The following is a 121,896-nucleotide window of genomic DNA, read 5'->3' on the forward strand; positions in this document are numbered from 1 at the left end:
TCTGACAACATCCACCCTTGTGATCTTAAAGAATCTTCAAAGATTATTCCTGATCACAAAACAAAACAGGTCTCATTATGTGTGGCCATATATAGGTGTAGTTTATATGTAGGTATTTCTATAGGTGTAGTAGAGATGTTAACTACAAAGGCCTCCAAGTTGCTTGGCAAATTTGGAGAAATGCAGTGCTGAACCACTTCTAAGGCCACAAAATTAATTTATGCCTGGAAGTTTTTGTAAGGAATCTCAAGTTGAATTTTTGAACTTCCCCATTATTTGTTAAACTGAGGCTGGAAAATAAACCCGAGAAATGCTCTCCTTTGTATTTTAATCAGAGTATCTATAAATTTGGGTAAATTCCTCTCCAACAAGGCCCCCAAATTTGCTAAGGTTTCTGCTAGGCAGGAAGTGATTTTCCTTATCTTCTGTAAGGTTGGGATCTTATAAACCAGATACAAATCAGCTTTCCTGGGAGGGCTTTGTAGAGACTGACTTCACAAGTAAAGTCAACCCTTGCTGCTGAATATCAGTTTGTCATGCAAAATTAAAAGATGATAACTCTCAAAAATAAATATTTTTATATAATCAATTTGACCAAGTATATCCTGTTTAAAAGAAAAACAAATTCTTATCAAATGTATGTTAATAATTACATTGTTATGAAAAATAAAGAGATTAATTTAAGTTTCTAAATTCTGGTAGGTTAATAAGAATCAGATCAGTTGAAAATGTATCATCTCAGTTTATAAAAACAGGATCCTAAACTGAGTGTTAGAGATAGCTTGAGAGAAAAGAAAAAGAGTTTTCTCATATATTCAAAAAATAGAACATTAAAAATAATGACAGCAAGGATCCAAACAAACGACCTCATTTGTTTATTCACCCCTACCTACATAATTAACTTTTGCTGAATCTTGGATCAGCAGTCAGTATCATAGAGGCTGCCCAATTCTGGACTGAAGAGTCCTGGGAACCCTGACTCAGTCTACTTACTACATTTGGAAATTTGCCTGAGTGATATCAGCCTGGAAGCTGTACCCAAGCATCTATTCTTTGAAACAGCAAATGTTTGGAAACCTGATTTGATTCTTTCTATGAGCCTCTGAGACTACCATGTTTTGTTGAAAACACAAATACCGTAGTTTATAGCCAAGTCCATAGGCAAGCATCAGATTAGAAGAGACTTTATCTGTAGATGACAAAGACTGAATAAATGTGGTTAATTTATTACATCAGCCAATTATATCAGAATGGAGGGGAGTGAAGTTCTATATTCGGGTACAGTGCATGACGATTTTGTAAGGGTTTGAGCAGTGTTCCCCCTGGGGGTAAGAAAATATAATGGACAATGAGGGCATTCATAAATCCTGAGTGCCTTCCCATAAAATATACAATTTCTGAAATATTTACATTAATAAAATTTCATTTATAGAGACTTGATCTAGGGAAAGCTGAGAGTTTCTTCTGATTTGACAGAAGAAACTTACAACAGTATTGAACTAAAAAATGTGAAGCATACCAAATAGGCCTAATTATTTCTATTTTACAATGTGAAAGAGGAGATCTTTATGGTTTTCCAGAGACACTTGGTAAATCTCAGATACTTTTAGGTAAAAAGATCCTGAAATTATTTTGTTTTTCTAAATTTAAGAAATGGTCTTAAGAAAGCAAAATCGACATTTCATCACTTTGTTAATATAGGCACAAAGGGACCTGAGAAGCAATACTTGATTAACTATCTTAATCAAATATATCTTCAGAACATGTTAGAATCAGATATTATCGCAAGCAACATCCTTTATGTATGCGTAAGAAACAATTACTTACTCAGAGTCGTGGCAATAAATGGCAAAAGTGAAAATTCAAAACTCTCGTCTTGAGTCTTTCATCTCCTAGTCTGTTCTGCAGGAAAGTAGATATGAAAGGAGGAAATACATATAAGGGTCCAAAGTGAAAAGAAAATGATATTTCTCTGATTTGCCTTATATTCTGACAAGGAGCCAAGGCTGGTAACTCCAGCCAAAAGCCCAGGCAACCTGGGGACTAGAGACTCACCCACCCTCTACCAGGACCTTGCAATTAATCACATGATGCACTTCTGTCATCTCATTGGTAAGAGGTCATCATGAAACCTGGCTGTGGCAGTGTGGCAGTGTTGGAATCTGAGGCTCAGAGGGGCCAAGCAACTGACCGTAAGGCACTCAGCAAGCCAGCCAGCCAAGGAAAGCGAGAGTAGAAACCAGTCCCCAGACTTCGCTTTCCACAAAGACACAAACCCATCAAAAGGCAAGGAATCCTGGGAGCCAGGAGCCTGTCACCCACATCTTCTCTGCTTTTTCTACCCTCAGCCTATGGGCACAAGACAGAAGTAAAAACTGGGCGGCCTCTCATCACCACACCCTTGTTTAAGGATCTCCATATCTCAGGAGCTGGGAAGAGAATGTAGTTTGCAACATCTGGTTCCCTCTGTCCCTAAGTCCCATATCCTGGCTCATGGTTTATCTCTGAGAGCAGCACGTTGCAGTGCAAGAGCCTGGACTTGGGGGTCAAGCCACATGGGTGTTCATCCTAATTCAGATACTTGCTGTGTGACCTTAAGCCAGTTGTTTCCCCACTCTGGGCTTTGCTAAAATCAGAGAACTGTGCTAGTGGTTATCAAATTGAGTTTCGATTTGAAAGGAGGAGCCCCAGGAAGCCACAAGTGTCTCGGTGAAGAGGGTGTGAGCGAAATGGTTCTGAGGTCCTGCAGAAGTCTGCCTTTGACAAAAAGTTTCAAGGATTTTTAAAAACCTGAAAATGTATAACTCCGAAATTATAAGACTTCAAGTTCTGCTCCCCAAAACCCACCCAGGCCAATACTATTTCCATTTCTGTTCTCAGGGAGCAGGCAGTCTAGTGGATAGCATCCCCCAGTCATGCAGGCCTACCCTCCTATTCCAACCTTGGACGTCCTCCTTGGAACATTTAACCAGTCTCGCCTAGGCACCTGGATAAGGGGTGGGGCTATGGGGAGCTGGTGTCCTTTGTCTCTACAGCACTACTTCCTGGCCCCAATCCCCTCTAAATCTAGGGATAAATAGAAAAGTGTTGAAAATCTGCCATAGAGGAGCAGTTTCAGATTATCCTTCTTTTCACGAAGGCCGAGGAGGTTAGGTGACTTTCCCAAGTTCATACAGCAAACCACTGCTCCAGTGAGCATGAAAGTCTGGCTCTTACGGTAACCATAGGAGGTGACCAGGAAAATTGCCTGAGTCCAAATGTGAAGGCATCGTATGCACATTAAGAATTCTGGTCTCTTTTATTATTAATAATGATAACTGACCTCCTGCCCTAGCTGAATGGCAGGCAGGGACGTGGGAGAGGGTGTCATGTAAGCTGGGAGTAGTGGCAGTCTCATTCCAGTCTGCATCCCCCTGGGCAGAGCCTCTCGCGAGGAGGCCAGTGCAGACATCTCAGGGCCAGAGCTGAAGTGAGAGGCCAGAGCTCACCTTACCAGGGATTGGCTTCCTCCTCTTATCGGCTCCAGCACTCTTTGGGCTCTCACAGAGGTTTAGGGGACAGAGAAGTGTCTGTGTTTTATGTCTCAGGTGAAGTAGAGACACCAACTGCCCCTCGTGTGTTCCGGCATTCATTCACTATCTACTTTGTTTCCTGGCATGAACTCAGGATTATCTTCATCTAACCTCTCAACCACCCTATAGTGTTCCCTCCGTGAGGGAGAGGCACTAAGTTTCAGAGAGGTGAAGTAATTTGCACAGGTTACACAGCAAAAGAAGAAACGCTGCTCCTGGAGCCCCGGTGTGCTTGACTCCAATCTGGGGCTCTCTGCCTCACAGGCTGCCTTGTGCTAGGATGGCCAGAGCTCAAGCCCCATTTCTCCTTGGTTTGCCAGCCCCAGAGATCTATGGGGCTCTAGAATCTAGAAGCCAAATTCACCTCTCTTTTGTTTTTATGATCACACTCATGCCCTCTGGTCCCACCCTGGATTGAGTCCTGCTAACGTGGGTTTCCATTCTGTCTCCCAATCTAACTTCTCACACAATGGAGTCAACCAAGATGTTTACCTCTCAGGAAATCTCCTGTGCAAAACACCTTTACCTTAAGCAGCAACTGCATTTGCGTTAAACCACATCAGCTGATTCTGGAGTGCAGCTCAGTGGAGGGGATCGTCCAGGACAACAAGAGAAGCCTTCGTTCCATTCTCCTCTGGCCTCTCTGTGTCCACCTCGTCTTTCTTCATCTCAGATCCTCCTCTCTCATATCCACCCTAAGAAGCCAAATCCCTGTATATTCCCTCTTCAGGGTATCATTTTAAACTTTATTCCTCATTATAAAAGTAATTCATGTTCATTGAGGAAAATGTGGTAAGTTCAGGGGACGTAGGCAAACAAATATCGCCTATAAATCTAATCACCAGAAATGACCATTGTTAACCTTTTGGTATATTCCTTTCTGATTTTTGTCTATGCACATTAATCCTTAACTGTTAGGATTGGGTCGAACATAGTTTCATCTCTTGCTTTTTAAATTTAATAATCTATTGGAGCATTGTCCCACAATGTAGAATAATTTCCAAAGTGTGATTTTTAAGGCTACAGGTATTCAATCATATCAATACACCATAATTTATTTAACCAGTCCCCTATTATAAGACATTTAGGTTGTTTTTCCATTTCCTCTATTAGAAATAATATGCAATGAACAATACCCTTGATGAAAATCTCTCTCCATATCTCCAATTTATTCCCTATGCAAAATTCTTCAAAGTAAAATTACATATTGACAAATGTTCCTGCAGAAAAAATGTTAGCAATTTATTTCCCATAGCAGTAGATCAGAATTTCTATTTAACTATAAACTGGCCAATGCCAGGAATTATTATTTTAAAAGAATTTTTTTTGCCAATTTTATAGGTTTAAAAAAAACTATTATTTCATTGATGCTTTAACTTGCAATCTTCAATAAAGGTTAAACTTTTGTGGTTTCATATCTCAATCTCAGTTGTTAGTGTGTTTCTTTATGTATTCGAAGAGATTTTTTTGTTCCAATGACATTAATCACGTATCTTCCAATATGTTACAAACTTTTTTTTTTAACTTAGAGAAAATTTTCTTTTTTATGTGGCTAAATATATTCATCTTTTTTTTTACCGTTTCTTCCTTTATTTTTATGCTTCTGTGAGAGGAAAATAATATCGGTATTTAGGTGGGGGAACGTGAGCAGCCTGAGCATAATACGGACACAGGGAAATTGCAAGAGGGCCAACTTTCCCTGTACGATTGAGTAGATCAATGGTTCTTGAGGTATGGCAGCATCTGCAACACCTAGGAACTTGTTAGATATGAAAATTCTCAGCTCCACCCCAGACCTAATGAATCCAAACTCTGGCTCCAGGCACAGCAGCATGCAAGAAGCCCTCTAGGTGATTCTGATGCATGAATCATTTGGAAGCACTGAAATGGAGGTCTTGGAAGTTGTGGCTGGCTACCCAGGAGACAGGGGGTAAAAACTCTTAAACAAAGACACAAGGGAGATGGAAGGAGGTTCCAGGAAGGAGACCAGACCCCAGTAACAGTAATTGGAAGCTAGAGAGGAAAACGCTGGACAAAACTGCTGCAGAGATGACTTAGAAACTATATAACATTAAATATTCGACGATAAATGGTTTTCTGTTCTGCGCTGCATTGTAAGTCAACATGCCTTCAGAGCAGTCTAAAAATGACCATCTTGTATTGGTGAGGTTTAAGGAGTAAAGGAGAAAGAGAACAGGAATGAACCTTGAAAAGGTCAGTACCCACACAAAGCAAGGCAGTTGAGGGGAGGGGTCAAGGATTCAACGAGAGCATGGATTTTAAAGCAAAGTGACCAGGGATGCATAAGGAATCCTCCAAAATGTTAGGGAAAGTATTAGACTTTACAGCAGACCAATGAGGAGCTACGTTGTTTTATTGGCATATAAACGGGAAAAGGGTCATCACCATGAGGCTGAAGGATTTACTGAAAAACACTCAGGTGATGATTAAAAGGCCTTTCTCTGTCCCACCATATAATCAACATTCACTCATATCTTTTCTCCTAGGTTGCTTTAGTTTTACTTTTTGCATATAACTTCAACGTATTTAGAATGTATCATGGTAGACTGTGAAATCAATTTTTCCACCTAGATTATTTATAACTCTTTTTATCCTTGATTTATAATAAATAGTAAGCATTGAGTAAAAATGCATTGAACAGATGACATAATTAACAAACACCAGTGAACTTTCATTGACCAGAAAAAGCTACATCTTAAATATTAACTCTAACTTTTATCCTACAGAGCATTGATTCTAATCCCCGATTCTACCCTTAGTCCAATCCCAACAGTGATAAAAACCTTAACCCAAATAATGAGTATAATAATCCAAACCTTGGCCTTAATCTTAAACCAAGGCTTAGTGCCTTCTGTACTAACAAGAGAAAACAGAAAATGGGGTGAATAATAGAGAGAAAAGGAAGGTTTTATCAGGAAGGGAAGGCACAGGTACCCACAGACAAGAATGGAACACAGCATATAGCACTTCCCTGACCTGGTCTTCACCATTTTTGTCATTATGGTCCTTGACTAAATCCTGAACCAACCACCAATACCACTCAAACTACTGTAGGGACTCACCTCGTGCTGCCATCTGCCAATCCAAACTTCCTGTTAGGAAATGTAAATGAGACAATGAGTATGAAATTTTCTTACACGCCCATGACACAGACACTCAGTAAATTACATATCTCCAAAACTCTTTAAACAGGCAGATCACCATGCAGGAAGTCAACCAGTGTGCCGTGACAGAATTCATTGTATCAGGCTTCGCCCCAATCCCAGGATCAATCCTCTGCTCTTCACCTCCTTTCCAGTCTTTTACCTGCTGTTCCTTGTGAACAACAAGCAGCCTCCTCATCAACCTCATTCACCAGGACTCACGCCTCCAAATGTCTGTTGTTCTCTCCATGCTGGAAGTGTGCTACAGCACCGCTACTGTGCCCTAGAGGCTCATGCATATTCTCAACAAGAAGAGGGCTGTCTCTTTTGCTAGATGTGTGGCCAGATGTACATCATCCTCTTCTATAATCACTGAGTCTTAACTTTTCTTCATCATGTCTGTGGACGGGTACATGGCAATCTGCCACCCTTTTCAGTACAAGGTCATCATGAGCCTCTCTGTGTGCCTTTTCCCAGTGGGTGTCAGTGCAGCCTATGGTTTGTGGGCGGCCTGTGCTAGACTTTCTTTGCTATGCACCTGCACAACTGTGGCCCTAATAAAATTGACCACTACTTTATGACTTCATCACGGGCTTCAGTGTCACTCTCCCCTGTTGTCATTATCTGTGCCAGTACCTTTGCCATCTCATAAAAATTCACTCAGCACAGAAGCAGATCAAGACCTTCTCGACAAGTTTGAAAAGTGTCAAAAGCTTAAAAAGAAAAAGCTGTCGAATGAGATCTTTATTAAGACTTTTAAAAGCTTTGTCATACGTGTAGTGCTGGGCATATGCCTATGGTGATGAGCATGCTCAGAAAAGACCTGAAAGGTCCTAAGTTCTCACCTTGGACTGATCTTGAGGCCCTGAACAATAATGAAGTAAGAGTGAGCTAAGGCAGAGTAGTCAAATGCCTGCAGAGTTGAAGGCATGCTCCACATGCACACAGAGTCTCTCAGCAAAGACTGGGAAACTTTTTGGTTTCAAGAGTGTAAAGAAATCTCTGTCCAATCAGTGTCTGGTCACTAAGCTAGCTGAATGGAGATGTCAGTAGCCCATGACACATGACAAAGAATACGGACTTTAAAGAATTAGCTCAGAAAAGTAACAAAACAAATTATCACAAACCCTTGGGAGCATGGATAATTTTATTCTCAGAGTTTCCACTTTATATTATGTCCAATTTTCAACAAAAACAAAAATGCAACATGAAAACAAAGTGTGGCCCATACATACAAGGAATAATCATATCAATAGAAACTGTTCTTGAGGAGGCATACATGTTGAGCTTACTAAACAACGGTTTAAAATCAGCTATTTTAAATATGTTCAAAGAACTAAATAAACCGTGCCAAAATAACTCAAGGAAAGAATAAAATCACCAATGTATCACCAAATAGAAATTATCAATAAAGAGACAAATTATTAAAGAGAACCAAATAATTGAATGAAAAATTTACTAGAGGGGTTATATTGACTAGAGGGGTTATATTAACTAGAAGGGTTCTATTTAAACAATAGCATATTTTAGCAGAAAGAACAAAAAATCAGCACATTTGAAGATAGGTCAACTGAGATGAAAGAGTCCAAGGAACAGAAAATAAGAATAAAGGAAAATGAAAAGAGCCTCAGAGATCTATTGAACACCACAAGTTTACCAACATACATTTAATGAGAATCCTAGAATTATCAGTGAGAAAGAGACATAAATATTTTAAGATATAATGGCCCCAAACTTTCCATTTGATGAAAAACATTGTTCTATACATCTTAGAAGTTTAATGAACCCCAGGTAAAATAAACATAGAGATCTACATCTAAATACATTATAATCAAATTGTCAAAAATCAAAGACATAATCTATAAAGTAGAAAGAGAAGTGACTTGTCACGTACAAGGGATACTCAACAATAACAGCTGTCATTGAAACCACGTAGGCCATAGCCAATGAAGTGACAAATTCAAGATGCTGAAAGAAAAAAAAAAAGACTTTCAACCAAGAATTCTATGTTGAGTAAAACCGTTCTTCAAAAACGAAGAAGAAATTAAGGCATTTCCAAATAAACAAAAACTCAGAAAATTTGTTGTTAGCAAACCTACCCTACATGAAACACTACAGAGAGTCCATCAGGCTGAAATGAAAGGACCTTAGACAGTACATCAGATCTGCATGAAGTAATAAAGAGCACTGGGAGAGGTGACTACACAGGGCCGTATAAAAGTCAGTGTGCGTATTCTTTGTTAGCAAATTTTATTCTCCCAATTTAGAAAATAATTGCATAAAATAATTATAAAGCTGTGTTGATGGGCATACAATAAGAAAGATGCAGTTAAAATGTCAATAAGAGCACAAACATGTAGGAAAGAAACAAAGTTGTGGAGGAGCAAAAGGGTTTTCTTACCATTGAAATTAAGCTTCAGTAGATTAAATGGCTATATGTTAAGAAATTAATTGTAATCCCCAAGGGAACTGCTAAAAAATATCTTAAAAACTATCATAAATGATGCGGGAATTACATTGATAAACTAGAATATATCTGTTTAACACAAAGGAAGGCTGTAAATGAGGAATAAAAAAAATTCATACTCTATATAGAAAACAAATAACAAAATGGCAGACATAGATTCTACATAGAAAATATTGTAAACCCTATATTTCACAAGGGGTTAATATCCAAAATTTGTAAAGAACTCATATATCACAATACCAATAAACAAACAAACAAACAAACAAATAAATAAATAAATAAATAAATGGATGGATGAATAAATAAAGAAATAAAGAGATAGATAGATAGATAGATAGATAGATAGATAGATAGATAGATAGATAGATGGATGATAGATAATAAACTAATCAAAATGAGTAAAGGGTCTGAATACATTTTTTCCAAAAAGATTTACAAATGGCCAACATGTATATGAAAAGTTGTTCAACATCACTAATCATCATGGAAATAGAAATCAAAACTGTATGAGATATCATCGCATACCTATTAGGATGGCTATAATAAAGAAGACAAGAGATAAGTATTGACAGGATGTAAAGGAGAGGGAACACTGGTGCACCGTTGGTGGGAATAGAAATTGATGCAGCCACTATGGAAAAGAGTATGGAAATTTCTCATAAATTTAAAAAATTAGAACTATCTATGATTCAACAATTCCACTTCTGGGTACATAGCCAAAGAAAATTGAAACGATATTAAAAAGATATATATACTCCTATGTTTAATGTAGCATTCATTATTTGTAATAGCCAAGACATGAAAATAAACTAAATGTCCATCAGCACTTAAATGGATAAAAACAAAGTGGTATACACACACACACACACACACACACACACACACACACATAATGTGTTATATGTTATATATATAATGGAATATTAGTCAGTCAAGAGAAAAGGAAATCCTGCCATTTGCTACAAAACAGATGAAACTTAAGTGAAATAAGAGAAATACTCTATGGTATCATTTACATGTGGAATCTAAAAAAAGATAAAAACTGTCAAAATCATAGAAACAGGGTAAAAAAGAAACAGGAGTAGGGAAAATATGGAGAGGTTGGTAAAAGGGTACAAAATTTTAGCTATAAGATGAATAAGTTCCAAGGAACTAATGGAAAATATGAAAACTATAGTTAATGACACTACATATTTTAGAATTGAAGTTTGCGAAGACAGTAGAACTTGAATGCTGCCATCCGCTCCCAATCAAAAGAAAGAAAAGATAAATAAGGGAGGCAGTGGATGTGTTAATTAACTAGATGGGGGAATCCTTCCACAACACATATGTATATTAAATCACCATGATACACACTTTAGATATCTCACAATTTTTAAGTCAATTTTACCTCAATAAAGCTGAAAAAAATTTTAAAGTATGTATACCTTTTGTCCTAGCAGTAAAAATAATGTCATTTATATTACTATGTTATATTATGATGTCATTATAGCCCTCCACCTTGGGAAAAAGAGAACAAATTATATTTCTATATATTCACGTACATGCAATGTTAAAGCACATGTGTTTTAAAATCTGTAAGCAAACTTAATCTCTGGTGTGGAGACTAGTATTGAAGAGAGAGTCAAAGGGGACTTTTACTTATCTGTATTGTTTCAATGTTTATAATGAGGGTATTGTTTACCTGATAATAAAAAAAATGACAAATAACAGCAATAAAAACACTTTAGGGATTTCTGATGTAATCAGGCTATCACTGCCACCTTTTAGACTCCTAATAGCTCTGATTTTTAGTAACTGACTTGATGTCAAGCCTAGCTCAAGGTGGAGAAAAATTTCTCAGGCAACATATGCTACCTGAATTCAGGGCCTGCCTTGGGATTGTGTATGTGGCTTGTCAAGAGCTATCATAGGCCCCAGACTTTGAGCTACTGAGAAACCCCACAAACTCTGTATTAGCTTGAGATGTCCCAGGAGGATATAATTATATAGAGAGCTACACTCTTCTAATTCCAATTAAGCTACAAGTAATATCTTGATCACTTCCCCAACCCCTCCCACCCCGCTGTGAGTTTCCAGGTTTATTCCCCAGTTCCTAAGAGCCACTCCTGGGTGCCTCTGCCCCAGGAGTCCTCTTCCTGGCTGTGGCCCAATTAAACCACAGTTGAGTTGCTCTGAAGTGCGAAGTCCTGGGAGACTTGTTAAATTCGATACTTAAGAATATGGGAAGAACATCATTAAGAACTTCAGCTTATTAGGTAGCTGGGCCAACATTAGCAGCTAAGCGGGAAGACCAGAAGTGACTCAGTATCCCTCAGAGGCATCTAAAGAAACTTGTTTCAACTTTTACCTAAATTATCCCAAGCGTGTACACTAGCTACTAAGCACATATCCAAAGCACCTTCACTTTCACCACCACCATCACCCTGTTATTTTCATCATACATTACATCATCATAACCTCATCGCCCCATTAGTATTCTCATCACCCCCAACATACCATCCTGTTCCTATTGCATTATTACTCTGAATATTATCACCCAGCTCATCATCTCATCATCATTACCATCATCAATAATATCATCATTCTCATCATCACTGCAAAATCATTTATACCTTTCACTGTTGAGTGTAATTTTAGCTATAGAGTTCACAGAGATGCTCTTTATCAGGGTAAGAAAGTCCCTCTTTTCCTACTTAGCTGAGAGTTTTATAAGAAATGGATGTTGGGTTTTATCAACGCTTTTTCTGCATCAGTTGAGATGATAGTGTGCTTTTTTAGTTTGTTAATATGATGAATTACATTGGTTGATTTTCTAATGTCAAATCAACTTTGCATCCCTATAATAAGTCCTACTTGGTTATGATGTGTTATTCTTTTATTATACTGTTGAATTTGACTTGCTAAAATTTTGCTTAGAGTTTCTCATCTATGTTCATAAGGAACATTGATCCATGGTTTTCTTTTCTTATAATGTTTTGTCTGGTTTTGATATTGGAGTAATGATTGCCTTATAGATCAAGTTGGGAAGTATTCCTTTCTCTTTATTATTTTAGAAGAATTTGTGTAGAATTTGTATTATTTCCTCCTTAAATGTTTGGTAGAGTTCACAACTGATGCTGTCTAAGCTGGAACTTTGTGAGAATGTTTCTAACTAAAAATTTAATTTATTCAAAAATAAAGGCCTTTGACTATATTTCTTCTTTAGTGAGCATTGATTACTCAAGAACCATTAATAAATTTTCTCTTTTACTGTTTTCTGCTTCATTGATTTCCACTTCATTATCTCATTTCTTTGAAGCAAAAAGAAATTTCTTTTGAGTTTAATCTGCTCTTCTTTTTCTAGTTTCTTAAGGTAGAAGCTGAGGTCATTGATGTCAGGCCTTTCTTCTTTTCTAGTATATGAATTTTGTGCTATTTCTCTAGTATGTGGCTTTTTCATTCAGTTCAAAATACTGCCTAATTTTCCATGTTGATTTCTTCTTTGGGCCATGGTTATTGGTTATAATAAAAGTACTTTATTATTTCTTGGATTTTTATTGTGTTTTGTTTTTTCTTTCACATTTAGATTAGTAATCAACCTAGAATTCGTTTTTATTTCTGGTGTGAGGTAGGGGTCTCATTTCATTTTTTTCTTTATGGATATCCAATTGTTCAATGCAATTTATTGAACAAATTATTATTTCCCCACTGCTCTGCAGTGGCCTCCTCATCATAAATCAAGTGTCCATATGTACATAGGTCTGTTTCTTGACTCCATTCTTTTTTCATTGGTCTATTTTTATTTATCCTTGGTGTCTTAATTACTGTACTATGCTGTCTTAATTACTATAGCTTTATAATAAAGGTTTGTTGTCCACTGAAATAGGTACTCCAATTGTATTATTTTTCAAAATTGTCCTGGATCGTCTTACTTCTTGACATTTCTATATAAATTCTAAAATCAGATTGTCATCTTCATCCACCTTCCAAATATTTTTTTTAAAATCAGACTTGCTAGTATTTTGTTTGCTATTGCACTGTTTATCAAATTAGAGGAAATTAGGAATTGTCATATTGACAATATTGAGTCTTCCAATCAATGAAGATGTTATATCACTCCATTTATTTAGATCTTTAGTTTCTCTCAATAATAATTAACAAATTTTTGTATAAGAGCTTGCACATTTGATTCATTCTTAAGTACTTGATAAGTTTGATACTATTGTGAATGGAATGATTTCTTTAAAATTTTACTTTCTAATTGTTTATTGCTGGCAAGAGGAATACAATTACTTTTGTATTTTGAGCTCGATTTGATGACAGTAATAAATAGTTAATCTAATAGTTAATCTCTAATAGTTAATCTCTAAATTCTTTTGGATTTTCTACATATACAGCCATGTTCTTGTTTTTTCTTCTTTTTCTAAAAATATTTATACCTTTTATTTTTTTCTTGCCTCATTCAACTACTAGTATCTATTTATAGTGCACTATAAATAGAAGTGCTGATAGTAGAATTTTTTATCTCATTCCTAATCTTAAAGAGAAAAATATCAACATGTTACTATAGCTTGCCATTGATTTTGTGTAGAATTTTTTTTTAGCAGATTAAGGAAGTTCTTTTCTATTCCTAATTTTCAAAAGAGTTTATCAAGCATAGACAAATAGCTGAACTTTATCAAATGCTTTTTTCTGCCTCTATTGAGATGGTAATATGACTTTCCCCCTGTATTATGTTAATAATGTAAATTACATTAATGGATTCTCAAATGTTAGGTCAACCTTAAGGTCTTCAAATAAGCCATCATGGTCCTGATGTATTAGCCTCTGTATGTACTACAGGCTTAAGTAAACTAATATCTTGTTTAGGATTTCTGAATCTGTGTTCATGATTAATATTGGCCTGTAGTGTACCTTTTTTTGTAATTTCCCTGTCAGAACCACACTCAGAAATCTTGTCATTTCCTGTGATGAAAGACAGTTTTTTTTTTTCTTAGATTCATCTGTTAGGCAGGAAACTCAAAGATTTTATCAAATTCAATATCCCCCCAAACACAACCCATCCTACACTGCCATAATGTCACTTCAAGTACTTCTCTGTCTTTATTTTTTACATATAGAAATTCCTTATTCATATTTCATGGTGGGACTAACTATGATTTACCCAAGTTTATATTTATAAGCATTTAGGTTGTTTTCCAATTTTTTACTCTAATAAACAATATGGCCATGAACATTCTCATGGGTATTGAGTATTGTGGGTATGATTTAGAATAAAGTTGAAGTTAGACCATTAGTTTAGTATCAGTCTTCCAGGTAGTATAAAATTATATCTCAGCAGCAGTCATGTAACAACACAGAGGAGTCACATAAAATCACTGTTTAGGGTTTTCACCCCCAGGAAAGTACAATAAAACGATATTATGACAACATAGTTTAGAATCCTGGTAAGAAAATCACTGAAATTATAAATCATAGACTCTAAAGTGGCTAGAAGAGAAATAGAAATGGGAATCAGAGTTTATAAACAAGAAGAAAGTAAGATCCAGTGGGTTGGAGTTTCCAGGGAAGTGAAAGCAATTGAGTGATTGCACTGTTAAAAAAAAAAAAAAAAGTACTGGTCAGAGAATACAGTGTCTGAATAAGCAATCTCGGAAGTGGGATAATTTGGGGGTAATGAAAAAAATAGGTGTGCTCTAAGCAGCTAAAGGAGTATGTGGGTGGTAGGCTTTAGTAATAAATTAAGGAAAGGAGAGGCTAGAGCATTAAATGAGGTCATCTACATGGACACAGAAATCACTCAGGATGATGGAAACAAGACTAAGGCTTTGAGAAAAGAACAAAGTTTTCATAAAAAAAGAGAGTATTCAGGAGCTTTCAAGGTGACAGTGCCAGGAATGGGGTGATGGGTAACAAAGCTTCTACGAAGCAGGAGTTTTGCTAGTAGAAAGAAAGGGATAATGGTTTGAAAAGTCAGAAGGAACAAGAACACACCACAACCCACCATGAAGTACTTTAGAGCTTGAGACAAAAAGAAGTCTCTACTGAAGGACAGGCAAGGGAAGCAATGTCTTCAAGGGAAATCCAAGTTACAGATAAAGCCAGGAGATGCAAGGAACAGTCAACAAAGAAATGCCCTAAAGAAATAGGGACTTTTTCCAGGGATAGCAACTGTAACTTTAGTGAAGTATGAAAGGAAGGAGTGTTGGGTCAAGGGAGAGTTATCAGAACATTATGGCATTAAAAGTATAGGAGAGAATAGGGGACCAAAGAGGTTTATGATTTGGGTGGTGGTCACATATACCAGGTATGATAAGCAGAGAGAATTGCTACATCAGACAACATAGAAGGGAGGGGACAATAGCCTCCTAAATTTGCTGATGTAGAGTTAGGTGTCACAAGTACTACGCAAGAAAGTCCCAAACTGGCCACTAGGCATCCAGTAGTAGGCAGACATTCCATTGGCTCTGGCCCTATGTTTTTGGTTCCAGTTAAGGGTCGAGCAACAAATCAAGGAACCACAGGGATTAACACAAAAGCTATATTGTTGAATTTTGCTCTGAAGCACTGCCACAAGATTGTTAAGGGTAGAAAATTTTCAAAGGACCAACTTCTGCTTCCATTGTTTAACGTTAAATAGGGTGTAGTTCTAGGAGGTATTCTGTGCAAACATATGCTAATGTTAAGGGTGTCGTTATCCTGTGTTAAGATATGTTAATGGCCAGCCTCTGCTTCTGTAAACCTGCCTGCTTGCTAGAGGGGGTTTTGGGGCTTTTTAAGCTATTCCTTCTAGAGGCTCGGGGCTGATTCTCTAGTGGGGAGAATCAGTCGCCAGCCGGCTAATAAAGGCTCATAATTAATCTCAATTGGCTCCGTGGGTCTCAAATTTAACCGCACCACAACAAAGCGTGTACAGAAACATGAAAACGGTCATGCTGTCAGTGCTCTGTGCCATTTAATGCACTCTCCTATGTGCCCCCTACTCTCCAATTTCTGCATTTTTGGATTTTTTGGCTCACATTCTAATCCTATTTTGTGTCATCCACTGCTTTCCTATATACTTCCCTCTCTGGCTTCAGTATCCTCATCATAAAATGGACGTTCTATTTCTTCTCTGATTGCCTCACGTTCATGCAGTGATGTGAACAATGTGAAAGGCCTTTGAAGAAATAGTAAATTAAATAGATGGGGCACTGACTTCTCCCACTTTGCCCATTCCTTCCTCAGATCCGTTCCCCTAGGTCCCAACCCCATAACTCTATCCTGGTCCTTTGGTCAATCTTTGTCAACGGAGGAACATAACTACATGTTATCAAAAAGGAATACAGACTAATATTACAGCCCCATTTCTGCTCTCTGTTATTTCCCATGATCACTCCTCAACCTAGAAACTGGGACCATTTCTCTGGTGGGTGGGGCCCACTGACTTTCCCTGAAGGGAGGAGTATATATGTTTCATATGGGATGGCGCGAAGGGTGGCGGGCGTGATAACTGGTGGATGCATCAGAACTTATGTCCAGTTGCTCATTTTGAGAGGATGAATAACTAGTCACATGCCATTTGGGAAAATGAAAAGAAAGCAACCTCGAATTTCCCCACCTCAGCCCCAGCCTTTACCTCCTCTTCCTTCACGCCCTCGTTATTCAACCCTTCCTTAGCTTCCTGCCCTACTTTCTCACTCTTCTTTCCCTCTCTCCTCTTTCAGCTTTCTGCCCTTCCAGTTTCCCTTCTCTGACTAGTAACAACCATTCCTGCTACCCTACCTTAAAGATTTCCCTGACCAGCTCTTCTTCTTTTCCTCCTAGTAGCCTTGTTCATCCCATCCCCTTTCCTGTTACCCCTCTGTCTATACCCCTAAACCTCCTCCTAGGTCCTCTTTCTAATCCTTTGGACCCTGATCCTTGCCAACACTCCTCCATCCCAACCAGACCTGATGATTCACAAATATCATCCTGAAGAGATGTTCTCCCTACTACTGGGACAGTTCTGGTGCAGTTCAGAATTTCCAGGACTATGGATTGCCAGTAGCCTGACCTGGTGGATAGAGGAAATCAGTGATAATGGAACAACGAACATTCATTCAGCTAGGAGAGTAAACTCTGTTAATTATCGGACCCCCCTTTCCATAATGATGTTTTCAGCCATGACTAGATTCTGGTTATCTTACAGCTCTCTGTATTTTGCCTTCATCCACATCTTATCAGTCCTCTGCAGGTGCCAGAGACATCTTTAACGCGTTCCTTTGTCTCGAGAATCTGATCCTTTTCTCTCCTGCCTGATCGGCCAGCCTACAGAGTCTTCTACCTTTGTAATTGGCTTCTCCATAAACTTGGCCTGTGACCACAGGGTAACTAGCCAGACAAGTCACAGAGAAGATAGAGAAGAGTAAAGAGTGGAAAACATCTAATCTGATCTCCAGGAGGGTAAGTCTAATTGACCTGCTCTGGGTTAAAATGCATGCAAGAATGGGTGAACCCTGAGAATTCACACACAGGGCACAAAGCTCCTATTATAAACAGACGGGGACTCAAGATTTTTTGCTCTGGTTCCTCCAAGACTCCATTTTTTTTTTTTTTTTTTTTTTGCATCCTGGGATTCTAGAAGCTTACCAGGGCCTTTCTGCCCTTGAGAAATGCCTCCTATAGGAAGAGAGAGGGGGCCTCCATTGTGTCTTATCCAAATTCTGAAGGTTGGGCGCCTCTCTTAGTCTGCTGCCCACACTCCAGAATGTCACTGGTAGTAGAGTCTAGCAGTCAAGGACAAGTCTATATCCAACCCAGAAGGCAGCATCAGAAGAACAGAGAACATATGAAAGTGCTCTCCTCAAACCTATATCAAACCTAGAAAAATTCTAACATATATTTTTAGGGACCTGGACAAGCTGATCATAGCAAAGGAAAAAGTCTGACAATAGCCAGGAATCTCTTACAAACTGGTAGAAACAACTTCCCTACACAAAAGCAGAATTTATTACAAAAATTAGAATAATTAAGATAGTGTAGTACTGGTACAAGCACAAATCGACAACTGATATGGAAAAGAGTCCAGAAACAGACTCACAAATATGTGGACATTTAAGACAAGAGCGGCATAGTTAAACAGTGGGGATAGGACTATCTTTTCAATACATTGATTCTGGGTCTATGGAATACTATGTTAACAAAATTTCAGCTAGACATCTTCCTTACACTTAACTCAAAAATCAATTTCAGGTAAAAGATCTAATATGAAAGGTCAAAAACAATAATTGTTCTGGTCATGCATGGCTATGAGTATTTGAAATGTCCTATTAAGAATAAAAGTCACACCAGATTCTAAACACTTAGTATGAAAAAAACAATAAAATATTTCAATAATTTTTATAATGGAATGCTAACAGATAACAATTCGGGTATATTAGGCAAAATAAAACATTTTAAATATTCATTTTAATGCTTCTTTATGCTCTTATAATTAGATACTAAAAAGTTTTAAATTACATATGTGGCTTGCTTTATATTTTTTATGGAATAGCACTGTTCTAGAAGGTAATAGAAGAAAATATCTTCATAACATCAAATTAGAAAAAATATCTTAGTAAAAAATGATTAAGCACCATTTAGAAAGTACTATTAAGGAAAAGACTGATACATTGGACAATTAAATTTTTAAAAGACACTATTAAGTGTTCTTTTAGTTATCAAAAAGAAACCATTAAGAGACTTTTAAAAAGGCAATCCATAACAGGACTATAAATTTGCAGCACAGACAATTCTGAAATGGCCTATATCAATAATATATAAAGAACTCCAACAAACTGATAAATAGAAACAATCCAAAAATAGTAAAAGACTTGGAGCAGACACTTCACAAAAGATGCAATCCAAATGACCAATAAACATGCAAAAAAGAGTTGGTTAACCACACTAGTATTAGGAAAATGCATATTAAAACCATAATGAGATATCACTACATGCCCACCAGATGGCTATAATTACAAAGACTGACAATGCCCATTGTCGGCTAAAACGGGGAGCAACAAGAACCCCAGTCACAGAGTCCCTCAGCTCTACCACTTTGGAAAACAGCTTGGTATCATCCACTAAAAGTTTGGCTCCTAAGTATATCCAAAATGTCCGCATTTAAGCACCACAAAACATCTACAAAAGTGTTCACGCGTCATTACTTATAATAGTCCTTACTGAAACAACCCAGTGTTTATCAGTAGTAGAACGCATAAATGAATTGTGGTTTAGTCAGAAAGGGAACACTACACACTAATGAAAAGTATGAAAACATCACAGATGAATTTCATTAACATAATGTTGAAGGAAAGAAGGCAAACACAAAAGCATGCATACTGCTGATTCCATTATAGAAAGTGAAAAAATAGTTAAAGTATATGGTGTTAGAAGTCAGAATTGTGAGTACCTTTGAGGATACAGGAGAAGACATGTTTGGGGAGGAGCGTGAGAGGGGCTTCTCTTCTGGAATGTGGTCAAAGGTCTATTTCTTGGCTTGTATCATGGTTAAATGTGGTAAATCAACATGAGCTAGACATTTTGGAGGAAAGCACTTTTCTGTGTATGTGTGATGTTTCACAATAAAAAGTTTTTATATTCTTTTTTTCAAGCGTGAGTGCTTATCAAGAATCCCTGACTTGTGACTGAGTTTTGACAAGTTGTGGTGTCACGGGGGAGGGTGCAAGGGTCTCCCATGAAGAAGGCTCCCCTTTTTCCTTCCCTCCCTATCTATCAAATGTAGACAGAGATCATATGACTTTTCTCTTTTATTTGTTAATATGGTGAATTGATATTTCCAAACATGAAACTATCCTGTGTCTCTTTGACAGACCTCATTTGGTCATGATTTATTATTTCCTACACATTGCTGAACATTATTTTCTAAATATTTCAGGATATTGCATCTGTGTTCGTGACAGATATTTATATTTAGTTTTCCTTTTTATAACAATTAGTCTGACTTTAGTATCAATGTAATGCTGACCTCATAAAATGTTGGGATTGTGTTCAGTCTGCTTGTTTTCTGAAAGGGTTAGTGTTAGGATTGGTATTACCTTCATTATATTTTTAACAGATTAACCAGAAAAGCCATCAGGGCTTGGAGGTTTTATATTATGGGAAGTTTTTCAATTAAAAATTCAATTTTTAAATAAATATAAAGCACTGCATATTTCCCACTTTTTTTCATTTCTGAAAATCTATATCTTCATAGAAGTTATCCATTTTGTCTAAATTGTTAAATTGATTGACAAAATCCTTTCTAATATTTTCTTACCGTCCATTTAATGTCTGATAATATGTAGTATTGCCCCATTTTTCCCCTTGGTTCGTCTAGCCAGAAGTTTAACCTTGTTGATATTTCCATCAAATAGCTTTTGGTTTTATTGGCTTTATCTACTGTTTGCCTATTTTCCATGGGTTGATTTCCACTCTTTATTCTTTCCTTCTACTTATTAATTTTTACTAAAATTTGCTCTTCTTCTTCTAGCTTCCTAGTGTAGAAGCCAAGTCCACCAGTATTGCACTCTGGTTCTTTCTAATATCAGTATTTAAAGATATAAATTTCCTTTCTCCCCACCCCATGCCCCTCCTCTCCAGTTTGCTGCTTCACGGATTTTTAGCTGCTTCATACTTCCTGAACCTCTCAGTCTGTGTCTCCTCAGCCACAAATATTGTCATACTCCGCTTGGGTTCCCCTTTCCTTTATTTCCAAAAGTGTCTCCAGCCAGAAATTTAGGGCAATTGTAGGGATCATCTCATTTTTTTTTCCCTTTCTCTCAAAAATCACAGGCCAGTGCTGCTTGTTATCTAATGTCCAAAAACAGTCATTTCATGTATTTTGCCCAGTTGTTTGCAGCAAGAGGGCAAGCCCAGTCCCAATTACTCTATTGGTGTCTAGAAATAAAAGTCTTGGGTTTTTCTTCACCCTGTATTCTACCTCTCCAATCTCTTTACCCAAATAGACATTAATGCTATACCATGTAGAACTAGTCTTGTACCATAAAGAGTTGTTCTGCTTACAGTTTTAATTAATAGTAGTATATTATAAACCTTAGCCTTTTCTACTTTTTTCAATCAATGTTGTTTTTACAGGTCTGTCCATATTGCTTTAGTACATCAAGTTTGTGGTTCTAACTGCTGCATAGTTGTCTTACCTACATACTATATATCTCTTATTTATTAAGATCGTTTGTATGTTATGAAATAGTAGTAATTTTTTTCCTCATAAAAGTTTCATGCATTCCTCATTAGATTAATTCCTAGAGTTCAGTTTGTTGCTAATGTGAATGGTATTTTATTTTCTATTATGTTTTCTAGTTGATTTTTCAGTTATCTGAGTCTCTGCATCTGATCCTAATTGAGAGGTACCCAGAAATTTCGAGAAAAACCTGTAACCACAGAGACTGTATGAGAAGCTAGATGGTCTAGAATATTATGTTTTTCAGCTCTTTCGTATTTTTCATTATATAGTCTCAGAGTTTAGAAGCACACTGATGGCCTGGAATGACCCAAGGTAAGCAGAAACAGCCCCGGAGTCACTGGGCTGGCCTACACAGAGCTGGGCTGTGATATGTTTAGAGTCCATATCAGGGCATCTGGGAAACCTAAGAGCTCGGGTGGACAGAAGATGAAGCTCCGGCAATTCCAATCCCTCTTCCTTCTGAGACCCGGCCTAGCCAATAGCCTTGTGTGGAGGGAGGGCAGCTGCACCACTGAGCCCGGGCTGAACAAATGTCTGTTTGACTGAGACAAATATAGTCTTGCTAGTTACATCAAAGCTAACAGTGTGGCTCCTTAGCAGAATGACGACTTTCTTCTGTTTTAGGAAGGTAGTGAAGACTTCAGGAGGCTATTTGAGCCTTGCTAAGAAAAGGGACCCAGGCGTGGTTCACAATAACAAGTAACAAAGGAGCTTCTCCAGCTCCTTTGGTGTGTAGCGTGGTTACTGGGATAGCCCCTGGATACACAAACAGCTCGATGTGTTTGCGTTTCTGAATGATGTAAGAGTTTATGCATGTAATAATATAAACAGAAGAAAATCACAGTAAAACAAACTATATTATATAAAGTATCTAGAGTAGTCAAATTCATAGAAAGAGAAGGTAAAATGGTTGCCAGGAGCTGGGGGTGGGGGAAAATGGGGAATTGTTGTTTAATAGTTATGAAAAAGTTCTGGAGATTGGTCTCACACAATGTGAATACTTAACACTACTGAGTTGTATACTTAGGTGATAAATTGTTTATGTATATTTTACCACAATTAAAATTTTAAAAAATAAACTATAAAGTCCCTCAGTTACTTAGATTAGGAAAGGGTTATTCTGTCTGTATTATCACATGGGTGATATGGGCCTGAATGCCTTCTCAGATATGAAACCCAGCTGTTTTGAGCTAGACATAGTGATTTTTTTTCTCGGCAGCCGCTTTAAAGTGGAGAGGTTTCTTTCCTTTTTTTTTTCTTCTTTGCAATTTTAATCAAAGCCTTGCTCATTCATTTTTTTAAACACTTATAAGCACCAAATTTTAATATCTAAGTCAATTTAATATCTAAGTCAATTTAATATCTAAGAACTTCCCTCTAAGATGCCCACATGAAAAACGTGTGGCAATGTCTTGGACAAAGCAATGATGTCTATGCCTCCAAACAACCAAATTCAAAGTCTAACAAAACAAAAACAAGAAAAGCTCACAAAGAAAAAAGTAATAAAATCACATTCTAGGGATTCAATGCATTTAACAGCCTTCTCTGTGCTCACATTATCCTTCAGCTGACTTTCAAAAAACAGGACCCTAGCTCATCCAAATATACATTTTCCATTGTGCTTTTTAAAATTAAAAATAATAATTACAAAAAAAGACTTGAGAGAATTCACCGTCAATTGCCTGACACGTTTTGAAGTCACGTGCAGCAAATGAAGGTCAAGGAGGCTATCTGCAGCACACAGGATGAGCGCATGTTGATCTTCAAGGCTGGGCTTTCTTCTAAACCGTGTAAAATACCCACAACTCCAAGTACAAAGAGACGCAGACAACCTCCTTTGAGAATCCCACAGGACAATATAGGCACTGGAGCTGTTCTTCATAGAGTGAAAGGGCTTCTGTCAAATTGACGCAGTTCCCTTGTGTAAAACACTTCCCATCCTGCTTCAGTACTCTCATTGATAGGTCAAGAATCAGTCTGAGAAACTCCTACGTGGAATCTTCTTCCAGAGACGTGGGGATTGGAACAGCCTTCAATCATTAATCACATAATCAAACTCTCTGCCTTCTTTGGTGTACCTCTTCAGTGCTGGAACACAGTATTCTCTGAGAACTCGATAGCAGTCTCCTGTAAGATGGTCCAAGATGTCACCACAAGTTTTTCGCATTATTTCGTACATCCATCAATCACCATTTGGTCAATCTCTACCATAGTGGCCATCTTTGGTTTCAGTTTGACTACGTCATGTAATATGCCCCCATCTCCACCTCCCAGAATCAGCATGTCTTTGCCAGCATAAGCCTCTTTGTCACTGCCTATGATGGGCCGGGTATAGGCCCAATAGCTCTCTCCCAGATTTACATCCCCATTTGGGATGAGAATATTTCCATATTGTTTTGAATATACAATTTTAATGTGCTGATAAGGTGAATCTTCATCATATGCCACTTCAACTATGTCATACTCAACCAGGCAGCCATCAGCAGCAGGCCAGTATCAGTCTATGGCCCCTCCCCGAACTATGGGGGGTAATCGCTTCACCTGACATGGGCTGTCCTGACTCAATTATTTCATTCTTTCTTCTACTTTGTTCAAAAGACTGTCACCTTCTTTGGCTTGTGCATCGCCGCTGTAACTCTGAAGGTCCAGCGACATCAAATCACGTGAGTAAATCCACAAGTTGGCAAAGCTGCCGATTTTCGTTGATGTAGGTCACTAAATAGCCATGGTCCTCCCAGGCGTGCAGCGACTCCGTCATTCCCTGCTCCTGGAAAATGGACCGCAGGCCTTTTAGAATGGTCTCGCAGCCGGCTTGGGCGCCCAGCAGGAAGTCAAGCGTGCTGTGTCGCGCTGCTGTCATAGTGAGACCAGGCCCTGAGGTGGGCCTGAGGGAGGCGTCTGTGGGGGACTGAAGGCGATGAAGCGGGCCGCGCGGGGGCTCGGGCTGTGGCCGGCGGGGAATGCCTAAAGCGGGAGAAGTTTCTGACTCCTTCCAAAATCTTTTTTAGAAAATGGTTGGCCAAGGTGAGGTCCAGTCATAAATTCATTACCGCCTGAGTGGGCCACTGGATGGCGAGTTCTTTTCTGGCCGTATCCAGGGGTCGTCCCAGTAACCACGCTACATCCAGAGAAGCTGCGGAAGGTGAGTTCTGCTCCGCAAGGGAGCGGGACCTGGAATAGGATCTGGGAGGGGTTACGGACGGGCGGGAGTGACGTCTGAGGAAGGAGGGTAATCTAGGACGCTGTTGCCTGGAGACCGCCTGGTACAACGTTGCCTAGAGACGGCTGATGGTCCCGCATTAGGCGAGAGGGCTGTTAGAGAAAGCCGAGTCAGACCCAGCAGGGTCAAGGCCATGGCTGGACGGCAAAAGGTGATAGTAGATGAGGTCCATCAGAACCAGATCTTGCGGGAATTGTACCTCAAAGAACTACGAACCCAGAAACTCTACACGCAGTATCACGTGAACCCCCTGCGCAAGGGTGAGGGGCGCCATTGGGTGAAGGAAGGGAAGAGGGTGGCTCCTGGGACCAAGGAGTCGGCTGGGGTGCTGGGCAGAGGGAGGCGGGGTTGGGGCAGAGCACAGTAGGAGGTGTCTTCTCTGACTGAGGCCAACCTCCTAGACTTGAGGAACTCCGACTTTTAGCCGGGGCCGGAGGGGGCCGGGGCGGGGGGGGGGGCGTCTCACCGTCCATCACATCAAATATATCAGATACATTAAAATGCTTTTTATAATTTTGCTTCTGAAATAATTATATTTGGCAGGGTTTTATGATTTGTTATGTTTTGTTTGTGGTTTTGTTTTTAATAAGCTGAAGTTTAAGGTTTTTTCAGGCTTTTCATAATTGTCCTAGACCTTTGGAAAAAGTTCAGGGGCAGTAGACTCAGGGCCCATAGTGTCCCCTGATAAAACGGCCCTACCCTCCACTCCTCACTGCACATTCCTTGGGTGGTTTTATCTGGTCCTGTAACACCAGCTCCTCCCCAGTGCCATCAAGGTGCAAATGGAGCCCCAGACCCATGGGCCCAAACACCTCCCAGCTTCCTTCCCCCAGAATACCCAGGGGTATCTCAGACTCACTGGTTTCAAAACTAGGCACATCTCACCCCTTTCTCCCACCTGCAGCTACTCTAGAATATCTTATCTTAAGAGGGTACCGCAACTATTCACTCTCCAAAGTTAGAAGCCTAGGAGTCATCCCCAATCTCTCTCTCCCTCACTCACACATCTAAGTCATCGCAGTCCTGGTGAACATTTCTCTCACCTGCCCCTTCCCATGTCCCTACCTCAATGAAAGACACCATCACACATGTGTAGTAGGCATATCCACCTCTCCTCACTTAATTCTGACCTCTAAGTAGCACCTGAGTCTGCCTCTCTCTCCATCCTCACCCCCAAGGCTCAGCAGAGCCACTCTCACTTCTGTCTAGATTGATCTGATGGACTCCTAACTACTCTTTCTCTCTAAGCACACCCCAACCCATCCCTTGCACCTCTACTGGCTACAGCTATGCTAAAAGGTGAGTTTGATCCTGCCATTCCTCTGTAAAAGCCTCAGTGGCTCCACAGCTTCTGAGGTGAGGTTTGAGCAGACTGTACAGAAGACCCTTGTGGATCTGGCTCTGCTGCCCACCCAGCTTCATCCCCACTCCCCTCCTTTAAGAAATATTTTGATACTTGCTTTGCAGCAACTGTATACACACTTCTCTCTTACCATTCGATAAACATAGTAAAATACATAGTTGTTGATTACAACAGTCAAGCAAAATAGCATACCCATCTTCTCACATCGTTACCATGTGTGTGTGTGGCGAGAGCACAGAAAATATAATGTCTTCACTTTCCTTACAACTTAACCTGGTTTTCCACTGAATTCTCCGACCACTAATTTCAGGAAAACAAATTAATGTCAAATTGTGTTTAAATTTGGTCCATTCCAATAATTCAAATAATCCTTCAGGCAGCCTTCAGGATTTCCAGAAAAAGTGCTAATCTCGCAGCTTGTGTCCTTTGGACACCTGATTAATACGATCCATTGTGGGACAGTGAGAAAATATTTAAACTTGTATTTATGTTTACTTTTATGTAAAAAGAAAGGAAATATGCTTTGCTAATATATTGATAATCATATTTAGAGACTATATAAATATTCATATAATATACATATACTAGCAATGCATGCTCAGAAGATTTTTTAATGATGGGAGTTAGAGATAAAATCACTTTAGAGACCGTTGGTTCCTTCTGGCCTCTGCTCATTTCCTACCACTCTCTACCTAGCTCACTCCTCTTGAATTACTCTGGCCATTTGCATGTTTCTCAAACTCACCAAGGTCACTCTCGCATCCTTCTCTCACTTTATTCAGGACAGTGTTCTACTGCATCCCCTTAGAGACACATCACCCATAGCCCCACCCCACCGTCAACTCTCTATGCACAGAACCTGCTTTATTATTCTGCATCACTTATATTTGCCAGAAATTATGTATTTGTATGTTTCCTGTCACCACAAATAGAATGGAAGTTCAGGAAGTATAGGAACCTTTGTTTACAGCCCAGCCCCATCAGGTCACCAGTAATTATGACCTGAGTGTATGTCTGTGGATTCTGTACCTCTGTTATCACCCGGCTTCCTGGGAATATGTCACTATCTGTCTAACATTTTTTGCCTGCCTGGTAGGTCTATATCTCTGCAGGCCAGTGCTGGCCAAGAGAAAATTCTGCAATGATTAAAATATACTATATCTCTGCTGCCCAAAATGGTAGCCATTAGCCACATGAGGCTATAGAGCATTTGAAATGTATCTCCTATGACTTAGAAATTAATTTTAATTGTATTTAATTTTAATGATTCAAATTCAAGTAGCCACATGTGGCTAATGACCACTGAACTGGACATTGTCACTCTAGACTGTGAGGTCCTCAAGGGTCTTATTCTGTAGGGCCCAACATAAGACCTGAAATGTGACACACACTGAGAAAATGCTAAATGGTGTCTGACTTTAGGTGAGTCTTAAAGAGGGCAGGTAGTTAGTGTTTAAACTTGAACCTGTGATGCTGTTTTTCTCTAGTTCACACGATCACCAGAAAGCCCATGTCTTGGCACGATAACCTAGAGGAACCTGAAGATGGTAAGTCCTGGGGCTTGAGAATACCAATGAGCTGTAGCACACAGAGGCAGATGGCTGGAGAGACCTCTCAGGGTGGTATTACCTTGGGGCAAACATCAGTCCTCTGCTTTTATCATCTGAAAACTGGACTCACGATAACTAAGCTCACAAGAGACTGACATATTCAACCATGCTGCCAGTTTATTAACTCCTTAGCCAACAAATATGTTCCGAATGGCCTTCACGTTGTATTCATTCATTCATCAAACATTTAGCTGTTACAAGCGCATATTCTCAAGTCATACTGAGTTCAAATCCTGATTCTGCCACTCATTCTATGATTTGGGGCAAATTTTTAAAACTTTTCTGAGCTTATCACTTAGGATTATAGTGAGAATAAACAAAATAATGCTTAGAACAGTAGGTGGTACATAATGATCAATAAATATTAGTTAATATTATTTTCATTATACTATGTGACAGTCACTGTATGCATATACTGTATTAGTGAAGAAGACAAATAAATTAGAATCTAATTGGGATTGTGATGGTAACAGTAAATAAAACAGGCACCTAAGTCAAGTAGCAGAGTTCTGGGAAGTTATCTTAAAGGAGTTGGTAAACAGTGAGAAGAAGTATGGCAAATATAGAACTGTGGAAGAACATTCCAAGTTATATGGAAAGGCACAGATATGAGTGAAACCACCATGGGCCTAGAACTGTAAGTAGTTTTGCTTCTACACTATATACAGGTGAGTGGGGGCCACATTTGGGCATGAAGGAGAGAGTTGATGGAAAGGCTAATCCTTCCTGGAAGGATTCTCTCCTTCATCTCTACCTCCTGAGAGTAGATTATGATAGAGGAAAAATATAGGAAATATAGGAGGATGGGGAAGGAAAGTATGGGGTATGGTGGGGTGGGGTGGAGGAAACGTGGAGGGTCACACAGCATAGTGGGGACAGACACCTGAATAGACTAATCAAGAGAGCATAATTCACGTTGGTAAGATTCTCATCAGTAGTGAAGACATCGGCCTACTTAGAATGAAGGACAGAAGTTGGGGGCTTGTAGCAATAAGGAAAATAACAAGTGGTAAGGGTCTTGAAAATGTGGCAGGAGTTCAGTACTGGCTTCCTTACATTAAAGACGAGCTCAGCCGAATGCCAGTTGCCTTTTCACGGTCTTTAATTCCATTTGCAGACATTTTCCTGGGGTGGACATTTTTCTCCTATTTTACAGATGAGCCAAGTGAGGCCCAGGGAACTTAAGCCCCCTCATAAGCTAGTAGTGGAGGTCCAGGAATGTCCGACTACGAAGCCCAGATTCTTCTCATTGTCCAACTTCCTCTCTTAAATTGAGACTTGGCAGGGTAGATACTGAAAATAAAAATGTTTTAAATCTTTAAGCTGCAGAGATACAAATATACCCAGTGTTGGCAGCCAGACTTATTTCAATACAGAAGGATCTAGCCTCACTTCTCTCAGCCCTCTTCTTCACAGTCTGGGCTGCAGCTACATCGGCCAAACTCACTATGGCCTCAGGGCCTTTGTCCTCACTGCCTGTGGTATGCTTTTCCTCTGCCTTTTTCTCAGAGTTGGCTCCTGCTTGGCATCCAGAGAGGCAGCCTGTCACCATCTAGTCTGAAGTAGCCAGCTCTGCCTCTCCAGGCCCCTCTGCCTACTCCCTTCATCACAGCTCCTATCACTGTTTCCACCATGGAGTTTGCTTGTGTAATGTACAGCATCTCCCCTGTCCCCACACCTAGACCACGAGCTTCAGGAGAACAGGGATCATGACTGTCTACTCTGCTCTCCCTTCAGGGCCCAGAACAGTGTCCGGCACAGAGTTGGGCTCAACAAACACTTATTGAAAGATGAGTGGAAAAGAAAGACACCCATGTCTCAAGGCCCAACCAAGCCTCTGAGGCTGAGTGCTGTGCCTCTAGAGAAGGATGTGGCCAGAGTAAAAAGCCCAGGACCACTCGGTTGTTACAGGCCAGAGTCCTCTGTAACTCATGCCTCGTCTCCCAGACAGGTTTCTGAATCTTATTCACCATGCTTCCCAGGGACCAAGGATGAAATACTCAGAGACACAGACTGAAAGCCACGAAATTGGATGGGACTCAGATCCCTTGGTAAGTGTGGCTTCTTGACTTAGCACAGAGGCAATAGAGGTGGGGGAGGGAGAGAAGAGAATGGGCCGGACTGCTGAGTGTGAACTCTGCCTACGACTTATCGGCTGTGTAACGGTGGGTAAGCGACTCAGCTCTTTTATGATTCAGATTTCTCAGTGTAAAATGGAGATCTTACAGCATTATTTTCATAAGGTCGTTATGAGGAATGAATGAGGTAAGATTTGTAAGGTGTAAGAACAGCTGGCAGATGGTAAATACAGTGTATGTTCACTAAACAAAGGTTGCCGATGACAGACTGCCTCATTTGCCCTACCAGTAATCAGCAGGGTGATCTTGGGCATTTCACTCCATATGTCTAAGTTCTGCCCTCCTACCTGTAATGTAGGAGTCACAAGACTCACCTCATTTGATAGGAAGGGCACCACCAGCTGCCAGGAGCCTTGGAAATGTACCCTTTAGCACTTCATCACCCTAAATGATATAGGGCTCCTGTTACTACAGAACAAACGCAGACTTTTGAATAGACAACTTGAACTTTCTGCCGCTCCTGTCTTTTAACTCTGTTTCTGTTTTCATCACAAAGATTTTAATTTTTAAGTAATTAATGTACCATTTTTTTCCTTTACGGCATCTGTTTTGTGCCTTGCTTAGGAAAACCTTCAACACCAAAAATTACAAGACAACTAACTATTCCTCTATAATTCCCCTAAGTTGTGCTTTTCTTTTGAACACTTGGCTTTTAGTCCATCTGTGTATTTTGTCGGTGATGTGAAGTTGGAAACGCTGTTCCTCAGCTGTATGGAAAGTTCCTTCACTGCCTCATAGGCACCAGGATCTTGCACACCCTGTATCCTCACATGTCCTGCTCCTGCAGCCACCTCCTGACACCCAGACCAAACTCCTCAGGGACGCCTACTCACCCTTCCACATAGCTCAGGAGTCACCTCTTCCATCGAGTCTCATTAAGGGACTTCTGCCCCTCACGCCCCACCAGGTAGAGTTGGGCACTGACGCCTGCGCTTCTATAGCACCGTGTCCTTCCGGCTGTTGCAGCATCAATCAACCCACTCAGTGTTTCAGTGTAACATGGTAGCTCTGGAGCCAGACAGCCCGAGTTCAGATCCCTGTCTCTCTGAACCTCTCAACTTCCGTTTATTTACCTTAAAACGGGATAGTACTATCAATACTTCAAAGTTTGTTCTGACGATTAACTAAGACAATAGACTGCAAAGACAGTACCTAGCACATAGAGGGTAATTAGTAAATGTGGACTACTATGATGTCCATGAGGAAGAATAGAAAGGAGGACCAAAGAGGTTCTTTTCCCAGCCCCTTGGCTTGTACTCTGTTAAAATCATTCACCGAGTAATTTTCTGGTGGGCTTCCTTACCAGAAACTCCCCACTCCAAGCAGTCCTCTTATTTCTAATGCAGGGGCCTGGCCTTCTTGCCCATTTATACAACTCCAGTCTGGGGCATGTGGCTCAGCCACAGGGGTACTGCAAGCAGATGGGAACAAGGGGCTCAGCAAGTCAGGTTTTACCAGTGAGGAGGAGAGTGAATAGCTGCCCATTTGCAACAGCTCCTCTTCAGACATGGGACATCATCTTGGAGAGAGGAGACAGCAGGAGGTGGGGTGAGGGGTTCCAGCAGGAGCCCTACCACTTATGTGAGGAGGCCTGAATCCAAGAGGGAGAGGTTGGGTTAGACAGCTGGAGAAGAGAGAAATGTTCCAAGGGAAATAGAAGAGGATGTGTGTAGGTAGGGGGTTTAACTTCTAGTAAATAAAGGGACTGGAGAGTTGTGAAGAATTGCAAGTGAAAGTGAAGATAAAAATCATCCAAGTTAGATGATTTAGCAACTTAGAAAAGTATTACAGAGCACAAAAATTTAACTCGCTAATCTTCACTTTTCTAAAGAGTAAAGGACTGTCTCCTTTAAGTACAAAATGTACATGTGGGAAGACTACATCTTTGACCTGCACACTTCATGGCAAGCTCACCACACCATGACAGGAAGGACAATGTAGCCGCCCTGGCCAGCCCTGCCTTGCATGGACCCTACTAGGCCTTGCAGATAACCGACTGCATGGCTGCCAGATGAGTCATCACTATGGAATTGCAAAGGGTCTGCAAATACACCAAGCCTGTTCATCATTATAAACTGGGGACAATGCCATCAGATGGCACTGGTGACTAGTAATAAAGTAAGCAAAAACAAACAAATAGAACTGTTATATCCAGGAGTTATGCAACAACCCTAAAGGGTAAATTAGGAGTTTCAGAGTGATGTGGTTGGGGGCAGAAGGGGCTTCATCAGCCCCTACTTCACTTTGGGTTCCCTGGCAGGACCTCACCCTGGACAGGCAGAGAACCTACAACCTCAAAACAGGGGAACTAGGGAAACCACAGTTAATGAAGTACCGCTCAGCCTCTGATCTCCTTGGTAATGTGTTGACAGAGCATCCCCTAAGTTAACTGCACAATGGAGCTTCTGTAAGATTTATGCGTCAGAGTGCTCACTCTTCTCTAACTACCTCAACACGTTCATTCATTTCACAAATATATATTGAGTCCCTAGTGTGTGCTGGACACTGTTCTAGGTGCTGGGACTAAGCGGTGACTAAAACAGACCCAGCACCTGCCCTCCTGGACCTTAATGCCAGTGGGGAAGGAATCTGTAGGCCTCCAACTTAGGCAGCAGCAAGGGAAGTGCATCAACTCTGCACGGGTTATTCTTTCAGTCCTGCAGCTCTTTTGATGTCAATGTTGTCATCATCATTCCACAAACCAGGCCAGCAAGGAAGAGCACCAGGGGCCATAGAACAGCAGAGTGGGGCCTGATTCAAGCCCAGGTCCATTAACTTCAAACCCAGATTTTCCTCTGCCCCACGGGCTTCTTTTTGACACATACACTCTCCTCTCTAGGTCAACCCAGAACGCAATGACAACAGGCTGAACCACTTCAGGGTCTACAAGGACATCACTCTGTACAAAGCTAAAATGTGGAGCTTGGGAGAAGATGATCGCCACAAGTAGTTTTCCAGCAGTGGTGTCAACCATCTTTAATGCCCAAAGTGTGTGCTGTCCAGATCAATAAAGTTACTTTAAAGCCTGAACTTCTATCTCGAGTCTCCCATTTTTCCTTTCTGCCAAAGTCTACTGGTTCACATCCCCAGTCTTATAAACTAGTTGGAGAATTCCAGTTAAAGATGGCAAACTGTGTGCGAACATTCTCTCCTCTGCCTTTCCAGACCCCAATAAAGGATAATAGAGGGATACAAAAGGTATGAGCCCACAACAGAGAGAATGGGATACCCGAGCATGGAGCCCATGCCCCAGTACTCCCAGGCCTCCTAGATAGAGTGGGTGTGAAAGCAGGAAACTGAAAGTGGCCATTGGTAGGGGGTCTGCAGGAAGTCCCACTCCACGTACATCAGCAGCCAGGCAGGTAACATCTTCCACATTGGAAGGTGGTTCCTGGAGAATGGAAAAAGCCTGGGCCTCATGGACATTAAGTAAAACACAAGTTAGAAAGGAGATGTGAGACTAAAAGCAATGAAAATCTGGGAAGGGAAGGTTGAACCCCCTAACCCACACCCATATTATAGATTGACCCTGGATTTGAAGCTGATAAAATCCTGTCTGGAAAAATAAAGCAGCTCTTTAAAAAGACCTGGACATAGTACCATTCGAAGGTCCTGTGAAAAAAGAGCCAGGACATTTCCAGGAGGTGAACACATGGTGTTAGGAGAGTGACATACACCCAAGGTGAGCATAAAAGCTCTGTGCAAACCTGAGCGGTCCAGCCCTAAAAGATATTTTCATACAATATGATGATGGGCTAGACTAATTATTAATGACTACACGAGAATCTAAAAATGTACCAGCATCTCTGAACTATTATAACCTTTTTGCTATAAGGGATCCACGGTCAAAGACCAGAGGGTGACCCTGTAATATCATGAAAAAATATATTTTTGTCCCTGGTTCCTAACAGAGAGTTCCTAAATCCTTTGCAATTTCCTAAGTGTTAGTGGCGATAACAGTGTCTGTGTTTCTAACAAGATGACTCGGCAGTGTCTAGTTTCAGGACGGGGGGCAGGGGCTGGCGAGGCTATTCACCAGAAAAACCAAGCCTTGATTAGAAACTTGTAACTTTCAGCCCCACCGCCAACCTCTGGGGAAAGAAGAGGGGCTGAAGATTGAGTTAATCACCAGTGACAATGATTTAATCAATAATGCAGATGTCATGAGTCCTCCACAAAAAACCTCTAAACTACAGGGTTTGGAGAGCTTCCAGGTTGATGAACACATCAAGGTGCCGAGAGGGGGGTGTGCCCAGGCACAGCATGGACATCTGTGTACCATGCCTTTAATTTATTAAGATGACTTTGCATAGTTTCGGCAAGCAAGTCACTTTGCACAGCTATGCAAAGTGAAGACTGCATACACATACTTTTCTATGAGTTGAATGTACAAAGTAATAGCTTTTTTTTTTTTTTTTTTTTTTGGTGCTGTTAGGAAGGTTACAGTAGAAGACATGTATGTGGTTGCTCTATTTAAAGGAGCAGACAAGCAGGAACACAATGACCACTTTCAGAGCTAACTTTGTGATAAATGAGAATCAGAAGTCTAATCTATTTTATAATTTATGCTAAATCATAGACTCTCTGCATATCAAGTAATCCACTTTCTATGCTCTCCTCAAAATATTTTCAGGAAGAATTTTTAAAACTTTAAATGCATAAGGAAATGAAAAATAGTAACACTCTTATTTAGTAGACTGTAATTTAAAACATTAAAAATATTGAGAATTGGGGTGGCTCCATAGTGTTATGGTTAGCACGTCTGCTTTACACACAGAAGGTCCTGAGTTCGCACCCTAGGTAGAGCCATGGACCATACCCGGGGGGTGCCGGGCCCCAGGCCCCAGGCCCCGGGTGCTCACCATGAGTGTGTGGGAGGAGAGGCCTTGCCTTCAGAGATCTATCTCTTAAGGGGAGACAGCAACATCGACAGGTCACGAGTGGAAGTTGGGGGGGTGGAATTAAAGAGGGGAAAAACAAACATTGAGAATCAAGTGTTTTATTTATTCATTTGTAAAAATAAAACAGTGCTAGCTTTATTTTTCTTGTTGTACATAATTTGGAGCAAGCATGGTTTCTATGCCTCGGCAAACTGTCTTAATCTTTTCTAAATTTGGATTCAGGTAACAGATGTGCAGTGACCAATCACCAACAGACTTTGAAATCATTATACATCTTTAATTTATTTAGTGATTTGAGGACTGAAGAGTTTCTACTTTCTGCAGGTACAGTTAATAATGCTTGGTAACTAAATGTGAACAATTTGTTGGGAAACTGCTCTTATTTAATTGTACCTTGATAACTGAAATCTATGCCTACTGGAACAAAGCAAAGCAAGAATAGCCTGTACTGGGTAGTGAGAAATGCTAGGTTCCTACCTTTCTATGCATGAACATGACAAATATAGTGTCTACACCTTGACTATATTTTGAAGGCTGAAATATTAGTAGTGATATAAATGAGTTATACAGAGTATATCTCTCAAATTAAGAAAAGTTATTCCATTTGCGAGTCTTTGCTATACAAAAAAAAAGGGGGGCGGGAGAAAGAAAGGGACATAGTTTCTTTTTTAAGTACTTAGTATTAATAGCTTACTTTTGACCTCACCAGCATGAATTGCTATTAACCCATGTCCTCCTTTCTTAAAACTCTCAGTATCTTCCAAACCGAATTCAAAGTTTCCAACTGATCCTGAGGCTCCTTATCTGAATTCCTACACTTTACTCCATTCATTAATATTATACGGATTGTCAAAAATGGGTCAGGGGAAAATACCTTGATCTTCTGAAAACATGACCTTTTTGCTCAGACTTCCATTAAGTGAAATTAGTTTATTAAAAATAAATTTATTTGGGGAGACCTAAATGCACACGGGGGGGTGGGAAGGGTTCAGGGAATCCCAAGGTACAAGAATGAAAAGAAACTTCTTTTAAAAAACTAAAACTATAATTCACATTCTGAGGGATATGACTGGAAATCACATCTACAGAATAAGAGTAGAATAATCTGAATAAGGACCAATTAGAGAAGAAAGAATGCTTGGGGGCCAAAGTGAAAAAATGAAAGCTAAAACATATATTCAATAAAATGATTAGAAAAAAAATCAAGGAAGTCTTTCCCCCAAAGAGTAACTTAAATACAAACACAAACTTAGGAGATCAGAAGAGGTACAACATTTGACAAACAAATTAGAATTAGAGCAAATAATATAGGGGGGAAGTTATCAAATAAATATTCCAAGAACCGAAGAGCCTGAATCTTTCCAAATACCCTACTCAAAGAACAAAAACAGGCACACGGCAAGGCACATCATGGAATAATTTCAGATCACAGCGAGAAACAAACCTTCCAGAGAGAAGACTGAGAACTAAATTGGCACCATCTTCTCATCGGCAACATAGGAGGCTATGAGACAAAGAGGCACGCCTGCAACATTCCCAGGGAAAATTCATACCAGCTGCATTAAAGGGAACTGCGGAAATGCAAAGAAACAAAAATTCAACTCCTATGTTCCCATTCTTAGGAAGATACTAGAAGATGGTGTAGAGCTAAGACAGAGGAAAATATGGGATCCAGGAAATAGTGGAGGCAACCTAGAAAGTCTAGAAAAGACACAGAGCAACAGCTGTATGACAGACCTTGCTTACAGGAGAAAAATTAAAAGATGGACAAAATGATAAAACAGCTAGAAAAAAATAACAATGTAGAAGGAATACACGGTGATAATTATCTCAAAGAAAAACCAAAAAATGTACTACCAAGGAAGTGTTATCATAGCACATCAAGCTCTCTGGTGATTGATTGGTCCTTAAGCAACCATAATGACCTAACATTAGGTACGATTTATGTGAAATCATGATGTAATTGGGAGGACAGGAAGAGAAAATGATGACAGTGTTAAATCTTCATCTACCATAAAATGAAGTAATTTGGACTCAATATTTACATTATTATCAATAAATAAAAGTATTATTTAATATGGAAAAGTAACTTCTAAATCTTTTAGTCTTAACTGAGTTTTCACCCAAGGGTGTATGGTTTTTTTGATAATTTTTTAGTTTATTGAATTAATTTTTTACAAAAAGAAACCAACCTAAGGGATCCAACTATACAGTGAAATCCCAATTCTTCATTCCTTTTTCTTGGTTCTGTGTATACAAAGATACCGCTTAATGTGCTCTATTCTTCATTTTTTCTCTTGTCCGTTTTCCAGGTCTCTTCTACAGAAAAAAAAAAATACCACATGTGGTCAACAAAACACCTTGGCCTTCTGCCCAAGGGTCAGGATACGAAGGGAAAGACAGGGAGTGGGTAGCTGTGGGGTGGGAGAGGAGGCGGATCCAGGCCCACACCTGGCCCTCTGGCTCACTTACATTTGATCCTTTCTTTCCGGGCCTCTTGAGGCCCTTGCCATGAGCCTTCTTGGCTCGGAAGCTGGATACATCATCGTAGCTCTCACGAGTATTCCACTTGGAGCCTTTCTTCTTTCCACCAAAACCAAACTTCTGGTTTTTATAGCGTCGTTTGGCATTGGGACTGGAAAAAAGTGGTCTTACAAGTTACCCACAGCACTGCGAATCCTGATCTATCGTACGGCTCAACAATGCCTTCATTGCTCTGTCTGCAAGCAGACACTACTGTTACCCACAATCTCATCCTTGGCCCTACATTCCTACTTAAACTCCCTAGGCAAGCTCATCTATTTATGGTTTTAACCAACAGAGGAGGAAAACAAAGCAAGGACTAGGAAAGGACCCATGTACATTTTTGTGGCTCACCAGTTATCTTTGGAAAGCTTTCTATTGTAATTAAATCTTGTTAGATCTTTCTCAGTTGTTTTTATTCCTTTCAGGGACATATACAAGCAGTTAACATTTAAATATAATAAATCTTAAAACTGTTCATCCCATGGGAATCTCAAATTCAGCATTCCAAAATCACATATCATCCTCCTTCCCAGTCTGGTTTCATCTCTTATATTTATGCCCTAGCCACCAGACTAGAAACCTGGGGGTCGGCCCTGATTCTTCCTTCTTTCACTCTCTACACCCACTTTAACTAATGCATCCTGCTAATTTAACCTCCTGAATATTCCTTCAATCCATTTTCTCTTCTCTACCTCAATGACTACTTTCAGGTCACTGCCATTACACGTCTGGACTTTTCTAATAGTCCCCTAATTGATTTCCCTGCCTCCCTCAAGTCTATCATTTACACAAGAACCACTGTAATGTCTTTTAAACATGAATATGACCTACTCATTATTTTGAGTAAAGCCCATCAGTGTCTTCCCACTGCCTACTGGAAAAACCCAAGCTTCTTGACAAGGCAAACACTTTGCCTCTGTGACTTGACCCAGGTCCCCCTCCAGCGACATCTCGTCACTCCTTGCCTTATACTATATTCCCAGTGATACCAAATACTTCCTATTCTTCACATCCAAAACTGCTTGTTCATCTCTAAGCTTCTGCTTATGTGTTCTTTCTTCTTCCTAAAACCTGCATTTCTCCTATTCTCATGGCTAATTCTTACTTATCCTTCAGACTAAGTTCAAATGGGCCCCTCCTCCAGGAAGCCACCCCAGACAGTTTTAGATATTTCTACAACGTATCTCCACGCTACTCCCTAAATGCCTTACCACAGCATTTACTACATTATATAGAAATGATCCATTATAAGCCTCATGTCTAGGAATGCATAAAGGTGAACTAAAAAGAACAATTATAATATCCAATATTATCCCTTTTAATCTTCACAATACTATGAGGCATGTAACAATTTTCTTATTTTCATAGATAAGAAACTTAACATTTAGTAACTTGCTGAGCTACTCCCCAGTGACTGGCAGAGTTTGGATCTAAACCCGAGGTCTGTACTCAAACATCACACTTAGAGGCGAGGAACCAACTTTTACTAAGCATTCACTTAAAATGCGCCAAATCCTTAAGTTATCTTATGCTAATCTTTAAAGACCGATATGGCTAAAAAAAAAAAAAACCATCACACAGCCCTGCAAATCTGAGCCATAGGCAGCAGCTACACTCTCTCAACTCTGAGGCTGCTCCTTGTGGTGGTCCCTGCCACACTCATGAACTTCAGACCCAGTACAGATGACAAAACAATAAAACATTTAATACCCCTTCTTCGTCTGCTGGCCTTTAGCTCCTTCCTTCGAGCCCCGTGCAACTGGTTTCTGATCTCCATCAAGGAAATCTAGTTTATCAGAGAAGCCTGAGAGAAAAGAAGTACTTTGATCAGCACCATCACATTTTACAAAACACTTAAGCATCAAAAGAAGATTGTTGCTTATTGAATTGATTTTATGAGGCACATCTTGCTCCCCACATTATTCCCAAACTTTAGGTCCAATAGTCCCAAATCAATTAAGGCTTCAGAGCACTAGGCATTAGAATGAGCAGGCAACCTGCTCCCCTACATCCTTAGGAGAGAGATATACTGACCTTTCTGATATTTTTTAATGGCATTCATCATGTGTGTTTTCTCCCGCTGCCTCTTCTGAAGAACCTCTGTTTGCACCTGGAACATGGACACGGGACTGTTACACCCATTCCAAACCATCACTGCAAGTGTCTGCATTCTCCCAGTAACAGCACTGTGGTCACCACTACTGAACACCTACTGTGTGCCAAAACTATGCTCGGGCTCCAAGTACATTCTCAGTTTAGCTTCTCAACAACCAAGTGAAGCAGATCTTCTTATTACCCCCCAAACTAAAGCACAGAGAGGCTAAGTAACTTGCCCAAGTCACATAGTGAGAAAGTGCAAAGGTGAGATTCACACCAGGTAATTCGCTCTCTTCCCCTATTACACAATCCTGCCTACAAAACTGCAGCAAATCATGTTTAAGTCCACATCCAAGTCTCTCTATTAATTGAATCTGGGCATATTAATTACCTAATCTACTGTTACTAGGTGTAAAAGGACCACTACCAACAACCACCACCACCAAAAAAAAAAAAACTCCCTAAAAAACAAAAAGCTTTAAGGACAAAAAGAGATGTTATTACTCTAGGGCTGAGTTTTTCATTCTCAGCAGTACCGATAGTTTGGAAAGGGTAACTCTGTTGGGAGTGGGTGGCCTGTTCTGTGCATTATAGGATATTTAGCAGCGTCTCTGCCCTCTGCCCACTAGATGCCAGTGAGGCAACCAAAAATGCCTCCAGACATTGCCAAATGCTCTCTGGGAAGCAAAATCACCCCTAGTCAAGAACCACTGCCCCGAGGTATCCTCAAATTAGAAAACAGCGAACCAATAGGCCCCACTGAATTTTTCTCTGCTTTAGATAAATTGTCAATCCAATTATCCACGGTTTTGAGCTGATCTCAGTCATCAACCACCAAAATAATCCAAAAAACCCACGGCTGCCGGTTTGCAGAGGACAGGATGCTAGGTACTCTGCTGAATCTATCAGTGAAATGACCAAATGAGGACAGCAGCTCAGCACCTCAGATCACAGTGTTTATGTACAAAATGTTGACAAAGTCTTAACATCCATGCTATCTTCCTCACACATATTTCTACTCACAACCCTAAAGTTTCATGGTATGCCTGCTCTGATTTTACATTACAACTCAAACATTCACAGTTCAAACACACAGGTGCTTTTTCTCTCAGACTGAATTACAATCAATAATATGATTCCTTTAAGGACTCTATAATCATCCAGGCCAGTGATTTTCAAACTGGGATGCATAGTGGAATCATCTGAGAAGCTTTTGGGGGAATGGAAGAAAACATGCAAACTCCCATAGATTCTGAAGCCTAAAAATCTGTTTTAAAAAATTTCCCCAGGTGATTCTGCTGTGAGATCAGGTTTGGGAACCACTGACCTAGACCCAACTCTTCACCGTATAGATGTGCAAACTGAAGCCCAAAGAGGTAAATGACTCACTTGCAGTTACCACACTACTCCTGGTGACATGCTGGCATCAAGGAAAGACTGTGCTCATGAATACTAACACACACAACCCACTGTGAGATAATAAACACATGACTGAACACATACGGGGCATGGAACCAAATCAAACCATGGCAATCTGGCCTGACAAACACACTCGGCCTCATCCTATCCCCCAGGCACTTTTCTTCTCACCTTCTTTCCGTATTTCCTAAGTGCTCGCAGTTGCTTAGCCTTTTCAGATTTCTCCATGGCAGCCTGTTTAGCCTGCAGTTTCTGTCGAATCTAAAACACAAAATGAATGTTGTTAGCTTATGTTATTTGAATCTGGGATGACCACTACTTAGGGTGCATGGGAACAGAAGACAGATAGATATTCCTAGTTCTGCCAACTATGGAGCTCAAAGGAAACTTGTAATCATTTATTCCAAGCCTTGTGTTTTACATATGAGGACAATGAGGCCCAAAGGCTAAGCACTTTGTCCAAGATACCAAATGTATCAGCAGTGGAACTAAAACTTTAAAGTGACCGTCCCACTCCCAGTGTGCTATTCGTTCCATTATACAAAACAGACTGCTTGCGGTTTTGCCAGGAGAAATTAACTTCTCCCCATCCCTACTGTGTGCAGACTGAAGTGAACCTAGCATGCAGCCCCAGTTCCCTTCTCCAATACACCACATAAACTCCAACAGATATCAGGCACCTAGCATTTTCCATCAAACATACACATTTCAGTTAAAGGATGGAGAGCTGTCAGTGTGTGTATAAGGAGGTATGTCTGGGCTCATCTCTAGATTAGCTTCCCTATGTACCACCAAGATAAGAGCTCCCTAAAATCCAGCTTATGACCCATGGGAACTATTTCAAAACATCTTGGATTAGATTTTGGCAATTGTCTTCCTCCCAAAGTTAAATGAGGACCAAGTTCTACCTAACTCTAATAAATTATACTGTATCTGAGCCATACACTAATTGCTCATTTTACAGAAAACTGAGACCCAGATAAAATAAATTGTCTACGAGTTGTAGCACTGCCCACTAGCAAGAACAAGAACAGTGTTTTTTCTACACACCATGGCATGATCATGCCAACGAGAAAATACAAAGACCATCTTTACCCCAGGGACCACACTTTTTCCAGTACTTTTCCTCCACTTAATTGTTTAAATTAGGAAAAAGTCATCCTTATATTTACCTAATTGGTGGTGATTGGCATGAGTCTGAAATAAACAGAGATAATAATTGTCCTCTAACAACCAGTTCTCTATAGAAGGTAAGCCAGCTGAATATATTTAAGCACAATGCCCCAGCTTTCCAGGAAAAATGTCCCTGTTTCTTACCTTCTGCATCTGCTGATCGGATTTAGCCATCTCTGCAAAATAATCCGTGGGCCGCTTGGTAGGGACTTTGAGCTGATGGAGGCGGGGTAATACTGCAAGCACTGCGGCCTGGGCCTGACGGTAACTGAGGATGTAAGACAAAGTGTAAATAATCTAAGGAGAAGATGCCTTACACTCCTTCACGCTGCTTCTCAGGAGTTACCCAAGGTCAGAAAGACTCAACACCAGCAAGAACAAACACACTAACAAAAACTGTTATAAAACCCCATTACCTTGATATCTATGAGAAATTTAACCAAATGCTTTTTTAAAAAGGTGGGGTGGGGAGTAGTGCTGAAAATAAATTAGTAGTTTAAGAGAATGACCACTCTAAAAGTATAAACTAATGCCAATTATGAATTCTTATGTAGTCACTAAAAAAGGTCATATAAGAACTTTCCATAAACAAATTTTTGTTCTAATAATTGAATGCACAAAAAAACTTTAGCTCTTCTTAGTCAAAAGAAGCCTTCCTCCCTGCTCCCAGGCTTAAGATAACTTCTGAAAAGTACAGGCTCAGCACTTTCCTCCTCACCCCTTCTCTAGTACAGAGACCAACAACTTCTCCCACATTTGAAAACATACATACAAGCTCATCTCCCGCTGGAAGTCATCTTCTGGATCAACAGTTTTCTGATCCTTGTTCTGAGATGTTGACTGAGGTCCACTGATTTCTGACACCGGACCGAGGGTAACATCAAGCCTTTCAACCCATTCCAGATCCCGCTTGAATTCAGCCAAACACTGCTTCAGGCCATTCTAAGAAATTCAGAGACTGAGCTTCTAAGAATGGAAACCTGAATATGTCTCTCCCAAGTCCAGGGTGCTAGGCCAACTGACAAAGTGTTAACCCCCAATATCCTGACAATTGACCCTCTTGACAATGGGCAGATTGCGTCTTTCCTGGAACAAGCACTGAGTTACCCAAGCACAACAGTTCCTTGTGCTTATCTCACGTCCGAGAACCCCCGACCTGGCGCCCGAGCTCACCACGTCATTCACGGCTTTCTTCGGCCCCTCTAGCACGACATTTAGGCCCGGCTTCAGGAGCCCTCGAGAAAACGCATCCTGCAACTGCAGGACCAGATCGGCGGTAAGTAATAGGGGAGTAAGGCCTTCTCTCGCAGCGAGCCCTCCAGCTCGGCTGACACCTACCTACCTCTCGGTCTGTGACAAGAGAATCATCAGAATCCGAGTCCGAACCTGAAAGCGGCGGAGTGTCCATCTCGCAGCGCGCAGTCCAACACCTACCGGAGAAAGTGGAGTAGGCCGAGACCCGCGCCGCAGGAAAAGGGCGCCTTTCCCCTCTGTCGCCTGCCTTCTGCCCCCTACCTTCACGCCGCGACTCCACGTGGACCCGAAACACTGCAACGCCAACTACTCACTGCTACTGCGAAACTTCCTGACAGTAACTTCCGCTTCCGTCCGCACATCCACACTTCCTGTTTGCCGTTGCTATAGGAACCGCTCCAGCATTTGAAAGTGCCCGGGTTGCTTAGGTTCCGTAAGTGCTACAGTAGGAGTACTACCCCTAGAAACACGTGTGAGCTGGTGACTCGGAGAAGAGAAGTGAGAGGTGGGAGCGGGTACCTACTTTGTGGTCGTCCGAAGGAGTAGGAGTCGCGAGGGTGCAAAGGAAAGGGGAGAAGCAAGAGTCTCGGGGAGGGTGGGGGTGAAGGGCGCTGGCGGGGGTGGGGGGGAAGGAGGAGGAGTCCGGAGGCAGGGTCAGGGGCGTGTCCGGGGCGGGGCGATTCTCTACGCTCACCTGCCGCGCTGGGTCTTTACAGAACTCTTTTGCCAAAGACCATGTCGACCGTGGTAGCTCAATCACTGCATGTTTTTGGTCTTCGATCTCACGTGGCCAACAATATCTTCTTCTTCGATGAGCAGATCATTATATTTCCTTCAGGAAATCACTGTGTGAAGTACAATATGGATCAGAAGTGGCAAAAATTCATTCCAGGTAAAACCCTTTCTATCTTGGCACATACATTGACCTTATGTGGCAAATATAACTCCATAATCTCAGCACAATTGAAAAGAAAAGTTTTTTGTCCAACTTGAATAAACGTATGGCTTTGTAAATGTAGACGAAATACATACCTACTTGCATTATTTAACATATAGCTTAATCACACATACATAGTTAAAATCACATGTAAAATAGTGTTCATTTAAAAGTACTTTTTTCACTGTGATTTAATGGGAAAAATTTATTTTTAAGAATCTCTTTTCATGCATCACCAATATCATTGTCTTTGTCATTACCTGGGCCACTTTTTGAGTTGTCTAACACAGTTTTCCAGCGTACACCACCCTCATTCCAGCTCCTTTTGAATTCATGTATGATTAAGACACTAGCGATATTATCTGGTCACAAATAATCATTTGTATAATGTTACATTTGTTTTTGTTCACTGTTGACGATGTACATGATTCCCACAACTTATTCTCTTTTTACCCCTCTTTCTTGCGTATAGTTTTACCACACTTGTGTTACCCCATGTAAGATAAAGTTTTGTTTTCACTATTTACTAACTTTGCATAAATGGAATCATAGTATATATATTCTTTGACTTCCTTCTTTTGTTCATGCTTTTGAGGTCATACATCTTCATACATATTACATGCATCTTGAGTTTATTTTATCCCATTCCATGAATCTAATGTCTCAAATATATCTGTCTATTCTGGTGTTGATGGACATTTTAGAAACAATGATTTTTTTCTATTGCAAACCATGTCAATATAAAATTCCCTCATCCATGTATGCTCATCCACTTGAACGGCAATTCTCCAGGGCACACAGCTAGGACTAAAATTACTGTTAATGTGGTAGTAACAGTTTACACTCTCATCAAGAGCTCATGAGAGTTGCCATCCCTCCACAACCTTATCAACCTTTGGTATTGTCCAACGTCCTAATTTTTTACTAATCTAGTAATTGAAAAAGGGTATCTTATTGGTTTTAGTATGCATTTCTATTATTAATGAAGATGAATGTTTTTTCACATGTTTATGGGCTATTCCTATTTAGTTCTCTGTGAAATGTCTATTCATGTCTTTTACCCATTTTCTATGCTTTTTCAGGTGATTTTCTTACACTTCTGAGCACGCTTTATATATGGCGTAAAAATCCTTTGTCAGATATATGTATTGCAAGTAATTTCTTCCAGTTTTGGGCTTGTGTTTTCTCACTCCTTATAGTATCTTAATGGACACAAATTCTTAGTTTTAATGAAGTCAAGTTTATTAACATTTTCATTCTTGTGTCTTGTTCAGTAGTTGTTCCCTAAGCCAAGATTATCAACGTTCTCCTATATCATCTCTTTTATGCTTTATAGTTTTGCCTTTCACCTTTGAGACTCAGAGTTAGGAGGATGCTCATTGTGTTAGGGGAGTAGCAAGGAGGCCAGTCTGGCCAGTGTGGCTAGGAGGCTAGTGGAGTGAATGGAGTAGGGAAGAAAGGTGCAAACAAGTAATGGGGAACAACATCACATAAGGCTTTGTAAGTCATAGGCTCTTACTCTGAGTGAAATGAGAAGTCATGAGGGATTTGAGCAAAGTAACATGATCTGACTCATGTTTCAACAGGAGACCAGCTGAGAGACTATTGCTATAATCCAGGTGAACGAAAATGGTGTCATGGAGTAGGTTGTAGGCAATAGGGATGGTAAGAAGTGATAAAATTCTGGATATATTTTGAAAGTGGAGGTGACAGATTTCCTGATAGACCCTATGAGGGTGGAAGAGAAAAAGAAGCAGCAAAGTTTTTGGCCTGATTAACCAGAAGGATGACGTTGCTGTTAACTGAGTTGAGGATTTATCCACAAGGCACAATAGACACACAGCCTAGGGCCCATGGTGCATTTAGGGATCCAAGAAAATGTTTTCATTTTATTTTTATTTATTTTTTAATTTTATTTTATTAGTTTCAAGTATACAGTACATTGGTTAGACATTTATATAACTTATAAAACAGTTCCCATAATTGTTCTTTCTCTCTCCTAGCTCTCCGCCTAGTCTATAGATTAATGCTAATTGCATTCCCTATGTCGTGACCATCTATCAACTACTAATTTGTACTTCTTTGTGACCATCCATCAACTACTAATTTGTACTACTTTAACTTTTCACCCCATTTTCCCAGTCCCTCAACCCCACTCCCCTCTGGCTGTCACCAGATTGTCCTTTATATTTGCAAGTCTGTTTTTGATTAGTTTGATATTTTTGTTCCTTAGATTTCACATATAAGTGAAATCATATGATATTTAGCTTTCCCAATCTGACTTATTTCACTCAGCATAATAACCTCTAGGTCCATCCATGTCGTTGCATATAGTAGGATTTCATTTTTTTTAATGGCTGAGTAATAGTCCATTGTATATATGAACCATAGCTTCTTTATCTGGTCATCTGTTGATGGGCATTTAGGTTACTTCCCTATCATGGCTATTGTAAATGGTGCTGCCATGAACATAGGGGTGCATAGATCTTTACGAATTATTTTTTGGTTTTCTTGGGATAGAGACCCAGAAGTGCAATTGCTGGGTCAAAAGGAATATCCATTTTTAATTTTTTGAGAAACCTCCAGACTGTTTCCCATAGTAGCTGTACCATTTTGCAGTCCCACCAACAGTGTATGAGAGTTCCCTTTTCTCTGAATCCTCACCAACACTTATTGTTCTTTGATTTATTGATGAAAGCCATTCTGACAGATATGAGATGATATCTCATTGTGGTTTTAATTTGCATCTCTCTGATAATTAGTAACCTTGAGCATCTTTTCATATATCTTTGGCCATCTGTATTTCCTCTTTGGAGAAATATCTTTGGCGGTTTTCTTCCCATTTCTTAATTGGATTGTTTATTTTTGTTGTTGTTGAGTTGTATGAATTTTTGATATATTTTGTATATTAACCTCTTACTAAATATATCATTAGTGAATATCTTCTTCCAATCAGTCGGTTGTCTCTTTGTTTTGTTGATGGTTTCCTTTGCTGTACAAAAACTTTTTAGTCTAATGTAGTCCCCATTTGTTTATTTTTCTTTTGTTTTTGTTTGTTTGTTTGTTTGTTTTGTTTTGTTTCCCTAGCCTGAGGAGATATATCCCAAAAGAAATTACTGTTAGCAATATCAGAGAGTTTACTGCCTATATTTTCTTCCAGAAGTTTTATGGTTTCAGGTCTTACATTTAAGTCTTTAATCCATTTTGAGCCTATTCTTGTATACAGTTTCTTTTATTTTGCATGTATCTGTCCAATTTTCCCAACACCATTTATTGAAGAGACTGTCTTTACCACATTGTATATTCCTGCTTCCTTTCTCATATATTAAGTTAGTTTTAACTTATTTGAAAATCAGGAAAAAGTGAATATTATGATAATGACTGTATCATAATGAATCCAGCCTGGATCTATTCCTCTCTATACCAGTGCAGTCACAAAACATAATTTTTAATCTTTTAGATAAAGGCAGGGGCCCCTGAAAGCAAAAGTACCTACCACTGTGCCTGGTTCATGTTGAATCTTGGTAAAAGTATGATCTACCCTCACTATCCCCTTTTATCTTTGTTTTCAGGCTCAGACAAGAGTCAAGGCATGTTGGCCTTGTCCATCAGTCCCAATCGACGATATCTCGCTATCTCTGAGACGGTGCAAGAAAAACCTCTTATCACCATTTATGAACTGTCATCCATCCCTTGCCGGAAACGCAAAATCCTTAATAATTTTGACTTCCCAGTTCAGAGATTTACTAGCATGGCTTTTTCTCCAGACTCTAAATACCTGTTGACTCAGACATCACCTCCAGAGTCCAACCTTGTCTATTGGCTATGGGAAAAACAGAAAGTAATGGCCATCATTAGAACTGACTCTCAGAACAACGCTGTCTACCAGGTACTTCCCAGCATAACAAGTATCATGCAAATTATAAAAAATAGTAAAAGCTGTATTTTATTGATTGTTTTCTGTGTATCAGGAGCACAGAGTTTGGCCATTGTCAAGACCTGCTCATTTTGTTTTATGGCCTTTGCAAAATGACTTCTGTAGGTTTCCTTGTTTAAGACTCTTGGCGCCACAAATGTAGTGAATGTAGATCTGTGGTCTTATCCAATATGGCCTCAAAATTACATGATTTAATGATGTTTAAAGGCTACTCTGAGCTACCTGAAATAAATATTAATTAGTAAAATGGGAAATAATTCCATCAAGATTAGTTTTATAAATCTTTATTTTTTTATTCTTTCACATTTTACAGGTGAGCTTTAGTCCCCAGGATAACACACAGGTTTGTGTCACTGGAAATGGGATATTTAAACTTCTCCGTTTTGCTGAGGGAACCCTGAAGCAAACCAACTTTCAGAGGGGAGAACCCCAAAACTACCTATCCCATACCTGGGTATCTGAAGACAAGATTGTTGTTGGCACAGATACAGGCAGGCTCTTCCTCTTTGAATCTGGCGATCAACGCTGGGAGACAAGTATAATGGTCAGGGAGCCCACCAGCGACCTGAGGAACCTGGAGGTGATTCAGGAATCAGAGAGGTAATGGTGCCCCTCTGGGCTGGTGCTCCTGTAAAAATATACTCATTGTACTAGTAGCATTACACCAAAAACAGCACTCTTTAAAAATCACTCGTAACCTCTTTACCTAGGAAGATCAGGTGCTGTAGGCGTAAACAATAAAAAATAAGGGATCGTAAACTGACAAGGTCCTTGCAATCTGTGAGGTCAACCAAGGGTTGCCTCGCCTAACAAATTACAAAAATAAATAAATTGGGAGCAGCTCCATAGTGTAGTGGTTAGCACATCTGCTTTACATGCAGAAGGTCCTGGGTCTCCACCCCAGGTGGGGCCACAGATCATACTCCAGGGCGCCAGGCATGGGAGGAGACTCCCAGTCTTTAGAGATCCATTTCATAAGGGGGAATGGCCTTCAGAGATCCTGTTCTTGAGGGGAAGCAGCAACATCTGTAGGTCAGGGGTAGAAGTGGGGTGGGGGGGGGAGCGGTGAATTAAAGAGGGGGAAAAAATCAACTCATTTTACCTCTGCCTTTCTAATGTTCATCTATGTTCAAGCACAAATTTCATAGTTATGACCATTGTCTGGATACAGTTCTTTTTATTTTCACACCTAACTTTATTTTATAAGCATTTTAGTATCACTAGCTTTCAATACCATGAATTTTCAAAAATATATGTTCTAATGGCTGCCTAATTTACTGAACCAATTAAATAAATGTCCACCAAGCATTTCAGTGTGTAAGGCATCTGGGTGCTGGGGACAAAGATCCTCCAGGAGCTTGCAATTTAGTAGGAGGCAACAGACCAACGGAGAAGTGCTAGGAAATGTCAGTAAATCTGACAGAAGCATATGGGCCAAAGTGAGGGCTCAGGAGGGAGCTGTCAATTTTAACTCTACTACAACCAATAACTGTGTCTCACACATATTGGAATGTACTAGTACATTGCATGTACTAGGCACTGCCATGAGCACTGTATATGTATTCTCATTTGACTCTTACCCTATATAGTACATATTATTATCATGCCCATTTTATAGACAAAGAAACTGAGGCTTAAAGAGGTTCCCAAGATCACAGCACTGTTAAGTGGCAGGGTCAAGATTTAAACCTAGGTCTGTCTGACTCCAGAGCCTGAGCCCTCAACCTAATGGCATACTGTAGATCCTTCTTCATCAATAACTTTCAGTCCGCCCATTTTCACCATCCCCCACACCAATGACATCTCCTTTTTGGTCATGATTTGGTTAAGAGCTTCCTGATAAATCTCCATGCCCTTCAGTGTACTGTGTTCACAATCCTTTAGTGGACCCAGGGTTCCAACAATGAAGCCCAGACTCCTGAACTTGGCCCACATGTTCCAGCTGCTCTGACCCTTCTTTACATCTGGATCATGAGCTCTGGCCTCTATTGACCACACATCCTCTGTGCATGCTCTTGCCTCTGGGCTTGGTCATGTGTAGTTCCCCCGGCCCCGTACCCTCATCCCACTCCCTTAGATACACATACCTGCTCATCCTTCATATCTCAGCTTGGAGCGCTCAGCCTCTGCGCATCTCAGATAGGTGTACCTCCCCTGTAACTGTCTTCAGAAAATCCTTGCTACCTGCTGACTAGCTGCTCCCATCCTACTCAGCTCCCCCCAGTAGTCCTTATCACATGCCCCCTAGACTAAGTTTCCAAGGGCAGAAACTGTGTCAGTCTCAGGTACCATTATTTCACAGAGTTGTTAACATGATATGACGCCAATACGTATTGTTATATGAATGAATGATTAAATGAATAAATGAGGGAGGAAGGAGGTAGGGAGGGAGGAAGGAAGGAAATAGACACCCGGGTTCAATTCTTAGCTCTTGCACTTGCTGATTGTGTGATCTTAGAAAACTCAATCCCTCTGAACCACTTTTTGTAAGCAATAAAGCGAGGATGGTGATAATAATAATAATAGCAATAGTTATGGTGGCCATGCAGGGTTGTGAGGCCACCAGATAAATGTGCAACCTTCCAGTTTCTCTTTGGAGTTTGTGTGGCATTCCCGAACCAAAGGGTCGCGTTTTGGTTCTGGGAAAGGGGCTCACATCAGGTGATTTCTCCCACCTTAAAACAGCCCTTCTTTCTCATCCCTAGCAGAATTCATCTCTTAGGGGTTGTCTCTCTAAACTTTATATGCTCTTTTCTTTTTCTAGTTTGATTGAATTTCCAACAATCAGTTCCCCACTCCCTTCCTATGAACAGATCTTGACAGCCAGTAGCCACAGCCAGCTGACCATGCCCCAGGTGTTTGCCGTTGCAGCCTATTCAAAGGGATTTGCCTGTTCTGCTGGGCCAGGCAGAGTTCTACTGTTCGAGAAGGTGGAAGAGAAGGATTTTTACCACGAGAGCAGGGAAATCCGGGTAAGGAGGGGAGGAAGAAGCAAAACTGGGGTCCTACTGGCATTTGTTCTCCAGCAGCAGAGCGCTGACAAGTATGATAGGGAGGAGAGGGACTGAGCATAAATGGGGACTTGAGCCATTTGTCCTGAGGGAAGTTTTAGGATGGGTTGTACAGAATTGGAGTTTAGAATTAGAAAGATGTAAATTTGAATCCTGGGAGAGAACTTTGGCAAATTCTGTTTTCTCTTTGAAGCTTAGCGTTCCCATAAAAACTGTATTATTATGATACATATCAATATTGAATGTCCAGCATACTACCCAGCACATAGTAAGCATTTAGTAAATATTTGTGGAAAAAAACAATGCACACCATTATGGAGAGGGATCATATCTGGTTGAGGAAGAACCTGGAAGGCTCTGGATGTTTGATGGTAATCTTTGAGGAAAGGTCTTAGAGGATGAATAATATTTGACAGGAAGAAACAGATTAAGAATTCCAGATGGAAGGAATAAATTAACAATGCACCACTTACAGAGAGTGTATTTGGGAGACACTAAAGTTACCTGAAGGAAAAAGACATGAGTTAAAGTTGGTAAAAGATCTCAAATGCCAACCTGAGGAGCATGTGTGTAATTCTGCAGGCAACCTCTTTCTGAGTGGGGAAGCATGTGCTTAAGAACAGCACTCTGCCTATGACAGCAGGGGTGATTCAATGGACGTGTCCTGGTTGAAAACACATTGAATGAGTTAGACATGACTCTTGCTTTTTGGCTGAGTGATTTCAGATGAGTAGCTGAATCTAGCAAAACCTGTGTGTCTTCATTGAGAAAATAACCTATCTCTTGTGGTTATCAAAAGGATGAAACAACACAGGGCTTGGTGCTAATAAATGATAGTAGTTTTATTGCCATGATTAGGAATCAGTTGAGAGACTTTTTTTTTTTTTAACTGAAGCCATGTAGTTAGGTCTAGGATCTCAGCAGTGAGTAGCAGGGGAAGTAGGAAGAGAAAGAGACTCTATAAAGGTTAAGTCTAGAAGACTTTCCCTGAATAGATGTGTGAGGCCAGAGATAAGGAGCTCCCAGAGAGGATGCCTCAGCTTTGAGACTGGATACTTGAAAAAGATGCCAGAGAAGGAAAATTAGAGGTAAGAGCAAGGTGAGCGGGGACCAAGGAGAAGCAGTTTATTCTTTTGTTTATTTGTCTGTTTAACAAATATTTATTGAGGGTTTACTTTGTGCCAGGCTCTGTGCTAAGGGCTGGGAGGAACACAGTAGGGAAGCAAACACACTAAGAGCCTGTCTGTACTTAGAGCTCAGTCAACAAGCAAACAGACAAATATGAACGGATTGTTAGGTGGGGATCAACATTGTGAGAAACATAAAGCCAGGGAAAGGACAGGGTGCAAAAGGCCTCTCTGAGGAAGTTGACATTTGACCCCTGGAATAAAGTGAAACCGTCAAAAATATGGTTTAGACTTTAGGAGTGTGATCAGTATATACACACACACAGAGCTTAGCTTATGTCTGGTACATAGTAGACGCTTTATTTTTACTATTCTAGGTGTCTATCACTATAATTACTTTTACTGCTATTGTTTTCACTGAAACCCTTATATTAGGTAAAATCACTGAGAGAGAAAATAGAAAAAAGAAGACTAAAGATAAAACTTAGTATTTCCTAATTTAAAGACTGAGACAGGTTGAGAACTCAGCAGAGGACACTAAGAAGTAGTGGTCATTCACTCATTCATTCAGCAGGTGTTTACTGTGCATCCACCATGGGCCAGGCTCTGGGCTGGGTGCCTAAGAGATGTATCAGACATGGCCACTTTCCTCAAGCACCTGTCTCTGGAGTCAGGTAGCAAGGCAACACCCATTCATTCACTGAGCACCTGCTACGTGCCAGGCGCTGTTTCAAGCACAGAGATGGGACAATACAGACAAGGCCCTTAGTCTGAGGGCTCCCATTCTACTTTACACAGCATGGTAAATATGACAGCAGAGGGAACTCTTGGGTGCCATGGTTACATTGAGGGAGTATCAGGGCCCACCTGGCCCAGGGTGAGTCAGAGCGGCTTCCCAGAGCCCTTGCTGTCCTGGTGGAGAAGGGGGAGTTGACTATGTGAGGAAGGGCAAGGGTTATATAGGAAGACAGAACTCTAGACAGGGGGAGGGAAACATGAGAGCTCAGCATCCTGGACCCCAGGGAGGTGGATGCCACATTGCTGCTACAGGCTCTAGAAAATTTGAGACAATGAGGACCAAGCAGGGGTGTCTGGCTTTGGTGAGAAAGCGTCTCTAATGTTCATGAAGACAGCTTCAGTAGATGATGCAGTGGAAGGAAATCTTATTTATCAACTTATAAGGAATTAATAGCAGTAGTTGATAAGGAAGTAGAGATGGTACGTGCACGCCAACGTTTCAAGACGTTTGGTTGTTAATAGAAAAAAAACAATAGCAGGGAAAAGGAAACCTAATTTTATTACATCTGCTTGGAACTACAGGTCCTCCCAGAGACTGCTGGCAAGACCTGTGTGACCCATTTTCTTTTCTCTGTCCTATCACCCACCCCATGTGGAAGAAGGGCTGTCACCTTCTTCTCTGAAGTTCACATACTGGTGTGCTTGGTGCAGGTGGGCTCCCGCACTGGGATTCCGACAGGTGGGCGAGAGTGGGATTTAAACTAATGCTCGTCTTTGGAGGAGATCTCAAATTGAAAGGTATAGATTGATCATTTTTTTAACGTGTGCCGCTGTCTTATTATTCATCCACTAATCGCTTAAAGGTGAATATAAAACCCACAGAAACAGCGGCAACTCAATCCTCCCCTTCTCAGATCTGAGGCAGATCCTGGAAGTACACTTGTCTGGGAGACCATATACTCAAAGTATCCGAGAGAATTCTGAAAGCCCAAGGACCCACTGACAATGTGGGGGCATCACTGATAGCTGTCTTGTGTCTTGGGCAGATTCCTGTGGACCCACAGAGCAATGACCCGAGTCAGTCTGACAAACAGGACATCCTCTGCATGTGCTTCAGCCCCTCTGAGGAAACCCTGATTGCCAGCACCAGTAAGAACCAACTCTACAGCATCACCATGTCCCTAACGGAGATCAGCAAGGTGAGTCTTCCCCAGCAACTCTTCCTTCTAGATTTTTTTTCATCTGTATTCATAATAGAATTGGTCTGTAGTTTCTTTCTTGACACCTTTGATTGCTTTTGGTATCAGGATAATACTGGCCTCTTAGAATGAAGTGCAGAGATGAGGCAGAAGAGAAAGAACTGTTTTGTTTGTAAGATAAGAGAGATTTAAGTGTATTTAAAAGGTAATAGGCTAATAAATCATTATGTTGTATACCCTCAAATGAATACATTATATGTCAATTATATCTCAATTAAAAAAAAAAGAGCATTTTGAAAGTATCATGCACCTAATTAATTGTAGAAAGTTCAGGAAACAGGTTCTTAAAAGCTACTAGGTGACATTGGACAAATCTCTTTGGATTAAACCTCTCTGACCATCACTTTGTACATATTTTCAGTGAGAGGTTATAAGAGATGGCCTCTTTTTTCTTTTTTCAAGGTAACATTTTATGTAAGTTTCAGGTGTGCAACATCATAATTTGACATCTGTGTATACTACATCGTGCGCGCCACCAAAAGTCTAGTTTTTGTCTATCACTGTGCAGTGGACCCCATTCACCCATTTTGCCCTCCCTCTACCACTCTTCCCCTCTGCTAACCACCCCTCTGTTGTCTGCCTCTATGAGTTCATTTTTGTTCGTTTTTGTTTGTTTTTGTTTTTAGCATTCTACATATAAGTGAAGTCATGTGGTATTTGTCATTTTCTGTCTGACTTATATCACTTAGAGTAGTACCCTCAAGGTCCATTCGTGTTGTGGCAGATGGCACGACACGAATTTTTCGATAGCTGAATAGTATTCTGTGTGTGTGTGTATGCGCGCGCGCGTGTGTACCACGTCTTCTTTATCCATTCATCCATCAGTGAGCACAGATTGTTTCCGTTAAGAGGTGAGTGAAGGAGATGATGGTACCTGGCCAATAGTCTCAGGTGGGGCCTTTTAGGCCACCTATATTTGGGGTCACCATAAATCCAGGGCTGTTTTTAACCTGCAGATTTAGAAACTGTATTTTTATCCTTTCACCTGAGTGGAACTGATTCACATGGACTCGGAAAGGACAAATTTGATAGCCAGACCTCCAGTTTGTTTGCTTTCTTTGCCCAGAGGGGTGAGTGCATTACACATATCCTCTCTCCCCTCAGGCAGGGCCTCCCAGAAGGAAGGCTGCTAGGCCAGAGGGCTTGGGTCTTCTGCAAAAGAAAGCATTTCCATTCTCCTCAGCTGTAAAAGCCTCCCGCCTATTTCCACATATACGCTGTGCCCTCCTGCACCTGAGCTATGCTCCATTTTGATGCCAGAGTGGTCTTTTCAAAACCCAGGTCTGGTTACTGCACCATCACAGCCACGATCCCTTTGTGGCCTCCCAGTGCTTTGAGAAGAACTAGACTTGAGAGCACAGGGCTAGGAATAGTCTGGCCCTGGCTGCCTCATCCCATCATTCCATCTAATAGGACTGGCCTTTCCAACCACCATGGATCTGTATATTCCTTTCTGCCAAAGGCTCTTACACATACTGTTCCCTCTGCCTGGAACAGTCTTCCCACCCTTCTTCCCCATATTGGTTCTTTCTTGCTCATCTTTCAGGACAAAAAAAAAAAAAAAAAAAAAAAAAGCAGCTAATAGGAATGTGCTAGTAGAGGGAAGGAGGTTGAAGATATTGGAGAAAGAAGGGGTAACAGATGGAGAAGAATGGGAATAATCTGTGCCTGCCCCCCACCCAAGCACGGCACCTCTTTTTATAAGCTAGTAGAGGATAGAGTGATGCAGATAAGTTTATAAGTGGGGGAGAGCCACATTTGAGGGAATCCCATCGTAGACTTTGTCCTGGCTTGTGAACAGCCCCAAAATATGTGCACCTCATTAAATGTCCCAATCATCACTCCTCATTCAGGTGTCCCAGGTGTAATGCTTCGTGACAGACATCTGAAACCTACACGACCAATATAATAGGATCCATTTTAATTTAAAATCATTCAACCAACTCTCATTGCTGCTGGCAATTGAGTAATATAGTCTCCCTGGGGAGAAATTTGGCAGTACTTATCAATACCCTTAAAATTATTCATACCGTTTTTGCCCGTGTTCTGCTTCTACAAATGTATCTGTTGTGTCAGTCCCAGCCAACTGATAGTGATGTTATAAGCTCGGAAAGCCCAGGTACGGGCCCTGGACTGTACATTTCCCCCACAGGGGCCTATGTCGTGGCTGGACTGGCCTTCGTGGCTCTTATTACAATTGCAGGATGCACTTCAGCAAAAACCATCAGGGACCTTTGAGGAACAAGATTTATTATTCACAGGTCTTGAAGGTTACCTGGCATGTGTGTCCAGGGGCCACACAGAGAGGTCACAGGTAGAAAGGGAGCATAGACCTGGGGCTTGACCTTAATTAGAGTCCAGGGGTGGGGTATCTAGATTTTCATGGGTTCACTCTTTGTTGGTTGATTTGAAGCATAAGAGTAGGAATTAGGGCACAGAAAGGGAGAAGGGGTCACTCAAGCCATCAGTTATCTAGGTTATTCAGGGTTCTCAGAAAGAGGGGCCTCTATAGGTGGGGGCAGCCTATTTCCTTATCTGGTCATTTTGCTAGTAGTTGTGCCATACAGCTGGCAATATGTTTATTCAAGACGGATATCTTAAAGTGGTTGCTTTGACAATCAAAAGCTAAATGTCAGCCACTTGTACTACAATCAGAAAGCTTAATACCTGCACTCACACTACAGTATCTAAGGAAGTAATGAGAGAAGTACACAAACTTACCTGCAAAGATATTTATTCTACTTATTCCTAAGTAACAAAAATTGGAGACCATGGAAGTGTTTCCACAGTAGAGAAATGGCTAAATTAAGTTCTGGTGTATTTGTGGAACCAAATATTTTATTGCCATTAAAATAATGTTTTTAAATAATAGTGGAATAAGAAAAAATGAATGATCTTAAAACAGTTTGTTCACCGCCTGATTTTGCACACCCAGGCTAATTAACGTTCATGGGTAGTAATGAGAGCTGAAGTGCATAGCCAGCCTTTTGCTTACTCTGCCGAATCTCATTCTGTGTGATTTCTGTAGGGGGAGCCAGCCCACTTTGAGTATCTGATGTACCCATTACACTCAGCATCCATCACTGGTCTAGATACTTGCATCCGCAAACCCCTCATTGCCACCTGTTCTCTGGATCGATCCATTCGCATCTGGAATTATGAATCAAAGTAAGAAATGAAAGGCTTTGATACTATAATATGCAGGATTTGGGTTGTTAAATTTTTCATGTGAATTATTTTAGAGAATTTTAAATTTTAATTACTTAAGAGGCTTTCAGTTGGAAAAAAAGTTTTTTAATCAATTCAGTCAACCTACCTTCTCTTTTCATGCTTGGATGAGCTAGAAAATTACTTTGTGCTTTATTAAATGCTTAACTACATGCCGGACACTATACCAGCTCTAGGGACATAGAGATAACACTCTAATTAGTATCTCACTTTCTTCCAGGACCTCCTATGTCCTTCCAGCTTTCCGATTCCCTTACTCCTACTTGATCTGTTTTTGGCCTCATGGAGCTCGTCATCCTCATCACTGCCCCAAACCCCCTCAATTTTTTAGTGATTGTATCCTCTTATCATAGCTACCTGAGAATCTCCAACTGTAATTTCTTTGTTCTGCTGGGGCTGCTGAAAAAAAAAAAGTGCAGTCCTTTTGATTTAAGGAATCTAAATAGAACTGTGCATTCAGCCTCAACAGGCAACCCCTTGTTCAGTCCCTCTACTTGCTATACTCGTTGTTGGATACTATCCTCAAGTACTCAAAATATAGAAAAGAGAGGAAGCATTCATTGCAAGCAATAAAGTATCTCAAATGCTATGATAAAAAATACATACTAGATACAATGAAGAGCTTGAGGGATTTAGCAAGCTAGATTTATAATTAAATAACCGATGTTCACAGCACTTTGGAACTGTATAAGGAATATCAAGAAGAGGCATATACAATCAGCCTTCATCCATCTGGCCACTTCATTGTGGTAGGGTTTGCTGACAAACTACGCCTTATGAATCTACTCATTGATGATATACGTTCTTTCAAAGAATACTCTGTCAGAGGATGCAAAGAGGTAAGAACTGCTGGAGATAAACATCCAGTTTCTTGGGAAACCAGGGTTGAAATATCAAGAATTAACATGCTCTGGGGAGGTGAGACCAAAGTATATCTTAGAGAACTTTAAAAAAAAAAGAAAAAATTCAATTCTTCTTCCACCAAACTCATTGAGTATATGGCTCTATCACCCTTTTCTTATTCTCCCCAAAATATTTAATTGAGCCCAAAGCCCTGTGACAGGTCCTCTCTGTAGTTGTGGAGTAATACAAAAGCATTGAAAAAAAAAAAGGTACCACAGAATCAGAGGTACAGCTGGGAAGGCCAGGTTGGAGACCAGGTAGAGGCAGGGAAAATAAGCAACAGTGAGAGGTACTAAGCAGTCCACCATCTTTCCCTGAGATGATTCGCAGAAACCAGACAATGATTCCAGGAACCGCTTCCCCATTCTGAAACTTCTACAAATGGAATGAGTGTTCTTTTCTACGATTCAAGCAGTTTCATGCTTAAGCACATATAGCAGTGTAAGCATCTTAGCCAGTATGAGCTACAAGAATAGTGAAAGGGTCTGAAAATATCAGCCGATTCTCATTCTGTTTGTACCTTCCCCCGATTCCCACCTCTTTTGAGAAAAAGAGCTCTTGACTGTAACCTTTAATGAGACTGCTCATTTCTTTCATTCGTGCTCTCTGGATGTATTTCCTTGTAGTGTGCTTTTAGCAATGGAGGTCACCTGTTTGCTGCAGTCAATGGAAATGTGATTCAGATTTTTACCACCACAAGCCTGGAGAACATCTCAAACCTGAAAGGACACACAGGGAAGGTAAGTGAGTGAATGGTGTCCAGGGAAACAAGGGACGCAGAGCCATGCATTATGCTAGCCAGTGGGACACAAGCGAATAGAAGTGATTCCTCTCCTTGTGGAGGTCACTGTCTACTTGGGAAAAGAGACGATGAAACAAATGCACAGACAAATTTAATTACTAATTGCAAAAAATTCAATGAAGTTATGAAAGGAAATAATGAAGGAATTGGCATAATGAAGGAGATTGGGGTATTCACAAAGGCTTTGTCCTAAAGGAGTGGGTAGAAAGTAGCCAGACAGAGCTGGTAGAAATAATCATTGCAGTTAGGGATCCAAAGACCTTGAGATGGGAGGTTTCATGGGATGGGAGATTTCAAAGGAACTGAAATGTCTGTGGAGCTAGAACATAGGTATCAGAACAAAACTTGGGGTAAGCTGAAATTGGACATGTTAGCAGGGGCCCAAGTACACGAAACCTTGTAGGTCTTTTAAGGATTTCGTACTTTATCCTGTCGTTCCCCAAAATCATTGAAGACTTCCAGGGCAGGGAATGCTATAACCAGACTTGCATTTTAAAAGATTACTTTGGCCACAGAGTGAAGAATGTATTGAAAGGGGCAAGGGTAAAAATGGTAAGGAAACTATTGTGGATATCTACATGAAATAAGATAGTATTTTGGACCAGGATGGAGGTGGTACAGTTAGAAGTGGATGGATTCAAAAGATACTTAGTAAGTAAAACCAGTAGTTCCTGAAGATAGAGTAGATATGGAACATAAAGAAAAGGGAGGGACCAACGGTTAAAAGGACTAAGAAGTCAGTAGATGAATTTGAAGAGAAAAAGCAATTGAAAAAGAAAGACATTTTAGGCAGAAGAACATGTTACACCTGCTCAGAGTGCACAGGAATAAAATTCTTGGAATTGGGGAGGGTAAAGGAGCAGGTTGCGGCTCAAATGCCAGATTCTGTTCTTACTGAGAATCGAGTAGGTTTTCCTGAAGGAATGTTTCTACATTTGCTGTGTGCCCTTAAGACAATTTCCAGAGGCTTTAAATAATTGCTTGTATAATATTGTAACAGTCAACTTATTTAGTTGAGGAAAAGGTCAGCCGAGGTCCTTATTTTTCCATTCCAGAAGTCCCTTCTCTCTGTCCTATTTTTGCAAATTCCCATGAATATATAATTCCCCCCCCAAAAAATGTTTTTAAACATAGCAATAATTAATTGGTTGTAGAATTATAGGATTCATTACAATTAGTTAAATCTTTCCACTCATAAATTGAAAAGGAAATCGGAGTATTTCATCTTCAATATTTTATAAGCATCTTGGGAAACAGAATGCTAACATTCCTAAGAAGCTATGGCTTGTGCTTTCTGAACGGTTTGTACCAGGAAAGGACATTCTGCCTTAGTCTAGAGGTACACATTGCCTTTTCCATGTGTGTGCGTGTGTGTGTGTGCGCGCGCACGCGCACGTGCGCGCACTCTTCACTGGCAATGTCTTCATTCCCTGTAGATTCATTCCATTGTGTGGAATGCTGATGACAGCAAACTGATTTCCTGTGGCACAGACGGTGCTGTGTATGAATGGAATCTATCCACAGGAAAAAGAGAGACAGAATGTGTGCTCAAGTCCTGCAGCTACAACTGTGTTACCATCTCCCCTGATTCCAAGATTATCTTTGCTGTTGGATCTGATCAGACCCTCAAGGAGATTGCAGATTCTTCCGTGAGTCTCCCCTTGCCCCACCCCTGGGCGGCTACAATGACCTGCAGGAGACAGCCCCATGTTTACTGCAGAGAGTGTGGTAAGAAGAAGGCCTGTGACAATAGGATCCCTCCTTCACGGGATAATGACTTAGGGACACTGAGGACAGGGCTCAAGCCTGCAAACTGAACAGAGCTGTCTGTGTTCCAGGTCCTTCGAGAGATGTCAGCATTTGACGTCGTTTACACAGCCATTGTCATCTCACACTCTGGGCGCATGATGTTTGTGGGCACCTCAGTGGGAACCATCCGTGCAATGAAGTACCCTCTGTCTTTGCAGAAAGAATTCAATGAGTACCAGGCTCATGCTGGTCCTGTCACCAAGGTGAGAGGGGACCTTCTTTTCAGGGCCCAGTCCCAGAACTAGCCCTCGCTAGACCCATTTGATCCTGCCTTCCACGTACCTTCTTCATTCCATCAACCTCCCAAAGCATTTTCTCTCTCCTTATTGATTTATCCAGTCATCCATTCAATAAACATTTACTGGATGTTAATAGTCTTCATTTAAATTATTCCCAGGAATTTACCCTAGGAAATAGAGATGCACCTAAAGATTTATGTACAAGGTTGTTCACCATATATTGGGGACATAATAATGGGCCATTTGAGAGATGCTTTAGGCTCCCCACCCAGATCTCCTCTGCCAGGCCAATGCATCCATCTCCCAGCTACTGAGTGTTGGCTGCTCACAGCGCTCCTCCCACTCCTCAGAAGTACCTTCAACTAAAAAGAGTCACACCCCAGGAGATGAGCCCCTGCCCCTTCCCCAGGGTACAAAAGGTCCTCCCTGGGGGTAGTAACATGAACACACATTTGTAAATTGTCCCTTATTCTCCCTTCTAAAAAAACAGTTTCCATGCACATGGAATTCTGAAGAACACACACTTAGAAAATGTGTATCTCTCTGCCCCTCCTCCCTTCTCTTATTCCAGATTGAAAAATACCAACACCTGAAGTTTTTAATTATAACCCCGACCCGATAATGGCTTACCTGTAGACACTATCCTTATTAAGAAAGGAGTTTTCATTATGAACTGGAACATTCTTGTACTGAGGCAGGGTCTTAGGTCCAAAGTAAATTACTATAACATATTTCCCACCACCCCCTTCCCTTCAAATCTAAGTTTTGTGGATGAGATGTTTATCTTTCTAATGATAAAAGCAATGCATGCTTATTTTAGAAATAAAGTCCTCATAATAATATCATTAATATTTTGGTGCATTTTCTTCTACATATATATATATGTTTTCTATAAATATGATAAATTGAGATCATATTACAAGTATATTTGTAGCCTGCTTTTTTTCCCCCTTAATGCTATTGTAAGCATCTTGCCAATTAAATACTCCTCAAAAGCATGATTTTAGTAGTTAAACAAATATCCTATCATATGATAGGCTATAACTTATTTAACTCTTCTCATACAAGTGGGCATTTAAATTACCTTATGAACTTGGACAAATGTGCTTGTCTACAGATTTCCCTGGGCATCTCTGATTACTTTCTAAGGCTGAATTCCTAGAGAGAGATAAAATTCCTGAGAGAAAGAGCATGGCCATTTTTAAGGTTCTTGACAAATACTGCTGATTGTAAGAAGACATTTTTCATAGTTAATTCTTTTTTTTTTTTCCTTTTATTTTGAAGTAATCATGGATTCACCAGAAAGTTTAAAGATAGCATAGAGGTCCTATGTACCCTCCCCCCCAGTATCTCCCAATAATTACATATAATGTATCTATAATACAATATCAAATCAGAAAATTGACATTGGTTCAATATGTGTATGTAGTTCTATGTCACTTTAACACATGCATAGATTAGTGTTACCACCACTGCAATCGAGATACAAAACTATACCTTCATCACAAAGAGCTTGCTCATGCTGCCCTTTACTAGTCACACCTATCCCGCTTACCACCCCCATCCCTAGTCCTCAGAACCATTCATTTGTTTTCTATTTCTAAAATCTTGTCAGCTTGAGGATGTCATATAAATGGAATCATGCAGTATGTGACCTTTCGAGAGTAACTTTTTTCACTTAGCATAATGCCCTTGAGATCCATCCAAGTTATTTCGTGTATCAATAGTTTATTCCTTTTTACTGCCAAGTCACATTGCATGGTAAGGATGTACCATAGTTTATTTAACCATCCATCTATTGTAGGATATTTTGACTTTCTCCCAGTTTTTGGCTATTACAAGTAAAGTTGCTATGAACAGTACTGTACAGGCTTTTGTGTGAGCTTAAATTTTCATTTCTCTGGGATAAATGCCCAGTAGTATGATTGCTGGATTGTATGGTGAGTGTATGTTTCATTTTTTAAGAAACTGCTAAGCTATTTTCCATTCCTACCAGCAATGCATGAGAGAGCTAGTTTCTTCAAATCGTTGTCAACATTTGGTATTGTCACTATTTTTATTTTGGCTGTTCTAATAGGTTGTTGTGACATCTCATCATGGTCTTAATTTGCAGTTCCCTAACAGCTAATAATGTTAAACATCTTTTAATGGCCTTGTTTGCCATCTACATATTCTTTTCTGTGAAATGTCTTCATATCTTTTGCCCACTTTCTAGTGGAATCATTTGAGATTTTTACTGTTGAGTTTTGAGAGTTCTTTGTATAGTCTAAATAATAACTGACTCTTCAGATTCCAAATCTACAGCAAATAGAGACATAGTCTAGTTTCTTTTTTTCATTACCAAAGGCCCATGAGGGCTCCTCTCTTGTTCTCCCCCACAATCAAGCCTTCCTCCCGTGAGGCTGTTCCCAAGCTTACATGGAGGGAGGCCTTGCGCAACAGTCAGCACAATCCTGGTCGTTCCAGCCTCAGAAAGCCTCCTCTCCATGGTCTTTTTCTCCTCAGATATTGCTCACCTTCGATGACCAATTCCTGCTGACAGCCGCCAAGGACGGCTGCCTGTTCACCTGGAAGGTTTTTGATAAGGATGGTCGGGGAATTAAGCGAGAGAGGGAAGTGGGCTTTGCCGAAGAGGTGCTTGTTACTAAAACAGACATGGAAGAGAAGGTAAGAATTGGATCTAATGAAGAGGGACATGGAAATTACTTACCAGACTCCTGGGCCAACGTTCAAGGCCCTCTGCAGCCTGGCTGCACCACGCCCAGCTTTCTCTGCACATTCTCTGCCCACACTGCCATGCTGCCCTCTTCATTGCTCCTCGATCTGTTTCCACCGCACCCTGACTGGCATTCAGCCACATGATTGCCTTATGCTGTGCTTTACTTTTAACTCATAAACTAGCTTTCCTTTTCCTACTCTTTGAGGGTGGAAACCATGACATACAATTTTCTCGTATGACCAGCAGTTCATAGCACGTGGAAGACAATTGATACTTACAAAACTGAACTGACAAAATGAATATTCCAGTTGTATCTGTGAAACTTAATAACTGCTAGTATGTGGAGCCTTCTTTACCCCCCCCCACACACACACGAAAAGAGGTATTTATAAAACATCCCCAAAAACTACTCCTCAATAATAAAACAATAAAATTAATAATAACCAATAACCAACATTTTTTAGGTTTGCCATGAACCAGGCACTATGCTGATTATTTTATAAGTATTTTCTCATTTATATCTCACAACATCTCTATGAAGAAGAAACCGTTTTTCTTCCCATGTTTTAAGAAACGGTTTCAGAAAGGTTGAGTGGTATGTCCAAAGTCACTGAGCTAATAAGTAGCTGGACCAGAGTTCTGATCCGGATTGAATCCAAAGCCTGCTCTCTTAATCACTATCCCAAAGGGCCTTTCCTCCTATTCATGTAGTAAACGTCCCATAAAGATGTGTTTTGAGAGAGCTTTGAGTACATAGCTGTGTGTTCCACTCCCTAAGGGAGAAGACAAATGGATGATAAACCCAAGAGGCTTATTCAGTCATTTATTCATCCAACTAGTATTTACAGAGGGGTCTGCTATGTATCGGACACTGTACTAAGGTCTGGGATCACAGAGATGAAAGCTATAAGAGGATCGTTAGCTTATAGCATGGGAGGAAATATAGGTGAAATACAAACTGGAATTAAGTGTGACAAAGGAGCAGTGTTGTTGGGGCACAGGAGGAAGGACCCTGACCCAGGCCAGGTAGTGCCAGAGGAAGTGAGCCTTGAATGGAGCCTTTCAGAACAAATGGGAAAGGATCTTGCACACTGAGGAATAAGTATGTGCAGAGGGATGAGAGAGGGGTGCTCTGGGGAAGATGCTCCTGGCTAGATGGGGCTGGAAAGGAGAGGGATTGGAGAAGAAGCAGGAGAGAGATCACGCGGGGCCTCTTTATACCATGTTTTAGGCTTTGGAAATTTTTCCTGTGGACCCGCTGACAGACTTAGGTTTGGGAATGACTTGAGAGATTTACATTTTGGAGAGACTGCTGTGCGGCAGTGTGGAGGAGGGACTGAGGAAGGACAAAGATCATGGAAAACACTGGATCATCCCCACCAGTCAATGTATTCCGCTAGCTCAAGGCAGAGCCCCTGGGTCATTTATTCATCTGATAAATATTTATTTAGTGCTGACAGTGTTGCTGGTCCTGTGCCAGGCTCCTGGGATAAGGCAGTGAAACAAGAAAGGCCAAGTGCACCCACAGGGACCCATCTGGTTGGAGAAACAGTCCTCATCTCCAGTTCTCTCACTCTCACCACACAACCAGTCAGGCACCATGTTCCCTCAAGTCTCTCTCTTAAATCTTTCCATTCTGCTTTGCTCTCTCTACCCCACCTCTGGTGAAGCCCATGCCATCCTCCTCCTGAAAAACAGAACCCCTGCCTTCAGCCTTCTCTAATCTAGCCCATGTTCCACGCTGCCATCAGAGAGGTCTTTCTAAGGCCAAAGTCAGCTGAAATGGGTTAGATGAGGACCTTCAGAGGCCCTCTAGGGTAAAATCCAAATTTCTTAGCAGGGCCTACAGAGACCGTGAGGGTTTGACCCAGTCTCGGCCTCCTCCCTCATGCTCTGGCTCCCACCTGCACCAAATCATCCGCCATGCACTGACCTGGCATCCTCACTCTTACCTTCCGGACTTTGCACATGCAACTTGTATTCATCTCTTGTTTCAGTATTTCCTGTGTGCCAAGTTCCTGCTAGTCTGCTGGCCAGGAATGCAGAAACGAACATAACACCTTCCTTGTTCTCTAGTTGTCCACAAGAAGTAGGGGAGACAGACCAGAAAAGATGAATGGGGATGCACAGAGTGTATTCATAGGTGAACAAGAAGAAAACACCTGAGTTCTCACCTACTCTGTCTTCAACATGAACTTTAAAAAAAAAAAAAAAATGAGTTGTGTGTATTACATTAGTTTTAGAAAACTGTGGCAATGGCAAATATAATGGATTAGAGGAAAAAGACTTAGACCTAGGAACCAGCAAAGTGGGAAAAGTTAGAACTTAAAGTAATAACAGTGAGGCCAGAGGGACAAATGGACAGTCCTGGGAAATACTCGGCTATAGGCACATATCGCAATTCGTAGTGCTGTTTATTTGGCTGCCTCGGACTATAAGTTCTCTGACTATATAAGTTCCAGGGGGGCAGGAATCATGATTCAACAAATATTTTTCAGATGCCTGCTATGTGTTGGGCACTTTTCTAGGTACTTGGGATATATCAGTGTACAAACCCAACAAAGGTTTCAGCCTTCTTGGAACTTACTTTCTAGTTGGGAAAGAAGACAGAAGATAATAAATAAAGTAATAAAGCATATATAGAACGTGCCAAGATCTAAGGAAAATAAAAGTGGGGCGGGAGGGAGGATCGTGAGGGCTGGGAATGGGAAGGGGAGGCTAGCAGGATTAAATAGTGTGGTCCAGGTGGACCTCACTGAGCAGCTGACATTTATGCATGTTTGAAGGAAATGAGGGAGTTATTAGCCTAATGCCCGGCACACAGTAGGACTCACTGAATATATGTTGTGAGGATAGAAAAAAAAGCTCATATGTCTTCTAGTTTTTAGTTTGCATGTCTCTTGTGGGGGAAAGATAAGTTTTAGTTGAGACTCACGAGTCGTAGGCTAAACAGAGCTTCAGGTCTCAGAGAACTCAAGGCCACAGATATAAATAGTCCAATTCAACCACACTGTGAATGTTCTTCATTCTGCGTCCTTCCCCCAAAGGCTCAGGTCATGTTGGAGCTGAAGACTCGAGTGGAAGAATTAAAAATGGAGAATGAATATCAGCTGCGACTAAAGGATATGAACTATTCTGAGAAGATTAAGGAGCTAACAGACAAGTTCATCCAGGAAATGGAGTCCTTGAAAACGAAAAACCAGGTCTGTTTGAGAGACTAAATGAACAACCACAAATCAAAAGAAATTTCCTATTTACTCCAATTTATTCAAGATGGAACTGGCATGTGCTCATACATACAATAAGATATATGATAATGGGCGCTTTTAAAGCATAGTCGATAACATCAGAAATTATTACAACAAAGTGCTAAGTAGAAAAAAGCAGAATATAAAACTATATGAATATTATTAATTAGGTAAAATAAATACGCGCAGAACAGTTTTTAAGAAAATAGCTGACAGAGTGATTAATTCTGGAAATTGGGATTCTGGATCATTTAAATTTTGTTCTTTATACTTTTCTGTAATTTTGAGATTCTCTACAATGAAAACATATTACTTTTATGACCAAGAGAAGTTTATTTAAACACAAAATGAAAAGGTCACAAGATAAACTAAGTATAGAAAGAAAAGAGCTAGCAGAATGTTGAGCTCTGAATTGTCAGTAGGTGAATTAAAATTAGTCTAAATGGTCTTCCTGTAATTAGATTTGGCCCAAGACTCTCCCAGAATAATTTTTTTTTGTTCTGCACAGATCTGCCTGGCCCTTCATCCAAAACCTATTTATTGTTCAAGGGGTATTTGTTCATTCATGTCATCTCCATGGGTCAGAGTTTGGCTTAAAAAAAGAAAAAGAAAAAAAAACCAACCATGACTGTTAATTTTATTATTTCATTAATTTAATCGCCAGACTTTGATTTGGTGCCCCCATAAGCTAAGCACAAAGTCGTCTCCTAGGACTGGCACCTCCCCTGATTGCAAGGAGCTTTCCTGCTCCATCAAAGAAAACACCTCCTTAGAAACTGACACATTAACAGATCCAAGGATTTAGTTGACAGAGATCTGCCAACAACAGAGAATTCCACTGAATCCTTACTTTTTCAACCCAAAAATGCATTTGTTACGTGTCTGAAACTGAACTGGACCCACATGGTAGGATATAAATAGCAAAAGTCTAGAACTTTGAGAGCAGAATATCATGTAAATTAAAAAAGCAATAGCTTAGTTCTTGCTCATAGAACAGTGCTCGGTACAAAATATGAGCTTGAGAAATGTTTGTGAGTGAGGACAGATGTCATTTATAAAATGCATTCTTGACTCAGTAGTACTTTCAGCAGATGTGTAGAAATAACATTTGACCCTGTGTTTCAGGTTTTAAAAACAGAAAAAGAAAAGCAGGATATATTTCATCGTGAACACATGGATGACCTCCTAGACAAACAAAGCCGGGAACTGCAGGACCTGGGTGAGTTCACAAGTAGGGGCCACGTGGACGGAGGTGGTTGGGTAGGGTCAGAAGGGTTGATTAGAGACTCTGAGAGTCCCCCAGACCCAGCAGAAGTCCCAAGTGATATGGATTTGTCTATTAATGAACCACATAAATCCCCTGGAACTCACCATGATTTTTACTCCTTTGTATTTACTCATTCCTTAAACATGGATGAAACACAAGCCAGTAGTAGATACGGAAAAGTGCAGGTTTGGAGCCTGATAGACTGTCTTGGGTCCCAGACTCACCATGTACTTGCTGGGAGCTTGAGGGAGTCACCCAACCTCACTGGGCCTCAGTTTACTCTTCTGTAAAATGAGGGTACTACTACCTGTTTTGTGCACTCAGCACATTCGTCTTGGCCCTGAATCCCAAACACCCTGTCTACACTTTCTTGGAAACCTTTTTGCCTAGACAGCAAAGGAGAGGGAGTTTGGCTGCCTAATGAGATGATGGAGTTGGAGGTAGGTGAGGACAATGGGCAGGCATTTGAATCTTGGCTTAGCGGGCAAATGTTCTAGCTGGTGCTGGAAGGAGGTGGAAAAGCACTCAAGATTTCTGAAGTGTCTCTGAGATTAGTGCTACTGGCCCACCTTAAATACCTTTCTTTCTTCTCTCCAGAATATTGCAACAACCAAAAGTTGCTTCTAGAATATGAGAAGTACCAGGAATTGCAGCTCAAGTCCCAGAGGATGCAGGAGGAATATGAAAAACAACTTCGGGATAACGATGAGACCAAGAGCCAGGCCCTGGAGGAGCTAACGGAGTTTTACGAGGCCAAACTGCAGGAGAAAACCACCCTTCTGGAAGAGGTACTCACGGGAAGCCAAGCTGTGCCTCCCTTCCATGGTGCCATCCTGCAGACCTGGCCTGTGAAGAGCCCAAAGAGCTGTGGGAAGCCTTGCTTGACCTCCTGTTCCTTCCCCAGCTTGCTTTCAGTGTGCATGTCATCTGGCCTTAATTTTACACATTTATTTCCCTGTAGAGCACAGGACTCCCAGAGCTAGGAGATGCTCAGATTTGAGGCTTAAATTCCTTGGGTAGACTAAGTTCAGTTCATACCTATTGTTCTATCTTAACGGTACCGTCAAGCCATAAGAACTGGGGAGACCTTTCTAGAAGAAGCCTACAGAACCTAGAAAGGAACAAGGGCCCTGAATAATGGGGAAGGTGGTTGTCTGAAACCCCATTACAAGGTAAAGTCATTTTCTTCACTGATTTAACAAACAAATCATGCCTTATTGGGTTTTCCAGCCTGAGTGCTAGGTGACCAGCAGAAATAAAACACGGGGCCTGCTTCTCAGTCAGGTGAGAGAGGTGGTCACATGGATCAGGGCAGTAGGGGAATACAGACAAAGGGTGTTCCCCAGCCTGGAGGCGGGGAGGGCTTGCAGGTGCTAATCTGATCCAAGAGGAATATGTCAGAACAGAAAATGGGGAAATGCGGGAGGGAGGGGAATCTAGGCAGAGCAATGTGACAAAACGTTTAAGTAGTGTGGGTTTCCAAAATACCTAGTTTCTCAAGATGAAGAGAAAATTGGGAGAGGCCAGATGGCCTCCTATTCAGCATGGAATTTCAGCAGATGTTGTGCTGATAGTGAGTGGGTGGGAGAGTCACGAAGGTGTAGAGCAATTTTTGAAGGGAATGAGGAAGAGAGTGACCAAGAAGAGGACCGGCAGGTGTGTGGCTGAGAGCCCAGCTCAGGCCTGAGACGTGAATTCTGGAGGCATTAATCCACTGGGCTGAGTGCTTTTCCACAGCATGGCACAGCCAGCTGGTGTGTGCGTGAGGAAGACACAGCAGCCCTCATTTGTAACTGGGGTTTTATCGAGTGGTGCCACAGAAAATAAAGTTCAGCCAGTGACCAGCCATCGTGTTCAAACCAGTGAGGGGTCAGTAAAGGAGACATTATTATGGAATCCTCTATTACCACCCCAGTGATGGCAAAGGAGACGATGAGTCGGCATCTGGAAATGTTTGGTGAACTGGAAAGGTGACCAGGCAGTGGGGGATAAATGTGTCGAGAAGTAGGAAGTAGGAGTGAAGGTCTCCTGATGGCAGGAGCCTCAGAGCAGGCTGAGCCCTGAGCTGCTGGCAGCCAGAACTGAGGGAATTTGAGCCCCGTGTGCTTTGGTTCCAGGTTCCACAATGTGAAGAGTGTTCCTTAACACAGCTCTCACGAGCCACTCTGACTCGGGTCTGCCCACCCCCCATGCCACCCCCCAGCCCCATTTCCGGTTGTCCCTGTCCAGCTCCTTCCCATCCAACATAACAATATGGAGCATCTGGGAGTTTCCCACAGAGCCTCTGAGCCTCTCTGCTCAGGGTGATTTCTCTTCCCCGGACTCCTTTTCCTTCTTCTCCTGGCCACTTGTGCTTAACCCTTACAGACTCAGGACAAGGGCCAACTCCTTGAGGAAGTCTTCCCTAACCCCTCTGCCCTCCCACAGGGCTAAATAGCCTTCCTTTGTAGTCTCAGGGCCCTAGACATCTTTCTACCATGTGGCTTACACGTGGCATCCTATGTTCACTGAGCTCTGCCCTCGGGGGTATTGACTCTACCCAGAGGGGAGAGAGGCTGGCCTTCCTTCCGGGACCTTCCACAGTGGTTGCAATGCATTTTTTCTTTTGAGTCAGTAAGATTTCAACTCAGAACTTTCCTAGGAAGCTTACACTTGGCATATCATCTTAACAATTTGGATGGGCTGCTTTTACTTTTTAGCAGTATTTAGCAAATTGAGAGCAGGGGTTTGTGGGCGACTCTAGGCTGCAGGCAGTGCCCACCTTGGCAGGCTTTGACCTAGCAGGAGTGGGGTGACATGTAATTTGCGAGGAGAGAAGCCTTTCTCAAGAGGCCACTGAGTCCAGTTTTAAAGTCACCTTGTCTCTCTTAATCCCCAAAACACACAGTCCAGGGATGGTACAAGCCCCCTGGGAGAGTGCCAGGGTCAGTATGAGAGGAAAGCAATTGATTCTGATACCATCTAAAATTTCCACCACTAGGTGGCGGTAAGCAAAGAGTTGTCGTGCTCTAGTCACTTGCCAAGCTCCACCAGGCTGCGTTCTTTTTTCCAGCATCTGGGCTCTCTAGACTTTTACTTATTCAGCACTAATTATGTTCCAGATACTGCTGGGTGTTCCCAGTGGTAAGCATAAAGGTGTGGTCCTGCCATCAAGGAGCTTCCATTCCAGTGGAGGAATCCGTCAAACAGGCAATTATAACATAAAGTGATGGGGAATGGCAAACTTCTCACAGGAAATGAACGCTGAGCCAAGAGCTGAAGGAAGAATAGGAGAGAGCAACGGGAAGGGGGCTAAACGCAGAGGGATAGCACGTGCCAGGCCCAGCCATTGAAGGACATGCACGTTTGACGAACTGAAGTTAGTTAACTCTGGCAAGATTTTGGGGTGGGAGTGATGGCTGAGGCCAGAGAGGTAAGCCAGTGCTAACTCATGCAGAGCCCTGTAAACCCGACTCCATCCTGGGGACAGGGTGAGCCGCGGAAGACTTTCAGGTTAGGAATGGCATGATCCCATGTGTGATTTAGAGGCTCCCCTTGACCAGAGAGTGGGAACAGACCGGAGAGAAGCATGACTAGAGACTGCTTAGGAGGCCAACACAGCAGTCCAGGCAAGAGATAACAGTGGCTTGGGCAGTGGCGGAGGCATAAAGGGAAGTGGATGGATTCAAGTGGGAGATGAAAGGTCAGGATTGATTGGAATAAGGAGTGGGGGGGGGGGGCAGAATTAAAGATTGGCTCATTCCTCCAGATATTTACTGAGTAGCTGCTATGCACTGACATATGTTGCACATCGGAGACTCAGCGATGGGTCTGATAGACAGGGCTTCCACCCTCAAGGAGCTTCCATCTCATGGGAGAGACAGTCAGGTAGTTTCACAAGTAAATAAAAAATTACAGCTGTCTCAAGTTCAGTGAAGGAAGGAGGGAGGAAGCCTGGGTGCCAGTGTAAAGATCGGAGGCAGAACAGGGTATGGTGTGTTGGTAGGATGACGGTTGAAGTGATGGAGCCAGAGGCCTAATCTGGTAAGGAAAGAAGAGAAGGTAGAAGGATAGATAGGAGGAAAGTGGACGGGTCAAGGGACCCATGGCCTTGGTTTCCATTTCTGTAACAATACTCTGTCTCCCATTCCCCAGGACAGGCCCCCTATGCCCCTCTCGTCCCAGGTCTTCTTAGCATAAAGGTGTCATGCGTCACTTCTTCCCAAGCACACATTCCCTTTCTCTGAGCCAGGCACAGGAAGACGTCAGGCAGCAGCTGCGAGAGTTTGAAGAAACCAAGAAACAGATTGAAGAAGATGAAGATCGAGAAATCCAAGATATCAAAACCAAGTATGAGAAAAAGCTTCGGGATGAAAAGGAGTCAAACCTGCGGCTCAAAGGAGAAACAGGCATCATGAGGAAGAAGGTATTGAGGTGTTCCCTGAGAGGCCAGGGGCGGGCAAGGGCAGTACTGCAGAGAACACGTGGGTGGGGTGCATGGACCGGCAGCGGAGCCCGCTGACAGCGGCTCTGCCCCGGGCGGCCTGTCAGAGTCATGCCTGGAGGTTCTCATCTCCCCGCAGGCAGGTTGGGAGAAGAGCACTGCCTGGTGTGAGGATTCTCTTTGCACTGTCAGGGAGACAGATTCTTACCACATTATTACAACGGTCGGGCTTCCCCTTCTCTTTCCAGGGATAATGAGGCTCACTATGACCCCGATGGACACTCTCTGGGCTTTCATTTATTGGCAACTAGGGTTCAGTCAAAGTTTTCAGAGCTAAACCCTTGGTAGAAATGGAGATGAGGTCTTCTGGAGATGATATAGTCTTCACCTGGAAGTGTCCTCAGGCTCCTGGCCCAAGGAGTCCTGGGTGGCTCCTGTTCAGACTCCGTGGGTGGGAGAAAACTTGAGGGTGTTTAATTTACAAGGCAGTGCAGATGGTCACTGATGGTTAGGACAAGCAGGGATCCAATTTTCAGATCCTTATAGAATTGGCCCAGTTTTCCCCAAACTTTTTAGCGATAGAGAAACCAGGTTCAAAGCAACCTCGTGTTCCTTCCTATTAGGAATCATGCTGCTAGTCAGTCTAGGGGACAGTCATGTCTTCCCTTCTTGGACATGGCTAAGATGGCTCATCTAGGGCTCTATCTCTATGACCTTGATAGGCATGGATTACAACCTTTCAAGGTCAGCATGGTCATGGAAAACTCTGGGTCCACTCAGAGAACTGGTCTTCAGAACCTCTTGATGCAGACAGTCTGCCCTTGCATAAGGAGATGGGACCAGATCTTACCAGACAGAATACTACATCATCCATGTGGCCTGGGAAACTCCTGACTGTCCCAAATTTCAATAGGGAGCTCTTTAAATGTACAGATAGTTGGGAGGAATGGAGACAAGTTCAAAGACTGTGTGGTCTTTGTTGTTGCCGTTTGTATCTTTAGTTCAGCAGTCTGCAAAAGGAGATTGAAGAGCGAGCCAATGACATCGAGGTCCTGAAGGGAGAGCAGGTGAAGCTGCAAGGAGTCATTAAGTCCCTGGAGAAGGACATCCTGGGCCTGAAGCGGGAGATCCAGGAAAGAGATGAGACGATTCAAGATAAGGTGATGGCTCATCTTCTGTCTTCCCTCAACTGTAGCCTAGACAGGCCCAGGCAATGAGGACAAAGCCCAAGAGAGAGAGAGCGAGACCCTGGCATTTGGAACACCTTTATTTAACTGTGCGTTTGGCTAATTGCTGTAATCCTATCACGTTCAAGTCTCCCAGCAATCCCAGGGGCTGTGAGCAACCCAGCTGTATAGCACAGGAAACTGAGCTCCAAGCCCTTAAAGATCTTGCCCAAGGTCATACATACAGTGTATAGGTGACAGACTTGGAATGAAGTCAGCTGACTCTAAGACCCCTTCTCTCCACTACTCCAGGTATCCTAGAGTGACTGTCCCCATGGACTGGGGTTAGCTCACCTGCCACATCGCCCACATTGTGCCCCCTGGTCAGAGAGGAACTAGACGCCTGTATTGGCCCCATAACTGTTGGCCACTCCAAAAGGCTGGTATCACTTTTTAGGATGCCTTTCTCACAAAACACTTAGGAGACAGACATATCACATTTCATGAGGCATCCCACCTCAGTATCCAAAATTTCATGTCACCCTCCTGAGCAAATCCAGGCTCCGTGCCCTCCTCTACATGCCCTCCACCACTATGCCTTAGTCAGGCAGAATTCTCCAAGGACTGAGAGCCTGGGCTTCAGTGCTGGTTAACTAGTCCTGCACAGGCTCTTCATTTACCAGCCTCAGAACCAGGGCAACTTCTCTAAGCCTTTGTTTTCTCATCTGTGAAATAGGCCCCTCAGGGGCTCTGATAAGGATGAAATGAGGTAATGCCTATATGTAATTTCTGCATGTGAATGTTTATGTTATGTACCTGGACATTTTTTACAGGAGAGTTCAAAACTCTCTTCGGATTCTTAAAGCAGAGTGTTTTGACAAGAGAGAGATTAAGACCTCCTGATCTAGAAAATTGCAGCGGGCTCCTGACAAGTCAAAGGGCCTTCCTTTTCACCCGACCCCTGCTCCCTGCCACCATTCTCTGTAATTATGTCACTCTCCACTTAAAATTCTTTTGGAGTCCCCCATCACCTATAGCAGTGGTCAGCAAACTTGTTTCTGTACAGGGCTAGGTAGTAAATATTTTAGTCTTTACAGGCAGTATGGTCTCTGTCACAGATGCTCAAGTCAGCAATTGTAGTGTAAAATCACAAATGAATGAGTTTGGCTATTGTCCAATAAAACTTTAAGAAAATAAGCAATAAGTCAGATTGACCTGAGAGCTGTGGTTTGCCAACTCCTGGCCTCCTCGATAAATTCTGAGCCTTTAACCCAACATTCAAGACCCTCAGCCCCTTCCCCTACTCCCCCCGCCCAGTCTCATTTCTCACCCTCCCAAGAATCACCACTTTACAAGTTACTCTCAGTACCCTCAATACCACTACGCCTTCTGCGTCTCCCTCTGCTACAACACCTATCACAGTGTAGGGTACATTTCTTGACACATCTGCTTTGCCAGCTAGTGTTTTCTCCTTAGGGGCAGGAACTGTGTCATATTTATAATTCGGAATCTCAGACCTTGGCAAAACGTCTTCATTCAGTATATAGTTGATGGATGGATAGACCTACATTCTAATTACGATTGCCTTGTAACAAATTACCCCCACAATTTAGTGGTGAAAAACAACTGTCTTACTATGTTCATGGATTCTATGGGTCTGGAATTTGGACAGGATACAAAAGGATGGCTTGTCTTTGTCCCCAGTGTCTGGGGCCTAGCAGGGCCTTAGTCAGGGATGACTCAAACAGCTGGGGGCTGGAAGATCAGCATCCAAGGTGGCTCCTTTATTCACATGTCCAGCCCCTTGGCAGGGATGGCTAGGAGGCTGGGATCATCTAGGACTGTCCACCAGAACACCTAACGTGTTCTTCAGCCTGGAGCTCTCAGTGTAGTGGGACTTCTCATAGAGCAGGTAGACTCCCCCAGAGAACTAGGTGGCAGCTGCTCAGCCTTTTCTGAGCTAGCCTGGGTAGCCACACATCATATGAGCTGCATTCTTTTCGGTTACTAACAAGCCAAAAGTCCAGCTAGATGTAAGGGGAGGGAATCAGATCCTACCTCCTAATGGAAAAGCATAAGGTCACATCGTACAAAAGCATGTGGGACGAGGCATGCTGTGTAGGCCAGTTTTAGAACAGTCAGCCTCAACCTGCATACGAGCGAGTGAGTGAATGTGTGAAGTCCTGGCACGGGAGCCAAGGAACAGGGCCACAGCCTCGTGGGGGAGCCAGCCTTTGTATCCCCAGCGAGGAAAGCCTGTATGCCCAGGCCTCCTGACATCTCTCACTTCTCTCTCTTGTCACCCACAGGAAAAGCGAATTTATGATCTGAAAAAAAAAAATCAAGAACTAGAGAAATTCAAGTTTGTGCTTGACTACAAAATAAAGGAGCTGAAAAAGCAAATAGAACCGCGAGAGAATGAGATCAAGGTGATGAAGGAACAGATCCAGGAGGTGAGAAGCCACCTGCCACACCATGCCCTCTCCAACTGGCCACCTCCTCCCCTGACCGTTCCTGGCTGGCCTCGGCGAGGGCAGGGAATGAAATCTCTCCTCACAGCCCCTCCCTTCTCTCAAGGTGTGTGCAGCCTCCACTAGGCAGAAGATGACACACAGAAGGCCCAACAGGGGGGTTCAGTTGTGCAAAAGCAAAGTGCTTTGGGGTTTGACTTGGGTATGCTTTGGCCCTACCAGCGTCTCAGGGTGCCTGCTCTGAACGCTCAAAAGGGAAACCTTGGCTGTTGGCAAGCCTTCAGCCACCAGGGGGCAATGTGTACTCAGCCTGTGGCGCCAGAAAGTACACCGCCTCCAATTCCACACTTCTCAGACTGGAAGTGTTGTTGGGGCTCTCTCTCTGTATGTAGGCCCTGGTGTTTGACCTCACCTCCTAAGAAACGGGAAGTCATCAAAGGCCCTTCAGCAGGAGAGTGGCATAATTAAGTGTGTGTTCTGGGAAGCAAACAGGGTGAAGGTAAGAGAGGAGAGATTAAAAGCAAGAGCAACTGGACAAGGGCTTCTGAGAGTCCAGTGAGGTACAAGTGTCCTCCTTGGCCCGTCTGCCTCATACACATTGCATTTTCTTATGACACCTGTTTACCTATCAGCCACTCCTCACTGGGCAAAGCATTGGACAGTGGGGGCCATGGTTAATCTAAAATTCCTGACTTCCTTTTCCTCTAGCTTCTCATTTCTCAGTAAATGGTACATTATCCACCCAGGTGCTTAAGGCAGAAGTGTAGAAGTCTTTTTGATTCTTCCCTTCTCTTAATTTCTATATCCAAATCATCAACAATGCCTATCTGATCGATTTTTAAAAAGATACCTGAAATCCAGCTCTCCTTCCCCTCTACCACCATGATCCCAGTTCAAGCTTCCATCATCTCTGGACTTAACTCCAGCCTCCAGTCTGCTCTCCACATAGAGGCCACAGTGAAGACTCTGTGGTGTCTCATTACACCTAGAATAAAATCCAACTCCCTACCAGAGCCAGGAGGTCCTACATAATCCAGCCTCTACCTGCCTCTCCAGCCTTGTGTCCAGGCTCTCTCCCTTGCTCCAGCCCACAGGTATTCTGATAGTTCCAAAGATAAGCTGAGCTGGTCCCATCTCCAGACCTTTGCAGTTCTGCTTTCTGTACCTAGAAGGCTCCAGATCTTCCCATGACTGGCTTCTTTGTGTCTTTGAAGGTCTCAGCACACATGTCACCTTTTCAAGAAGACCTTCCAAGACCACACTATCCAAAATAGCCTTCTGCTCCCCCTCCCTTTTCTCTCATTTTGCTGAGCAAGGATAACAAGTAAAAGGGTGTCAGAGAACGTTGGTGGCCCAACTAGAACTGGATACACAGGAGCTATAGTGGAGAAAAGCAAAGCTTTTTCTCTAGGAGGCCCGGAAAAGAAGCCAGGTGGTGGAATCAGTCCAGGGCTACGGGGGTTCAGAGAGAGCATGTCTTGTGGCAATAACTTTCTCCCTGGCCTTTGAGATAAGGAAGAATGTCCCCAGCTGATCACAGAGCTCCCTCCTCTGTACCTCCTGTCATTCTTGAGTGACTTTGGGGCCCAAAATGGTAGCCCGAACCTATGAGATTTAGGCCAGAGGTCCCACCTACCTGGAAATTAATGTGCCGCAGGCCCCTGGAACTCACCGCCCCATTTCTCTCTCCTCACGTGATGTATTTGTCAACTGGATTTAAGATTGGATCAGTTACTTTCCACCCCAGCATACCTGAGAGCTTATCATTTCTCATTAGTAACTGCGCCAACTATGGCATTGATTCTCCCTGCGGGAGATAATGCCCACAACTTGGGATGATTCAAACTGGGCACCTCCTACTCTCACTCAATGCCAACCGCTGCCAAGGGCTGATGGCTGGGCCTCATCCTTCCCTTTGGGGAGTCAGAGACACATTCGGATTCATTGGTAGAGCTAAGACCTCTATATAGCCAGCTGCAGGCACTCGGACACCCTTGAAGAAGCCCTTTCTCCCTTGCAGCTGCCATTTCCTTGGTCTAAGACACCATCCTCTCACCCGGGCCCCCCATGGCAGCCTCCTGGCTGATCTGCCTGGCTCCAGTTTTGCTCTCTCCGGCAGAACCTCTGCATCAGGCTTCCTAAGGTATAAATCAGATTGTGCCCTTCCTTGGGTAAAGCCCCTCCTCAGTAGTTCCCTGGGCTCTCAGGATAAAGGCCAAACTTCTGGCCACTTCAAATTCTGGCCAGGAAAAAGGCTGAATTTTTCACCATTCAAGCCTCCGTCCTTGCATCCTGCATGACCAAGCTCAGCCGACCTCTCCAGCCCTTCTCTGCCTTCCCCACATTCATCCTTCCTGCAGCCACCCTGGACCACTTGTAACTGCAGAGATGCACCAAGCCACCCACACCTCTGCCTCTCTGTGCATGGGCTGTTCTCTCTGCCTAGAATTCTCCTTCCTCAATTTGTCCTCTAATACTTGTTCCTCCTACAAATCCCAGCTGAGCACTCCTCTGGATACTACCTCCTCACCTCTTCTGTGCACATACAAGTCCCTTTCTACCTCAACCACAGATGACGTTTATCCCGTTCCACTTTAACTTTTGATTTCCTACCCTCCTATCCCTCTAGACCTGAGCCTTCTTGAAGACAGAAACTTCCCCTTAATGAGTTCTGTAGTCCTATGCCCTTTCCAATGGGCACATTCTTTCTTTAGCAGCAGTGCAAATACCCACACTCACTGTATGTCCTCTGGAACAGCAGTCCCCAACCTTGTTGACACCAGGAACCAGTCCCCCTATGAGAATCTAAAGCCTGATGATCTGAGGTGGAGCTGAGGCAGTGATGCTAGTGCTGGGGAGCGGCTGCAAGTACAGATGAAGCTTCACTCACTCAACCACTGCTCACCTGCTGTGTGGCCCAGTTCCTAATAGGCCATGGGCCGATCCCATCCAGCCTGGGGGTTAGGGACCCCTACTCTACAAGGTGGCTGAACGTAGCTCTGCCAACATTGCATGTTTATCTCATCATTCCTCTTCCAGAAGACGGGTTGTTCGAGGCCCTCCTCCCTTTCTTCACTGTTGCTCCCCTTGCCTTCTACACTGGTGCATCCCTTCATTCGTATGAATATTTATTGACAGGCATTGGGTTAGAGGGCTTCTCTGTCTGTCTATACAAAGTGCTTTCAGTAATGAAGACATTCTTCTAAAGGCTGCCGCTTCGCGTCCAGAACATGAACGTGGCTCAGTAGGACCTCCTGATACCCAAGAAGGTAGCCAGGAGGCTTGAAATCAGCAAAGGGCCTAGAATAGACTAGAAGGGCTACTCCATTCAGCCATGAAAAAACCAGTGGACTGTCCCATCCCCCCAAAATAGTGAACCTCTCTATTAACAGGAATGCTAGTGTCTACCAGATTTAGGGTATAAATCAAACATCACTCCTTTCCTTTGGGAGGAATTAGATTAACTGAGAACTCAACTACAACTGACCTCATCCTAATCAGAAGCTCTGGCTGTCCATCTTGTCTTTGGTTAATACAAATGCAACAATGCATAAAAAATCTTTCAGAAGCTACTAGTGGTTTCCTCTTTTTCTTTTGAAGATGGGACACTCTCTTCAATTGTACTTTTTAAGACTATTTCAACAGAACTGATGAGGTTGGGGTTCCTTCTCAGCTTCCTCTTTTCTGTTTTATGCCTTTGACTGGGGATGCCTACATGGCAGTCTCTCAAAACTTTCTACTCTGATGACTTGTGGCCTTAAAGGGTCAAGATTCACACAACTTCACAAAGTAGGCAAGGAAGGTACTTCTCTGCAAGACCTTGCCTCAGGTCAGAGTAGAGATTCCAGAACTTGAGAGTTACCAGTTATAAGGAATTTAAGAAAAGAAGGTAATTAGCATGGTTGAAGGAAAAGAGCAACTAAGAGGGAACAATTTATAGCCCGGCTATAGAAACACATGATCTGGGTTAACATATCAGCCAAGAGGGTAGGGGCTCTGGGGACGGTAAGAAATAAAAAGAAAGGTTTTGTTCCAGAGGACAAGTGAGAACTAGAAAATAAGTACTCTGGTATCAGGGGAGACATTCCCACTGAAAACTTCAGTCCTCAGAGCTAATTTTCATTATTTTACTTTCTTATTCTTGACTCTCTGTCCCTTACTCTCTATAGATGGAAGCAGAACTGGAGCGTTTCCATAAGCAGAACACACAGCTGGAGCTGAACATCACAGAACTGTGGCAGAAATTAAGAGCCACTGATCAGGAGATGCGCAGAGAGAAGCAGAAGGTGTGAGGATTTTCAGCGTCTGACAATTCTCGGATTCAGGATCTGGCATCTGTCTGCAACAGGCAGCTGGCTTCTTAGAGACAGAGCCAGGCCTTTGCTAAGATACATTCCCATTTTAACTCACATCCTTGACTTGCTCATAACCCTGCCAGATTAGAGGCCCATGCAAATTTATAAGACTGAATTCATCCAAGACTATAAAATGACTTTGGGTAAAGTGACCAAAAGGTGGAAAACCAGTTTTGTGGGAGTACAGCATTGGCTTGTTTGTCCTGAGAAGGAGCATGCTCAGAAAGGTCATTTGTAGTTGGTGGTTAAAGGCCTTGACTACCAAATCACTGCCGAGGCTAGGAACACCTCAAGGATCACTTATTCCAGTCTCTGTGTAAGATAAGGAAAGCAGGCAAAAATGATTCGGAGATTAAGAAACTTCACCTGGCACCCATAGGAGTTAGTACATACATAGGGAGCCAGAATTGAGAACCAGGGCTTCTGGTTCTGAGCCAAGACTCGACTGCACCCTCACGCACTGGCTCAGGGTGCCCTGTAATGTTGGTTGGCTCAGATTGAATTTTTCCATCCCCCACATTAAACATTAGCTCTGTACTAGGTAATACTAGAAGCCGTAGAGCTACAAATGTGAACTGACAATGATCCTGCCCTTTACTAACTGAAGAGGTTGATAGGTGATTTATGCCGCGTGCATAACAATTATAATGCACAGTGGAGAATTATGGAATATGAATAAAGGGTTAAAGGAGCCAAGAGAAAGGAGAGACTCGCAAGGTCGGGGTAAGGGAGGATGGGTATCAGAGAAAGCATGATGGAAGAGAGAGACTCTAGCTCAATTTTGCAGATGAATCAATCTGCCCACTTTTGTCATTTTTTCCCTACCCACTCACAGCAGCCCCCAGGAAGGATAACCCCTGGGTGAGCTAATACAGGGACATGAATGCCCTGGCCCAAGGACCTGCAGGAGAGAATCGATACTTTCCATCTTGGCTCAGAAAGTAGTAGGGTGACCACTGCACTTCCTTTCATCTTTTAAGGCCTGTGGTCCTGAAAGGGACCCAGAGCCAGTAAAGTCTGTGTGTCCTCTTAAAGATGATGCTGTTCGGGCCAGGTGCATAAGAGTTTTAGTGCCTTCCTCTGGGCTGTGTGCCCATCTAGGTCTCTGTGTCCTGATGGTCAACTGTAAGTCCTGGATGAGGCATCTCTTGTCTCTTTATGCAGCCATTAACCTGCAGCCCCTGCCCCTGGAGAATCCCTTCAGCGCCAGGAGCAAGCACCTCTCATTGCAGGAGCGGGACTTGGAGGCGCTGGTCAAACGGTTTAAGACGGACCTTCACAACTGCGTGGCATACATCCAGGAACCCCGGCAGCTGAAGGAGAAGGTCCGAGGTCTCTTTGAGAAGTACGTGCAGCGGGCAGACATGGTGAGCTCTGCCTCCCTCTCCTGCTTTCCCCTTCTCTCCAATTCTTCCCTTGCTCACTGTGAACCCCCTCTGGCCCATCAGGTGGAGATCGCAGAGATGAACACGGACCTGCAGCAGGAGTATGCCCGTCAGCGAGAGCACCTGGAGAGGAACCTGGCCACTCTCAAGAAGAAGGTGGTCAAGGACAGCGAGCTGCACCGCACCGATTACGTCCGCATCATGCAGGTACCTGCACGCTCCCCATAAGCTCCCTCGGAGCCTGAGCCATCGCAGATGAGAGCGCCCGTCTAGGGCTCCTCTGAGACCACCCTACTCAGGGCTCCCAAGTGTCTAGGGAACCCACTCCCTTTTCCTAAAGCATTCTCTTGTACTCCTCTGACCTCCCAGAGCTCATCTTGGCTCTGACCAAGGCCCAGAGCCCTGCCACAAAAGTTTTCTAGACATTTCTATGCACAACCCTGCCCCATCTATGCTCATTCATTTCTCCCCCCTTCGCTTCACCAGGAATCCGTTTATTTTTTTCTGACCCATCTTTATCCAAAGGACTCCTGTGTCCTGCCTCGCTTCTCTCATTGACCCCTGTCCCCTCTGAACCTTCATCCACATGATTTGGTTCTCCTGAGTCACTCTCTCCTTCTCTCCTCTGTTTCCATCTCTTTCTTCATCTTACTTTGTTCTACTGTTTTTTATTCTGCTACTGATATCACATGGTCCTCGCTGGCCAAGTCTTCTCCGAATACGCCTGCCTCCACCCACCACGCCTGACTTTTCTGGTGCCTCAGGTCCCTACCCTTATCTCTTGAGTCCAGAGCCAACCACACCCGGCCTAAGAGTTAGCCTCCCTCTGATTTAATGAGTTCTTCACACCCACCTCCATACAGATCCTCTGTGAGGCTGTTCAGAGAGGCTGACCCCATTACTGCCACCTCCACTTAAGCACGTTATCAGTGCTGCCAGTCAGGCTTCTTCTGCCAGATTTCTCCGAGTATCAGTATCGTCTGAGGCAATTAATATGAATTAATATCAAAAGAGGACATCAGAATCCCATTTGTAGGGCACATACCTTTTTATGCTTATATTTCTTTAATGCCATAATTAAAATACTTCATTGAGGATGGCTTGTAGTTAGATTGAAACAAACTAGTTCATAGCTTGGCCAGTCTATACATAGCTGGACTGAACACAGTGCGCCTCAGGCCTGGCCCAAGTAGGGCGAGTTTCGTGCTATCTTACAAGCAGCCCCATACCGTCAAACCACAGCCCTACTTCCGGGCTGTGAAAGCCATCAGAGGCCCCCGAAATAGGAGTGGATCCAATTGGTGGGATCCTTAGGCACCAGCAAGTGATGCACGGAGCCATTGCTAAGGGTCTCAAGTGCCCCCAAGCGTGGAGAGCCCACCAAGCTCCAGAGCGCAATGTGCTGGGCAGTGGGACCCGTGCGTCTGCCAGAGCTGTTGTCACCTGGTGACATTGCCAAGTTCTTATCTGTGCGCCACTATCAGAGCACAGGCCCGAGGAATCCTCCAGGGGCTGGGTGCCTCTTTCCGCACCAAGCAGACACCCAAAGCAAATGTCAGTCCTCGAAGAAGGAAAAGGAAGACAGGGAAGACCACAGGCTAGCCAGAGGGTGCAAACATGAGTGAGTATGAGGCTGTCAGGGCAGGTGTAATGTCCTCTTTTGCTCCTCAGTACCTTCAAAGGCTGCCTGGTCCACTCCTGCTGGACCAGGGTATAAGTTGGGGTAGGGGGAGCAAAGGAGACCCAACAGGGCGCTTACCCAGCCCTATCAGAGGGAAATCCCTGGAAGAACATTTTCTCGAGCAGCATTGTAACCCCACGTGCTGTGGAGCCCTATGCACCCATAGAAGTGCCCCCAGACAATTTTAAGGAGCAAGAGTGGGCTCGGGAGCCAGAGCAATGGGTCTCCACCCCTCAACCAAAAAGACTCCTTGCTTATTACAGTGGGCTCTGTATAATATTTTGTTTGGAAAGTTAAAAAAGAAAAAAAAAATTTCAAAACCACCATTCTGGATCACAAAAATTATTTCTTTCTTTGATCTTAAGTTGAAGGAGAGGGGCCAGGCTGGGGCCAGACCAGGAAGGTGCCCGGGCAGGCGAGAAATGAGCAGGCTCAGCCACTGTGTAGACCCAATTTATCCTGCCTCAGCCATGCTTCTGGGGAGGCCTTGAGTAAATTCCTTCACTTCAGGAACCTCCTACCCTCTCAATAAAATGGGGAGGAAAATACCAACTTCAACTCCACCAAGCTAAAGACCTATTCAAGAACCAAGGTGAAAATCCAGTGGGAGAGCCTTAAAGGCCCCAGAGCACCGACCAGGGATGCCTGTGGGCTAGAGACACAGCTGATCCCAGACCCCCCAAATGGTGGCCCTGGGCAGCTTATACCTAGTATGCAGTGGTAAGGAGCTATATCTGCAGGTTCCAGGGCCCTGACACTTCTGTCCAAAAAGGCCAAGGAAGGCCTGGGCAGACATAGCATCTGAGAGAAGCTCATTAGAAAACAAAGAAAACGAGGTCACTATCTCATTTGTATGTTCAGAGAGGAGCATGGGGCCTTCCCACTCATTCCCCAGCACACTTACAGATACGATAACAAGAATTGCTATGGAATCCAAATATCCAGGACACATACTTTGTTCATTCACTATACATTTTTTGAGAGCTTCTTACATAGGAAGCTCTGGGCCAGCCATGGAAGATTCTAAGATGAGTATGATAGTGCGCCTACCCTCAGGGAGCTCCTTGAAGGGAGCTTGAGCTTGAGCAAGATGCAGATAAGCACTGCTCCACACTGGATCCAGTGCTGTGAGCTCATCATAGAGGCGGGCTTCAATTAGGGGAAGTGGCATTTGAGCCTTGAAGGGTGAGTAGAGTGTGGCCGGGAGCAAATGGGAGAAGAGCCTTCCAGGTAGAGGGCTCGACCTGTGAACAGGCAGTGCAGAGCAAGGCTTTTGGGGTGTTTGGGGACCCAGGAGCCCATGGACCTTACTTTATTGCACAGCATAGAGGCAGGGATAAAGGGCCCACTGGAGCCATAGGTAGCTTAGGGTCACATTGGAAATGCTCTCCATGCCACACCAAGAAGTGTAAAGCTTATAAGCAGGGGCCATTCAAGGTTTCTTAAGTAGGTAGAGGCGTTATCTGATCTGACAAGGTTAATTCAGTTGGCAGGTGGAAAGGCTGGTGGGGAAAGGAAGGTGGCAGAGAAACCTATCAGAAGATGACTGCCATGTGATAGGGAGATGCATAGCACTTGGAACAGGGAACTTGTGACATCAAAGACATTTCCGAGTAGAAGTGATTAATAGAAAAGTTAGGTTAGACACGAGAAGCAGGTTGAAAGAGAAACAGAGAAATGGCTCACTTGTGCAATTAGATGGCAAGCCCACGAGCCATGGATTCCAGAAGGCTGCCACCAATGCAGTGCTTCCAAGTTCACAGAATAAACCAATCAGTAGCCAGCTCTTTCCACACTGCCAGCCAGACATGTCAACTCATGGAAGGCCAGTATGGGGTGCTATAGGCATGCCTTCTCTCCTCTGCCCCACATAGGCATCTGAAAGATCTGCTAAGTTCCCATCTGTGGCGCTCTGCCGTGGCTCTTGACCAAAGGCAATCCTGGACAGTTTGGTATAGCTGCTTTCTGTAGAAGGCTTTCTGTAGAAACAGACTCTAGCATCCCCAGCCAGTCTCTTTTACCTGCCCCACTACTTGGTGCTTGATGGACCCCAGGTCGGATTTTCCCTGCTGCAGGGGAGCCGAGTGTGCTTTTGGAAGGTCTGAGGGGCTTCTTATAGGCCATCCTGACCAAGGAGAGATCAGGAATAGAAGGCTAAGCAAACTTGTTGCATTCACATTTTAAATTCACGAAGCTACCCAGAATATACAAGCATACCTCTTTTTTATTGAGCCTCGCTTTATTGCACTTCACAGATATTGTATTTTTTACAAATTGAAGATTTGTGGCAACCCTGCATCAAGCATTTTTCCAATAGTTCAGATGATGGTTAGCATTTTTTAACAAAGTATTTTCAACTAGGTATGTACATTTGTTTAGACATAATGCTATTGCACAGTTAATAGACTACCGTGTAGTATAAACATAATTTTTATATGTACTGGGAAACCACAAAAATTATGTGACTTGCTTTATTATGGTGGTCTGTAACCAAACTCACAATATCCCCCTGAGGTATGCCTGTATAGTTGATCTCAGTGTGACCTCTGGACTCTTCAGTACAAGGACCACCCTGGAAAGCACTCTTTAGGGAGCCCGGCATATTCTTTCTGGGGGCTACTGTTGCCATCATACTATGAGAGGTGTTGGAATGGAGGTGGGAAAGTTGAGTATGGGAGACCACAGTCACAGAGGAACCAGGCACTTGGATGCAAACAACCAGATTTGAATCCTAGCTCTTCCATTTATGCCCTGCCTGTTTCCTCTTATGAAAATGAGTCTAATAACACCTTCCTCATAAGGGTGTTGTAGGGATTAAATGAGATAATGTATGCAAAATGTTTGATATGTTGCAGGGATCCAATCAACCCTTGAAGTTATTATTACTCTTATCATCATCAAGCATTGAATGCCTCAACTCCTGCTTGCTCCCTCTTGGCTCTAGGCCTCTTGGCTCTGGGCCTGAAACCCTCTTCCCATCCCTGCCTCCCTAAGAGCCTTCCTCACACAGGACGAATGCCCCTTTTCAGACTCTCATGGCATCTCTTGGCATTCGATCCAAGCTAGACCAACTTACTCTGTTTGGCACAATGAACAGTGCATAGCAGGCTTTCAGGAACTGGTTCTTAAGTGATGTTTATGAATGAATGAATGAATGAATGAATGAATGAATGAATGAACGAACGAACAAACAAACAAACAAATGAACAAATGAATGAATGAACGAACAAACAAACAGAACAGGGGAATAGGTTGTATTGAGTCACAGGCCTCAGTCATACTCTGATAAAGCCTGAGCCATGTCCTGGAGGTCCATTCAGGTGGCCAGCATCATGGAGGTGTCCAAGGCTGACAGGGCAGTTGGAAACAGGCATTCACACCAAAAGGCACCAGGAGCCAAAAGTCCTAGTCATGGTGACAGTGTCGTCGAGGGTGGAGGGACGGGGAGAAACCAGGCCAAGGGCTCCATTCAGGCCATTACAGCAGCAGGGGAGAGATGCTGAGAGCAGGTTACAAATCACAGTGGTAAGAGTGGACAAAAATTTCAGCTCAGACACAAAATTGATGGGATTCAGTGACAAAATGGATGGAGATGGCCAAGAAGAAGAAGTAACCGAAGATGTTTATGGAGGTGTCTGGGAAAGCGATACTTTCAGTCTCTAATCTTCATTCTGATTACTGCCGTTATGTTGAATGAGGCAGGGGAGTGAAGCCAAACGACGCCACCTAAGAGGAGGAAGAGTGGAGAGAGCCCCTGAGCTCAAGTTGCCTGTGAATTCCCTGCGACTTTTCCGAGACTCCTTTATGTCTGTTCTCCTCTACCCGACCTTTACTCCCTATTTTGTAATTTCCTCATTAGTAAGAATCTCATCTTAATCAAGTTGGTATCTGCTGCATTAGTTATTTATTTGCTTATCCATTTCACAAATACTTAAGGAGCACCTCTTACAGGCAAGGTAGAGGCCAAAGTCTTAGACCAATAAATTTGTTTTAATCAGTCATGTCATAATATCAAATTTGCATGAAGAAGTTCTAGGGGAAGAACACTTGGCAGAGATTTCACTAGAGAATATCTGGAAAGGAAATGTGGAGGATTGATCACCTAGGCCTGGGTAGGTTAGAAGGGTAAAAGATCAGATAAAGAAAACCTGCTGATTTTATACAAAAACGAGCACAAAGCCTCGCCTGAGGATGAGGGATTGGCAATGATTGGGCATTCCATCCAAGCGAGAGGAATGAGGAATACTAAAGTTATCTGAAAATCTGAAGACATATCAGACATACTCAGTTAAAGAGGCTCTGGAGGGAAAGGATAGAATGGGGTGTCTCCCATTCGGCACCTGCTCCCTCTAGGGCTACATGGGCATGTCCGCATAGCCAAGAATGCTTATCAAAACTCAGTGAGAATAGTGCTTGGGATCGTTCTGTTCTCTGGGCTCTGACTCCACACTTACCACTCCGGAGAGAATGTCCCAAGTGGAAGCACAATTTGTTCCTGGCACAAGTCTATTTTATATAGATTTGGCCTGCATTTGCCTTTTTTTGGTACTCAGACCCTTAAGATGATCTGGCTCACAGACCAGGGACGGCATCTCTTGGAAGCTGGTTAGAGATGCAGAACCTCAGGACTGACTCCAGACCTACCGGGTCAAAAGCCACATTTAACAAGATCTTCAGGTAATTCGTTTATACAGTCATGAGAGGCACCGCTGTGACAAGCCGAGTACCGGGGCTATGGGGCCCTAAGAGCAAAGTGGCCAGTGTCTCTCTGGGCCCATGGTGATGGAGATGCCTCCACGGAGCCACGCTTAGTGCCCTTGTGCTGAGTGTGGAAAGGAAGGCAGTAATTTGAAGTGTGGGGAGAGAAGAGAGGAAAGATGGCTCACTGCCAGAGCCCCCACCACCCGGCTTCCAACATGCTCTTCTTCCTCACTCCTCTGTATTCCCCTCTCTCACTTTACGTCCCAGTGATACAAAACTGCTGCAAGTCCCCCACACGTGCCAGCCACGTCATATTTCTATGCCTTTCTTCTGCAGTTCCAGTTGTCCGGGACTCCCTTACCTTCTCCTTGATAACTTCTTCAAGCCTCAGCCCCAGGGTCAGTTCCTAGGAATCCACCCTGGAAAGGTTCTGTGCCTTTCCAGCAAGGCAGACAACATCTAAACTGTGCCAAGAATCCTCACTGAACCCTAAACTCCTCAAGAGCAGAGGCCAGGTCTCACTTTCTATATACTTGAGAGTCAGCACAGTACCTAGCATGTAATTAGTACTCAGTAAATATTGGATGGGTGGTGGATGCATGGATAAAAGTATATCGTCAAACACAAGGGAAATGAACTTCCAGAGGATGTAGCAAATGTTAATTATCCATTTTCCTGTGTTCCACAGTAAACAGTGTGCTGTTGGAGCTGAAACCATGTCTTATTTCTGTCTCCATCTCAGGGATATGGCAAATAGCCTATAAATGTAGGTTCAACAATGAGAAAAAAATGAATAAAGCATAGCACAGTACTTAAGAGCTAAGAGCTCTGGAAGCAGGCTGTCAAGGTCAGAATCCTGGCTCTCTATGTAATTTGGGCAAGTTACACAGCCTCTCTGTGCCTAAGTTTCCTCTTCTGTAAAAATGATGATTGTAATAGAATCTAATTATAGGATTATTATGCTACTTCAATGCATTAAATTCACATTAAGTGCTTAGAGAAGTGTTGTTGTTGCTGTTGATGTTGGAAAGAGCCTGGACGGGTGGTAATAGTGTGCATTGTCTGTATCTTATGTTGCCAGAGTTCACCTGAAGGTAAGTTAGCTGGTACCTCAAGGGGCTGAGCCATGATCTAGGATAAAGATTCATGCCCCAATAAAGGAACCAGAGTTAATCTGGGTCCAGGACCAGCCTCACCCATTCCCTGCACTCTTAGCCCCTGGCCAGGGTGGGCCCTGTGCCCTGTAATCACTCATCCGTCCATACTCACTGTCTCTCTCTCTCTCTCTCTCTCTCTCTCTCTCTCTCTCTCTCTCTCTCTCTCTCTCTCTCTCTCTCTCTCTCGCACTTTTTCTTTTTTCTTTTCTTTTTTTTTTTTTTTTTTCTGTAGGAAAATGTCTCCCTCATCAAGGAGATTAATGAGCTGCGCAGGGAGCTGAAGGTCACGCGCTCCCAAGTCTATGACCTTGAAGCAGCTCTGAAACTGACCAAGAAGGTCCGACCACAAGAAGTTACAGAGACAGGTAATGTCACCGGTGGCGAAGGGAGATGGGCATTGGGATCAAGGGATCAGCGGCAGCCACAAGTACATCTCCCTTTGGCTTCCAAGGCTGCCTCTCCCAAGTGTCTTCCTGTATCAGGTCACATCCACCCCGTGGCCTTCTGGGAGCCTCTCCATGCCACATATTTGTGTTCCAAAGGATCTGTGAGGGCCCTACCACATTCAGAAAAAATCCTTGGGGTTAGCTATTGTGTCAGAATTCAGAATCCTTCAGATCTTAGGGCTTACTGTATACTGTATATTACGTGACAGCCCTAGAGGGGTCTGGGGCAGTACCCTAAAATCAAACATCTTAGTATTTCTGTTGTGAAAAGTATGACTATTCACACTAAACTTCATAATTTAAAAATGTTTATTTTTAGAGTTTTTTGTCTTTTAGAATTTTGGATAAGAGATTGTAGACCTGTATAATTAAAGACAAAAAGAAAGACCGGAAACTCTTTAAAGAGAGAGGGGAAAGAATGAAAATTAGAAATAGAAAATGAGTTAGTTATTGCAATTACAACCCAAAGATCCTCTGAATTTCCAACAGCCAAGGCAAAAGGGAAACAAAGAAACATGGTCATTTACGTGGTTCTCATTTATGGAAAAAGGAATTTTTTTTCTGGAGAAACAAACCTTTCCCTGGTACTAAATTCAATGAAAAACTTATTGCATGAATGCTTATGAAAGGGAGAGTCTATAACTGCAGGTTTTCAGACAATTAAAAAAAAAAAAAACATTCTTCAGGCATCCATTTCTTATCTGGACAGTCAATAAAAACCACGAGTATAAGGTATTTCTAAAATGAAGCCAATGTGGTTCAAGTATATTGTTTTCTAGTGATTTACATTCAGGAATAAAGCTGAGAAACTTGATGAAAAGGAACATCCCATGACTGTAGAATGGGTCTTTCAAATACCAGTTTTCTCATGTACTATGGTTATGTAAGATACTATCACTGGGGGAAAGTGGCTGAAGGATACACAGGAACTCTGTACTATTCTCATAGCTTCTTGCAAGTCTTAAACTATTTCAAAATTATATATGTATATGTATATATATACACACATACATGTGTGTGTACACGTGCGTGTGTATGTGTGTACACACACACACATATATGTGTGTGTGTGTGTGTGTATATAATTTTGCTATCTCGTATGCCTTTTTCATTAGAGTTGAAGAAAACTTGAAACAACAGTAAACTCTGAGTAGTACCGTAAGTGTCAATATTAGGTCAAAAGAACCGACATAAGAACACAACATGTGTTATAAAGACTGAGATACTTGACTTCTTGGAGGTGAAAACATCTTCAGTTGGAGGTGAAGCCTAGATATGCCTGTGAACAACTGCAAAACTTCTCTTTAAAAAAAAATACTTCAGATATGCCCAAGCATCCTAGAAAATAATCAATTGAGACCTCCTCAGGATGATGTATAATATATCCAGATTCTTCTTATCACTGTCATGGAAGTTTTTAGACAAATACAAAAATTTAGAGAAAAACCTAATGAATCCATTCCCCAACTTTAACAGGTATCAATGTCGGTCATCCTTGCTTCATCAGTATCTCCACCCCCCAGCTATTTCCTCCCACACCCTCCATGTATTATTTTTGAAACAAACCAAACATATCATTTGTGCAATAATAGCTTTTCTCATGGAAGATTTTGTTCATAACAGTTGACAATAGGTATTATCAGTTTTCTGCCTTGATTATAAAGAACCCAAGTCTGACCTCTGATTTTGAACATGGGCCCAACAAGACAAGTTAGCTGAAAATATACATCCTCAAGTTGTTTAAGAAATTGACCAGTTCAGTTGGTTTTTAAGAATTCTTTAGCCAAACAGGAAAGGTTGCCATCCCCAAACCATCATTTTAGTTTTAGCAGCATTTATTAAGTTTTCATTCACATAATTAACTAACGGTTCTAATAGACACACATCTGCTTGTTTTCAGTTATTAAAACTATATCACTAGAACTTCTCATTAAAGATGGCTACTTGAAAACCTACTAAAATGGCATAAATAAATCATAAAATCAAAGAAGACCCGAAAGGAAACAAGACACACAAAATTTTGAAAGCTGGAAAATGGATACATAGTACTAACCAACTTCATAGGCACAAGAAACCTGACTCCTAAGCCAGAAGTGGGAAAACTAATGGAAATCTAATACACATTACAGAACCCTCAAAAGGCTCAGGAATTAGCAGAAGCCATATCTCTGGAAGTGGAGGTAAAGGTGGGGCTGAAAACAAGAAGAAATTCTTTAAGAAGCTATTAGATCCACCTAGTATCCAATACAATGGTTCAAAATAGACCCTTACCAGGGCCATCATCATGAAATTCCAAAACACCAGAGTACAAAGAAAAAAAAACTCTCCAAACTTCCAAAGAGAATAGGGGGAGGTTTCATGTAAAGGATAAAAAACTCCAGTTGCAAAAGACAAAGTCAACACACAAAAATCAGTTGCATTTTTATACATTAACAAAGACTTGAAGAGAACATTAAGAAAACAATTCCATTTACAATAGCACCAAAAAGAATAAAACTTTACCAAGAAATAAACTTTACCAAGGAGACAAAAGGCGTTTACACTGAAAAGTACAAAACACTGCTGAAAGAAATTAAAGAAGACACCAATAAGTGGAAAACATCTCATGTTCATGAATCAGAAGACTAAGTATTGTTAACATGTCAATGCTACCCAAAGCAACCGACCAGTTCAATGCAATACTTATCAAAAGCTCAATAATGTTTTCTGGCAGAAATAGAAAAATCCATCCTGAAATTCCTATTGAATCTCAAGGTACCCCGAATAGCCAAAACAATCTTGAAAAAGTCCAAAGTTGGAGGTCTCGCACTCACACTGATTTCAAAACGTACTGCAAAACTGCAGTAACAAAAATAGTGTGATACTGGCATAAAAACAGACATGTAGGTTAATGGAATAGAATAGAGAGCCCATTAATAGATCTTCACGTGCAGAGTCAAAAGATTTTCAATATAGATGCCAAGACTAGTCAATGGGCTAAAGACAATTTTTTCAAAGATGGTGCTGGGGAAACAAGATATCCATATACAAAAGGATGAAGTTGGACCCTTACTTTATATCATATACAAAAATTAACTCAAAATAAACCAAAGACCTAAATGTAAGAGCTGCAACTATAAAATCATAGGAAAAAAAAAAAAACATAGGGAGAAAGCTTTATAACATTGGATTTGGCAAGGATTTCTTAGATATGACATCAAAAGCATAGGCAACGAAAGGAAAAATGGACTACAACAAAATTTGGTGCATCAAAGAACACTATCAACAAGAGTGAAAAGGCAACCCACAAAATAGGAGAAAAATATTTACAAACCATATATCTGATAAAGGACTGATATCTAGAGTATATAAAGAACTTCCACAACAACAACAAGATTTAAAAATGGGCCAAGGACTTGAATAGACATTTCTCCAAAGAAGATATACAAATGGCCAACAAGCACATGAAAAGATGCTCAACATTACTAATCATTAGTGAAATGTAAATCAAAACCACAATAAAATACTACCTCACACCCATTAGGACAGCTGCTATCAAAATAAACCAAAAGAAAAACAAACAATAATAACAAGTGTTGGCAAGGATTTGAAGAGATTGGAAACAGTGTACTATATCGGCGGAAATGTAAAACAGCATAACCACTATGGAAAACTGTACAGCAGTTTCTCAAAAAATTAAAAATAGAATTACAATATGAACCAGAAATTCCACTCTGGGTATATACCCAAAAGAATTAAAAACAGCATCTCAAAGAGAGATTTGTACATGCATGGTCAGAACAGCACTATTCACAACAGCCAAAGGTGAAAGCAGCCCAAGTGTCTATCAGTAGATGAATGGATAAACAAAATGCAGTATATACATACAATAGAATATATTATTCAGCCTTAAAAAAAAGAAGGAAATTTTGACATATGATATAACATAATGAACTTTTAGAACATTATGGTAAGTGAAGTAAGCCAGTCACAAAAAGAAGAATACTACATGATTCCACTTATCTGAGGTACCTAGAGAAGCAGTCAAATACATAGAGACAGAAAGCTGAATGGTATTTCAGACTCTGGGGTAGGGAGTGAATGCGGAGTTATATGAGTACAGAGTTTCAGTTTTGCAAGATAAGAGTTTTAGAGATAAATTGTACAACAATGTGAATATACTTAACAATACTAAACTGTAATTTTTATGTTATACATATTTTACCACAATTTTTTTTTTAAAGAGCTGGGGAGAAGAGTTAGAATGAAGTTTAGAAGTGCTGCTGTAGAGAATGAGAGGGTTTGCTGACCGTGGACATGAAGTCTGGGTGTTGGAAAACAAGAATTCGAATCTCATGTGTTACTTTTCAGTAGGACACACCAGGCCAGATGTGAAAATGGAGACACTGTGTGGTTGGATCGTCTCGGGTTTGGGCTGTGCAGAGCGCATGGGGCGGAAGGAGAAGGCATCTGGAATGCCAAGGGTGGCGCAAGAAAATGGTGCAAGAAACTCACTGTTTCTAATGGGGTCTAACTGGGCAGAAAAGGGAGTGGATCGATAAAGGAACCCATTTGGTAGGCGAAAAATGGAGTTGTCTGGGAAGAAGGGGTTTAAATTCAAAGAACAAATGTCTTGAGCATAAGGCAGTAAGAGAGGTTATGATAGGAAAATGAAGTACCAGAGTGAAAGATTTAAAAGATGCAGGGTCCTGAGTGTGATGAGGGAGGGGAAGCCACAGGAATGGGTGGTGGCCTGGTGTGGAGGTCAAGGACATTGATGCTGAGAGTCCAGCCTTGTGAGGCGAGGTAATGGGATGAGCCCTGAACCCTCTAGGACACCAGCATTGCACATGAGGATGACTGAGAATCGCTGGGAGGGTCCTCAAGGCATGTAAGTAGGAGTGGCCGCATCAAGAAGAGTAGAGAGGGGTCTGCCTCCTGGAGCAGGGCTTTGACCTGAGTTAGAATCAGGCAGCGTGGAAGCCAATCTTGGTCAGCAGGAGAGTGCCACCTGCTTGGGGTGTGGGGAATGGGAGAAAGAGAAGCCTGCACTGGTGGGGGCCTCAAGGCAGACAAATTGGGGGGCTCAGGAGAGGGGCCTGGCTGAGGTCATGGGACTCAACTCTGGGGTACAGCATTTATCATATCACTCTGAAGTATGTCTCTTCACTTCTCCAACTCTGCTAGACAGTGAAATAGCTTGTCTGTATATCCCTAGCATCTGGAATTGAGTGTCTACCCCAGAGTAGGTGCTCAATAAAAGTTTGAGGGGACCAGGAGGGAGAAAGGGGGAATAAGCTGGTTTCAAATAAGCTCGTTGCAGTCCAGTGACAGGCCCACATTAGTCCTGCTCTGTCCCTTACAGTGCCCAGCAAGGACACGCCCAGCGTCGCTCCCACCATGAGACTAAATGAACAAGAAGAAACTGGGAGAATCATTGAAATGCAACGCCTAGAAATCCAGCGCCTCAGAGACCAGATCCAAGAACAAGAGCAGGTGCCAGGGTTCCACCCTGTCGCCGTAATTCGACTTCCGTCCCTCACCAGGTCAGAAACAGACTTTGAGATGCAGACCTAGTGACTCCCCCTGATGAGCCATCTCCGGCCACACTAGAAGAAGCACTGTGCATCTGTCCCCAGGCCAACCGTGGGCTGCTGTCCCCACGGCAGTGACTTCACCAGCCTCTTTCTCCTGCCTTCAGGAATTTGGGATGCATTCAGAATAAAGGGGTTTTCCCACAACTGTGTCCAACTCTCTGCTTAGAGAGGGACCTGAGGAAGGGGGAAGAAAAAGTGGGGGACCCTGAAGACTGGGGGCTCCAGCTCATCCAGAGCAACCACTGCCTGTCCCTGTGGAAATCACACCGAACTTGGAGTTGGCTTCCCTGCTGCCCCCTGTCCTCTCTGGGCTTCAAGAATGAGCTGCCTGCTCTCACTTTACGTATCACTCCCTGTGCTGCTGACCTGGCTTTCTCCTCTGCCATTCAAGTCAGGGCCAGACAGAGCCACCTATATTTTTGTCTCCTTTGTGAAACTCGATACGGTTTTCTGAGGACTTTTATGTCTGTGTGAAGATGAGAGTAAAATAATGAACATGGCAAAGTTACTAGAGTTCCTCCAAGTCTCCCTCATCTGTTGATCCTGTTGTTAGAATGATTCCTCTTACTTCCATGCCAGTCTAGCCTGGTCACCCTTGTTCTGCAGGGCCCTGCCCCACTCTTCCATTTCTAGGGGACACCTCTTCCTCTGGGCACCATACTGGGTGACCCAGACACATGCCAGAAAAAGTAATTTTTATGCACTAAAGAGCAAAGGTGTACACCCAGATGTCCCTGTATTCCCCCGCCTGCAGAGGCCAGGCACCCTTCTAATACCCAAATAACAGATATTTAAGCCCCTAGTCCCTGCTCATCCCTGATGGCTGTCTTAAACCTGGAATCTCCAAGGCATCTCCCCAACTTCCCCAATCTGCCATACCCCAACTGTGGGTACTGCTCTTGGGTTAGTTGCCCCAATGAGAGCTGAGACATAGCTGTCACACTTGGCAAGGCTCTCCTGGGGGCTAGGGAGAGCAGAAGGAAGGTGCACAGCAGAAGCCACAAAGCAAATTACACATGGGACTCTCTCCTTTTTAATTCCCCCACCCCCACCCCCAGCCCACAGCCTGTCACATCAGCCAGCCTTTCCCCTCCAGACCAACATGTATCCCAGCACGACCTCTGCACACTGGGAGACCAGGCCCAGGGAGCAGGAAAACGTTCAGGTACCTCCTGAGACATTCATCCACTAAGACAACAGCCCACTAGGTTATCACGCTGGGTAGATGAGCATTTCTGGGACTCAGACTCCTCCATTCTGAACTAGCACCTTGGCTTTACCTTTGCAGAAGAAACTGACTCAAAACGAAGTTAAGGAGGCCAGCAGGGCCAGATGATGCAGAGTCTTGAAGACTCATTACAGAGGCCCATGCTGAGCCACTGAGAGTCACTCCCCACCACTTCCCAGGCTCTTGACACACTGGCCTCCTTGCAATCTCTATAAAAGGCCAAGTTCTCCCCTGCTTCCTGGTCTTTCCGCATACTGTTTTGTATGCCTGAAATGCTCTTGCCTCCACACCTCACTCAGTGAACTTCTACTCCTCCTTCGGATAGTAGCTGAAGAGTCACTTCCTCAGAATGACAGTCCCTGATCCCTCCCCTGCTTCGAAATTACAGAGACCATATCGTTTTCTTCATAACCCTCGCCATGACATAGCCACTAGGTTGTCTGATGCTGCCTCTCCTACTTGGCTCTCAGTTCCGTGGAGACAAGGGCTGCTTCTGTTTTTCAAGTTCCCTCAGGTATCTGAGAGGAGCATTGATTGAAGGACTCGATAGTGGAGGCAGGGAGGCCAGTTAGGAGGATACTGTGGCTGGCCACATGTGAGAACCAACGTGGTGGCAATGGAGATGCAGAGAGGTGACTTCTCCTGACTTTAGGACTGGAGAGAGCCACGCAAAGGTGGGGGCGGGGGAAAGAACCGGGAAAGAAGGAACATGCCAAAAGAAATGGAGGCTCTTCTCAGTGGCCACGGGAAATTAATTCACTGTGAGTAGGACGTAGCAACACTCAAATGACAGATTTTTCAACTTCAGAAAACCCCTAGAATCAAGACATCCCATTTCACCTACAAGATGGGCCTTAGGTTACAGATGAGGAAACCAGAACCAAGGAGGAGTAAAGTCACTGACACAGGCTCGCACTGGCAGGGCCAGGGTTACAGACCACCTGCCCAATGGCCTCCGCATCCCATGCTCTAAAGACTGCACCAGAGGCACCCAAACAGAACACCGGGCCAAGTGGTGGCAATTTTAGGATTGTGACACCTGGAGAGTCTAAACTAGAAGTAAAAGGAGTGGACACCTCCCAGCTAAGCTCAGTGGTTGGCTGAGGTCCAGCCGGCAAAGAGGAGGAGAAAGCCCAGGCCAAGGAGAGGCCCACCCTAGTAGGGCCTGGTGCCTTGGCCAGCAGGTCAGCAATATGTTTTCTTGGCAGCACAAGGATGTTCACAGCCTCATGCTCGCAAATCTCGGGCCAGAGGTACAATCTTGTCTACCTCTCCATGTTCTGTCCCCCGTGTTCCTACGCCAGCCTTCTGGTGGCATTGCTTGGGTGGCTGCTGCCTCTGAGACCTCCCTCTCCACTTTCCCTATCCCGATCCCACAGGGAGGTTCTCGCCTCACTGGTGCCACCTCCTCCTTCACAGGGTCCCTTCGGCCAGTTGACCCCTCACTGATGGCAGTCACCTTCTCCTGCAGCAGCCTTAGGTCACTCAAGTGGCTGGGCATTGGCATATGATCTCCACTCTTGTCCTGGTTACAGTCCATCGTTGAGCTCTGGGGACTCATTCAATTCTGTTATGACAGTCGGTGCCTTGGGAGGCTGCCCTCTCTCTGGGCCCCAGACATCCACTGGCTCCCCTGCCCATCTTCTAGAATCAACATCAGCTGTGGCCAGATGGTGTGAGCTCCCAGCTGGACCTCATCTGCCATCATGTTCTCCAGCACTGAAGACCTTTCCCCTTGAAGGTTCTGGCATTAGTGTCTACCTTTCCCCACACAAAGCAGAACCAGCCATTACCACCAGCTGCTGTCAAGAGGGACTGAGGGGCCCAGGTGGGCCTGGGAACATCTGCGTATTCACATAGGACCCCCTTGCATTCATTGATCTGGATTTGGAGTGGGAGGTGAGAGAGAAGGCATGTCAGGACCAAGAGTGGGGTTCATTCTCCCTGAGCTCTGTTGGGGTGAGCTCCCCTAGACCATTAGATGTTCGGAGGCCTGCTCATGCTTCGAGTGTGTCTGAGAGGCTGTCAGCGTCACCTGAGCTGAGCTGAGCTGGGAGAAGATTTACAAGGAAACAACCCTGTTCTGTACCAGGCAGCAGGAAGGGCGAGCGTCCTGATCACCTGATGACCGGTCATGTCTAAGAATTTAATACAAATTTATTGCTCATCTAGTATGTGTCACTTCATGAAATTTGGCAGGGGCAGCAAGTGTAGACTAGTACATACAAAGCACCTACTGTGTGAACTGATGTGGTAAATGTATTAAATTGGAACAAGGTTCTAGTTCTGAACAGTGGACCTATGAGTGCCCACCATTGGCTACCAGTACCCAAAGGGGTGGATCTCAAAATAGACTCCTGGTTGCTGGGGTTCGGCTCTGCAGTGAAGATGGTCTTTGTGAACAGATACCCCAAAAGATGTCTGGAGGACTGTCACTCACGGAGCGTGGGCATGGAGGAAGAGTGCCTGGAGCCACAGTGCCTGCTGCTCCCCCGTGCTTTCTGCTTGTTATTCTCCAGACTGCCAAGGAAGGGATGAGAACTGTGGCTGGGTGTGCAGGTCAGCTGGTGCTGGAATTAGAGCTGAGGCAGGGTTTGAGCTTAGATATAGGATTTGGGAGCTGGATCCAGGAACGGGAGAGGCAAGGTAGGCACTGAGGGTGAAGGTGAGGTCTAAGACCTAATACCAGAATCTGGAGCTGGGGTTAGGGTGAAGAACTTGAGCTGAGGTCTCAAGCCAGATTTGGGGTTAGGACTTGGAAATATGACTGGAATTGGATTTGGAAATAAGGCTGGAGGTTGAGATTGGAATTCAAGATTTCGGGTTGGGGCTGAGATGTGGGGAAGGAGCTAAGTTTGGAGCTAGGAGTTCCAGTTTGCATTTGAAGCTGCAGCTGAGGTGGGGGTTAGGTTTGAGGCTGGGGCTAAAGCTAAAATGGGATCGGAGCCCCGGGGTCCAGACTCTGGGGCAGATAGACATTCCTCCTGCTGCCCAGGTCTGGGAATTGCGTTCGAGCCCTTACGGCAGCTGACAGAAGCCCCTCCCTTCCCTGGAATGCCTTCGCTGGCAAAGGAGCAGTGCCACGTCAGCCAATCAGCTCACGCCCTACCTAGGAAACACCTGTTTATTCCCCTCCCCCCACACATACACACCCCAGGGCTTACCTGTTTGCAGATTACTCAGGTGAAGCACCTCCCCGGAAACGGAGCTGGAGCACCCACCTGCCCGGCTAGGATCGGATCCAGCACTTCCAGGCTGCTTGTGAGTGCCCCGTAGCCCCCCTACGTCCACCGTCCCCAGCTTCTCTCACTGTCCCGTTCCCTGAGAACCTCCACCCCAACTGTCCCAGCACACCTGTGCAAGCATTTTCAGCCCAGTGAAGTCATCGGTCTAGGGAATATGGGACTGACTCCAGGGCCCCTCCCATGTCCTCCCGCGCCCCGCCCCAACTACTTCCCTTGGGGGCATCTGCACCCGCCTGTCCCACCAGGTTGCCTGGCAGCCCCTGCTGAGGGATTGTGGAGGACAGACACCTCTTCAAGGATGTAACCCATGTATAGCCATTTATTCACATTCCTGGACTGATCCAGGACTTGTGTCCCGTGTATAAAGCAGGAATCCTATCCCAAACTGGAGGGGAGAATGTTGTGTTCTTTTATTCAAAAAGCATGCTTAGGCATCTATGCAGGCCCCAGAATTCCCGCTGGAATTCTGAAATGGAGATATCAAATGACTCATCTCCACTCCTCAAGATAAACATTACTGTCTTCAGTTTTCAAATAAGGAGCCCGAGGCTCTAAGAGATGAACTTATAGGGGCTCCCCTCACCCTCCTTGCAGGCCCCCCTTCTGACTAACCCACACCTAGCATTTTATCACACCAACACACCTGCTATAACTGGGGCTCCTTGGGGACAGGAACTCCAGCTGCTGACTGGCCTCCCAGACATGTTAAATGGATAACCACTGTGAGGTTCCTCACCCAAGTCCCCACAGGTGGCAAAGACTGCAGCTGGGGCTCAGATCCAGAGCTCCCCTTTCCCTTTGCACCACTTTAGGAAAATCTTGCAGGAGAATTGCGTTGGGAGGTGGTGAGAGGGAGAAGAGTTGGGGGACAGGAAGACCTGTGAGGAGGTCAGGGAGGGAAGTAGAGCTGGAAGCAGTGGAGATGAGGGCAGGGAACAGGATGGATAAATGTTTGGAGGTGGCCTCCCCAGAATGTGCATAGGTGAGGAGCACAAGAGGAGGAGCAGGTTTGGGATAAGATGACGAACTTGGGTTGGACCTGTTGCATCAGCAGTGACTATGGGACATCAAGGTGACTATTGGCTTATGAATCTAGAGCTCAGGAGGAAGATCCTGGTTGAGAGAGAGAGGGACTTGGGAACCAGCAGCCATGGCTGTGAGATTTGGTGGGATGTTAGAGGAAGGAGGGTGTTAGGGGTCAGACCCTAACCCACAGAGAAGAAGCCACAGCCATAAGAGAGAAGAACTGGTGTCAGGCTGTTGGTTCCAGAAGGGTTAAGCTGTAGCCCCCTCCCACCCCACAACCCTCCCTCTTAGGAGTCAGCAGTGACAGCTGAGGCCATGTGAGTTGGATCCTGAATGAGGCTTTATCTCTGGCTCTTCGTCATCGTCCACCGTGGCACCAGCTCCCTCGGCCAGCCAGGATGAGACAAGCAACTGAGAGAGCCAGCGAGGTCAGGGGCTGGGCAAGCGGGCTTCCCTGGAGCGATGGGGGTGCTTTATGTGAGGGAGCTCTCCTAGGGTCTTTGGAGAGGCATTCCCAAGGGGCAGTGCTGGGGAAGGGGCTTTCCTGGGGGAAGGGGGTGGGGGGAGGGGTTCCAGGGGTCATCCCAAAGCCCTCAGGACAGACCGTGGGGGTCAGGTGGGCTGGGGAGGTAACAACTGTGATTCTCCCCCACAGATGATGGTGACCTTATCCTGGACTGTGAGAAGAATAGGACTCTGGACCTCCAGCTGCCAAGCAGGCGGTGGGGGCTCCAGGCCATGACTCACACCCTCTAACCCCAGGTACTACCTGTTGACCCGACGCATGCCAGACCCAGCCATGTCTGCAAGAGAGGCTCGAATCCCACCTGGCTGGGGGCCGCCCCCAGATATGCTGGTGGAACAGGTGGAGTTGTGGTGGTCCCAGCAGCCTCGGCGCTCAGCACTCTGCTTCGCCGTGGCTGTGGGCCTTGTGGCAGGCTGTGGGGCAGGTGGTGTGGTACTGCTCGCCTCCACCAGCAGCCGCTCGGGAGAGTGGCGGCTGGCAGTGGGCACCGTGCTCTGCCTGCTGGCCCTCCTGGTTCTGGTTAAGCAGCTAATGAGCTCGGCCATGCAGGACATGAACTGCATACGCCAGCCTCACCACGTGGCCCTGCTGCGCAGTGGTGGCGGTGCCGACGCCCTCGTGGTACTGCTCAGTGGCCTGGTGCTGCTGGTCACCGGCCTGACGCTGGCTGGGCTGGCCGCTGCGCCTGCCCCTGCCCGGCCACTGGCCGTCATGCTGTCTGTAGGCATCGCCCTGGCTGCCTCCGGCTCACTCCTGCTGCTGGGCTTGCTGCTGTATCAAGTGGGCGTGAGCGGGCACTGCCCCACCATCCGCACAGCCGCCCCTGCCACCCACAGAGACAACGTCAGCATCTTCAGCATTTCAGAACGGTTGTCTGCTGGACAGCGTCATGAGACCACATCCAGCATCGCCAGCCTCATCTGATCAAGCTGGACCCCTTCCCACGGCCTGCCTCATCCTCCACAGAACTCTGCCAGGGCGTGAGCGAGTGTGTAAACGAGTGTGCGTGTGCACATGCAAAGGGGATAGTGAGTGTATACAATATGTGTATGTTCCCAGGACTATCCAGTCTTTCTGTGGGGTTGTGTGATGTGTGATGGGAGCCTAAGTGTACCCACACATCCACACCGTGGGGAGGGGTGTGTGCATGTTCTTGGAACTGGGTGTTAGGTCCATGGAACCGTCAGAGTCTGCCTATCTGTATCTAGGGTCTGTGCAGAGACGCGTCTGAGATCTCCGGAGATTCTTGTCCCCTATTCTCACTGCCCTTCAAAGCCAATCCTGCCCTCTACCACCCGTCAGAGATTTCCCCAGAAGTGACTATTGCCCACCCCAGAGACTGCACCAGCAAGTCTTCATTGAAGAGAGTAACTAGTGGCAAAATGGAGAGAACACGGGCTCCGGAGTGTGACGGGCCTGGACTGGAATCCCGCCTCTACCGCTTACCAGCTGGGGAACTTTGGCAAGTGACTTAACCTCTCTGAGCCTCAGTTTCTGGAGAGTCATGCTCATGGGCATGATAATCAATTGTGAGGATCAAACGACGTCATGTATGGAAGGACTGGGCACAGGAGAGATGTGCGATAAAAGTGGTGGCCGTTATTCTCGTTGTTGTCTCTACATTCCCATCTCACCTAGATGTCCTTCCCCTTCCTCACATCCACCCCTTCCAGAGTGAATACTTTGTACCTATCTCGGGATGACAAAAGTTGCTTTAAAGGTGTCCTCAGGCCTGTGGTTTGTCCTCTTGGGTGCTATGAAGCTGGAAGGGACTTGGGAAGGAGTGCTCAGCTTCCGGAAGGTAGTGGGTTTCTGTTCCCAGGGAGAGAAGTGGGGACTGAGTCCTTGGCATTTGCTCATGTGCCAGTTCAAGATGAAAGCATAAGTACTGGGGTTTTATCAGCTGGTTTCCTCGGAGGCTGCAGCACCCTACCCCACCTCTGAAACTAGAATATCCTGGTCTGTGTAATCTCTGCACTGGCTAGACTGCCTCTGGGTTCCTAGGCATGGGAGGGGTATTTGAAACCCCCTTGGGCAGTAAGAGTCACTTCCTGCTTGGGGTTCACCCTAGAAGGGATCTCTCCTTCTATGGTGCAGGAACACTCCCTGGGTAGCAAGGACAAAGTTCCACTGGAAGAGCACTCGGGAGTGTCAGTTATCATCGGTTCATCACTTCCTGCCTCACAAGGTACAGATTACACGAAGCCCCTGAGGACACAGAGGCAGAGAAGCCAGATGTGTCTCCTAAGAGGTGTTGAAAGTAGAGTTACAGAGGCCCCAACAGAGACAGAGGACATTGCTTTCAGTTGCCAAGATCAAGGCAATCCCCTGGAGAAAACTCTGAGCTGATGGATGGGGGGGAGGGAACCATAGGAGCAGAAAGGATAGGACATGTCCAGCAGCACCTCGTATTCCAAGGCACCTCAGACTCTGCGTCTTCACAGCTGAATGCCTTTCCTCTCTATCTTGAGCTGGCTCCTCCATCCCTCACCATTCACTCAGCGTGCAGGTTAGAACCCTCAGCGTGGTCCCAGAGGGCACCCTCGTTCTCTCCTCACCCTGCGTCCAACACACATATCAACTCCTGCAGACTTCCTTCGTAGATATTCGTGTGGCAATCATTCTTCCACACTCACTATCCAGACAGAGTCCTCTTCATCTTTGCCCGTTTGTGCAGCAGCATAAATTACTGTTCTCCCTACTTTTGCTCTTTTCTCCTCTTAAATCCACCTCCCCCCAACCCCAACATGTACACTTGGGCTCCAGTGACAGTCCTAAAATGAAAATGCAGATTTACCCAAGATCCTCTTTCAGGATAACCTGCAGACTTTCTAACATGATTTGGCCTCCTTCTCCCCTCAAAGCACCCTGTGAGCCAGACGTACTGAACTACTGTCATGACCTCACATTGTTCTCACTTCTCCCAGCCTCCGTATGTTCTCTCCTTCTTGCCTCCCTATCCTTCAAGACTCAGTTCTGTAGGGAGCCACATCCTCTGGGAGTCTTCCCTGACCCTTTCCCCCGAAACCAGCGAGTTACCCCTTTTCTAGCCCCAAAGCCTCAATTGTACACACCAATCTGAAATTCTTTCTCTGTGCGCCTATCTCCTTAGTCAGGTGGTGAGCTCTTCCTGGCAAGGTTTGGGTCTTCTCACCTGTGTGCCCCTAGTTCCTAACATAGGTCTGATATATAGTAGATGCTTTGTTGGATGAAGGACTCAAATTTGGTTAGATGGCAATATGTATCCAAGGAACAAGGAGAGAGCCACCTATAATTGGGAAAGGTAGGGAAGTTAGGTTACTGTCCACTGATTACGCTGAATCTCCTGAGTCCCCACACCCTGGCTGCTGCCTGGGTTCCTAAGAGGGAACTATCATTATCACCAACTATCATTATCACCAACTCCTGGGCCATTGGAGGACCACAGGACACCTCTCCATCCTGTAATATGGGAAGAAATCCTGTTTCTTTTCAGCTAAGATTACACTCTTCTACAATATTTCTTTTAAGAAACTAAAGGAAAACAGAAACAAAGAGGCCTAGCAAAGTCAATCAGTACCTGAAAGAGGGGGGTGAAGCCTAAGGGAAAAAAGAGAAGACAGGAAAGACCTTTCCGGGAGGGCATACAGTCAGAGCTGCAGCCCCGAGTTTATTTAGCATAGCCTTTTTATGTGATTTTTGAATACCATAATCAATCACCACATTACCATAGCAAAGCACACCATACATATCTAAAACAATGCTTGTCAATTACCTAAGATCCTACATGTTCTTGTTTCCATGGTAGTATAACATTCCATAACCTTAAAAGGTGACTTTATGAGGCTTACCAAGGTGACCATTGTTTTAAACTCATCAGCCATAGCATGGCTTTTAGCTACGTGACTTCTTCAGTGCCTCATAATGGCTTCTCAGAATGGCTCCCGACAGAAGGGGAAGAGTTAGATGGCACAAATGGCCAGATGAACAGCTACTGTTTGCAAGGCCTGTGTCAGGCTCTCCTGGGAAGGTCGCCAGTTGAAGAATATGGTTCATGCCCTTAAAGGGCCGATTTCAAAGAGCAGTGGAGAGTTGGCATCTACCGAGTTGAACATGTACCGGAACAGTAAGAGCTAGCCAAGGCACAGACAGGGCCAAAATTCTACTGCTTCAATCACTAAAGCCCACCCCTACAATCTCCCACCTCCAGCTTATTTGCTTAAAGCATCTCACTAAATGCCGTCTTGGTCCACATTGCAACCAGCTGTCCACCAGCCTCTCCATTCTCTCTAAAAATCTACCCCTTCCTCTCTTATTTCCCCTTCCTGTCTTCATCTCACTGCTGGTTAAGATTCTGTGACGCATCATTTCACCCACTCCCGAAAGAGTCCTCAACTCCTTAGCTCCTGTCCCTTTGGTCCCACTCTCCCAGCAAACCTCGGTCCGCAGACAAATCCACCCATCTGCCTTCACTGCACCTGCCATGTCACAGTGAGCCATCTTTAGGGAAATCTGCAGAGCCAGGCAGCCAGGCATCACCGTGAATTCCTCATCAGTCTCAAGTGTGTCCACAACACAGCTCATCAGTTACGCTGTTCCCCTGGTCAGCTTCTGCTCCCTCGGTGACCCTCAACTACCCTCCACTCCCTTCACACCCAGCATCACCCCCAACACTGCTCTCTGTAGGCAGCATGGCCCCCCCACGTCATGAAAAAATGAGAGTCACGTGAAAGGGAGCTTTCACTTTTCTCCCACAAAATTCCTCCTCCTTATTCCTGTCTGCGCCATGGCCTTGGCAGCCCAACCAAGGAATTTGGACTTTGTTCTTGGGACACTGAGAAACATGGAAGGGTTTAATCAGAGAAGTACTCTGACACGAATAGGATTTGGGGCTCACTGCTGGCTGCAGTAAGGAGACGGGATTAGCCTTCCAAGAAAAAAAGAGTAAGAAGCAATGGCCAAACAACTCCTGAAGAAGTGATTTCTCAGCTGAAGCTGAGGGATAAGAAGCAGCTGGCCAAGCTAGAGAGGGTGGGAAGTGTCTCAGAAAGAAGGAATAGAAGAAGGATTCAGAGACAAAAGAACTTGGCTCCTTCGAGGAACCATGAAGGGCTTGCTTGGCTGTTACCAGAGCATTCTCTGGGAAGAGGCAAGGGGATGCAGATAGAGAGGGGCCCTCGATCAGTCCCAGGCTTCAGCAGCTCCTTAGCAGGTGGCAGAGTTTCTCAAGGCCAAAAGGAAGCCAGTAAAGGGTTGTTAGCGAAGAAATGGCGTGATCAGAATTGCGGTTTAGGATAATTATTCTGCCTGCAGCACAGAGAACTAATTGAAAGGGGCCAAAATGGAGGTAGGGAAATCAGTTCATTGATTAATGCCATAGTCCAGATGCAAGATGATGAGGCTTAGACAACGGGATGGCTGTTGAAACAGAATGAAACAGAACAGATGCGATGGATGTTCAGAAGCTGGGACCGAGAGGTCTTTGTGACTGACTGGAGGAGCTTGTCAAGATGTGAGAGATGGGATGGGTCAATGTGGATAGAAAGAGGTTTAAGATACAAGGAAGATAAGAGGCTGGTCTTAAAGTCCCTGAGCGGGAGACAAGGAAGGCAGGTCCAGGGCACAAGGTGGCGGGGAGTGGGCTTATAACACTGTTTTGTTGGGAGAGCCGGAAGATTGGACACAGGTTAAGTTTATAAGTTTTGTAGCAGGAAATTAAGGGAGACCCTGACCAAGACCTATTCTCTCTGTGAGGCAGAGTTGGTCTGAAAGAGCTGCTGTGGAGAATAGGAGAGGGATGTGACCAAGGAAACGGCAAGGTTTCCAGAAGCTTTGAGAGCCCACAGAAGGCCGGAGGCCGGGCATGAATAGAGGCACCAGCCTGGGTGATGGTGGGGTTTTCTCAACAGCACACAGCAGCCGGCCACCAGGTCCTAGGTTGGAATTCACCTGGAGTGTGCCAAGGAGAGAAAATGGGGCAGGGAAGTTGAGGATACTGGCAACAGAGAGGTTCCCGTAAGAGACTCTGAAGTTTAAACTCCCATTTCATGAAGAGGAAAGACAAGAAGGGGCTGATGGAGACAGAGTGGGGTGATGTGGGGTTAAAGGGTCTTATTGGGTGGCAGGCGACGTAGAGAGGAGAGCGAGACCTGACGCATGTTCCTCCTGGGCTCAACGGTCAAACTCTAGGTTCTCAGCCTTGTCACCTTGATGCCTAGATATACTGGAAGAGTGTATCCCAGAAACTTCCAAATCCGTTCCAATCCAGGTAGAGCTTACGTCATATCAGGCACATTCCACATGAGACCTTAAGCCTTCTGGGGACACTCAGGTCTCCCTAGAGGAACTTCCTCTGGGCTGCAAGGGACAGACACATGCCCCCTCGTGCTCAGCTCTCTGCACAGGACAGGGGCTCCCTTCCTGACTATTCCTCAGGACCTGTGAGACTCCCCTGAGCATGACCATGGAAGTCAGCCCCAGGGACCAGAGAGCCCCCCAACCCCCACCCCACCCCACCCCAGGGATGGGACATACCACTTCTACCCTCACGGCCTGCTCTCCCAAATCTGGAGCTTGCATCTGGAGACTTCTCAGCCCCCATCCACTCAGGGCAGGGGATGCCCACCCAGGCAGGGTGGATGCAGTTATAACAACCAGGAGGTTCCTTCTCTGGATCTGTTTAATTGTTACTTCGGGGTAAGATAATGACATTATCACTGAGTGAAGAAGCAAGTTACAGTTAACTTGTGTTTGAACCTCAACTTCTCGGTCTATGAAACAGGGATAACTGCCCAGGAGAGCTATTGTAAGAAGTACTAGGATATCAGTGCTGCTGCTGCTGCTGCTGCTGCTGCTGTTATATTCTACAACATCAGAGATTCTAATTCAAGTCCTTTGCTGTCCTGACCGGGTCTTCTGGGCTGAGTCCTGGGAAACAGGGACATTCAAATCCCCAGCTCCCCCCTTAGGATTAAGACTGGTTGCCTGTTGTGGGGAGCCACTGCCCTGGGGGCACCCACAGGCCTATGACTAACACTTGCAGATGCTGCCTCTGTTTTCCTTTACTTACATAATTCATTTAATCGTCTAACAACCATGTGTGGCCGGTACCATTTTGATCCCTATTTTATTGAGAAGAAATTGGAGCACTGAGGGGTAAGTAATTTGCCCAAGGTCACACATCACAGATACAGAAGAGCTGGGATTTGAATCCAGAGTGTCTGTGCTCTCAACTCACCTGTCTACTCTGCTGGGGCTTCTTAAACTTCATGTCAGTGACTTGTGTGACCCCGGTTTTTGGCCTTGCTTTGGGGGCAGCAGGACAAGGCAGCCAAGAGCTGAGTTGTCTTTGTAGTCAGGTCTGGGTTGGGGCTTCCAGACCAAAGTAGGTAGTGGCAGCTGCTGGGGAAATACAGGGCAGGGCACAAGGCCAGGGCCTGAGGACAAAGGAGAGCAGACCAGACCCAGGTTTGGCTGAGTCCCAGGACTCCCATCAGTTCCAGCACCCCTGGACCCTCAAACCTATAGTGCCAGGGGCCAGGCATGTGGATTACGACGGGAATGATTCTTCAGAGGAATACAGCAAGGCCTCTCAGGACAGGGTCCAAGGTTCTCATGACCCCAGGGTCCTGTTCAGCCAGGCTGGATGCCCACAGCAGGTTCTGAGAGAAAGTTTTCCTTGCCTACCTTTGTGGGTTGCTAGAGTCAGGAAAAGCAACTGCTAATCTGGGATCAGGCCCTTAGCTTCTCCTGGACCCCTCAGTTGTTCTGACTCAGGTCCCAAGGAATATATGAAAACGAGAAGGGCTGAGCTACTTTCTGGCCCAGAACTGCAGGCAGGAAAGCTCCTTTAGGTGGGCCTTGAGGGAGCAGAAGGGCAGGGGACGGACCCACTGTGTTTACAGCAGCTCTTCTCTCGGAGGCCAGGAGGCCTTCTGCTGCTGCTCGGGGTCCTTCTCCAGGCCTCAGGCTGGGGCAGCCTCTGCTGCAGTGCCAGAAGCCCAGGGACTTCCCAGGGCTGTGAGGGTTCGGCCATCTCTGGACTCAGGAACCTATAGCTGGAGTTGGGGCTGCATGTGCTGGGCTCCCCTCCTCCCTGGCTGTTTCTCCTATGTCATGGCCTCTCCTGACAAGCCCTTAGATGTCAGTGTTTCCCCACACGGTTTTCAGCACTTGACTGCCCCCTTTCCATGATCTAAATCATTCCTAGAGTCTCAGTGACCCTATGGCCGACTATTCCCAAACACAAGTCTGCAGACCGGACTTCTCCCCTGTGAATCCATCTGCTCCATTTCCCCAGAAATCTCACATCTGACATTGAATCCTCATTCCGTGGAAAACTGCTCCTCCTCGATGTACCAGCCATCGAGCCGCAAACCAGGGCAGCTTCATTAATTCCTTACTGCTCCCCACATCCAGCAGTCAGCAAGTCCTGTCAACCCCACCTCCTTCAAATTTCTGGAATGTGTTGCCCATGCCAAACCTTAGTCACCTCTCTCTCCCCGTCTCTGCCCTCCAACCCATCTCTGCGCAGCATCCAGAATGACTTTCCTATCATGATTTCGTCACTTCCTTGCCAAACTAGTTCACAGGGGAGCCTAGGTTGCTCCCAGGTTGAAGTGCCAGCTCTCTATCTTAGCACCAAGACTCTAGCTGATCTGGTTCAATCTTCAGCTTCATCACTGCCACTTGCACTCCTCAGACCCTATGCTCCAGCCCACCTTGACCTTCTGCTTTTTCTCAAGCACCTCCCTACATTAGTCATCCCTCACTTTACTTCTCCGCTGGCTCTTTCCTCAAAGATTAACACTGCATCCAGGTAGACACCTGTTCGTAATGACTTCCCCTGGGAATGACCTGGAACAAACAGGTGGGCTCCCCAAATCACATGTGCGCTACAGGAACCTGCCCACACCAGTCACAGCTGGCTGGACCTGGGATGTATACTCGATACAAACTGAGCCAATCAGAATTTCAGACCTGAGTACTCAAAACTCAATTGAGAATTTAGGGGTCCCAGGCCTGGAGTCTCATTCATGCCTATAAATGACAGCAGGCTAGAGGTATTATGCCCAAACTTAGGCTGCTGGGACTAGCTGCTTCCTGCTCTTCCAAGTCAGCTATCCCTTTAACTCTATGCAAAGCCAGGATTCTTCCTCCCTAACTTCTTTCTATTGCTTGCAAAGGAAGCAAAGAACCAAAAGAAGCTTAACTGTCTCCCTTACCCCAGTATCCACACCAGCAGCTATGACCCTATCCTTCTCTTTGTCAAGTTCTTGATCAAGTCCACTCGCTTACTTTTCATCTACTCATTCCTTAGCCCACAGTAATTCAACGAATTTGACAAGTGTTTATTTAGCATCTGCCTTGTGCGACACTCTGAAGACACAAATAAGACACAGTTTGTGGCCTTAGGGAGCTCACAACCTAGCACAGTGGTAAGTGCAAATTGCAAAGAAGATTAAGGTAAAATGCGGCAAGGGTGATGACGGAGAAGCTCACAGGGTGTTGTGAGAGGGAGGGGCTCACGGAAGGCATCCTGGAGGAGGGGGATGTCCAAGCAGTGTCTCCCAGCTACGAGTGACAAGGAACATTTTTATGCATGAGTTCGACTTCAGGAAAATAAAAATGAGCAACTTTTCATTTTTAGTTGAAATGAAAATAGATTTATTAACACCTGTGAAAAAGGTAATATATTATAACCATTCAGATTACCCACTTTATTGATAGGAAAAAATTCAATAGGAAATTTGGCACACTGATTTTCAACTGCTAAAATGTTATCTGGCGTATAATAATAATAATCAGGTAGGTAGGGAGTGTAGTCGAAAAAGGCAAGAAAGGAAACCAAGAGGCGAACTGAGGCCTTATTTCTACAGTTAGGCCCTCGGTGGGCTTTATCCTGAGAATAGCAGGGAGCCACTGAGGGTTGATGAGTAAGAGCTGGTCATTGTCACTTCAGTGGCTAGCATCAGGGAAAGGAAGATTGCTCTATCTCTGATCACCCCTTAAACCCTAGCCACCTCTGTCCCTGAGGCTAGTAGCTCCCGTGCAATATCTGCTATCCTTAAGTTGTCAGGCATGAGGGGGGGCCAAAGATCAGGTTTCAGAGGGAGAAGTGGTTCCTGTTGTCCTCTGTCCCCAGCCCACTGGCCCCAGGCTGAATGTAATTGTCCTCGATGAAGCCATCATCATCGTCATCTTCACCCACTTCTGGGCATACCCTCTTCCTGGTCTCGGGCAGTGGGCGGTGCTGGTAGCTGGCACGGTATTTGCGGCAGAGGTGGCATTTGGCAGCAAGTGCAATGAGGAGAGAGAGGACCACAGCCCCTACCACAACCCCCACCAGCACAGGCCATGCCCGGGCCCCAGTGCCTGGTTCAGGGGACATGGCTGATGCTGTGGGGAGCTCTGAGGGCCCCACAATGGCTGCGGAGAAAAGGACAGCATTATGGAAGGGGCCCCAGATGGGCTCCCTGAGGAAACTGAGAGGAGCGCAGACAACCCCAGCATCTAAGGGGAATCCACCGCCCTCCTCAGCTCCCCTTCCACTGCCACTCACTTCGGTTTGTCTCGCTCATGGAGGGGCCGGAAGACACCGGTGAGCCTCTGCCTTGGCCACAAGAGCCCTGGCTCCAAGAAGATCCCCAGGCACCAAGCAGACCTGGGGCACAGAGTCCTGGAACATACACACAGGGGTGGCCAACAGGCCACGCATTTCAGTCCACACGGCCATGTTAGGGTGCTGCACGAACTCTGGAGACTGGACAACTGACCATAACCAGTGTTCACAAGAGAAACAAGCTGAGCCACAGAAATGGGCTATTTGTAAAGGAACATAATAAGGTCCAGCTCTGGAAGCGGCTGAATAAATAACTCAATGCTAGAACTTATAGTGACCACGCCTTATGATTCAGGCACCAAGCAACATGTTCACAGAAATCTGTAATGTGGGCATAAACATATCTCTTCTTATAGATGGGGACTCTGAGGCCCAGAAGGGTAGCTAATTCAGCCAAAGTCCCAGGACGTGAACCCAGGTCTCTTATACCAGGGTCCAGAGCCCAGTCTGCTACACTGCTTGGTAAGCTGAGTTTGAGACAAAGGGGCAGAGGTAGGCCAGGCTCCAGAGGTTGGACAACAGCAATTGCTTGCAGCTAATGGGCCAAGTGGAGACCACATGTGGAAGATGGTGCCAGTCCCCACCCAGGGCAGGGGTCTCAGACACAGCCAAAGCAGCTCTGGCCCCTCTGCTCCTCAGTTGGAAGCCCCTGCTACCCCACTTCTACCCGCAGCCCTCAGGCACACCCCTTGTTCATTCTCCTGTGCCCACAGAGGGAAACCGTATTCAAGGAGTAGCCAGATGCAGATCGCCTGAACTGGGAAATTATCTGGGTAAGAATCACTAAGGCTGGGGAGGATCTAGAAGAGGAGCACCTGAATTAAGGGAGTATCTGGAAGAAAACCATCTAAGCTTGAGATTACCTGGAGGAACAGCACCTGAATCAGAGGAATCTCCGAGGAAGCAACATCTGAAGTAGGGAAGTATCTATAGAAAGAGCACCTAGGTTAGGAAGTACCTGTTGGAGGACCAGCTAGCGGTAGAGATTATCTGCAGATGTGGAGTACCTGAATCAGAAGAGTACCTGGCAAGGAATATCTAGGATAGGAAAGCGCCTAGGAGAGAAGCACCTAGTTCAGGGGAGTGCTCCACCACAGTCTTTAATTCCGATACCTCAACGAGACCCTCTTTCCTCACTGCCAACTAGTCACCAAGCCCTGTAAATATCTCTGGAACAACTATGCCCCTGCTCAGCACCCCCACTGCCACTGCCCTAGTCCAAGCCACCTTCATTTTATACCTCAGTTTTTGCAATAACCTCCCAACTGCTAGTCCATTCCCCAGAGTAATGGGTCTAAAGCCAAATCTGACCCATCTCCTTAAAAATCCTTCAAGAGCTCCTCAGGGCGAGGGCTACATGCAAATTCCTCCACCTCACAATGCAGCACGTGACCCTCAGGCCACACTCTTCTTCCTCTTCTCCATAGTTCCCTCCCCCGTGTCCTTCCCAACACACAGACACACCTCCCACAGCACCCACCCTCTACTTTCCCAGCCACTCCATCCCTGCGCAGTTTTTTGAGTCTGCCAACCCCCTAGGCCAAATCAGACCATGCCTGACTGGGAGGTTGTCCCAGGACCCCTTCACCGACCTAACCCATCAACTACCAGTCAGAACTGGCCGGTTACTAGATGGGCAGCTAGCTCCCTGACGGCAAGGACTGGGCTGATTAACCTGTGCCCTGGGACTTCCAGAAAGCTTGGCACTCAACTAGCTGCTCAGTATGTGTTGGTGAAAAGAGTGAGGGAGAGAGCTGAGAGTGAATATGGGGGTGGGGCATTAGAAAGGAGAGGTAAATCATTCACTTCTTCATTAGCAAACATTCATTAGGTGTCTACTATGCCTGCACTATGCGCTGAGTCTCCAAAAAAAAAAAAAAAAGCTTTTGTTAAATTGAAATTAATATAATTCGATGTGATGTTTCTAAGAACTATTCTTTTCCGTCCTACTCTGTCCCTGTGAATTCTTCTCAAGGACACATACCCACACCCACATGCTGTCATCCTACCCCCTCAGGTCACACCCTCTGATCTTCACAGATATACACCCTGATTTGTAGCTCCTTTTCCCGCTCCCAGGAGCCCTCAAGGATCTGTGGGTTCTCCCTCCCAGCCCCCCAATTATTCCCCTCTGCTCCCCACCTTGTAGACCTGTGTACAGACCGCGGAGGAAGCTTCCGGCTGGGGCGGGCAGACAGGTGGGCGGGCCAGAGCTGCCGCTTGTCTTACCTGGGGACGCAGCAGGCGGGGCTGAAGCTGCAGGTTAGGGAGGAGGGTTGGGCAGCAGGCAACGCCCCCAACAGGAAGGACTCGCTCTACATCTAACCAAGCTTTTGCCGAGAACCTTACTGGCACAGGCCTCACCCCCACCCCCAGTACTGGGGGAGGGGCGTGGGTTGGTGCAGCTGGGATCCAGAGAGGGGTCCAGCAGGCCCTTGAAAAGCGGACGCATCAGCAGGCAGCTGCTCAGGCTGACAGTCCTAATAAGCAGTGCATTTCCGGTAACAGGTACAAAGTCCAGAGTTGATGAGGGAGCTCTGCAGGCCTGTGAAGGCGGTGGGCCGGAACTGGAGGTGGGGGAGGTGGGCATTCTTCTCAGGCAAAGCCAGAGACATCAAGGACAGTTAACATTGCCTGCAAACGTGTGTGTAAGCCTGTAGGGGGAGGGGATGTGGAGGTCAATGGGGAGTATTGAGAGACCTTTTGGGAGTTGTACATGAGCCCTTGGGGTATTATCATGTGTTTGTACTTATCTGGATATGGGGTTCAGGCCTTCATGTGGATGTCGAGGATCCTGGGACCCCACAAAGGTAGGATCTGAATCCCTCTTTTGTCCTACTCCTTGTTCCCAGGCCTAGTGCCTCCTTGTCCTTGAAGACCCAGTTCCAGAGTCACCTTCCCTGAGCCCTCAGTCTACTCTGGCAAGCCCCGCCTCCTCCATGCCTGTGCACCCTCTATCACAGCATTTCTCTATCTCTTAATGATTTCTTCCTGTGCTGCCTCCCACGTTAGCCCGTGAGCTCTCCCAGGGTGGAGTCTGTGCGTTCCCAGCATCTGGCACAGGGCAGGCTCTTGGTAAATATCTAAAGGAGGAAGGACTGCAAGAGCTAAGCCAAGCAAGCACAAATATTGACAGGGACCCTGAGGGCACAGGGACTGTAGCCAGGGTTTGCAAGGGGGCCTGCCAGAGCTGCAGCTGCAAAGCGAAGGTCAGTTCATGCAGAACCTTGAATCTTTAGCACGGATTCTGAACTCTTACTATCAATGACCCCTTCCTACTCCTCCCAACGCGTCTGGCACCTACACTTCAGATTCTTTGCTTCAGTCACACCAAATTGTCCTCTGTTCCTGGAAGCCACCATGATCTCACCTCCTAGGCCCTACATGCACTGTTCCTGGGACCCCGAATTCCTCCAACCAGCCCTTCCAGTCCCTCCCCCACTCATCCATCTCCTACCTGGCTGATTTTCCTCCCAGGCCTACTCATCACTCAGGCCCCAGTGTAGGGGCCTCTTTACCTAGACAGCCTTCCCTGACTCTAGTCTGTGTCTCTCCTCCCCTCTTCTGTGCCCCCGCAGGCCCCGGCTCCTCTCCCCCATATTCCTGATCACAATATTGTGATTTTTCTCTTTATTTGGCAGGGTCCCTTACAAACCTGAGAACTCAGGATAGGGTCTGTACCTGTCTTGTTCCCCTTCAAATCCCCAATATCTAAAATAGCAACGATGAATACTTCTGAAATAAATGAATGAGAGGAAAGTGAATACTATCCGGGATGGGGCAGTGAGAAGTCAAGAGAGGTTTAGCGTTTCCTTTGGTTTTGAAGCAAGGAAATTATAGCATCCAAAAGGTATTCATTGAACACCTACCATGTCCCAAGCGCTGTGATGTTTTTTTTTTTTAATTATTCATATAATGTAACCTTAATTACATAACAAGAAATTCACCATTTTAGCAGTTTTCAGTGCACAATTCAGGGGCATATAGTACATTCAGAATGTTGTACAACCATCACTGTATCTAGTTCTAAAACATTTCATCACACTGAAAGGGTACCCCCCTGCCCACTGAGCCATCACTCCTCACCCCCTTCCCCCCAGGCTCCAGCAACCACAAATCTGCTTTCTGTCTCCTTGGATTTGCCTGTTCTCATTATTTCATACACATGAAATCATATTTGTGCTGGCTTTTTAATGAACTATTTCATTTACTCCTTTAATGAACTAGCCCCTTAACAGGTGAAGACACTGAGGCCGTAAGAAGGGAATTTGCGTAGTCCCACAGAAGAAATCAAGTAAAGTTCTGCACATCCACTGGTCAGTCATTTATTCAATGAATATTTATCGAACACCCACCACGGAGCCACAGCCAGCTCATGGACATGCATTGCGGAATAGCAGAAGGCAACCTGCCCCCACAGCATGGAGAGAGAGAGCAGGCTGAGTGTCGGCACCCATTGGCCTCTCGGCCAGGAGCTCGAGCTCTAGTGCAGTGGACAACCTTCACAGCCTTCCACGGCAGCCCTGGCAACCATGTGGCAGGCACTGCGCTAGCTGCTAGGAACAGAGTTCCTGCCACCATGCACCTTTCATTCTGGTGGGGGAGACAAACAATACATGAAGAAATAAAATTATTTCTGATAATGGTGAGTGCTGCGAAGAAAATAAAATAGCTTCATGTGGTAGGCAGTTGTGGAGGGGGCTACTACATTATATGATAGTCAGAAAAAGAAGGTGTTCATTAAAGAGGGGGTGTTTGAGCTGAATGTTTGAGCGAGACAGCAACAACATCATAGCTAGGGGAAAGGCGTTCCAGAAAGAGGGGACAGCCAGGACAGAGACTGAGAGGCAGGAGCATGGCTGGCTTGTTCAAGTGACAGCAGAAGGCCAGATGGCTGGGAGACAGTAAGTAGAGAGAGAGGGGAGGAGCTGCATCAGAGCCTGTCAGAGGCCTGCCTCATCAGGTCCTTCCCTCAGTGAGACGGGGAGCCATTGATGATCTAAGCAGAGGACTTTGGCTTCTGTTGAAAAAATGGGTTAGAGGAGGCCCAGGTGGAAGCAAGGAGGCCAGTTAGGAAGCTAGTTAGGACGCTCTTGCTATCACCCAGGAGACAGGGCGAAGGAACCAACGTTTTGCCTCTCCGAAGCTGCCTTTTTGAGATATTGATTTTAATCTGCTTATTAAGAAACAAAACTCAGAAAGGACCTTTGACTCTTCCCCCTTTCCTGCCCAATAGATTCATACAGAAAAACCTGATTGAGGAAGGAAATCTTCGGATGTTCACCTTAGCCTAATTTGAATTAAGTATGGTAAATGGGGGGGCGGGGGCTTAGTCAGGGGCCTGTTAACTAGATAACCCCTGTGTCCCATGGTTTCTGAGTTGTCCAGCAAGAATTTGCCTGCATGTGTGTTCTGCTCTTCCTCAACTACCTGTAAATCACCCATTCTCACGTCTGAAATCTAAGACTCTCTCCCCTTCTCCTTTGTCTAAAATGTCATATATACCCAATGTTGCCTCACTGTCTTTGGAATTTTCATGCTTATGTAAATTCCCCATGCACATGTATTAAATTTTGACTTTTCTCCTGTTAATCTGTCTCTGTTAATTTAATTATTAGCCCAGCTGGAAGAACTAAGAAGGTGAGAGGAAAAACATTCATTTTTTTTTTTTTCGCCCCCACAAGGGAATGTGGCATTTGGGTAGTCAGGTAGAAATGGAGAGGAGTGCCCGGATTCTGGATATATTATGAAGGTGGGGCCTGCACAATTTGCTGACTAGGTTGGGGTGGGGATGAGAAAAAGAAAGGGACCAAAAATAACTCCAAAGTTCTGACCTGAGCACCTAATAGGATAGAGTTGTCATTTATTCAAGGGGGAAAACTCTGAAGGGACAGATTTGAGAGGGCAATCAGAACCTTGGTTTTGGACATGCTAGCTGTGAGATAGATGCTCATGAGACATCCAGATCGCATCCTAAGTTGGTAGTAGCATAATTTAGCCAGAATGCAGGGGAAGGCGAAGGCTAGAAATATGTTTGGGAACAGGAAAATGTGGATGATTTTTAAAGCCAGTCATCTAGGTGTAGAGAGAGAAAAGGGCTGAGGGCCGAGCCCTGGAGCACAGTGGGAGTAGGGGAGAAGAAGGAGAAGCAGGAAAGGAGGCCGAGGCATGACCAGCAGCATGGTGGGAGTCAGACGTGTGAGAAAGGTGTCCTGGAGGCCAGAAAAAAAAGTGTGTCAAGGGCAAGGCCTTGGTCGGCTACATCAAATGCTGATGATATGTGCAACTAAGATATATACTGAGAACTGACTTTGAAGTTGGCCATGTGGAGGTCACTGGTAACCTTGACAAGAGCAGTTTCACTGGTATGTTGGGGACAATGCCGGATTGGAGCAATGCATAAGTATGGGAGCAGAGGAAGTGGAGACCACTTCTTTAAGGCATTTTGCTATAGAAGGAGTAGAGAAGTGGTGCAGACACTGGAGGCTAGGGTGCAATCAAAGGAGGGTTTTTTTTAAGGCCAGGAGCTGTTAGACTATGTGTGTATGCTGGCCAGAATAATCCAGGAGAGAGAGAAAATTGACAATGCAGAAGGAAAAGAGAAGGGACAACGGAGGCGTGAAGTCCTGAAGGTGTAAAGAGGCATGGGGTCCAGTGCACAGGCTGACCTTTAGCAGGAGCAGGGAGAGTCCCTCTGAGGAAGGTGGAGTATAAAGGTGAAATGATGGGAGTCTTAGGGAGTTTTCTTCCCATGGTTTCTGTTTTACCAGAGAAATAGGAAGCGATGTTATTGGCTTAGAATGAAGAGCAGAGAGATACTGGGGTTCAAGGAGAGAAGGGAAGGTATGACTTGGTCATCCAAACCTGCCAGCATGTGAGAGGCTCACCAGGCTGCAGCAGCAAGACCCCTGTTGAGGTGAACAACATGCATCTGAGGTCAGTTGGGGTGGCTGAGTATTTTTGTTTTGTAGCCATTCCAAGTGCAGATGGAGAGAAGATGGAGAGAGCGATTTAACCAGGATGGAGATAAAGCCGGGGAGGGGCAAGGGAGCCAGGCTTGTAGGCACAGAAACAATGCCATGACGACTCACACAATCTGGGCCCAGTAAAGAAGGCAGTGAGGAAGGGGTGGGGAGGTGTGAGGAGCCCTGACAAAGAGGTAGGATCAATGGATTTCAGGAGCAATTGCTGGTGTACTAGAGAGAGTAAGTTGAAAAAATAAAAAGTGGTGGGCAGATGGTGGCATATGGAAATGGAGGTTACCAGGGAATGCAATTCTTGGTAAAGACAAGCTCTAGGATATGAACCAGGAAGTGGTCCTGAGGTAGGGCCCGCAGACTAATGAGAGTTTTACTGTTATCTGAAGCATGTGATTAACTTAACCTTTTGCATCAGAGGTCTAATGATAACATGCTAATAGCCCTGCTAATAAATGGCAGAGCCAGAATTCAAACCCAGGTCTTCTAACTCTAGGTCCAGCACCTTTCTATTTGTATCCCAACTATATCCCTCTACTCCGACAAACTAACAAATTTTAACTTCCACGGCTGAAAGTCTTTTTGTAAGTAAGGTTTCATTGAGCCAAAAATGCTAACCTGAAAAACCAGTTTTGGGGCTTGGAATCTAAACTATCAGCAGCACAGCTACATAGAAGGGAGAAGAAAATGGTCAGAAAGAATTTACATGAGCTATAGGCAAAGGGGTGTGAGAAGGTGAAAGAGGGCAGCTCTGGAATAGCCCCATCACATAAAGAAATATCTGCCCCTGGGCAGCAGTCGGGGCAGCCCTCCCGTAAAGGAGTGGGGGGAGTGGGGCGGGTTCCTGGAGTCGGATGGTGCCTGACTAAAATAATCTGCAGAAAGAGCCACCTTGAAAATGTGAAATTCCAACAGGCAAAACGGGAAAGTGAGAAGTCTTTTGTTAGCTGGTCAGCAGCCATTAACAGACTAACAGTTCTCTCTCTCTCTTACTCTCCGGCTGCTGTGAATTAATTTAAAACATCTCATTGTTTTTTTTTTATTATCAGCTCCTATGAGTAAAAGAATCAAAGTATTTGATTCTTCACGATCATTTAGAGTGATAGATAGCAATTGCACTGCCTTTCGAAGATTTGATTATATTTCCCAACCAACCTCAAAAGGATGCTAACTAAACTAGCAGAAGAAGGAGGTGTCCCGGTCCTCACCTTGTACCCACTCCCTTCTCCATCTGACTCAACTCCTCCCTGGAGCAGAACTGGGGGTCTTAGCCTTGAGGGTGTTGTAGTTGCCTTTTCAGAAGCTGACAAGAGCAGGGAAATGCATGTGCACACCCAGTCACAAATATGCTCACGGGCCTGGCATGGGGTAAGTACCCAATAAAAACTTGTCAGATAAATGAATGAATGGTTAGATTTCTAAGGGGCTCACTTGCTCCCTCCAGGTTAAGAACTGGTGTTAACCCTTTGTACTCTGCGTGCAGGAACCACTCTTATTGTAAAAAGATGACTCTTTGAATGGATGGAGGACCCTCTTCTTCTTTGCAAGCCTCTGGAGGGAGGCTGCCCATTTCCTGCGTCCAGCCACTTCCAGCCCCCTGAGGTAGAGTCGGCACCTCCTCAGCACCACCCTGCACTCTTCCGCCTTTATTCAACCTCCACCTTCCCTTTCCCCACTCCTGGTCTGCCATTGGTGACGTCCAGGATATGTCCCAGCATTCAGAGCATCTCTAAAGTAGTCCCAGTGGGGACGGGCTTGAAGCTTGGTGAAAACAAGCCCTCTGACCTAGTCACCACTGAGAGAGGTCATCGTTCACTGAAGTAAGCTCAGAGGACATATCTCCAGTGGAGCTTCTCATACCTAGGTAGGCCTGAGACTAAGGATTGCAGCTTCTAGAGTTTCTTCTTCAAGTTGGATGAGTCTCTCAGGTATTCCAGGAAACCCTGAGGGAGAACTTATATCCCCAAATACACCACCCCGAAACTGCAATATAATTACCTCATATGGTTACCACATCAAATCCTGCATCCGGGTTTATGGGACAAATTCGTCTTAAGCCACCAGCTCCATCTCGCCATGTTGAATATATAATTAGATGTTATACATGCCCAGTGTAATGAGGTGGCGGTCTGTGGCACCCCTGTGGTCACTTATCTCTGGGCTTACTGGGTCTAGGAAAACAGAGCTCAGCAGATGTGGCAGGAGACTACCACACTCTCTCCTGGGAGATATGTCCAGGCAAGTGGCCAGAGGTGGCAGACCAGCTAGTCCAAACGGCTCCATCATGCTGCCCCTCTCCAGGCCCCATGCCGTAGGAATGGTCATCTTTCCCACATTCTTTCTTTCTCATGGGGACCAGATAAAGTCGGTGCCCACCTGAGACCCCAAGGGTTTGGAGGCAGTTCATCTGGTGGCAGGCGCCACTTGGACCTAGAAGGAGGTATCTCTCTCCTTGGGGACAGGAAGCCCACTCCCAATGTTGTTGCACTAGCTTTCTTTCCTCAGGGTGGAGGCAAGGATGGAGATGACAAAGCCCCAATATGCCTTTAGGTGAAAAGGTTAAGAAAAGAGTGGGAGTTGGGGCGCTGCCTTCGAAAGTTTCCCTATCATCCCTGTGT

At 44.1% G+C, this 121,896-nt stretch overlaps 5 protein-coding genes, 1 long non-coding RNA gene and 1 pseudogene across 13 annotated transcripts; 4 read left to right on the forward strand and 3 right to left on the reverse strand.

Moving 5' to 3' along the window:
* Positions 1-8,208: 8,208 nt before the first annotated feature.
* LOC107499520 lies at positions 8,209-24,758 on the reverse strand (annotated as a pseudogene).
* Positions 24,671-32,744, forward strand: FAM183A (family with sequence similarity 183 member A). Its single transcript, XM_016123768.2, has 4 exons — positions 24,671-24,870; positions 27,461-27,520; positions 29,531-29,634; positions 32,561-32,744. Exons 1-4 carry the CDS (start codon positions 24,744-24,746, stop codon positions 32,669-32,671), a joined length of 402 nt encoding a protein of 133 aa, XP_015979254.1. The 5' UTR covers positions 24,671-24,743; the 3' UTR covers positions 32,672-32,744.
* A 3,927-nt stretch (positions 32,745-36,671) lies between these two features.
* EBNA1BP2 (EBNA1 binding protein 2) lies at positions 36,672-43,467 on the reverse strand. Of its 2 annotated transcripts, XM_016123764.2 has the most exons (10): positions 43,353-43,467; positions 43,180-43,267; positions 43,011-43,094; positions 42,610-42,779; positions 41,982-42,105; positions 40,836-40,925; positions 39,183-39,258; positions 38,859-38,952; positions 37,095-37,257; positions 36,755-36,941 (listed from the first exon to the last, which is right to left on the reverse strand). In XM_016123764.2, exons 2-10 carry the CDS (start codon positions 43,243-43,245, stop codon positions 36,891-36,893), a joined length of 918 nt encoding a protein of 305 aa, XP_015979250.1. In that variant the 5' UTR covers positions 43,246-43,267; positions 43,353-43,467; the 3' UTR covers positions 36,755-36,890. The 2 variants fall into 2 exon arrangements, with proteins under 2 accessions (XP_036088640.1, XP_015979250.1); XM_036232747.1 differs by having other exon boundaries at positions 36,672-36,941; positions 43,180-43,421.
* Positions 43,468-43,492: 25 nt separating this feature from the next.
* Positions 43,493-95,820, forward strand: CFAP57 (cilia and flagella associated protein 57). Of its 6 annotated transcripts, none has more exons than XM_016123759.2 (23): positions 43,495-43,596; positions 43,808-43,983; positions 47,601-47,917; positions 48,279-48,565; positions 50,730-50,937; positions 53,888-54,040; positions 57,129-57,268; positions 58,002-58,167; positions 58,858-58,971; positions 60,470-60,682; positions 60,872-61,045; positions 63,587-63,748; positions 66,848-67,003; positions 68,174-68,267; positions 68,913-69,103; positions 72,547-72,720; positions 73,740-73,898; positions 76,214-76,357; positions 80,545-80,661; positions 81,963-82,097; positions 82,179-82,322; positions 89,887-90,019; positions 95,445-95,820. In XM_016123759.2, the coding sequence occupies exons 2-23, from the start codon at positions 43,827-43,829 to the stop codon at positions 95,654-95,656; spliced, it is 3,750 nt and encodes a 1,249-aa protein (XP_015979245.1). In that variant the 5' UTR covers positions 43,495-43,596; positions 43,808-43,826; the 3' UTR covers positions 95,657-95,820. The 6 variants fall into 6 exon arrangements, with proteins under 6 accessions (XP_015979242.2, XP_015979244.2, XP_036088633.1 ...); XM_036232738.1 differs by lacking the exon at positions 95,445-95,820 and adding an exon at positions 92,001-93,126; XM_016123758.2 differs by lacking the exon at positions 95,445-95,820 and having other exon boundaries at positions 43,494-43,596; positions 89,887-92,092.
* A 4,241-nt stretch (positions 95,821-100,061) lies between these two features.
* Positions 100,062-103,426, forward strand: TMEM125 (transmembrane protein 125). Its single transcript, XM_016123765.2, has 3 exons — positions 100,062-100,165; positions 101,467-101,603; positions 101,831-103,426. Exon 3 carries the CDS (start codon positions 101,960-101,962, stop codon positions 102,623-102,625), a length of 666 nt encoding a protein of 221 aa, XP_015979251.1. The 5' UTR covers positions 100,062-100,165; positions 101,467-101,603; positions 101,831-101,959; the 3' UTR covers positions 102,626-103,426.
* Positions 103,427-111,322: 7,896 nt separating this feature from the next.
* CUNH1orf210 (chromosome unknown C1orf210 homolog) lies at positions 111,323-114,749 on the reverse strand. Of its 2 annotated transcripts, none has more exons than XM_016123770.2 (4): positions 114,531-114,749; positions 113,165-113,228; positions 112,242-112,358; positions 111,323-112,108 (listed from the first exon to the last, which is right to left on the reverse strand). In XM_016123770.2, exons 3-4 carry the CDS (start codon positions 112,258-112,260, stop codon positions 111,786-111,788), a joined length of 342 nt encoding a protein of 113 aa, XP_015979256.1. In that variant the 5' UTR covers positions 112,261-112,358; positions 113,165-113,228; positions 114,531-114,749; the 3' UTR covers positions 111,323-111,785. The 2 variants fall into 2 exon arrangements, with proteins under 2 accessions (XP_015979256.1, XP_015979255.1); XM_016123769.2 differs by lacking the exon at positions 114,531-114,749 and adding an exon at positions 114,444-114,521.
* On the forward strand, positions 114,584-117,893 carry LOC107499524. The gene is made up of 3 exons (XR_001594296.2): positions 114,584-114,809; positions 116,529-116,946; positions 117,538-117,893. It is a non-coding gene; the product is annotated as an uncharacterized LOC107499524 (long non-coding RNA).
* Positions 117,894-121,896: the final 4,003 nt, after the last annotated feature.

The sequence above is a fragment of the Rousettus aegyptiacus genome, unplaced genomic scaffold, assembly GCF_014176215.1.
Source record: "Rousettus aegyptiacus isolate mRouAeg1 unplaced genomic scaffold, mRouAeg1.p scaffold_m13_p_1, whole genome shotgun sequence".
Taxonomy (NCBI): domain Eukaryota; kingdom Metazoa; phylum Chordata; class Mammalia; order Chiroptera; family Pteropodidae; genus Rousettus; species Rousettus aegyptiacus.

Bases quoted from the DNA above. Each gene is read 5' to 3' on its own strand.
- FAM183A (XM_016123768.2), top strand. From the start codon at position 24,744: ATGGCTGGACGGCAAAAGGTGATAGTAGATGAGGTCCATCAGAACCAG. The intron at 27,521-29,530 runs GTAAGTCCTGGG...CTCGTCTCCCAG, and splicing joins CCTAGAGGAACCTGAAGATG to ACAGGTTTCTGAATCTTATT. The intron at 29,635-32,560 runs GTAAGTGTGGCT...TCTCCTCTCTAG, and splicing joins GATGGGACTCAGATCCCTTG to GTCAACCCAGAACGCAATGA.
- EBNA1BP2 (XM_036232747.1), bottom strand. From the start codon at position 43,245: ATGGACACTCCGCCGCTTTCAGGTTCGGACTCGGATTCTGATGATTCT. The intron at 43,095-43,179 runs GTAGGTAGGTGT...CTGGTCCTGCAG, and splicing joins CTCTTGTCACAGACCGAGAG to TTGCAGGATGCGTTTTCTCG. The intron at 42,780-43,010 runs GTGAGCTCGGGC...TGAATTTCTTAG, and splicing joins AGAAAGCCGTGAATGACGTG to AATGGCCTGAAGCAGTGTTT.
- CFAP57 (XM_016123756.2), top strand. From the start codon at position 43,827: ATGTCGACCGTGGTAGCTCAATCACTGCATGTTTTTGGTCTTCGATCT. The intron at 48,566-50,729 runs GTAATGGTGCCC...TTCTTTTTCTAG, and splicing joins GTGATTCAGGAATCAGAGAG to TTTGATTGAATTTCCAACAA. The intron at 50,938-53,887 runs GTAAGGAGGGGA...TGTCTTGGGCAG, and splicing joins ACGAGAGCAGGGAAATCCGG to ATTCCTGTGGACCCACAGAG.
- TMEM125 (XM_016123765.2), top strand. From the start codon at position 101,960: ATGCCAGACCCAGCCATGTCTGCAAGAGAGGCTCGAATCCCACCTGGC.